The 144,179-nt window shown below is 33.1% G+C and overlaps 8 protein-coding genes across 12 annotated transcripts; 2 read left to right on the plus strand and 6 right to left on the minus strand.

Moving 5' to 3' along the window:
• Positions 1-4,273: 4,273 nt before the first annotated feature.
• LOC132735691 (uncharacterized) lies at positions 4,274-5,992 on the minus strand. Its single transcript, XM_060722672.1, has one exon. It carries the CDS (start codon positions 5,990-5,992, stop codon positions 4,274-4,276), a length of 1,719 nt encoding a protein of 572 aa, XP_060578655.1.
• Positions 5,993-11,878: 5,886 nt separating this feature from the next.
• LOC132735692 (protein wech-like) lies at positions 11,879-12,520 on the minus strand. The gene has a single exon (XM_060722673.1). It carries the CDS (start codon positions 12,518-12,520, stop codon positions 11,879-11,881), a length of 642 nt encoding a protein of 213 aa, XP_060578656.1.
• Positions 12,521-19,238: 6,718 nt separating this feature from the next.
• Positions 19,239-20,972, minus strand: LOC132735693 (E3 ubiquitin-protein ligase TRIM31-like). The gene has a single exon (XM_060722674.1). The coding sequence runs from the start codon at positions 20,970-20,972 to the stop codon at positions 19,239-19,241; it is 1,734 nt and encodes a 577-aa protein (XP_060578657.1).
• A 2,012-nt stretch (positions 20,973-22,984) lies between these two features.
• On the minus strand, positions 22,985-36,902 carry LOC132735678 (DNA-binding protein P3A2-like). Of its 3 annotated transcripts, none has more exons than XM_060722659.1 (9): positions 36,764-36,902; positions 32,258-32,427; positions 30,886-31,000; positions 30,160-30,310; positions 29,354-29,503; positions 28,942-29,100; positions 28,376-28,660; positions 27,506-27,731; positions 22,985-26,085 (listed from the first exon to the last, which is right to left on the minus strand). In XM_060722659.1, exons 2-9 carry the CDS (start codon positions 32,406-32,408, stop codon positions 25,793-25,795), a joined length of 1,530 nt encoding a protein of 509 aa, XP_060578642.1. In that variant the 5' UTR covers positions 32,409-32,427; positions 36,764-36,902; the 3' UTR covers positions 22,985-25,792. The 3 variants fall into 3 exon arrangements, with proteins under 3 accessions (XP_060578642.1, XP_060578643.1, XP_060578644.1); XM_060722660.1 differs by lacking the exon at positions 36,764-36,902 and adding an exon at positions 36,487-36,636; XM_060722661.1 differs by lacking the exon at positions 36,764-36,902 and adding an exon at positions 34,964-35,064.
• Positions 36,903-38,512: 1,610 nt separating this feature from the next.
• On the plus strand, positions 38,513-47,701 carry LOC132735679 (protein transport protein Sec61 subunit alpha). Its single transcript, XM_060722662.1, has 12 exons — positions 38,513-38,670; positions 39,300-39,367; positions 40,247-40,391; positions 40,696-40,827; positions 41,103-41,212; positions 42,594-42,747; positions 43,521-43,681; positions 43,876-44,016; positions 44,288-44,344; positions 44,831-45,022; positions 45,443-45,590; positions 46,169-47,701. The coding sequence occupies exons 1-12, from the start codon at positions 38,664-38,666 to the stop codon at positions 46,282-46,284; spliced, it is 1,431 nt and encodes a 476-aa protein (XP_060578645.1). The 5' UTR covers positions 38,513-38,663; the 3' UTR covers positions 46,285-47,701.
• A 4,041-nt stretch (positions 47,702-51,742) lies between these two features.
• Positions 51,743-72,551, minus strand: LOC132735669 (uncharacterized). Of its 3 annotated transcripts, none has more exons than XM_060722648.1 (14): positions 72,400-72,551; positions 70,130-70,206; positions 69,164-69,399; positions 68,378-68,577; positions 67,670-67,765; positions 64,490-64,567; positions 63,326-63,907; positions 60,440-62,032; positions 60,014-60,220; positions 59,182-59,540; positions 58,493-58,558; positions 57,828-58,081; positions 56,376-56,606; positions 51,743-55,732 (listed from the first exon to the last, which is right to left on the minus strand). In XM_060722648.1, exons 3-14 carry the CDS (start codon positions 69,394-69,396, stop codon positions 54,745-54,747), a joined length of 4,887 nt encoding a protein of 1,628 aa, XP_060578631.1. In that variant the 5' UTR covers positions 69,397-69,399; positions 70,130-70,206; positions 72,400-72,551; the 3' UTR covers positions 51,743-54,744. The 3 variants fall into 3 exon arrangements, with proteins under 3 accessions (XP_060578631.1, XP_060578630.1, XP_060578632.1); XM_060722647.1 differs by having other exon boundaries at positions 69,164-69,410; XM_060722649.1 differs by lacking the exons at positions 67,670-67,765; positions 68,378-68,577; positions 69,164-69,399; positions 70,130-70,206; positions 72,400-72,551 and adding an exon at positions 65,154-67,067.
• A 5,996-nt stretch (positions 72,552-78,547) lies between these two features.
• LOC132735694 (uncharacterized) lies at positions 78,548-108,563 on the minus strand. The gene is made up of 6 exons (XM_060722676.1): positions 108,384-108,563; positions 100,646-100,879; positions 87,857-87,910; positions 85,461-85,718; positions 85,090-85,131; positions 78,548-79,045 (listed from the first exon to the last, which is right to left on the minus strand). The coding sequence occupies exons 1-6, from the start codon at positions 108,561-108,563 to the stop codon at positions 78,749-78,751; spliced, it is 1,065 nt and encodes a 354-aa protein (XP_060578659.1). The 3' UTR covers positions 78,548-78,748.
• Positions 108,564-119,585: 11,022 nt separating this feature from the next.
• On the plus strand, positions 119,586-142,172 carry LOC132735668 (uncharacterized). The gene is made up of 2 exons (XM_060722646.1): positions 119,586-119,695; positions 140,782-142,172. Exons 1-2 carry the CDS (start codon positions 119,684-119,686, stop codon positions 141,166-141,168), a joined length of 399 nt encoding a protein of 132 aa, XP_060578629.1. The 5' UTR covers positions 119,586-119,683; the 3' UTR covers positions 141,169-142,172.
• The last annotated feature ends 2,007 nt before the right edge of the window (positions 142,173-144,179 follow it).

Genomic DNA, 144,179 nt, shown 5'->3' on the forward strand with positions numbered 1-144,179 from the left:
TTGTAAAGGTTGGGACCTTTTTTCTGCTGTTACAAGTTATAACGTTTAAATTGTCTGGTATTTTGTCGACCTTCAAGAACTGTCATTGTGTTGTATATTATCGTAAATCTCACTCTTTGACTAAAATCCTTTTTATATGTTAAAAACATTTGCATAAAAGAAGTATCAGCATAGCCATAATGCTCTAATTATGTAACAATTATATAGCATGTTCAACTAATCTCTTGTTTTTAATCATGTTGTCCGTTTTTTTTACTATCAAAAACATTCAACTAAATTTCATATTGGAATGTTTGAAACAAATCTACCCCTATGTACAGGTCCACCATCATCTTACAACCAGTTTCACAATAAACATTCAATTCGATAATAGTACGCTTATTTGCATTTAACGCGCATAAACATAATCACGGCCATAGTATGACCTATTAAGGGCAAGAACATATCATGTTATTTATCACATAAGGGGAGGGGCACAATCCATAGTCAGTGCATTTTAGTTAAATTATTCTCTGCAAACCTTCTCTTTTCAAAATAACTATTTCTTTTTGTTTTGAATATGATCAATAAAAAATTATATATTATTACACGCATACTTGATTATTATGTATTTATAAGATACATGTACTTTAAAAATACATGTTTTATCAAGAATTTTGCCGAAGTTAAGAGCTTATGAACAGATTAAAAAAAAATTAAAACAAGAATAAAAACCGAATTTTTTCGGAATGAAATACAACTAAAGAGCATTTAGATAGAGGATAAAATGGATATTGGATAAACTACCCGAAATTATACTGAAGAAGACTCGACTTCGTATGGCCGGGCGGTTTCAAAAGGGACAAAATAAATATTAAAATGCTCTTGAAAAATGCCTTCTTCATTCAAACAGTCTCATATTTGATTAATCGATATTTAGTTTTTATTGAATCTGCACAAATAAACGTCTAAGATAATTGAAATGTTTCAATATATAAATGGGAGGTAAGAACATTTTTTTCATGTAGAATATATTTGTTCTAGGAACAAATAAGACATCAACTGTTTCAATGAATGACTGATATATATCTTTAGTTTAGGTGTTCTCCTATAGAAATGTATATAGGGGTATTTGTAAAGGTTGGGACCTTTTTTCTGCTGTTACAAGTTATAACGTTTAAATTGTCTGGTATTTTGTCGACCTTCAAGAACTGTCATTGTGTTGTATATTATCGTAATCTCACTCTTTTGACTAAAATCCTTTTTATATGTTAAAAACATTTGCATAAAAGAAGTATCAGCATAGCCAATGCTCTAATTATGTAACAATTATATAGCATGTTCAACTAATCTCTTGTTTTTAATCATGTTGTCCGTTTTTTACTATCAAAAACATTCAACTTAAATTTCATATTGGAATGTTTGAAAACAAATCTACCCCTATGTACAGGTCCACCATCATCTTACAACCAGTTTCACAATAAACATTCAATTCGATAATAGTACGCTTATTTGCATTTAACGCGCATAAACATAATCACGGCACATAGTATGACCTATTTAAGGGCATAGAACATATCATGTTATTTATCACATAAGGGGAGGGGCACAATCCATAGTCAGTGCATTTACGTTAAATTATTCTCTGCAAACCTTCTCTTTTCAAAATAACTATTTCTTTTTTGTTTTGAATATGATCAATAAAAAATTATATATTATTACACGCATACTTGATTATTTATGTATTTATAAGATACATGTACTTTAAAAATACATGTTTTATCAGAATTTTGCCGAAGTTAAGAGCTTATGAACAGATTAAAAAAAAATTAAAACAAGAATAAAAACCGAATTTTTCGGAATGAAATACAACTAAAGAGCATTTAGATAGAGGATAAAATGGATATTGGATAAACTACCCGAAATTATACTGAAGAAGACTCGACTTCGTATGGCCGGGCGGTTTCAAAAGGGACAAAATAAATATTAAAATGCTCTTGAAAAATGCCTTCTTCATTCAAACAGTCTCATATTTGATTAATCGATATTTAGTTTTTATTGAATCTGCACAAATAAACGTCTAAGATAATTGAAATGTTTCAATATATAAATGGGAGGTAAGAACATTTTTTTCATGTAGAATATATTTGTTCTAGGAACAAATAAGACATCAACTGTTTCAATGAATGACTGATATATAACAAAATGATATATATTATGAAGTCTAGAAAATGGATAAATATCTTTATATGAATCATCCAAAGTTACGTAAGAATTAGATGTTATGTCGAACTCAGTAAGGAAGAAGGACAACAAAGGACATGGTACATGTTGAATATATTTGTTCTAGGAACAAATAAGATATCAACTATTTCAATGAATGACTGATATATAACAAAATGATATATATTAAGAAGTCCAGAAAATGGATAAATATTTTTATATGAATCATCCAAAGTTACGTAAGAATTAGATGTTATGTCGAACTCAGTAAGGAAGAAGGACAACAAAGGACATGGTACATGTATTTGAATATAAATTTGGCTATTTTAAATCATGAGATAACATCATTAATACTCATTCTACAAGGTGATAAAATAATGATGGCTAAATTTTCGTGTTTGTGTGACTTGGTTTAATTAAAAATGCACAACGTAACATTACTTTAAATAAAATTTCCCGAATGCGTCTAAACGGGAGGCGAAAACCGCGCCACCCGCATAAAATAATTGTGAAACAACATACATGTATAAATATTACAACTATGTAATCAGCCTTTGTTTAAAAAATGTAATGTCAAACAATCATGAATTATTATGGCATATAATTATCTGGATAGATATCTTTATTTGAATTAATTCAACATTAAGAGAGCACAAAAATGAAGTCATAATAATTATGAAAATGTCTTTATTTCTTACATAATTTCATGTTAAAATTCACAATACTGATATGTTTATATTTAGTAGCTTTATCTTTTGGCATACACAATGTATCATATCAAAGAATAACCATGTGATTCAATTGTCTTCTAGATAATGTTGTCAGAAACTGATAACTGATTAAACATATTTATAACTTAATTTTATTAAAGGTTGTTTTAATTAACCTATAACAACTTGATTAAAATCTTGAACAGACAAAATTTCAAATAACAAAATCTGAGCAACAATCAACAAGTAAAACATTGGTTTTCCATAAAAAAAACACGAATACACCATCGCAATTTACCCGGGTTTTGGTGCACCGCAGTGTTCGTGTGGGGAGAAGTTACGTTCTTCAACTTTTGCAAACTTTGTCTGTGCCTGACCTGAAGGGTAAATTGATTGTTATTAATTAAAATAAATCATTGTTATTCTTTCGTTCAATTGTGTTCATTGAACGCCATCTTTCCTTGATGATCTTGTGTAAAAAGGAAAATATAGCCCCCCTCTGTTGCCATGTGTCTGAAAGAGGTTCTAATATATGGCTTTAGCATGTCAGATGCCTTTTGCAAAGCATAATATCCGAAGAGATCAGATCTCACATATGTTCAGGCTTGCCGAGTTCATAACTTGTGACAAAAGTTTTTAACGTCATATTCCAGCAATAAAACGTTCAAACAGATTTGTTTTAAGAAAGAAAACAGACAAATTGTGCACTGCAAATCAAGCATGGTGTTTCGTTTTTATGTTATGCTAAATAATATACAAATTTGTCAGATACACACTGTACGGATATACAAAACACGAAGTTAAATTACAAGATATCATATGGTTATAAGTCATTACAAAACAAAATGTTCAAATACAACAAAAGCATTTTCAAAACAAAATCTAAAAAACAAAAATAATATTGATAAGTTGATTATTATACAGATGAATAAATACAATCAACAAAGTCGAATGATTATAGGTCAGAACAATAATGTTGTCACAGAACACTGTTAAATATATATATTGCATGCGTGCTAAATAAAAGTTAAATTTGTTACTTTATTGGTTTATCTACAAAATTAGGTACAGGAACCTAAACTAAAATTAAAATAAAAAAAACAATATTAGAACCACCATTGTCCACCTATATCATGTTTGCTATATTAAAACCTGATATCAAAGTAGACAATTTGTTCTCTTTTTTTCACATGTTCTACGCAAATAGTATAAATAATTATTCTGCTACGAACAACTACATTGTAACAGACATATAAATGACTAAATCAAACTTTTCAAATGTCACCGTCAACAATTAATTTCTAACTTTTTGTGTGTATATGTATGTGTTTGTATGTGCATTGTAGAAGGTTGTGTTTTTTTCACGATATTTCGAATTTCTGCATTTTCCTGCTTCCATTATCATTATTTGTAACAACAAGAAATGCTTTATCACGTGAGACACATGCTCTATATGGCGAATCCATATTTATCCTGTGAGATGACAAGATCTGTCCCGTTTGTGATACCTGTACAATGGAGTTTGTTCTATTACTACAAACCAGGATAGTATCAGAGGGACCAACTGCTGCACCACTTGGTTTCCTTATCTGCTCATCCTTCACTTTGAGTTTCTTGTTTGTTTTGATATCATATATGTAGACTGTATTTTCATCTGTAAGCACGAGTTTGTCACTGTTCTTTATGTAAGTACAAAGACTTGCGCCAACAGGATATGCCTTATTTTGAAAGTTATTAATGAAGTTTTTCTCCTCTCCTACCAATGACACCGTGCGAACTGGTCTTTGGTCTTCAATAGTCCCGACAATCAATTGCCTATCATCTTTCAAAAATATAGAATTATATTTCGTTGTTACTTTATATTTCTTGCTCGATCTTATTTCATTATATTTACTAACATGTAGAAATTCTACATAGGTGCCGTCACTTGTTATCGCTACTTTCTCTTCCGAGACAGCAACAACAGACAGTGGCTGGTAAGATAACTGATATGATCCTACTTTCTCAAGCTTCTCATTGTAAACTGAACATTTTTTGCAGTTGTCTACAGCTATCAGTCTACCATCAGGTAGAAAGTCTATCCCTGTAAAATATATCGGTTTCTTGATATCATCTCCCGCCGTCTCATTCAAAAGAATGGAATAGACTGGAGTTAATGTCACCGCCATATTGACAGAATTAATCTCCCCCTTCCGAAGCGACTTTGATATGAGTTGTCCCGGAACATGTTCAGTTATTGGTCGTGGTGGTAGTTTTAATGCTTTGTCAAAATGAAAAGAAATTGTCACCGTCTCTAAGTTTTGACATTCCTCCTTGACATGTTTGCATAGAACGTTCACTTCATTTTCAACATTTTGTTCTGCTATGAATTTCTGCGCTGAAGTTCCATTTTTGTAAACGTTATCAATAGTGTCTGAAATCCATGAAACATGAGCCAAATGTTTCTCGTTAAGTGATTGCTTTTTAGTCAGGTTAACTAATGTTTCTTTCTGGAGAGCTTCCGCACTCTTGACGACGAAAACTTCCAAATAGTCGAACATTCGCATAACTTTATCTCGCATTTCCTTAATCTTTACTGGAATTTCGTTTATGTTTTGAGCAAGTTGATCTTTTAAAGTGAGAATTTGTCTGGCAATACCCTCAGCATCTTTAAGTGCATCCTTCATTTTTTCCATTAAGGTAGAAATTTGTGACCTATTCCTGGCAATTTTCTCAACTTCCACAACGCTGTGACATTTACGATGGTTATAAAAAACACACATACTGCAGCAAAGTTTGCTTTCATCCTCACAGAAGAACTTATAATGTTCTTGATGTTGATCACATTTATCTAATCCTTTCATATCAAAAAAATATCTTGAAGTATTAGCTTCATTTGCGTTCACCAATTTATGACTTTCCGAGATGGCAAAACTGTTGTGCACATTTGAACAATCAGAACATTGGAATTCATTACAAGTTGAGCAAAAGTTTTCAGCTACATTATGCTTTTCATTCTTTAAACATGGCTGACACAAATATTCCTTAACACGACCAGGAACTTTGTCGTTCTCTTGTATTTCACTCCCTCCTTCCGACATTTTGTTTAACGGTGAAGTTGTGACTGTTTTAGAATGAACATAAACTTGAAATTCTCGAGGTTGTCATTCAGCGACACTATATATAGATTAAAACAATTCAACATTTCAATAAAAAATATCAGCTTTTAAACTGATTTAACACAATATATTGGTCATACGATTGTATACGCCCATATATTATCTGACTGTCGTATCAAACAATAAATATTCCGAATGCGGGTGTTAACTTTGTACAGGGTATATGAAGTACGCCTTCAGAAATACGTGTCCCATTAGTTTGGACAAAGGTTTGCTGATAAGGAGGAAAATATATGTTTATTTGTATTATAAAATTAATTGTGTAACAAGAGTTAAATTTAACTACAATTTTAATCTTTTAAATATACACAAATGTATATGCACACATTTTATTAAATAAATCTATATATATTAACTCTTACTTATCCTCGTTTAATAAGCAATTTCACGTTTTAACGTCACGATGCTTATAAATAATTGAGCTTACGCACAAAGAGTTAATTTTAGTTACGTGCCAAACTTTGTGGCTTTATTTTTTTCAATCAAAAGTAACAAACTAACTTTCATTCATTTCCGAAAGACCCTCGTACATGTATTTTAATTCTGCACAGTTCAATCAAGTAGATCAATTACACTGGATCATTGATGTTTAGTTATTACTCACGTTAAAAAAAATTAAAAAAAATTAAAGCTCTGTCTTTAAACACACGAATTTTTCTGAAACAATGGCCTTTTACTTGAAAATAATCTTGAATAGATATCAGAAGTTTGTGTCCACTCTAAAACAATTTTTTTAATAATGACACTCAGTGGAGACATGTGACATCAATATTGATAAGATAAATATTTCGTGCAAAAAGTTGAGTTTCTGAAAAGCGATTTTATACTTTTAAAAAGTAACACAAAGAAACAGTTCCAAAACTATGCAAATATAAAAAAAGTCACTGTGCATATCAAGTAACACAAGAATATAGAAATACGCCGGAATTGTGTAAAAGTAACGCAAAATATCTGTGCAAAAGTCATGGCGAAACGAGTAACACGGTATGTAACCGAACAAAATCTTTTATCTTGAATCAAAATAAAAGTAATAGAAAGAGCATCAAAACACGAAACTATCTGATTAGTACAAATGGGGTGTAGCCCCCGAGTATAAATCAGATTGCCGAGTGTTTTGAAGTTTTTTTCTTTTTTGAATCATAGTCGAAAATAAAAACACGTTCCCCGTTGTCACAATATGAAAGCCCAGAAAATAGTTACCAATGGACAAGTATTTAAATATATGATGTTTATGTCGCTATTCGTTTCTCTGTCGTCACAATAGGTAAAATTGAGCCAATCAATGAGCATGCTCTGAAGTGCGGGTAACTAATACATGCACTACAGTTAACGCACTGTGCATGTATTTGCATACGATTTAACTCTGACACATTTTGAACAGAAAGGTCCCCAAACTATGATATAAGAAATAAATAAACGCACACACCTGCTATAACATGGTACATTAAGCAGCGTTACATATGTCAGCATGTTGTCATTTCTTCTTATTAAGTACATTGGAATGATTATAGTCGTGAACCAAGAAGTGCTCGAATCCATTATGCCTGGATTGAGATGCTTACTCTTGGTCATCATCTCTCCCCTTAGAAACGTTACAAGTGATAGTTTTTCCGCGACGTTTCAAAATAGCGGAACATAACAGGTTAACATTACAAATTTGTTTCATACATGAGCAAACATTTTATAATATGACAAACAGAATCAAGATGGAGATCATTGTTTAGGATTTGTTATTTTACCTTTCTAAACGTTTTTACTTAAAATACAGATAAGTCATAGTTTTGATGTGTACACATTTTCTTCCTTGCATTGGTTATTGTCTGTGCCACCAGATATCATTGACTCATATATATCTTAACAATAACGTAAAGCCAGAATTTCAAGTAAAGTTACCTTTACTTAACAGTTCTAATAATTTTCTCATAAAAACACTTTTGTTTTTTAGTATTTCTATTTTTTAGCACTTCTATAAAAAAGGTTTTAAGAAATTGTTAAAATTTGATTTTGAAAATTTTCAATTTGAGTTACTGAAAATTCACTGAACTATTTTATGCGTATGCGTATTGTAGTTCTTTGGCCAAACGACGGCAAATGGAGGCCAATGTTACCCTTAAACAATAGAAAGGATATTCGGCTATATTCAGGATATTAATCACAATTAAGGACATTTACGTATCAGAATCCAGTAATTTACCATCTTAAACCCAAGCGCATTTATATATTAGACTCAAACACATTTATCTTCATTATCAATCGTAAGTACATATCAAGCGCATTCTATTATCCATATTTAATATATTTACTGTGAGTATTAAGAGTTTTTACTAACTAATGCATGGGTATTGATACAAGCTTTATTACTAATGATTATGCTTTGTACGTAAGAAAGAAAAATTTGATTCTTCACAGGTTTCACTATTTTTTTTGTTCCATATGTAAAGTATTGACCTCAAACAGATTTGCAAAATTCAGTCTCCGCATCCAATCCAAAGTCATGAACGCACTGAAATGTTGTAGGACTTAGGTGTTCGCGCTGAAAGGTATCATTATTAGCTTTGGAAACAAAAAGATGTCATAAGAGGCACGGTCAGGTGAATTAGGTGGATGGGAAAGCCAGCCATTTTTCTGCTTCAGAAAGCCTTGCACAGTAGACGCTTTGAGCGATGATGTACTGTAATGTAGGAATTTGACATTGGCCTAACCTGTTACGAGTCTTTATTTTTGAAAGTGTTTGTTTAGTTTTCGAAGAAATTATGTCTCGTAGAATTTCGCATTAGCAGATTTGCTGTTGGGAAGAGCAACCTGAATGGCGGAATCCTGCATTGTTAAGTGGCATACATTACATTCTTAATACAGATGAATTTTTTGCAATGCATGATCTTTTGCTATCAAAATTTCGTTTTAGCTCATTAAAATGAACGCATGTGGGTACATCTAAAGTCAAAATCAACCCATTTGAAATTATTAAACCAATGAATAACTGATGAAAATAACATTTCATACAGAACAAACTTCATCAAAAATGTCTAAACATCTCATGTTCAATAGACAACGATTCTTTCCATAAGACTGTATTTCATACTTTGATTTTCTGCCAATAATTTTTGTATAATACTTTACGAGTAGACAATGTATATCGATCTACAAATACTGCTAAAATTTAACAAATGGAATCAATGTAAAGCTGACATATATACGAGGGCTTTCCGGAAAGTTCGTAGACAAGGCTAAAAAATTTATAATAAGCAGTCATATTAATATGATGATTGAATATGTTGCTACAGTATTTATCTGCTACATATTTCTAAAATAAAAAAAAATAAAAAACATGAAAAAAGTTATATTCACAAAGCGCCAATCACCATGGCAACATGATCAACGAATCACGGGGCACTTTGATTTCTTTACTACAGCTTCTCGAATAATAAGTTGCTAAAAATTGTCATTTTAACGCAAACTCTCGTTTTAACCTCATAACATCAAGTGGTACTATTGCATGATATTTAGTGAACATTATGACGCCATATGTGCAAATAAACAGCTTGTTTACTACGGTTATAGGCAATGAAGGTTCGTTAACAACAGAAATCTAGTTAAATTGGCTTTTTATCAACCCTTAATCTGTCTTATATAAGCAGCAATGTTTCATTACAATATGCATCCATGACTGAAAAACTTTAAATTTTGAACTTTACGGGATTTCAATATCAAAATAGTGAAGAATGAGCTACAATAGCATAGAGTCCAGTAAAACCGCTTGTCTGGCCAGAAGCTAAAAATTAGTTTATTTTCCATTGTTAAAACAGCCAACTAAAAAAAAACAGAAAAAAATATTCACTGCAAATAAAGTCCTAGGTCATGAAAATTAATACACATAACCAATTAGGTACATACGATATGGAGAAAAAGAATATTAACTATGATAACAGATTAAATTAAAACATAGTTCAATCGTATAATACCGTATAAATCATCATAAAACAACAAATTCACAAGAATCGATAGGATTTGAAAAAGGTATATTGAAAAATTGGTTTAGAGAATACCCAAATAAACAGTCAGACTTTCACGAACGATGTTTTATTTACATTTTATCATTTACTATTCGTTCTTCTGAACTTAGTTAGTAATATTCAAATTGACTCAAACAAGTTTTAAAAAAAACAAAACATATTATATTTGTAAATACATACTGAATGATTATTATTACAATGTATATGATTTTTGGTGACTTATAGACTCATAAGGCCGGGCGCTCTTTATTTTTTGTTATTATTTTATTGTTATAGATACGAGTATGTACAAGCCACGGTAATAAAATACTCACTCACTCACTCACTCACTCACACGCTCACTCACTCAGTTTCTTACTCACTTTCTTACTTTTGATTAACGAGGTCTTATAGAACAATACTTACATGTAGCTGGTGCTAAATAAGTTTATTTTGTTACTTCAATAGTAAATATTTAATATTATGTACTTGTACCAAAATGAAAAACATATAATAATACAGTAAAATAAATTATCGCCATTAAATTATTTACTCATAGGATGTTTAGGAAGTTGATAGTGTCCATTACAACAAATATTTTGTTCAATATAATACGTATTGCGCACACTTTCTTAAAACATAGTTTTGTTTGACTATTTTTATTTTTAAAAACAACTACTTTGTGACTTTGTTAAAATTAGTATAATCCCATGATATTGTTATATCTATCCTCTATAAGATACAGAAGCTTGTTTTATTGTCATGCAAATTTGAACGTCTGCATTTTCACTTTTCCAAAAAAGGAATTTGTAATGGCAAAAATTGAGTTATCACGTGAAACACAAATTTTCGATGGGTATATCATATGTAGCTTGTATGATGATAGGATCCTGCCTGTTTGTGATATCTGTACAATGGAGTTTGTGTTACTACTACAAACGAGGATTGTATCAGAGGGACCAACTGCTACACCAAATGGTTCCTTTATTTGATCATCCTTCACCACGATTCTCGTGTTTGACTTGATATCATATATGTAGACAGCATGCTCGTATCTATCTGTACGCACCACTTTGTCGCTGTTTTTTATGTAAGTACAAGCAAAATTGGCTGTATAATATTTTTTGTTAGGGAAGTTGATACTTAAATATTTCTCCTCTCCAGTCAATGATACGATTCGAACAGGTCGTTTGTCACCAATAACCCCTACGACAAATTGCCTCTCATCCTTCAAAAATATAGAGTCATATTCGTTCTTCACTTTAAATGTTCGGTCCGCAGTTACTTCATTACATTTACTTACATTCAGAAATTCTATTTTGTGTTGTCCGCCACTTGTTATCGCTACTTTCTCCTCAGATACAGCAACAACAGATTGTGGTGTATAAGATAACTGATATGAGCCTACTTTCTCAAGCCTCTCATTGTAAACAAAGAATTTCTCGTTGTAATTATCTACAGCGACTAGTCTACCATCTGGTAAGAAATCTATCCCTGAATACAAAGGTTTCCTTGTGTCATCTTCTGTCTTCTCTAAGTCAATGGAATCAACTGGAGTTAATTTCATTATACTATTCACAGCATTATCATTTTCACATAAATTATACTTTACCGTGAGCTGTCCAGGAATATATTCATTAATGGGTTGTGGTGGCAGCTTTAATTGTTCGTCCCAATCAAACGAAATGGTCACCGCCTCTAACCCTTGATATTCTTCCTTGACATTTCTACATAGAGTATTTACTTCTAGTCCCATTTTCTGTTCTGCTATAAATTTCTCCGTTGTAGTTCCTTTTTTGTAAATGCTATGAACCGTTTATAAATACGCTGTAATATTAGCCAAATGTTTTTCGTTTTGTGACTGCTTCTTTTCAAGGTTACCCTTTGTTTCTTTCTGAAAAGATTTAGCTCTCTTAACAATTAAAACTTCCAATTCGTCAAACATTTTCATTACTTCATCTCGCATTTCTTTAATATTTGCTTGTATTTCTTGAACGTCTTGAGCAAATTGATCTATTGTAGAGATGATGTGTCTTTTGATATCTTTAGCATTTTCTTTGGCTTCCTGCAATATCTCTTCTAGGCTAGAAGCAGGTGACATCATTTTCCCGGCAATTTTCTCGACCTCAACAATGATTTTACATTCACGATGATCAACAATGGCGCAAGTACTGCAACAAAGCTTTTTCTCATCTTCACAGAAATAATCTAAAACCTTTTGATGTTGGTCACATCTGATCACATGAGCTACATTTGCGTTTAACAATTTATGACTTGTAAAGATGTCAAGCACGTTATGCACACCTGAACAATCAATACACTGGAATTCATTACACGTTGAACAAAACGTGTCAGCTACAATTTTCTTATCTTTACTTAAACACGCTTGACACAAAATTCCCACGACACGTCCAGGAACTTCATCGTCTTCTTGTGTATTACTTCCACCGTCCGCCATTTTGTTAAACAACGATTCTTTATTTTTTTATTAAATTAAATAAGTTTAAATAACCAACTGACCGATCAGCGAAACTATATCATATATCAACTTCGTTTAATAGTTTAATAGTTTATTGCAAAAAGGATAGGTTTTCAATTGATAAAAATGTTTACTAATACAAATCGTTTATGATATCTCTCCAAGTTGTTAATGCCGTATGTCTACAATATATATTTGAAACAGAGACATTAAATTTGAAGAACAACCTATGTAATATGATATGAAAATATATATTTAAATCTTTTATTTTGCTATGTTCGTTCATGCGATTGACATATATCTATCAAAGTTGTATCTGTCGTATGTTTACAATAGATATTTAAAACAAGAAGTACAACTTATGTGATATGATATTATAATATATTCAAATCTTTCATTTTGCGATGTTCGTTCATGCGATTAGCATAACTTTCGTTAAAATATGCTTTTATGTGCATGCAATTGTCTTATGATCTTTTAGATATTTTTAAAGTTTAAAATGGGATTAATATCACAATTCGAAACCCGGGTTTAAAATGAAAGTGGCAACAATAAACGCTAATGACACTTACAAGAGTTTATATACATTTTCACTTTAATGCTGATAATAAACATGAATAATTAAGAATAATTTTCAGTGCAAGGAACATTAATAATGACTTATTTAAACGTAAAAGCATGTGCTATATTATCATACTGCTTTAAAAGATTATGAAATTTGACAACTTTATTTAGTTTATGTATATAAGTGAAAAATATTTCATATTTGAAACGGTGAAAGTTACTGGTACCATTTCAAGTGATGTCCAAGTCCTTTTAATATTCGACCACTGATTGAAATATCTTGGTAAGCTAACAGATAATCACTATTATCATCGATGAAAACTTATTACGTTCTATGTCCTCACTTTTTACATTAAGGTATGACCACCCTATTGGACACTAATAAGGAAGCACTGGTAAAGTATATGCCTTGAAGGATATATGTATGCAAAATTTAAACAAAATGTACTATCACAGTTTAAATAAATAAATTCAGTAAGTTCTTATGTAAAATTAAAAGCAGAATTCTTAAAGAGGAGATAACTCTTGAATTAAAGATGCAATTTCATAAGAATTTTCAGCTCTTTTTGACTAATCACAAATATTGTTATATTTGCCATGTTTTAAGCCTATTTGTTGCCAAGGCAACTGATATTTTTTCAAAATAGGAAGAACAGATAAGACATGCATAATCTCAACACTGCTATCTACCCATATGTCAAGTTTCATAAAAATATTTCCAGTACTTTTTGAGTTATCACTGGATTCAGGTTATGTGTAAAATTTGCCATATTTTCAGTCTATGTGTTGCCATAGCAACCAGAATTTTCAACATAGGAAGAAAAGAAAAAGACGTGCATAATCTCAAGACAGCCATCTACCCATATGTCAAGTTTCATAAAAATATTTCCAGTACTTTTTGCTTTATCACTGGATCCAGTTTATGTGTAAATTTTGCCATATTTTCAGCCTATTTGTTGTCATAGCAACCAGAATTTTCAACATAGGAAGAAAAGAAAAAGACGTGCATAATTCCAAGACTGCCATCTACCCATATGTCAAGTTTCATAAAAATATTTTCAGTACTTTTTGCTTTATCACTGGATCCAGTTTTATGTGTAAAAATTTGCCATATTTTCAGCCTATTTGTTGCCATAGCAACCAGAATTTTCAACATAGGAAGAAAAGAAAAAAGCGTGCATAATTCCAAGACTGCCATCTACCCATATCATGTCAAGTTTCATAAAAATATTTCCAGTACTTTTTGAGTTATCACTGGATCCAGTTTATGTGTAAAATTTGCCATATTTTTAGCCTATTTGTTGCCATAGCAACCAGAATTTTCAACATAGGAAGAAAAGAAAAAGACGTGCATAATCTCCATACTGCCATCTATCCATATACCAAGTTTCATAAAAATATTTTCAGTACTTTTCAAGTTATCGCGGGATCCAGTTTTGTGGACGGACGGACTGACGGACAGACAGACGGACGGACAGACGGACGGACGGAGGGTAAACCTAAAGTCCCCTCCGGTAAACCGGTAGGGGACTAATAAACTGTTCACAAGAAAATGTAATAAGATCTGAATACAGTGTAACATGTGTGTTTGAGGAAGTATTATTAAACAGAACTTAAATATTTGAGCAATTTAACTAGAAAGTTAAGGAACAATCCTGTACATATCATTTTAGAACTTTACATTTTATTTCATAACAGCAAGAACTATCCCATACATGTTAGTTTAGAACCATCTTAGAATGACAAGAACTATCCTTTTAATCTTATTTTAGAATGCTCAATGAGATTCCCAGATTTCATTTTGTAATTTTAAATGACAATTGAAAAATATTCTTATATTCAATTCTTTCATGTAACTTTTACAGATAGTCAAAATAGAGATAAACAAAGAATCCCTAAAGAACGCAAAAACGACAAAAATGTAAATGTTGCAGGCTCGGTTTCATGGGCGGTAAAATGACTTTAGACTGGCCCTCGGTGGAAAAAAATAATGCGGAACATGATAAAGAATAATAGAAATACTGTTGAAGTTTATTTATTTCGGTACCGTTGTAAACATAACATGGATCAGTGCACTTCAGGAAAGGTACGTCAAGTGTGTATCGATAGTATTGTAATACTTATTTGGCATATTATTTGCAATGAGACATTGTAGTGTAGTGGTAGCTCACTGGTCTATCAACTATACTTATGCGGGTTCAAATCCTAGCAATTTCATTTTTTTAAATAATATATTTTTTCAATGCACAGATACTTTTCAAATGTGTGTCATGCATATAAATAACACGATAAACAAATCTTTATTCGACATTTTACGGAAACCACTAATTACTCTCTCGAAAAGACGAAAACAATAGTATTTTAAATGTTCAGCCAAAGATATATCATGTTCAAAACGATTCAATTGAGCTTTTGTGTTACAAGAGACATAATAGTTTACAACGAAATTTATCTATTTATTGCTAGGGTTGAGGTGTATGTTATGGCGCTGTTTGAAGGACGTCATCATTTTTTTTTTATTTCATTTCGTTAGAAATCAATACTCGCAAATAGTGTTATAAGGTGCATTGTCTATTACCACGACAATGTGTGCTGAAAGATAAGGGATTAGCTTTTGATTAATACACTTGATGAAAACCTTATCATTCATTTCTCCTTGATAATCACCTGTTGTGGTACTCTCTTGTCAACGGAGACGAACACGCCAGCGCCAGCGCGATTGAGAGTGCCGCAGAGGTTGAAGGCATTGTTTGAATTGATGAATTGAATTAATTGTAACTTATCATAAATGCTATAGCATTCTCGTGAATAAAATATGGAAATATATATATACATGTAAATAAAATTTGTAAAAAAGTAAATAATGAAATACAAAATATATTACCACCTTATGGGATTTGAACTTACGACCTTCGGCATACAGGCATCAGGCCAAATAATATTCATTCACCTGTTTTCCTTGTAATGTGTTTTCGTATATGACTTTTTCCTGCCCTATGTACTTTTAATTTTGAGAGTTCCCATTCTCATTCATATTTGAATCGACAGTACGTGTTATTCATATTTTGAGAAGGTGACATATCAAGACTTCATTAGAAAAAAAAAAACAATTTATTTCCAACATGGCATTTTATTTACAAAATATTTACATATACATGCATATATATTCAGAAAAATGAAACAACAATAAACTTACGACAAACGTGCACAATACAACAACTTTATTCAAAATAAATGTAAATCAATCATACCTTAAAACTTACTGTAATTAATATGATTCAAAATATGCTTAAATCATTCCTTTACATACATATAAAATAAGCGTAGAATAATAATAAATTAATGTACTTATACTGTAGTCTATATGATTCAAAATAAACGTAGATCAGTTATATCTTTACATGCTCAAACTGTATTCTATGTGATTCAAAATAAGCGTAGATCAGTTATATCTGAACATACTCATACTGTATTCTATGTGATTCAAAATAAGCGTAGATCAGTTATATCTTAACAAACTCATACTGTAGTCTATGTGATTCAAAATAAGCGTAGAACAGTTATATCTTAACATACTCATACTGTTGTCTATATGATTCAAAATAAGCGTAGAACAGTTATATCTTAACATTCTATGTGATTCAAAATAAGCGTATATCAGTTATATCTTAACATACCCATACTGTTTTTTATGTGATTCAAAATAAGCTTAGAACAGTTATATCTTAACATACTCATACTGTATTCTATGTGATTCAAAATAAGCTTAGAACAGTTATATCTTAAAGGGAGACACAGGCAAAATTTTCATTTCTTAGTTTTGAAATTTTCATTCATTATTCTGTAAATGTCCTCAAAATGAATACACTAAACAGTCAAAGGAACAAAACTTTTCTCCATATAAAGAATAAAATGGTGTTTTCCTAACTTGACCCGCGTGGGTCAGGTTAGAGCGCTAAAATTTCACAATAGTTGTCACTGTACTCTGGAAACGTTAAAAAACATGTCAAATCAATTACTTAGACTTGTTTCAATCATACAATATCCACAATATTTGTTATTGTAACTTCCAGGGTTTGTTCAAATCGCATGACTTGTTTTTAAACTATTCGGTGATTCTGTTCGCGTCAAAATTTCGTTCAACATATATAGATATATTTAAACTTCAAACCCAAAATATATAGAATTTATACAGAAATTCATGTTGGGACTTTAAGAAATGTCATTTTAGGGTGATTTGAGTACAGAAAATCATTTTTATATTTTTGCCATTATTTTGCCTGAGTATCCCTTTAACATACCCATACTGTATTCTATGTGATTCAAACTAAGCTTAGAACAGTTATATCTTAACATTCTATGTGATTCAAAATAAGCTTAGAACAGTTATATCTTAACATACTCATACTGTATTCTATGTGATTCAAAATAAACGTAGAACAGTTATATCTAAACATACTCATACTGTTTTCTTTGTGATTCAAAATAAACGTAGATTAGTCATATTTTAACATACTCATACTGTAGTCTGTATGATTCAAAATCAGCGTAGATTAGTCATATTTTAACATGCTCATACTGCAGTCTATATGATTGAAAATAAGCATAGATCAGTCATATTTTACATACTCATACTGTAGTCTATATGATTCAAAATAAACGTAGATTAGTCATATCATAACATTTGCCATTGTAAGATAATGATCAGTATACAGATAAACTGATTGTCACACAAATAGAAATTATCTCAATATTATCTACACGAGTTTAGTTGAAACAGAACGGGAGTTAATTTACATATCATATATACCGTTCTAACTAAAAGTTATATCTGTCAATAAAATGGGTTTTTTCTCTGCTACCCAAAATCAATTAAAGAAATAATTATTGTTCACTGATTTTAATCCTGTTTATATTTTTTGCGCAATTTCTCAGCACATTGTTTTGTTTTTGTGAACAGCCACATTGTGACATTGTGAGGAATTTCGATGTTTCCATCGAATTCCAGCGAATGATTATGTATTTTATTAATCATCATAACCATTTTTTATTTATTCATATCAGTTGATACGTGGTACAGAACAAACCATATAGTTTATCTATAATTGTACAATGTACATGATCTTAAGTACAATAATATTTACAAGAAAACAGATGATTGTTTTATTTTCATGACATTTTGAATTTCTGCATTTTTTTTTTAAATTTTCTTTACAATTATTTGCAACATCAAGACATAATTTTTCACGCAGGACATGTGCTCTATACGGATATTTTATATGATTATTAGATCTGACCTGTTTGTGAATATGTACAATAAAATTTGTTCCAAGAATAATATAACACGGACCAACTGTTTCACCAAGTGGTCTTTGTATTTGATCACATCTTTATTACGACCTACGTGTTTGTCATGATATCACAATGTTGACAGATAGTAGGATAAATGATATATCGAACAGGTACATATTATAAATCTGGAAAAGGGTGATCCCTCGGAAGAATTAATCACAACAAAATTACACGAAAATTGCATTCAGTCACATAAAAGAAATGTGGATTATGATAACTGAATTAAAATATACGTAGTTCAATAATATCATACAATTAGTTCATTAGTCCCTGCAAAATAAAATCAAAAGCATTTGAAACTAACAGAAAGAATATTGATTAATAGATTTACAAATGAGCACACAATTATATACAGTCAGCATTATACGAACAATTGTAGATAAATGAAATAACGTTGGTTAATAAACATATTTGCAGTGCTACATAAAATTCCAATGATTATGTCAGTTAATGGTTTCATTTTCAATATTAAGTAAAATGTATCTAAAATGAAATGAATAATAGAAATTATCATTACTGAAGCGTTTTCACTCATAAGATGTTCTTGATGTATATAAGACCGGTCGGTCATAACATATTTGTTCTTCATTGAACAAGTTCTCAATACATTGTTAACACATTAGTTTTGTTATGAGAGTCTCATTGTGACAAGGGAGAAACAAGAATACTTAGATCGAATAACTGCATATACAGTGCTGCCTTGGTCACCTTTGAAACTATCGACTTTTTAACATTAAAGTGTGAATCATGTATGTACTCTGTGATACAGGCGACTGCATAATTATAATGATATCTTAAACTTCTGTATCTTCATCTCACCTTCACATGAATTTGTTATCGCAAGAAATGTTTTATCACATGAGACACAGGCTCTATACGGATTATCCATATCTATCTTGTGTGATGATAAGATCTGACCTGTTTGTGATATCTGCACGATAGAGTTTGTTCTCAAACTACAAACCAGAATAGTATCATAGGGACCAACTGCTACACCACATGGTTCCTTTATCTGATAACCCTTAACTACGACTCTCGTGTTTGTCACGTTATCATATATGTAGACAGTATGGCCGTCTCTATCTGTAAGCACCACTTTATCACTGCTTCGAACATAAGTACAAGCGCTTTTGTTTAAAGGATATGTTTTTTCCGGAAAGTTAATATTGAAGACAAATATCTGTCCCGCTGTCAAAGAAACTATTTCAGCAGGTCTTTGTTCATCATAAGTCCCTACCATTAAGTGTCTATTATCTTTTAAACATACAGAAAAATATTTCGTCGATACGTTAATTTTTCCACTTAGACTTATTTCATTAGCTTTACTAACACGTAGGAATTCTATAATATATTCGCTGCCACTCGTTATCGCTACTTCGTCCTCAGATACAGCAACAACGGACATTGGCTCGTAAGATAACTGATATGATCCTACTTTCTCAAGCTTCTCATTGCAAGCTAAGAATGTTTTATTGTATTTATCCACAGCAACTAGTCTACCATCGGGTAGAAAGTCTATTCCTGTAATGAATGGTTCCTTCATGTCATCTCCTGTCTTCTTCAAATCAATGGAAAAAACTGGAGTTAATGTGATCTCCGTATTATCCGAATTTGCATCTCCCTGTCGAAGCGACTTTAATATGAGTTGGCCAGGAATATATTCAGTGATTGGTAGTGGTGGCAGTTTTAATGCATCGTCAAAATGAAAAGTAATGGTCGCCGTATCTGAGTTTTGAATCTCCTCCTGAACATGCCTGCATAGAACATTGACTTCATTTTCCATGTTTTGTTCTGCTATGAATTTCTGCGCTGAAGTTCCATTTTTGTAAACGTTATCAATGGTTTCAAAAATCGATGTTACATGAGCCAAATGCTTTTCGTTTAGTGATTGTTTCTTTGTCAGGTTAACTAATGATTCTTTCTGAAGATCTTTAGCTCTCTTGGCGACAGAAAGTTCCAAATCGTCAAACATCTGCATTACTTTATCTCGCATTTCTCTAATCTTTACTGGTATTTCGTTTACGTTTTGGGCTAGCTGATCTTTAGAATTGAGAATGTGTCTTGCAATGCCTTCAGCATCTTGAAGTGCTTTTTTCATTTTTTCCATTAAGGTAGAACTTCGTGAAGTAATGTTTCCAGCGATCTCATCAACTTCTACAACGCTGTGGCATTTACGATGCTTAGAAATAGCACAAGTGCTGCAACAAAGCTTGTTTTCATCTTCACAGAAGAATTTCAAAATTTCTTTATGTTGATCACACTGATCTAATCCCTTCATATCAAGCAAAACTCTTGATGCATTAGCTTCTTTTGCGTTCACCAATTTATGACTTTTCAAAATTGGGAGCAAGTCGTGTACACTTGAACAATCAGTACACTGGAATTCATTACAAGTTGAGCAAAACTTGTCAGCTACAGTTTGCTTATCCTTAATTAAACATGGCTGACACAAACATTCCTTTATACGTCCGGAAACTTTATCGTTCTCTCCTATTTCACCCTCACTTTCTGCCATCTTGTTTATTGATTTTCTTTTTTCTGTTTCAAATTAAATTCTCGAAATTATCATTTAGCGACACGGTCTTATAGATCCACATATTTTAACATTTCAATAACATGTATCTGGTTTTATTACTGATATTTTGACAAAATATTGGTCTTATTACTTGGTGCATATCCAAGTCGTTGCTTGAATACATATCTGGAACGCGGAAGTTAAATTTACATACTTAAGAGTTGTAATCTATATTAGGCGAATGTTATTTCGATTGCGTTCCTATAAATGATGTATATCTCAAATCCCTTCATTAATTTCAAACGGACTTTACTGATGCTGTCACTTGAAACCCGCACAAAATAGTTTAATAACAATTCAAATGAGTCTGAAATCAACTGATAATATCCCCTATCAATGGACAGCGAACGTTCTTTTTTGCGTGATATAAATTTTAAACCTACCTGCAGTATTCATTGCGTTAAAATTGTATCAGCGTATGTTATCAGTTCTGAATACCGATTTAATATTCAGAATAAAGCCTAGCTCTACCTCAGCGTCTGTCAGATTTTCTTTTTCATATGTAAAATAAAAGGTAATTAATTAACTGAAATATTGTTGTGTTGGATGTACATAGTGACAATATACATACGTATATAATTATGTACGTATCAAAACATTTGTGGAGAAAATTCCAGATGAAATTTTTACAATATAAAACAGTAATTGGAAGTTATTCAAAGTTTAAAATATAATTATGTGCCCGACTTTAATCAGAAACATAAAAATAAGAACTGGCACCATGAAAACACAGTTCTTGTTGACAATTATGAGCAAACCAATCGAATTTCAAAACCTTTGTAGGCACCTGACCAGTGCAATTATTGACTCAAAGCATAGGGCAGTAAGCTGACATAAATCAATGTTGTTCATGATCTGCTTTCAGATTAGCCCATGAATGCACTTTACGGAAATAAAACCAATAGCTGGAGCCCCAAGGGAAATAGCTCCGCCCTAATTGTCCTCCCAATAGTATTGATTTAGGCTCTGGACAACCATTTATATATTACAAAGGGCAATAACTCTCAAATTTATGCAAAAAGGTTTCAAATTGATATCGCTAATACTTTTTGGGTAATGCTCCGACAAGCCAAACATATAGCCCGGCAAGCTGTTTCATATAGAAAAAAACATATGTGAAAGCAATTCATACTTAAATGTAAATGATAAGAAAATGAATTGATGCTAACTTTAATATAAAAAAAAATATCTAAATATTCCCCTGGTTCTGCTTAAGGTCTAGTGCAGACCCAGCTGGCACATCCATGCTGACTAATCATAGTCTACACTGTTCTTATTCAGTCTGTGCATATTTGAAAATTTTCCTTATAAAAGCTGAATGGTGTAGTCCGGAGAGAAAAATGGTCAAATCCATAATATTAGGCAAAGCATGGTCTTTCAAATATAATTTGAAAGACCCTGGGCAAAGTAAGGGTTAAAAACCAAAGGTACCTATTCTTGAAAGTCTGGCAAAGCATCAACCTAAGCGTAAACCATTTCTTTATCAAGTCATTTGTTTATCAGAATTGAGCTGGATATATTACATAACGCACACTTCTATTTAAGAAATAATATATCCCAAACTGTGATTTTATTGCTCAATAACATCACTGTTTGGAGTTCGGATGCAGGGAATTATATCACGAGGGCGTAGCCCGAGTGATATAATGATGCGCATCCGATCGACAAACAGTGATGTTATCAAGCAATAAAATCACCGATTTGGATATATCATTTCGATTCTAACACGACATCAACAAATAAATGCTGCCGTACATAATAATTAGCTAAATTGCGCCTAATTTGTTTCCTTACTTATTGTCAGCGCGTCACATTTTTAGTGGTTACGTCACGTGTATAATGATTACGTCACATGTCTAAATATAGAACGTCAAACAGTGATTTTATAGCATAATAACACACACTTTCGGTTCTTCTATGTTCAATAGGGAAAAATGCGGGTCGTGTTAGAATTATATATTTACAATTTATTTCCGATGAATATTTAAACATATTCAAGAAATAATAATAATCATTTAAACAGATTATTTCTTTAAAAGAAGAAATAAAATGTCACATTTAAATCTTCATTATTTTAAAATTTAGACACATAGATGATGAAAAATCATTTACCATTGTCTTTATAAGGAAACATAAAAAAACGTAATTATGTAAGCAGAAAAATATTTTAATCACTAAATACATGGTTGTATCTTAACCTGCTGAATTTGTGTAATGGATTGGTCCTGCTTTGAAATTGGAACAGTCCATTTGAAGTTCAAGGGATTTCAATATCAAAAATACAAAAAACAAACCGAGCTACCAGTTGTTACTGAGTTGTAGAGCCTGGTCACTTGTTAGTGCAAGCAGTACTGTCTCTAAACCAGGTGGGGGCCCCACGGGAGGTTGGAGGATTGTTACTGGGCCAATAATGAGTTAAAACTATATGAACATTGAAACAGTGGAAAATATAAATCTTTCTTCTCATATATGAATAATATGCCAAATACAACATATCATTACAATCAGGTAAAACTGATAATTCATAAATTTACCAGTAATTAGACTAATTTAGCTCTGAAATTGTAAATGGACTGATACTGCATCAAAAATAGAACATATGTTTGCTTCAGAGCTACATGAAGGTAAAAATTGATCTTTCAAGTAAAGCAAGCAAATTTTTATAATTTACAAGCTATTATTATGGTTTTTGTGTATTTTTACCCACTTTTGCCACATTTCTGCCGCAATCTGTCAGGTTGCTCTCCATAATCAAGTTCAGGACATCATTTAATTTACTTTCATAATGTAAATTGTGAAAAATGTTTCTTTACATTTTTGTTACATTTTATTATTAATTGCCTTAACTGCATTCTATTTGTTATCAATGATTACATCTTTAATTACAATACATTCCACATCTGCTAAGATTTCCACTCATATATGAGTGATAGCTACGGTATCTTGAATATTGGAATATTCTTTGGCCACGATTTCACTGTCAAATTATCATAATAAAATTCATAATTACATTTCCATAATCTTCTAAAACATGAAATGAATATAAACACATAGAATCTTGTAACAACAAACATGTCTATGGAAACAATAAAAAGGTGACACATGAACATGTATATTGCAAAGTAAAACATTTTAACTCTCATGTTACTCAATATCAAATTAGTTAGTAAAAATTCAACTTATTCTGTTATCAAAATCAATATAAAAGTATATCATTGGTCCTCTGGAAAATTCAACAACAGACTAATCTATCTGTGTAATGGAACAGCCCTGCTTTGAATTTAGAGCTATTGTTGGTCTAATGAATTTACATATTAAAACACTAAACTGAATAGCCAACAGTTTAAAAGCTTGGTCAATCTGAACAAATGTACCCCAGTAAAGGCGGTAACCTGGCTGTATACAAGGGGCATTGACCTGTCCTTGACTCTGCCAGTAGTCACTTGTATACAGTATAGACAAATAGTTTTATATAGCAATTGCTTATCATTTGAAACGGCCTTCTTGACCATTTTGCTTTCTACAAACAACTTAAACATTCATGTAAATACCGTAAACTTATTTGTTAATAGTTTGTCTTGTGTGAAATTATATCTGTTTTGTATAGAAAGAAAAAAATCAAAAAAAAAATCCTGATCAAACCAAATTGCTCATTTTGAGCATACAAGTATAACATAGGGGCCCTTAATCCATAGGTGTAACTGTACTGTATTGGCTTAAGACTTTCTTTACTGGTACAAATTCTGATCTATTGTATTAAATAATAATTTACAAACAATATTTATTATTACTCATAACAAATGTTCTTCCATTACCTATATGATAATTACAGATGCATGATATTATATATAATGGCTGTTGCTTTACACTTGTCACATTTCCATTATAAAACTGTCCATTGTAATATCAAGACAAAAATTTGGTCAGCCAACAGAATACAGCCAGGTCAGACTGCACAGATGTGCAGGCTGGCCTGGCTCTATACTGGTGGCAAAGGTTTAACTCTTTCTGTTTAAGCAGGATATGGTTACACGAAGAATAGTGACCATGAGGTTTTGGATTCTGTAGTTCAAACAAAAGAGAAAGGATTTTCTTCTGAATTAGTAAGAAAGTAAACTAACAGGTGATGATTAAAAAAGGTTTTTGCAACTAAACATGGATAAAAAGAGAAGGATTTATCCTGTCACGATAGTGGTTATTGCACAAACACAACAAAACATTCTCAAATGTTTATAATACAAAAATTGCCGTTTTCAAGTATGGTGAATACAATATTTTTCATTTATTCTAAACACAAACTGTCACGGTACAACTTGGATCACTGTATTACACACCCACAATAATTTAACATGCAATGTATTACATACAATATGCAAAATGAACATGATGCTATATTTATAGTGTGTATGAAACTTAGCAACAAAGCATAACAAAAACAAGCATATGCTGCTAGAGCTGTCATGGATTAATGTACAAAAATGAAAAAAAATAATTTGAAAGAATACAACTTATGAAGGGCCTCTTTTTGAGCAGTTACACAAAAGAATTTATACAATCATCTATAAAAATTGATTATACTCCAGACTTTACACTGGTTGAAAATTTCAGTCAAATTTGTGTTATTTTGAAACTTCATACTTTATTTGATCAAAAAGGAATAACCTGGGCAAGAAATCTTGTGGTTTTTTTTAAGACTGGCACATTTATTAAATTTTAGAGAATGGCTAAAACATAAGATTGCAGAAAAAGCCTTGTTTCTCTCAAGGTAAAATTTGTAAATCTGATGGGGAATTATCATCATTGTCTTGGATATTTAACTGTCCATTCTCTTCAACAGTGCTTTCGTCTAAAGCTGTCTCCTCCTTAACTTCCATGCTAGTGTTCTCTTCTTGTAATGAATTTGAAGTGGCATCACCCCCGGCAACTGTCACCATAGGGATTTCAACAGCCTGATTCCCAGTTTGTTGCTGTAGTTGAAAACTTAGATTGGCAGGAATCTGCTGCACAGTCTGGACTGGCTGATACATAGAAACTGGTAATACTGTCATAATACCTGAAGTCATATGAGAGGTAAAACTTTGTTATATTATAATATTTAAACTGCTGATCAACATAACTATACAGTGTAGAACAGCTTACATTGTAATTTTATCCTGACAGTACCATTAACTTGTTAAAGTCACATATACATTTAAATCTATCAGTAAGACTTTACATTTATGTTATAGTCTACAAAGAAAAAATATATATAAAGGACATAAATTAGATCAAATTATTTAATTTGGTAACCAAGAAATATTAAAGCTATTCTCCCACACAAAAAAGGTCTAAAAATCATCAGCATGTTTGTTTTCAGTTATTAAATATGCATAGAAGTAAAATTTGCAGTTTCAATAACAGCGACCTAACTGTTATTATGTTTCACTTGATACAGATATAAACACCCCTTTATCACACTGGTTAACATGTAGCAAGGACAGCTTGATGCAGGTAGAACTTACTATATAAATGTCAGTTTTAAACCAGATTTTCAAAAAATGTTCTTCTTTTTTGTCTCATTTTATAGACATAATTTTCTATGCAAAATAGCATAGCAATCAACTGCAGGAAAAAAAACTAACCAAGAGCACAATTGTTCTTTTTTTTTTCAAAAACACCCAAACTACAATGTGCAGGACAGTAGCTTTATTAATATCAATAATCCAAATATCTTCAAGTCTAATCCTTCATAATGCTGAAAAATTAAGTTCAGTCCCTATTATACTAAATGTTAGTTAGACAAATGCACTTAAATAAACTGCAAGTAATCATTAATACATGTACCTCCAATTATGATAATATACAATACTATGTTGCTTTTACTTGATTTTGCAGTATTTATCACATTATTTCTAATGCGTGACTTGCACAGTAAGGACACTGTGTGACTTACACAGTAAGGACAATTTTCGCCTACTTTTTTTGCCTACTTTGACCTTTATTAGGTAAATTACAGGGATTGAAAGTGCTATTTGCATTGTGTAAACTTGTTCACTTGCCAATGTTTTATTTTCTATTACATTTTTATTTTTTTCATGAAAATAAGAATGAATCTGGAGGCATGCTGCTTTAAAAAGGGAAAAAACTCCAAAAATATAGCTATAAGAATAATGACCCTTGTCTTAAAATAGCAACTTGTCAAGATGAGCAAGCATTCCAAGTGCCATGTTGATACCTTTAACAGTGTTTGAGTAATGGGCTATTTCAAGTTTTTACATGACAACGATGACTATTTAGTGATCATAAAAGCTCTCAAACTTTTTCTTTGAAACAGACAAGCTAAAAATGACTAATCCAGAATACAATTTTACAACCTTATACCTGCAGAATTCATTTTTTCCCAAAATAACTAACACAGGAACAGGGGATTACTAAATTTAATGCAACAAGAGGGTTCTACATTGTCAGCATGGCACCAGTAAAAGTAAGCCTACCTCCAAGTTGTGAAGCATCAGCTCCTGTAAGAATGATCTGTCCAGCACTATTGATGGATGCTTGAAGAGCACTAATGGCTGCCTGCTGGGAACCTGTGACAATGCTCAGCTCCTGTGTACTAGCAGCTTGATTGCCATTTGTAGCTATTTCTGTAAACTGTGGTAAATTTTGAGAGATCTGGACTTCATGCTGGGACTGTTGTTGGTGAAGATTTGCATCTTGGATCTATGAATAATAACACGATTACAAATAAGACTTTTGATATATATATCAACAACAGGTTCTTTTTAGAAAGATTTTCACAACTTTAATATCTTTATCTAGTTCATATATTTATATTGATATTATAAATAGAAAATATTCAAGTTTTTTCAATAAATACAGGATGTATTTTTATCAAGTGGTATGAAAATAAATATTTCAGGAGTGTTGGTAGGCTCGTGTGAAATATGATAATGTTCATACCACAAGACGAAAATAAATCCTGTAATTGTAGAAAAAAACTTTAACTTTCTGTTTATTATATACATTTTTCTTTTCGATACTACAATTTGAAAGATTTCCCCTTAAATTTTGTGTATTTGCTGAATTTAGAAGAAAGTAGTTTGGCAAGACACCAGAGAAAATAACGAAAATGTTTCACTGCAGTGAAAAATAAATAATACAGTGAAAATACAGAAAATGAAAATACGCATTTTATTTCATCAATATTTGTCAATTTTCATTTATAAGTATATCATAAACATGTATCTTTTTATTTATAGTTTATATATATAGTACTTATTATTTAATCATCTAAATAAGTATCAATGAGGAGATGAAAGATGTTTATATAAAATATGGGTAAGTTTCAAGTTACAAATACATACTGCGTGTACAACTGTGGCTTGTGTACCATCAGGCAGTGTTACAACCTGATTCTGGCCAATTTCTGGTAAACTTAATACTCGGTTCGGACCTGGGTCTATCTGTATAATAGACACAGAACCATCTGGGTTATTTATAGTTTGCATCATGGTGCCGGCGAAGGGCTGCTGGGCTTGCACAGTCACGCCTGACACCGGTTCATCCTTGAACACTTGTAACAAATCTTGCCGACCGTGGTGCATGTAACAATTTTTAACAATCTGACGTAAAGCCTCTGTCCAAGGAACCTGTAGTATAAAATAATAATGATTTTTTCTTCTCATTTACATACTGTACAAAAAAAGGAAATTTTGCCCAAATGTTCTGCATTGATAAACACAGATCTATATTATTTTTCAATTACTTTTAATTCAATAATGTATAAAGAAACTTTTTACACACTTGAAACAAAAATATGCATTTGTTTGAAGATTTCCATTCCTCTATACATTTTAAAGCATTGAGGTAATTTGTGGGGAAAAAAGTACTTTATTTGATCAGTTCCAACTTTTTCATTATTTTTACATACCCTTTTCTTATCCTCTTCTGAACGTACATCACTGCGGACATTTGCCCACGGTAAATCACTTGGCCACCATACAGGATGACTCTCAGCACGCCCCCAACCTGGTTTACTTCGGCCAGTGGAATACTTTAACATTTCGGGAATGAAATTTCGTAATTGTGCCTGTAATAAAAACATTTACAATCACTCTGTTCCAACAAATAAAGGAATCCAACATAAGTTATACTGCCTACAAATTAATAATAAATAATAGTATTTTAATAATTTCAGTAAGTTAATGAATTCAAAAAATACATTCAAATACCAACATCCCAACAAATCAAGGAGGTTAAACTTATATTGTAATACAAAAGACTAAAATAACAAGTACTTTATGACAAGATAAAGTTGACGAGGGGAAATCATAATAACTTACTTGTGTCATTTTATCTACTTGTGTCGGGATTCCATCAATTACTAAGGGAGGCAACTCATGTAAACCAGAATTGTCCTGTTGGGAAGGAGGTGTGTGCTCTACCAGAGACTGTTCAAGGTCTTGTAAAATCTGCTGTTTGTTATTCCTAACCTATAAATACAAATACACAGTTCACAATATCTTCAAATGACTGTAATGACAACCTCTACCTACACATACTTTGGTCTGCCGAAACCATTTAACATTATCAACAACTTATTGTTCTGGCTGTGTTAAATCACACAAACACTGTACACTTCACAATAAGGTGCCTTTCAAGCTTTACTGGTAGAAAAGACTGTCCCTTTTTAGGCATTTTAAGCACAGAGGGACATCCATTGGTGGCTGGCTGGATAGCATCTTTGAAGGGAGTGGGATTTGAACCTATAAGCAAGTGAATTGAAGGCACAGACCTAAGTCACATAGCTAAGGTTTGGATCACCTAACTTGAAAAGACAATATTTCTAAAACTATCACTGTGGAAAACTACTAAAGAATTATTCACAATGAGTTTGTTGTTATAATATTGAAACATGTTTTTTTTTGGGGGGGGGGGGGGAATATTTCCTAAACATAATATAAATCAAAAGTACTAAAATGGTCTTATTAAAAGTCTAAACTTTATATACATATAAAAATGAAACAAGTATTATTACTCTCTATAAGTAAAAAAAGACAGCTTATCATATGGTCATACTTTCATCTATACTAGTGGGGCATGTTGATCAAAACTGCAGAAATTACCAGAATGCAGTATCATAACTTACCACATTTTCAAGAGGCTGTGAGCCAAATACTTTATACATTTGCATGGACTGGTTAACAGAGGGGGCGTGGCTTACATTTGGTGTACAACACAGGACCACTGCTTGTTGCCCAACTCTACAGGAGTACTCTTCTATAGTTAGCCGTAACTTTCTGCAATGAATAAAAATCTTTTTCATTCCTGGTGAAGTTTACATTCAATTTACACTAAGAGGATTACCATAAACATATCATATTGTGACTATCTAATTTTAAGCAGTCGGGGAAGACTATAAATCTATTTGAATGAACTTTTTAAAAACAAACTGGCATTCTAGTAGAACCACAAATCTTTCTTAGACTACTAGTTGCCTATTTTGCTTGAATTAAGGATGATAAGATTCACGCCAAAATAAAAAAACAGCAACAAAATTGAAACAAAGTCAGTTACTCAAACAACTTGTCTTTGCTGAAGTATAAATGATAGAAATTCTTTTATTGATAAAGAACACCAAAGACTAAATAATCATCACAGAATCAGCAGGCTCATGTCATAGAGTGCTATAAATTGATAACCTATTCTCCAGAGCATTTGTATAATGGCCTAGACCTATGGTGAATTGGGACTGTAGGCCTGTGATCATTGCTGATAATGTTGCAAGACTACATTGGAATTTTAAAGCAAAGTAAAATTTCATTTAACTCTTTTCAGTTCTTAACATTTATTACATACATATATTAAACTTTACCTCAATAATCTTGTTTGCTGCCTTTTTCTGCGGGCAGGGTTGGTCTCAAAATGATGGGGATGTTTTCTTTTTTTAGTTGATAATACTGCAGCGGCTGCGGCAACACCTACTGGCCCTGGATTTAAACAATTGTGGGTTACTATTAGATAATGTTCTTAAAATGAAAAGCATAAAAAACATAAAAACAAATTATGGTTTTCCAAACACATGTCTATATAAACTATTGAAAGTGTAGTTCTGATTTTTATCTATATCTTTATTTTTGTTTGGTAACCTTCATGTCTATTTCTGAAGTATCAGAGATTCTTTATCAACTGAAATTGACTATGATTAGTCAAGTATTTTCTTGTCATTTTTGGTACACCACTTTACTCATAGTGACAGTATTACTCAATAATATGCATTGTAAATTGTCTTAATTTGGATAATCTAAATTATGAAAACTACAAATTCTGCATAATATGTAAATATAATACTTTCCATGTTATTTTTGAGAAAAAAGGCATTAAAATTTCTGTTTGTGTAATACAGTTTAATGTAGTATCAAACAACTATTTGAGAATATTTACTTAAAAATAAGAGGACACAAACTGACAATATATAGAAATATTAGAACTTGGTACACCATACAGGATCACTCTCAGTACATGGATGAAAGGCCCGTTTGATACTAACATTCCTAATGGAGACAGTCCGTAAGAAAAAACATGCTTATTTGCTTATTATTTTTCAGCACTCTTAAGTCATGAATGATGAACGAATACAAAAAATGCAATAACTTGCTTTTTATTCTATGATGAGCTTATATACCAAAATGCAATTGCAGTACTTCATGTACTTGCTTTTTATTCTAAGCTGAGCAAATATCAAACTGCAATTGCAATACTTGCTTTGAATTATTTGATGAGCCAATACCAAACTGCAATTGCAATACTAACTTTGAATTCTATGATGACCGAATACCAAATGCAATTATTCTAAGATGACTATAAATACTAAACTGCAATTGCAATGCTTGCTTTATGTATTCTATGATGGGTGAATACCAAATGAAAATGTAATTGCAATACTTGCCTTGTACAATGAGCCAATACCAAAATGTAATTGCAATTCGTGTTTTATATTCTATGATGAGCGAATACCAAAATGTAATTGCAATTTGTGTTTTATATTCTATGATGGGCGAATACCAAAATGTAATTGCAATTCGTGCTTTTTATTCTACGATGAGCGAATACCAAAATGTAATTGCAATACTTGCCTTGTATAATGAGCCATTACCGAAATGCAATTACAATGCTTGCTATGTATTATATGATGGGCAATACTTGCTTTGTATTCTTTGTTTAAAAAAAACAAACATGTTAAATACCTGAAGCAGCCAGTTGATTGGTTACATCATCACTGACATTGCCGAGGAGCTCTGATGTATCATACATCACACTTTCTGGAGAACTAGGCTCACTCAGGTCACTCATCATCTCATGAGCAGAATTCACAGTTACAGGTACGGTAGTATCCATCTTCTATCCCTCATATAATCTGTGAATATATTGAGGGAAAAATCAGATATTTTAATCGAGACATTAATCTATAGTGTATACTGATGATATTCAGATATATGACATAATGTCTTTGTTCTCATCTTAAAAAATTATTATATCACAAATGATTATAGCATATAGTAATATAAATCAATGTAATTCATCAACAATCAAAGGATTTCTACAGAAAAGAAAAATAGTTATGTTATTCTATAAAGATGATATAATTCACAAAGAAAAGCTTGAGGTGACACACTACAATTATACTGATTGTAAAATGTTTAACATGCATATTGGTATACCACACACTTGACATCCAAACATAAAGTTTTACTTTATGATAATCATTAGTGCATCCAAAATCTGATCTAATATACAGAGGCTAAGCTGGTAAATGCCATGGTTTCTTTAATTCCCCTTATGAAATAAACAAGAAATAAGCTTTTTGTAATACCATAAGATATAATGCATGAAACATTAGACAGCAAGTCTGGCAAAACTTTATGACAAACTATACGGCAAAAGTTATGATAATTCTTGTTTTTTTCCGATTATTTCTATACATTGACAATGATTTTAAATGAAATTTGCTAGAGAGGGTGCAAAACTCACAGAAATAACATTAGAAATTGAACCTTGAAATGAAAATAAATGTTAAAATCTCTCAAATATTCAAACTTTCTCTGTACAAAAAACTTTCATTTTATATGTCTTTTAGTATACTAGGCAGTACCAAGTCTACCCACCCATTTCAAAAGTACTCATTGGCCACCTAAATTTAAATGTGCAAAAAAATTGACGTAAAAAATGACCAACTTTCTCTATCAGGACTGCATTTCAGGCTGCATTTATTTTAATTTCGATTGTGTTGGAAGCTATAAGCTTATTGAAACACTCTCGAATCCGCTCCTGGAACCAACCAGTACTAAGCAATGAATGTACAAGTTTCTTGCTCAAGGAAACAACGGCTTGCCCCTGACAGGGTTTGAACCCATGCGGACAGGAATCCTTAAGATTACTAGTCAAACGCGTTATAAACCTCTCAGCCATGCTGCCATCATTTCTTTTCACCTCCCTATTGGGCAATACAATTGGAATACAAATTGCTTTACAGGAGACTGGGGCAATGGTTTTTAGGTAGGGGAATTTGCATTGTTTTGAAGCAAAAGAGAAATTTTGTGAATGTCAGGCAACAAAAATACTACTTACATATTTTATTTTGCAAAATGTAAAATGGTGGTATTAATCATCTTCTGCTTTAGTCAGATATTATCTTGAAAAACGATTGGGGAATGGGGAAATATGGGAAACAAATAATTCATTGGGAGGGGAATTGGGTCAAATTTTGGCTTCAAAAGTTGTCAGATCAAGGCCCTGGTGGGTTGTTGTTCAGATTCAGCACCTGGTTTAATTATCTTCTTTCAGTTTTACAATATCACAAAAAATATGCAAAATGCGAAAAATAGTTGATAGTATGATTATAGCTTGAATCTTTATATAAATTGCTTATATTTGCAGAAAAATAATTTATTTATACTGCTATGCATATTTGATGTTATTATAAAAAAGCTGGGGGAAATGTCTAGGAGTTTTTGAGTATGATCAGGAACCCAAAAGTATTTCTAGGTGCCATAAAGTAGTTCTCTAGAGTGTCAGGATATATAAAGTACAACAAGGTAAATGGGTGGGGGTGGGGCAACAAGGTAAATGGGTGGGGGTGGGGCTACAAGTAGTACCCAGGATGACAATTACACAACAGCTCTATAGTCTATTCTATGAATAGCAGAAAACCCCTAACAACATCTTATTGAAATTTGCTTAAATATTTACTTATTAAAACTCGAGTATTGTCACTACTTCAAAAATTGCCTGAAATGCCCCTTAAAAGGGAAAAGTATTAGGGCTGTCATTGATTATCGTGATATTGATATATCATTGATATTCATCATCTGATACAATATTGATACACACTTTCACATATAGATACAAGCTAATAATTTTTTTATTTCTGTTAGATAATATACCTCTCTATTTTGGCTTATAAGAGAAGTCACTTTTTTCTAGTTTAATATGTTAACTTGAACTTTAAACTTCGTTTTTAAATGTCAGTGACAAGAATAACAGGGAAAAAAAACTTTCTGTTAGTTTGTAGTATTTGTAATGTGTAATAGAAGCATGCATAACACCATGATCACATATATACATGTTTTTTATTGTATCTGACTGTCAAAGTCAATATATCGATGTATCGTCGATATTTGTCTCTTGGTATATCAATACAAAATTTTCCATCAATGACAGCCCTAAAAAGTATATGCAAAAATTCCCCCTCATGCACATGCAGGTACTTTTCTTCCAAAATAGGAAGAGAGACTTGATAACATATGCTGTGATATGGTATGCGTGCTTCCAATCTGCTATCAGAACATACATGTGTGGATCCAGAGGAAAGGGGATTTAGGGAGTTATTACACTCAGTGATTTGGCTAATATATATGTGGAAAACCCTCTGTCATTTGCATATTTGAACTTACCATTATTTAGCACAAGAGCAATCAGTGATCACATGTGTCGTCTCATGATAGCCAATTGCGTTATGCAGCTACTGTGTGGCAGGAGACACAAAAATTATTAACACGGCAGAACATGTTTCATATTCAAGGGCCATAACTCAGCTAAAATCATTCAACTGGAAAACCCATGTAATATGCGCAAGTACTTGAGCTACCGATCAATCCTGTAAAGTTTCATTCAAGTTGCATACCAGTAAGTGGTATATGAGGAGTAGTCCAGACAAACTTTATTAATACCTTATGTTGAAGGCCCATAACTCTGCAAAAAAATCATTCAACCAGAAGACCTGTGTAATATACCCAAGTACTTGAGCTACACCTCAATCATGTAAAGTCTCAATGAAATTGTATTAATAGTACAAGGGCCATCAGTGATGACATGTGTCGCCTCATGATAGCCAATGTTGCAGTTAGTCTGCTACTGTATAGCTGGAGACCCAAAAATCATAAACAGGGCAAAACACATTTTTTATTCAAAGCCCATACCTCAGCTGAAAATCCTTCAACTGGAAAACCCGTGTAATATGTGCAAGTACTTTAGCTACTGATCAATCCTGTTAAGTTTCATTTAAATTGCAGTGGTGGTATAAGAGGAGTAGTCCGGACAAACTTTATTAACACCTTTTTATTCTAGGGCCATAAATCTGCCAAAAATCTTTCAAGCAGAAAACCCATGATATATATGCGCAATCAATCCTGTAAAGTTACAATGAAATGGCTTCGTAGTATAAGAGGAGAAGTCCAGACAAATTTTGAAAATAAAAATCATTAAAGGGCCATAACTCTGACAAAAATCATTGAACCAGTAAATGCTAACAATTTGCACACAACTTAAATACAGTTTAGAAGAAATTGCACCAGTAGTTTCTAAGGAGTAGTCAAGTTTTGTGATGGACGGACAGACAGTCGACTGTCAACAGAGAAAGTGATCTCTATATGTCGCCACTGCTCTGTGTAGGCAACACAAAAAAATTCTAAAAAGCTTTTTTTAACCTACTCGGGGGAAAAAAGAGTAAAAGGAATGCATTGCCCCTAGTCAAAATTTTGTTACCCTCTACCAGTATGGTAAAAATTCCTGGGCCCACATCTGAAATCTTTCAATGTCTATTGCTATTGGAGTAGTTAAATCAGGTCAACACATTAAAACACTCTATGGACTATAATATGATTGCTTAATCAATGAAGTCTCAGTGGGCAAGAAATCACAGGAGCTTGAAATTCTATCAATAATCGCTCTAAGGTCATTGTAAGGTCCGATTTAGAAAAAAATATACCTTAAACATATATATATATTATTTTATATAGGCTATGTATGTTTTTTGTTTTTTTTTTTAAATCGGACTTAAGAGCGATTATTGATAGAATTAATTAAGCTCCTGTGCAAGAAATTGAATGCCATCTACATTATTACTACAAAACCCAACAACCAAGGGACGTAACTCAATTTATGGTAAACGCCATTTTGAATAAATTGAAAAAATTACATTTGGTAAACAATTTAATGCTTTTCATTTCTTCTCTAATTATTATTAATATTTTCTACAAAATTTGACATTTGCGCGCGTAATTAACAGTCGCTGCTACCATCGCATACATGCGCAACAAACATCCCAGGTTTTGCGACTGCGCTTGGACCTGCGCGCGTCCCACCTGCCGAAGACTTGCGCAGTGAAGTCCCATAATTGTAAACGAAAGTAGGAATTGCTGTTAACTCGTTCATAACCAATTGATAGATGATAGTTATCAAAAACCTTTACATACCACTTCTCGAATGATTCTGTATGCTATACAATCGAACTGATAACACAGTGTTGACAAAATGCAGCCATATTTGTCGTGTACCTTCTTTGTACTGATTGCGCATGCGCATATAGTTCTCTTCTTGACCTGAAAAAAGCGCGCGTAATTTGATTTTGATATGGCACATATTCAATTACAAAATAGCAAAGCGGTCTATGCAGGGGCGTGCCTGGGCACATTTTTAAGGATCAAACGCGTTATCTAATAGGAGTCCCTTACCGACTGGGGAATTAAAATGCGCTTGGAATGTCGTAGACGCATTTTGCAGACCTGTATCCAGGACCCAAAGTCAGTTCATTTGTTTTAAATTTAAAATCAGAGACTTATAATACAGAATTAATATAGTAGCTCTACTTTTCTCTTTCTTAAAAATACTTTTTCTTTTCGAACTCACCCTGGTCATTTTTCCAACGTTGAGAATTAAGCCTACAAACACATACTTGGCAATATCGAAGTTTCGATAAATTTCGATAAAAAAAAAATATATTCCTGGGCATACGCTATGTGTAAAGCTAAACATATGTTACCACGTTTGGTGATAAAACCTTGGGTTGTTCTGCTACAGTATAATAATGAAAATGCTAAAAAAAACTCACAAATAGATATATATAGAGAGAGATCTATACATCCATTTTGTTAACAAATAAAGAGACCAAATATGAAATATTGCTGCTAGTTTCTAAAAGCAAGAAAGGCTTAGCTAAAATCGAGTCTGCAACATTTAAAATTTTGCCGTCTTGGATTTTCTTTACGGATTCTAATTATTTCGCCTAGCCCTTCCATCAGAGCGCAGAATCATCCTACAGGAAAAAGATCGTCGAGACTTGATCAGTTAGCGGTTAGCCTAAATTGTAATTTGACTTTATAATGTTGACCATATCGTCTGTCAAGTCTTTTAATTTGTGATAGAGAAGAAAATCACAAATTCTCAAAGGCCCGGCGTCCAAAAATGATTTTCCGATGCCGATCCCGAGCCTTATGTACATCACATGTAGATCAGTGCTGAAAATGAGCGGTGACACGGATTTATATTGTATGTATATGTAATATAAATCCGTGGCGGCGAGTTGCATTATAGCATATCAAATATAAAAGTTTTTTTCTTTTTTCTTCTTTTTTTATTGAACATTTTTTTTTTTTACAATCATGATAGCTCTATTTAGTAATTCCTTAAAATATATTTTTTGTCTGAAGATGATCTTTTACTTTCCTTGTTCGTATGCGTTTTTGATAACTTAGAAGAATGAAAGTTATTTTACAATTCAAAGTAGATCTGGGACATACGATAACATACGATAACGTATGTCCCAGATCTCGAGTAGATGTAGATCTATATACATTCTTTAATAGCGGAAGACAATAGTCTAAGCGTAACCCTGATATGATAATATTTAATTGAATGCCTTCCATTGTACAATGTGTGAAACATCAAACTGGTCTAGAAATAATATATCAGCTATTTCATCTTTTTACGACTGTTCCTGCATGTCATCGTATATAGCCCCAGGTTGTAAAGGGGGACAAATCATACAATATAAAATTTCGTTAATATTAGATTGTGCATTTTGTAAAAACCTCTCTGCCACGACGGTTATTTATTTTTTTGTAAAAAATATAGATTTTTAAATTTTTGGCATCGCATGCGACACCTTTTTATGGAATGATCCTTTGAATAAGTTTTGTACAAAAAAGTAAATATCTTGAAAAATATTTTAGAATTTGGCATACACGTATTTGGTCACGTGATCTTTCCTTCAAAAGACACTTCCGTCTGTACAGCCGGCGTGAATATCACGGCAAGAGTTTGGCTGAATTGTGATTTTAAATTAGACTGAATAAGGGGTAAACCCCTTTGGATAAGATGGGAAGTAAGTATTTTATCATATTCTGCAATTATTTGTTTCTCAGATTTTTCCAATGTAATATTTCACTGATAGTTTCAGATGCAGTGGCTGCCACGTCGGCTCATTTACTTTGTTAAACAAATGGGTGGGGTGTAGTTAGTATATTATACTTTACATTAGATCTAAGTAAGTAAGATGTTTAATGTTAACAATTTGATTTGCGAATGTTGTATTAATTGCTTGGTAGACATTCGCAACTTTTTTTGAAACACCAACCTTAATTTGACATAAAATGTCTGGTCAAGGAAAATGTCTGACAAGTCAAGTTACATATAAAACACTCTGTAAAGTATACAGTAGCAAAAAATTACTTTTATTATTGTGTAATACTGATTTGAAAACATATTGTAAGAGAAATTTGGATTTATTCTAGAATCATTCGTATGAGGAAGTAGTGTTGTAATTTAAAATCTGTTAAAACAGGTCATTTTTTTTAAATTCATTGACAGCTTTTGTTTATTTGTATGTTCCTCTTTACTGCGAAATACTGTTCAAAAATATATTCACCAGAGATTGCATGCATCATTTTTCTGTGACAGGTTTGACATTATTTTAAATTCAAATTGTAAAGTTTTATTCCTTTTATATTTCAGTCAAATTTTTAGAGTTTATCAAGCCATTCTGTGCAGTTCTGCCAGAAATCGCTAAACCAGATAGAAAGGTATACCATACTATCATGAAGTTATTTATCAATTCTTGCATGATACTCCCAACTTTTATCATATTTCTCTCTCAAATTCTACATTAATGATGAAATACATTTTTTTCATTTAACATTTAATATAAATTGAACGATATGGAAATGTTAATGGACTTATTATTTCCTTGGTATTTAGAATGAATTTGTATTATCATTAATTATTATGCCTAAACAGGGAACTTTCTCTGCTGTATGAGCAATGACATTAATTTATTAAAGTAGAAAGTTTATCTGGATTAAAATATGCTCACATGGAAGATTTGGTAATAATGCTATTTTGTTATATTTATGTTATAATTAAAAAATTATGAAGCCTGCCATAAGTAATTTACTAATTAGTAAATTACAATTAAACTGTTACAATGTTATATCTATTTACTGTAGAAAGTGAAGAGCACCTGTAATGTGATGCATGTTTAATTATTGACAACTATGTGTAAACTGTGTTTTGCTGCTGTCTACTTATAAAAATAATGTTACAACATATTTGATAGCAGGCTACCCTGTCAAATCAAGCAGTCTTTAACTTCTTCAAGTATTTAGTAAAATCTCTGGGGCTTCTTTTGTTGAGAAAGCAACTAAAACAATGTTTATTAACATTGTAAATGATAAAACTGCAGATGACAAAACTTTCACAGTATGTTATTGACATGACAATCCATGATATTTCCAGGTTTTGCAAAGAAGTTATCGAAGGTGCAAGCTGAAATTCAGTTTAAACTGTCAGTTCAATTTTTGCAAGTTAATTTCTCATTTTACTGGTCCTTGAAAAAGTTTTTGGAGTAAAAAGTTATGCAAAATGAATATTCCAAGCAATGTAATACATGGTTTTTATTTCAGATCCAATTCAGAGAGAAAGTATTATGGACAGCAATAACGTTATTTATTTTCCTAGTGTGTTGTCAGATACCATTATTTGGTATTATGTCCTCGGATTCAGCAGATCCCTTCTACTGGCAGAGAGTTATCCTTGCATCAAGTAGAGGTAAAATATGCTTCAATTCATTTTTTATGAATTTTAAGTTGCATAATGACTTACAAAGTGAGACAATTTCAAAAGGTGTTTTGTTTAAAAAAAATTTATATCCGGATTGTTTCTTAAATAATTTTCACAAGTTCAGCATAACTTAAATTTTATTGTTCAATGAAACTAAATGATCGTCAAATAAAGTTAGATAATAGATAAGTACAGAAAATAATGGCTTGTTTATTATGATAAATAATTTTTTTATTTACTTTGTCAATGAATTGCTACAGCATTTTGAAACCATTATTCTTTCTGTTTCTAGGAACTTTAATGGAGCTTGGCATCTCACCCATTGTTACATCAGGGCTTATAATGCAGTTACTTGCTGGTGCTAAAATTATTGAAGTTGGTGATACCCCAAAAGACAGAGCTTTGTTCAATGGAGCTCAGAAATGTAAGTTTATATGTTGAAAAACTATTTCTTGTACAAAATTTATAGCATTGAGATAAAGGGATAGCGCTGTTTCACTGATTGCAAGTGGCCTGGTGAAAGTTCTAAGCATTCATTACAAGCTTTTATAATAAGGTATGGTTGCAGTCTCTCGTCTTTCTTCTTTCTTTTTCAATGTAAATTATGAATGCTAGTTTAAACTATGAAATGCTTAAAAAAAAAGGAATTAATGTAATTTGTAAAATAAATTAATCGGGCACCTGTTATATTGTTTCCAGTGTTTGGTATGGTGATCACTGTTGGTCAAGCTATTGTGTATGTGATGACTGGCATGTACGGAGATCCAGCTGAGGTTGGAGCAGGTGTCTGTCTTCTCATCATCATTCAGGTAGATTTTTGCTACATTCTTACTTGTGGCTACAGCTTTAAAATTAAGATTATAACATCCATTAACTTCTATGGTTTTGATTTTAGTAAACGGTAGAACTGAAAATTTAATGATAAAAAAATTATGAAATGTATTATGCTTATAGAATGCTTCGAAGGTATTTAGGCATCTGCTACCTTTGAATAATTTTATCAACATTCCAAAATTTCTAAGTTGTATGAGTGTCATCAGTATCCCCTGCTTTATATTGTATTTATATACTAATATATCACTTATTTAGCGGGACAAGATTAAATTGATAACAGTGTCTTCCAAACTCAAGAAAAAAAATACTATAGATAAAACTCTGTCTGACAAAGTTATTGTTTTCACTCTATTGTAAAAATTTAAGTAACGCTCCTGTTAATTAAAGTCATCTGTTTTCAGTCACTAAATCACATCAACTTTGTTGAAGTTTCTGGTTTTTCATACTTTAATTAATTTCTGGTTTTTCATACTTTAATTAAATTTTTATGCCCCCACAATGTGGGAGCATATAGCGTTGCACTTGTCCGTCCGTCCGTCCGTCAGTCTGTCCGTCCGTCAGTCCGTCCGTCCGTACGTCCCGAAATCTTGTGAACGCAACTCCTCTTAAACCGGATGTCAGATTTTGCTTAAACTTACAGGGATAAACAACCTTAATGTGTAGATGGTAGTAAAGGAAGGAATTTTTGCTGCGACCACATTTAAGAGAATTATGGCCCTTTGTTGATTTTTTCACTAGCTACTATGTAGAAATTTTGTGAACGCAACTCCTCTTAAACCGGATGGCAGATTTTGCTTAAACTTACAGGGATGAACAACCTTAATGTGTAGATGGTAGTAAAGGAAGGAATTTTTGCTGCAACCAAATTTAAAAGAATTATGGCCCTTTGTTGATTTTTTCACTATATACTATGTAGAAATTTTGTGAATGCAACTCCTCTTAAATCGGATGGCAGATTTTGCTTAAACTTCCAGGGATGAACAACCTTAATGTGTTGATGGCAGTAAAGGAAGGAATTTTTGCTGCAACCAAATTTAACAGAATTATGGCCCTTTGTTGATTTTTTCATTAATTACTATGTAGAAATTTTGTGAACGCAACTCCTCTTAAACCGGATGGCAGATTTTGCTTAAACTTCCAGGGATTAACAACCTTAATGTGTAGATGGTAGTAAAGGAAGGAATTTTTGCTGCGAACAAATTTAACAGAATTATGGCTCTTTGTTGATTTTTAGTTTCAACTTGTGGCACATGTAGTCCAAAAAATATTTGACCTAGAGTCATAAGATTGACAGAACAGTGGCGTGTGGGGGCATCAGTGTCCTATGGACACATTTCTAGTATTTTCCTGTTTCAGTTGTTTGTGGCAGGGTTGATAGTGTTGTTGCTAGATGAGTTGTTACAGAAGGGCTATGGTCTAGGATCTGGTATCTCACTGTTCATAGCTACTAATATCTGTGAGACAATTGTATGGAAGGCTTTCAGTCCTGCAACAGTTAATACAGGAAGAGGTTTGTTTTACACTTTGTTTGTTTGTTTGAAATATCTCATTTCTAGCCCGACTAATCGAAGAATAGGCAGAGCTTTTGTATTCATTTAAGTGTTGGCATTGGCTTGGTATTTTGATTAAGTTTTCCGTGCAAGTTGGTATCTCCAGAATTACTGAAGGCAATGGGTTGAAACTTCACATACTTGTTTGAGAGCATAATAGGTCATTGTCCAGTGTAAGAAATTCAGATTTGAAACCACTAGTCTAGTCGGACTACCAGATTGTAATATTCACTAGCCCAAAAGACATTTCACTAGCACAATTCATTTGTTCAAAACAAATATTTATATTGTCTCTGAAATTACAGTAGCCTGGCCGGGCTTGTTACTTTGAAAAGTTGGTAGCCCGAGGAGAAATTTAGTAGTCAGGGGCTATAGGACTACTGCTAATTTCGAACACTGATTGTCCAAGGCCCATAACTCTTTACATGGATTTTGACAGAATTATGACCCTGTTTGAACTTGGAAAAATCTGCAGTATCAATGCTCTTGTTTTACTATCAAGCACTGAGAATTGTTGAGCATGCTGTTCTTCCGACAACATATGTTATCACATGAATCAAATGTAGCAATTCAGCAAAAAGTTGTTGTAATTTGGGAAAAGATAAGTTGTTAAATGATGCATATTGTACTAAGTATTTCTTGTCAAATGTTTTTCCGGAAAATAATAGCTATATTTGTTCTCTAAGTCCTATGATAATAAATGAGATAAATTGTGATAATGCTCCATTTTCAGGAACGGAGTTTGAAGGAGCAATTATAGCACTGTTCCACCTATTGGCTACCAAACAAGACAAGGTACGAGGTTTAAGAGAGGCCTTCTACAGACAGAACCTTCCAAACTTGATGAACCTTTTGGCAACAGTGTTCGTGTTTGGTGTGGTCATATACTTCCAGGTAATGTCTTAAATTCAGTCGCAAATTTTGATGTAGTCTTGTAAAGTTGATTTTGTTATAGAAAAGTGGGCATTCATATCTGAAATATAATGCTTTATTAAAGGTTGTTAAATTTGTCTGGGGGACAAGGCCTTAATCACACTTAACTAGAAAAAATCTCATCATAAATAACCATTATATTTTTCTCTCTACAGGGATTCCGTGTGGATCTGCCAATCAAGTCAGCCCGTTATCGTGGACAGTACAGCTCTTACCCAATCAAATTGTTCTATACATCAAACATACCAATTATTCTACAGAGTGCACTTGTCTCAAACTTATACGTAATTTCACAGGTATGTAAAAGGTCAAATTCTACTTAAATCCTGTATGAATTTCTGAAGGACACTTAATAGTAAAGCTATATTTTAGACTAGTCTTTTAGAATTAAGCAAGTAAACTTTTCCCTTTTAAGTAGTACTTAACTTCCTGTAATACTTTAAGCGGTATTTGACTTCCTTCTTAGTTAAGTTTTATAATTTAGTTGGTAAATAAAAAAAAAAGAAAAGAAAAAAATTCTTTTGATATCCTTGTGTTGAGTAATAAAGATGTCTTTTCTCATTTCAGATGTTAGCAACAAAATTCCATGGAAATTTCTTTATAAACTTGTTAGGAGTTTGGGCTGTAAGTATTCAAAAGTTTTAATACCAATATTGTAAATTTGATCCTTACAACGTTATACAAAGTATTTTTTCAGCCATTTTGAATGATCAGAATTTTCATTGGTTCATTAGCAACTATTTCTTTGTGGTTAAACATTTTTTTTGGATGAAATTCGCCAGTGCTTTGGTTATTTTCTATATTGACCGCCTCTGTGGTTGAGGGGTTAGAGTCGATGACTTCTTATCCAGTTACCTCTCTGGGGTGGGTTTGATCCCCTGGAGAATCTTCGGTAGTTTAGCACGGAGGAAGGTAGTCTAGTACTGGTGCAACTCTCCAGGATCGATAGTTAGGAAACTACCCGCCTATATGACTGAAATATTGTTGGGAAAAGGTGTAAAATGAAACAAACAAAAAAACAAAAACCATTTGGAGCTGATAAAAAAATTTAAATGCGCAAAATTAATATTTTATTGATCGTTTAACATAGTATTGTTTGTTTTCACTTAGGATGTAAACAGCGGCGGACCTGCTAGATCTTACCCAGTTGGTGGTCTTTGTTACTATTTGTCACCTCCAGAAACATTAGGTCATGTAGCCGAAGATCCTATACATGCTGCTCTTTATATTATATTTATGTTGGGATCATGTGCATTCTTCTCAAAGACCTGGATTGAAGTGTCAGGATCTAGTGCTAAAGATGTAAGTCTATTTAATTTGTTCATCAAATATCTTTAAAAAAATTTTTTCAAGAATTCAGTCACTAATTTCTTTTTAAATTGTGGTAAAGAATATTTTGTATGATTGGTGATTGAAGTGTATTTATTTAATGTATGCTATATTGTGTAGATATAAATTCTTCGGGTTCATACACTGTTATGTTTAAAGCCATCTAGTTCAGTAAGTTTAAAGTGCTGTATGGTACTTATATAAGCATCATTTTAGTCTTTGTATTATTTTAAAAACAAATGGAAGTCATCCTGTATATTGTAACTAAAGCATAGTCTATTGAGATTACCTGTTTAAGGGCTCGCGGTACATTCATAACATTAGAAATAGGGAAGGAAAATTTTATGGTAATGAACTTCTGGAATAATTCATGGTATGTGCGGTGTTTTACAGGTAGCTAAGCAGCTCAAAGATCAGCAGATGGTAATGAGAGGTCACAGGGAAACATCTATGATTAAGGAGTTGAATCGTTACATCCCTACTGCTGCAGCTTTCGGTGGTCTTTGTATAGGAGCTCTTTCTGTCATGGCAGACTTTATGGGTATGTACATTTCACTCAATACTTATCTGATCTGGGTATAAATTTGAAGTTCTTATGATAAAAGTTAAGAGATATCTTTATTTCTGTGTGGAAATGTAAGAGAACTGGAAAATATGTGACCATCTAGGGAATGTTCTTCCAAGATTTTCTTCTCATGATGATGTCTTAGTTTTGATTTCTTTTTCATTAGTGGCTTTTGAAGCTATAGCGGGCATTATTTATGATTATTGAATTATTCTGAAAAAGAAACAAAATATATTTAAAAGAATTGTTGTTAACAATGTTGAAACCTGTAACATTGTCAAATAAGCGTTAACTGAGACAAAAATGTGGTATTGAAAATTTGCTTGGTTAGTGGAAGAAAATGTTTACCCTTGTAACAATGATAGATTGATTCACTGCTCTAAGCCACCATTATAGACCCTGGCTGGCTTGCAAGAGCCTCTTTCGGCTGCCTATTGTATGTGTAATGAAACTGACATACCATGAAATTCTATTGAAACCTGGGAATGTTCATTTCAGTTACTGAGTTTTCGGGAGTAAATGATTAATAGCCCATGTTTTTCTTTACTTTACAGGTGCTATTGGCAGTGGAACAGGTATTTTATTGGCCGTTACAATTATCTATCAGTACTTTGAAATCTTTGTGAAAGAACAGAGTGAAATGGGTGGAATGAGTACACTTCTCTTTTAAACATGACATTTGTATGAAATGTGTGCAGTATAGATGTGGTAATAGTGCAGCAAATGTTGACGTTTGTGTATTAATAGAGTATGTTTCTACCTTGAAAATGCTTGACTATTTGCTGAGAAAAATTTATCAGCAAGGAAAATGCATGATATCTGTTGATGTTATTAAATCAACACCAGTATTTTCATTACATGTTTACTTGTGTATTTTCTAATGAATTTTAAAATTCTGTTATTATTTTCATTGATAATCTCAGTCATACTAATAAAAGGCATTATAAAAAACAATGGAAAAATAACATATATATAAAGATTATATCATGACATTTCCGCTCCATATATTTTCATAAATTAGAAGAAATTAAAATAGAATAGGTTTTACATTTTCTAACTGAAATTTGCATCAACTTTTAAGCATATCATGGTGTGATGAAATTGCTGGTGTTTGATTGAGAAGATGAAAGGTCGGTTATTGTCACCATTTCTCAGTCATGTGCACATATTTGTTTATACATTTGAGAATTAGAAGTTATTTTGTATATATAAGTATATAAATTTATCATGGAAGACAGCTCTTTGCCAAATATGTTGAATAAAATTGACACGGTCAGCAATTGTGTTGTAAAATGTATTTGTATGTTAAAAACTGAAATTGGACTTCTTTCGACATGATTTCCATTTCAAAGCAGATCTTCATAAAATTTAAAATGTTTAAATTTTAAATTATTTTTCATTCCGTTATTTGTGCTATTTATATTTTTAAAATAATTGTGACAGGTGTGCACATTAATAAAATCAAAAGTGTGAGGAAAATATTTTTTAGAGGGAAAGATTAACCTAGTGTTCCACTATCACAACACAAAACCTAGTCACCTAAATTGATGCATGATCAAGATTTTTATCTTTTGAGCTGTATCATTATGAGTGACATATGTTACACAATCTAGCATTGTTCACTGCATCAGTTTACCCCAAAGTTCAAAGTTTAGAGGAAAAGGATCTATGTAGAATTAGCCTTCAGCAATCAAGGAAGTAGAATGTTGTATTCAAAATCTCAATTTTTGACAACCCTGTTTTATAACCATTGTTTTTCCTGTCATTAAATGTATTTTAATGCCTGAAGGAATTTGCCAATTTGACAGATTAAAAATGATGAATGGTCATTAATAGTTTAGACAGACAAGATTGTTATCTCAAACTTGATGTAACAGATATATTTATATATGTATTTATTAGCAAGAGTTATTATCTGTCCAAAATAAGTGTTTTCAAATATTGAACTAATGAAATTATTCAGTTCAATGTCTTTCTTTTCTGTAGGTGAATGTATTTTATTGTGAAATAAAGTCCTGCAAAAAATGGTATTGGTTTTATACAATATTAGAGAAAAAAATGAAAATAAATTGTTAAAATACAAAAAAGGCTTTAGTTCATTATTTTCTCCAGGTTTATAAATGAGAATGCAATTATGCAAAAAGGATAATAAATTCTGGGAGCCAAAAACCTTTATATTTGGAAATATCTTTTAGCCATGTTATGTGAAACAAACCTGATCTAAATTAGTGGGTTTCTTAATGAATAGAATGGTTGTAAATGCAGGAGATTAGAAGAGAAGCGATACGTGCCAAAAGAAAGTTATAAAAATTATGTGAGCTAAGAACATCTTAAGAAGGTAATAGATACGGGGCTAAAGTCGTGTGATGGGCTCAAAGTAGACGGCGACCATAGTCCTGAGCTAAAGAAGCTTGTAATTTAGTTAAAAGTATATAAAATACGTGCTCTAAGACGGGTTTATTATTTAAAATTATTAAATGAATAACAAAATCAAAGCACAGAACTGTAGTAAATTGGCTGTAAGACTTATTGCAACACTGCTATTCAATTCAATGTTGTTTTTTTTACTTAAACAATTTAAAAAAACAATTGAGTTGCCTTAACTGGAATTTGAACTCCAGACCTCTATTCCTAAGCGAACATGCAAGCCCCTCGGCCACGGTGAAGTTATATGTTAACGCCCTGAAGAAAACCATATCATCTGAATTAGGATTTGTTACACATATTATTTCGACGCTAAACATGTTGTTTAACACAGAAGAATAAATATATAAAGAATAAAACAATATTAGAAATCCTCGACCATTCGGGAACTATTTTGCTGGAAAATTAATGCGCCTGTCATTTGACAATCTACGCAGTGAATCTGAATTTTTCGGCGTTAGTTTACATATAAAGGGAAGTAACCGCTTCAAAAAAGCGGACTTCTTTCGGCATTTGCAATTAACAGCATCAGGGTCTGAAATTTCGCTACCATTATTTGTTTGGTCTGACGACCCAAACAAATAAAAACAATCTGTGCTCGCTTCTACTGTGGCACTTGGTTGCATGAACTGAAGTGTATGTAAACGACAATAACGTTTTTCTTACGGTCCTTTCAAGGTTCGTTTCCCCGTTTAAGTTGCCATATGCAAATTTATGTGTTCAAGAAAAAATAATCAACGATTTTACAATGTACATGTACAAAACTAATTTATTATCACTGCCTTGTTTAATTTATAAAAAAAAATAATGAGGTATATCTAATCCGGAATGGAAAAGAAACCATTTAAAGACAGATCACTCAAAGAGAAATTGTAATTAAAAGCCGATTAAGCCTTTCAAAAGATATTTTCATTTCGTACTGTCGTCTTTAACTCAATTTACTAAGTGAGTTAGTATTTTGGTATGGAAGTCGAAAGAACATTTTGTTACATTTATGAAAAAATATTTCACATTCAGCGCTACTAAATCCTAATGATAATTAAGCTTCTATTGTGACGCATGTTTTCTCCTATCTGAAAAGAAACATTACTCATTTCTGTGGTACTATGTGCGCTTTTAAACACGGTTGTACTACACTATTATAAAAGTTTAATATCATATAATAGTTATCCTGAAATGCTATACATGTATTTTAAACAGGTTTTCTATCATCAAGATATTAATGTAGCATTTATTTAAATCATTATTTCTTCAAATTTTCAAGCGATGAAAGTTTTAGTCTACATGTATGTCCTGGAATAATTGTTTGATAATTATTCCGTTTTAATATGAATTTAAAAAAGGACTTAGCAGAGCGATATACCAAAGGTGTTCAACGGGATTTAGATAAGGGCTTTGGCAGGTCAGTCATTAATAAATGCAATGAAGAAATTCACAGTTGAAAAAGTGTAATATTGACATTATTTTGAAAGAGTGGGATAATATGGCTCGCAAAAATTACATCTCGGCAGCGTTGGACATTCAAAGTCCCTTCGGTAACGACGAGATTAGTGCGAAAGCCATGTACAATGCCTGCCGAGACCAAGCCAGAACCCCTACTGCTAAAACGATCTCGTAAAGAACGCAGCAGTCGGCAAAACGTTTATTCTTCCTGCAGTATACTCGAACATTGCCATCAGCTCGATGAATGGAAATCCTGTACTTGTCTGACAGAACGCTGTTCCATTGTTGTTCAAGCCAGTGTTGGTGTGTACGTGCCCAAGTATCACGATGTACTCGGCGACGTCGCCTCAACACATAACCTATGTAAAGTCGACGATATATGAGCCGCGCGTCACGACAAAACCAACGTAGTGGGTTTGCGACCAGCATGGATCCAGACCAGCCTGCGCATCCGAGCAGTCTGATCAGGATTCATGCTGTTCGCTATCAGTTTCTCTACTTGTTATAGGGTCTGTAAGCGAACAGCATGGATCCTGATCAGACTGCGCGGATGCGCAGGCTGGTCTGGACCCATGCTGGTCGCAAACGCACTATGTTAGTTTTGTCATGACGCGGCTCATATGTTTCTCACCCTCGCGCAAGCGATTGCGCACATTTTGGTCAAATATACGGTTATGTGTGCAGCAGTAGCTGTGGCAGTTTGGAAGCGATTGCGCATGTGGGTGTTCCGAATATAGCGACCTTGGGCACGCTTCTGTACGTCCTGTTGCTTGAAAACGATACCTAAGGTGTCGAATAGCACGAGTAGAACATCCAATAATAAAAGCGACGGCATTCATCGTCTCAGCAGCATTAAGCATGCCAATAGCTAGCACGTTCGCGTAAATTTTGCGGAATTCTAGGCATACTAGCTGTACATGTATCAAAAAATACAGAAAACTGAAAAAAAAATCTTTTTCTTATTGACATGAAAGTCTTCAAAATTATCCTGAAAGGTTTCATAAAATATGCATGAATCATGCACGTGATTATCTCTTGCAAAACGAGTTAATATCGAATTAAAAATCGTTCCCCCGAATAAATATGTAGCTCATTTGACATTTTGACTTTTTAAAATAACACTATATGTCTCCGCTTAAACACAGGGGATCGATTAAGTTTCTTTTTTGTTCATGAGTGAAATATTTTGGAAAAAGAGGATACACATTTACTCATGCATCTTATCAAAGCATGACGATAAGTAGAAAGGTATCAGAAATAAAAACAAAAAAAAAAGAAGGAAAAAATTAGTGGAAACTGTTTGAGATTGCATGTAATCAATGAAAATGATTTCATTATTATATGACAATGTTTCAGTAATTTTGATAATAATAAAGTTTTATCTTTTATTTTGTTATACATATTTCATTCAATTTCAAAATAATACAAGGGTTTCATTATTTTACAATAATATGAATTTCTTTAATAAATAATAATGATACCATATTTTATGTGTTCCATTCTTACAGTATTGTAAATATTAGCCATATATTTTATATAACGAATTAAAAAAGTCATAGCAGAGCGAGGTTTCGATCCTCGGACCTCTGGGTTATGGGCCCAGCACGCTTCCACTGCGCCAAAAATTCGGCCTGTGAGCCCAGGTTGCGCTACCACAAATAAAAAAAATAAATTTGACTGCGAAAACTGCTTAAAATCAATTTTTTACATAGAAAAACTGTTTAAGTGACAATTTTCTGAAAATTTGAAGGCATTTATTCTATGTTTATTATATAATTCATTCTTATTTGCAATTATTTTGTTGAATTTGGGCAAAAATATGTTGTTTTTGATGGGAAAAGGCCTTTTATTGCTAATCACACCAATATTGCCAGTAGAACATTTTGATGAAGGTAGAACTTACTATATAAATGTTAGTATTAAACTGATAACCAATATATGTTCTCCTTTTTTGATGTTTCTTTAATAGTCATAACTTTCTATGATATATTGTGCGATAAAAAATTACCAAGCGCACAACTGTTCTACCTGCAACAAACTGTTCTACTTGCAACCGGTTAACGGATGTGTGTATAATTTATGTCAATATTTACAAAATAAAATGTTCCAACAGTTTTAACTATTAAACATAATAAATATAGCAAAAACTTTAGCAAAAATGATAGTACTACAGTCCTTTCCAACTTATGACTTCCACCAGGATTTGAACCTGGATCCTTCACTTTGAAAAGTGAAGATGTTTGCAAGTTACACCATAGAAGTTGTGGGTTGGTTGGCATGGAACTGTAGACTATAGATTTTGTGTCAATACAGCAAGAGAATAATTTGTAACATAAACTTTGTCAGATAAAAAGGCAGCACCCACTATGTTCCTGAATGTTAATAGCCTGTCTTATACCTTTGTCTACTGACACTGTCCTAGCCAACACTTTCAGTCATTTCTGAACATTATCAAATAACTAGAAATCACTACATATCATTGTACGTTGTCATTAATCCTGATAAATTCATACTGCCATCAATAAATCCACTTACGAAACTGTCACTTTCAGTGTGGATTAATATTCTACTATCACTGTTAATACATTCATCAATAAATCCACTAAAAGAACTGTCACTTTCAGTGTGGATTAATATTCTACTAGCACTGTTAATACGTTCATCAATAAATCCACTTAAATATCTGTCATTTTCAGTGTGGATTAATATTCTACTAGCACTGTTAATACATTCATCAATAAATCCACTAAAAGAACTGTCATTTTCAGTGTGGATTAATATTCTACTAGCACTGTTAATACGTTCATCAATAAATCCACTTACGAAACTGTCACTTTCAGTGTGGATTAATATTCTACTATCACTGTTAATACATTCATCAATAAATCCACTAAAAGAACTGTCACTTTCAGTGTGGATTAATATTCTACTAGGACTGTTAATACGTTCATCAATAAATCCACTTAAATATCTGTCTCTTTCAGTGTGGATTTATATTCTACTAGCACTGTTAATACATTCATCAATAAATCCACTAAAAGAACTGTCATTTTCAGTGTGGATTAATATTCTACTAGCACTGTTAATACGTTCATCAATAAATCCAGTTACGAAACTGTCACTTTCAGTGTGGATTAATATTCTACTATCACTGTTAATACATTCATCAATAAATCCACTAAAAGAACTGTCATTTTCAGTGTGGATTAATATTCTACTAGGACTGTTAATACGTTCATCAATAAATCCACTTAAATATCTGTCATTTTCAGTGTGGATTAATATTCTACTAGCACTGTTAATACATTCATCAATAAATCCACTAAAAGAACTGTCATTTTCAGTGTGGATTAATATTCTACTAGCACTGTTAATACGTTCATCAATAAATCCACTTAAATATCTGTCACTTTCAGTGTGGATTAATATTCTACTAGCACTGTTAATATGTTCATCAATAAATCCACTTAAATATCTGTCACTGTCAGTGTGGATTAATATTCTACTAAGCACTGTTAATACGTTCATCAATAAATCCACTTAAATATCTGTCACTTTCAGTGTGGATCAATATTCTACTAAGCACTGTTAATACGTTCATCAATAAATCCACTTAAATATCTGTCACCTTCAGTGTGGATCAATATTCTACTAAGCACTGTTAATACGTTCATCAATAAATCCACTTAAATATCTGTCACTTTCAGTGTGGATCAATATTCTACTAGCACTGTTAATACGTTCATCAATAAATCCACTTAAATATCTGTCACTTTCAGTGTGGATCAATATTCTACTAGCACTGTTAATACGTTCATCAATAAATCCACTTAAATATCTGTCACTTTCAGTGTGGATTAATATTCTACTAGCACTGTTAATATGTTCATCAATAAATCCACTTAAATATCTGTCACTTTCAGTGTGGATCAATATTCTACTAAGCACTGTTAATACATTCATCAATAAATCCACTTAAATATCTGTCACTGTCAGTGTGGATTAATATTCTACAAGCACGTTTAATACAACCGTCAATAAATCCACTTACAGAACTGTCACTTTCAGTGTCGATTAATATTCTACTAAGCACTGTTAATACTGCCGTCATTATATCCACTTAAATATGTGTCACTTTCGGTGTTGATAAATATTCTACAAGCATGTTTAATACAACTGTCAATAAATCCACTTAAATATCTGCCACTTTCAGTGTTAATATTCTACTTGCACTGTTCATACCACTGTCAATAAATCCACTTACAGAACTGTCACTTTCAGTGTGGATTAATATTCTACTAAGCACTGTTAATACTGCCGTCAATATATCCACTTAAATATCTGTCACTTTCAGTGTGGATCAATATTCTACTAAGCACTGTTAATATGTTCATCAATAAATCCACTTAAATATCTGTCACTTTCAGTGTGGATCAATATTCTACTAAGCACTGTTAATACATTCATCAATAAATCCACTTAAATATCTGTCAGTGTGGATTAAAATTCTACAAGCACGTTTAATACAACCGTCAATAAATCCACTTACAGAACTGTCACTTTCAGTGTGGATTAATATTCTACTAAGCACTGTTAATACTGCCGTCATTATATCCACTTAAATATGTGTCACTTTCGGTGTTGATCAATATGCTACAAGCACGTTTAATACAACTGTCAATAAATCCACTTACAGAACTGTCACTTTCAGTGTCGATTAATATTCTACTAAGCACTGTTAATACTGCCGTCATTATATCCACTTAAATATGTGTCACTTTCGGTGTTGATAAATATTCTACATCATGTTTAATACAACTGTCAATAAATCCACTTAAATATCTGCCACTTTCAGTGTTAATATTCTACTTGCACTGTTCATACCACTGTCAATAAATCCACTTAAAGAACTGTCACTTTCAGTGGGGATTAATATTCTACTAAGCACTGTTAATACTGCCGTCAATATATCCACTTAAATATCTGTCACTTTCGGTGTTGGTATATATTCTACTAAGCATGTTTATTACGTTTGTCAATAAATCCACTTAAATATCTGTCACTTTAGTGCTGATTTATACCATATTGTAACACAGGTTTGATAAATTCACTTTTAAACACTTTAAAACAGTGTTGATAAATTCACTTTTAAACACTGTAAAACAGTGTTGATAAATTCACTTTTAAACACTGTAAAACAGTGTTGATAAATTCACTACTAAACACTTTTAAACAGTGTTGATGAATAAATTGAAGCACAATCTTACTCCTTTTTGTCTTTCTTTCCATATCCTTTTTGTTTGAAGGATTCTTTCCAATTCTCGAAAGACATTGTGGCAGTGGCCCGACAAAACCAGTTCATGAAGTACTGAACATGGTTTGGGGCTGTACGTTCCTGGCCACAATGTCTACATGTTGGCACTTTCTTCCTATCATATTTCCTTTTAAATATTCCAGCTTTTTCCTTTTCAAGCCTTCTCTTCCTGTACCTCTGAGTAGTGTATGGTACTTCAGATGTGCTGGGCATCGATGTTACACTAGCTTGACTGGGCTGTGTCCACTGACATGATTGTCCATCAGTGCTAAGTGTCAGCATATTCAGAGGTCCAATAGGGGTGGCTCTCAAAGTTTCAGCGTACTGTTGAGCAGGCTCAGCAGGAGTGGACTGCTGAGCAGGAAGAATGCAGGTACTTTGAGTAGTGGTCACAAGAGCACTGGGCCCGGGGTTAAAAACTGAGCAGGGCTGGGTGGCAGACAGGGAATGAGTCAACTTGGGTGCAATAAGGGAGTAGGTCAACCGAGGGGTAGTGTGGGGTGAAGTCCACTGGGGGACAGTATGGTGAGGATTTGACTGTACAACAGCATCAGACTCGGACAAACTAGGGACAGTGACTGAAATAGTCAACTGAGATGCATTACGGGTGGTAGCAGGTGGAGAAGTTGACTCGGATGTGTAAAGGGGAGATGCAGACGATGGGGAAAAACTAGGAACTGTGGGTAGTATTGGAGTGCTCTCTGTAGTGACCACTAGCTGAAGACCAGACGACTTCCGTTTCTGCCCTTTCATTCGCGCTAAACCAGCTGTGTTGGTTGGACATGTGAACTTGTGTGACTCCACTTTTCCTGTTGTAAGTTTTGCTGGTTTATCTAGAGCAGTTGGAATGCCACAAGATGTTGTTTGTGACGGCTGCTCAAACCGCACACCCTGGGTCACCACAAGCTTATCCAGCATTTTCCCACGCTTTGTATACCTAAAGAAACAAGAAAAAGGTGTAAATTACACTGGCTATATCATAGAATACTCACTCCTCAACACACGAAACCAATTATTTTGTTTAAGTATTTGTGTAATCTGTAATAATTAATTTAGCCAAGCCACGTGATAAATAGAGGATATTGAATGAGTGTAGGTTTAATACTGAATTTATTGAATGAGCTGAAAAAATCATTTTATGCTAGCATCTGGCTAGTATGATATTGTTTTAATCAGAGTTCAATAAATGTAGTCTTGAATCTACACGAATATAATGTTCTGTAAATCACATATATAAAATATGAACAATAAACTGTAAAAAATAAGATTATTTTTTCATTGACACGCCTATAGTGTAATGCTAACTTTAGCGGGCTTTAACACTATGTTTATAAATAAAACAAATGATGTCATATCAAAGTGTTATTACACTAGTGTAATATCGTTTTTATTAAATGGCTTTATTACACTCCTGCACCTTCGTTACTGTGATAAGGATACATATTTTATTTGTGAACAGATAATGAACATTTGCGAAATCTCTCAATTCAGCCTTTATTGTTTGCCCACATGTAGTATTAAAATAGATGAAATTTTAGATCAAGAATACAGCATCTGTCCACAATGTTACAATTACTTACCATTGTATTAAGGTGCCTCTACTTATTTCTGGTAATTGTATACTGGTCTCTGCAACAATCTTTCCGTTTTGTAAAACCAGCTGTCTGATGTTATAGTAGGCCTTTGCCACATCATCAAAACGGGATCTGTTTCTGGGTAATACATATAAGAGGCGGATGAAAATAGCCTCTGTGTATCTGTTTGCGCTTGGCCAGCTCGCAGGAACAGCACCAGGTCCACCGCGCATAACCCTGGAAAACATTATGAGTTCGGTCATGAACAAGCATATGCACACTGATCTACACCTTTGAAATTTACAAAATAAATTTGCAGTTTTTGTTTTTTTTTTAAATCAGGCTTGCATGTTTTCATTTAATATTATACATATTCAATGAATCACTAGTCAATAACTGCTTTATTATATAATCAGCCTTACATTCAAAAAACACCTGCAAAAGTAAAGCCTAATATTAACCCTTTTGCTGCCAGAGGGTTATTGTTTTATTGATCACCTATTTGCCAGAGGGTTTTCTGAGTAATTACTATATTATTAATTAATATAATTATCATTATTATTATTTGTTATTAGTATTATAATAATTATATATGCTTCCAAATATGCTAGTATAATAATAATTATTGTTGATGGTATAATTTTCTTTATATTTATTATTATTTTTATTATTAATTTATTATCATTATTATGATTATTATAGAAACGGCAAAAGCCATCCATATGGCAAATATGGCGAAAATAACAGGGACGGGCGGCATAAGCCGTCCCTATGGCAGTGAAATGGTTAAAAAAAAACTTCTTATTGTACTTATCATTGCGGTATAACTTTTTTGAATTGAGAAATATGCCATTAAGAACAAAATGCAACTATTTCAAATAGCTATATTGTACAGTCATTCAATAATATGTCTGATTCTATTAAAAACAGGGAAAATTCTGTCATTGAATATGATACTACAACTACTCATAACTGCGCAACCCTAAATCATTTTCATCCAGTGAATATGATTTAAGTAGGCCCAGTTGTCCTTGACGTATGGTTATTGAATACGAGTCTGATTCTATTTTTAGATTGGGAATATCCATTTCAGCCAGTGAATATGTTACTACACCAGTGAATATGATTTGTTTGTTTAAGTAATGTTTGGACCGAAGAGATTTTGGCTATTTTTAGATCATGTAATCCAATTATTAATTTAAAAATACCTAACGAAGCTTAGTTTTTTATGTGTGTATGTACACCAATCCATTATTCTGAGGCCATCTCTAATGAATGTGCTTAATAAATTTCCCAAGTTGTTGGGGTTTTATTTGCTGTAATAGCTTTATGTTTTAAGCACTGTATGTGCTGGGTTAAGATGGTGAAAAATTGACTTTTGAAAGTGCATGTACTTAATTAAAAGTAAAACAAAATCAATTACCACCAGAACCAATTTACAAAGAAGCATATTATTACCTTTCGGTACTTTCAACTCCTGGAACAACATTACGGAGAGATTTTTTGGCCTTGTAGCGCCCTCTGGCTTCGGTTGAAAACCTCTCTTCAAAGACAGTAGGTCCCTTGTCATAATCCGAAAGATTATTCCAGAGCTTGATAAGGCACGTCACTTGAGAATTGGTCAGATATATAGCTTGGCGGAGATCAACAAGATATGCTGCCAGCTCTTGGACCCTACCATACCCTGGTATGCTGTCTGGTCCAACAGATTCCTGAAAGAAGAAGATGAAACACATGCTTAATATGGATGAGCCTTTTTGTGAGCTGTTTTTGAAAATTCAAGTCTTAAAAGTGGTGCAGTGAGGTTGCCAATTCACTGCCCTGCTTTAAACACAGAGATATGAACTTGTGTATGACGCAGGGCTAATAATTGCTCTATTCAATCAGCCATCTTCTCAGATCAGCATGTCTGTGCAAACAATCAGGAACAAGATCACATCCTCCAAGTACAGTCTAATAGAATCTTAAGTATGCCATTCAATCTACACAAATACAGTTTTGCTTATGGCAATATTACATTGTTCAACTTTTAGGATGCCTACAACAGTCCTTTCTTGCGTCCAATTAGTTTTGTTTTAAGGTTTGTAATTAAGTTATCTAGTTATTAATAAGCAATATCTTACTTCACTTTCCGTTTCAGGATTAGGTTCCTCATCTTCACTGATAAGAGTTGAAACTGAGTCACTGGGCTGTAAAACAATAAATATATTTCTGCTTTATTGTATGGAAAACAAAAAATGATTGTGTATGATGAAAACGAAAGTAGCAGGAAGTGAAGTGTAATGTCTATAAAAGGGAAGTTACTACTGTATATGAAATAAATAATATTTAAAATTAATGTGGCAGGCAATTGTCATAGGTGTCAATGTTAAATGATATTAAATTTGTTTTGAAATACATTGTCAAGTTTTTGATGCAAAATAAATAAAAATATTTTGATATCTGCCACTTTTGTTGCTGGAGTAAAGTATTTTTCCCTTGTAGTTTTGTACTCAATACATTCGTACCAAGTAAAACAGGCAGTAGGAAATAGTTAAAGAATAAAAAAAAAGTATTTTGTCATAAATTGGAAATACAGTCAGCTTGATTTATTCTTTAAAAAGGCAACGCTATTGATCATAAAACATGCTATTCATAAATTTTGCCCCTTATACTTTTCAGAATTTGCATTTTATCCATCACTCTAGATTTTTAGGGATAAATACCCTATAGCCGAAAAACATATTTTTTGGGCCCCGCATTTAGACTGTTGCTGAAACATAAATTCATTATTATGTTTAAATGTACACAAGGAAATGCATTTTAAACCTACCATCATAGTTTGTAAGTTGACAGTGTCCGTAGTCATTGAATCAGACAACTGGGGCATAGGGCTCTCAATTGTAGACCTCCTATCCCTCGTTTCAGGTGACAATGGATGAGGTGGTTCAACCATTTGTTGTATTGGCTGTACCACTGGTGCTTCCATAACAAAATCAGAAGACTCCTTCAAACCAATAGTAGAAATGGTGAGGTCATCTATGTGATCTGTTTCTTGTACCACCTCTTCATCATCCCCAGTGTCAACATTGTCGTCTTCAGGAATTGTCTCGAGGGTCTCGATAGCCTTCATATAATCCTCAAGCACCTTCCCTGTCTGGCTATACAGATACTCTATGCCAATTAGTTCACCTGGAAAAAAAAATACTGCTTGAGAATATGTTACAGTAATTTTAGACTTGTTTGTGAAATAAGCCTGCCAATGAGTATATCATATTATATTATGTGAACATAAAAAAAGCTGACCAGCCTGAACATCAATTCTCATTTGACAGAGTAGATCCCAAAGCTCATCCCAAGCTTTATATTTTTGTATTTATGAAATAACCTTTTTAAGATTACATCCTGTATCAGTATATCTTAATTTAATTTTGTTTGTTTCATTGGGTTTTATATTATTATAACCAACACAGTATTGGTCACTCAAGTAGAACCACTGACATTTCATGAGGTAGCATCCTCACATGAAAGAAAGAATCCAGTCTGTGGCAGGATTTGAACCCACAACAGTGGTAGGCAGGAGGTTTGAAGTAAACAACATTAACCACTTAGCCACTGAAACCACCTAAATTTCATGCTGTTTGTATTTGTATCAAACAATATACCTGTATACTTTCTTGGCTCATTGTAAGTAGGGTCAATCTTCTTATTGAGCACCTTCAGACCCAATTCATTGGCAGTATGCCGTAAGAGGCCACTGTATGACTGATGGTCAGTCTGTGTTGTTATTGCTGCCCGTTGTCTGTCTTCATTCCACCTGTGGAGACCATCTACCATATATGCCTGGAACAGGACATCACTAGCCAAGGTACCTGTCAAATATATATATAATGGATCAGATAATGTGTCAAGAAAAAGAAGCGTTATTGTGCAAACCATACAGAAATTATTTACCATACAAATATTAATTGAGAACATGGCAAATGAGAGTTGTCAACAAACACAGAATAGCCTAGACATAAATCTGTAAGGTGATCAGATCTGAGCTTAATATTTGTACAAACTACTGTGCTAAGGTTTGTATTTATTACCTGGGATAAACCTGTTCAGATGTAGGTGAAAGCTCTCCAGTGAAGTGGATCCCCGAGCACATCGGAAGTTGGGCAGCTCAATCCCTCCTTTCTTGGTGGAGCCAGTCCTGGTGTACAGGGAAATGTCTGGAGGATCCTGTATACAGGCTATATGCTTCTTTTGGGCATCCCATATGCTCTTCATCCTTGAGCTGTTGATAAGTGGAACCCCAAGAGTATCCCTCCCCTTTTCACCACTGAATGTTTTGATGAGTTCACTAATCAGCCGAGTAGTTTCAGCTTCACCTCTGGTCTTTCTGCGGCAGTGCAAGGCTAGCTCGTACCTACTGATATGTTTCATGAGGTCAGCATCAGACTTGATGAAGAGGTGTTGGGCTGTCAGCTCATTACGTTTTGACTTGACGAGACAGCTGAGATCTTCCTCATCCCAATGAAAAATACAGTTGCTTAGCAACCCCATGAAGGAGGAATACAACTGATGAGAGTCAGTTGTACAACCAGTTGCAATCCTCCTCATGAAGTGCCAAATGTCTAACCGTATCACTGTATTCCATGATGATGCGGTCAACACAGTCTGTAATGGCGAAGATCCACAGCAGTCTCGATCAACATAGATGATCTCTGGGGAGGTTACCTCAGCCTTCGAGTAACGGTTGATAACACCAACCAACATAGGGGTAAGACCATGTCCTTCTCCTGAGGTCATGACAGACATAAGGACCTGTCCATACTCGTTTCCAATGTTTGTGCACCATAGTGCAGTCTTTGCAGGACGTCCAGCCAACTTTTTCACCACTTTCTTCGTTGAATCAATTTTGATGATTCTTCCAAACACCGAGGTTATGCCTGCCTTCATTTCATCCAAACGATGTAGAACATCCTGGATATAGATCTGCATAAGCCATCGATGCCTGGGTAAAGATGCTCTCTGTGGCGGTTCAGCGAAGGTTGGATGTATCACCAAGCTTGACTCGGCTGCACTAGAAAACCAGCTGCAGTCTGTCATATAGTGTATAACATTCTGCAGCCACTTTTCTCCATGCTCCTCATCAAGCTTCTTCCGCACCTGACTGCAACTATTCCCAAGACCTCTGTTCCGCAGCAGACGCACCACTTTATAGTCACACGCCAGTTTGGCTGTAAGAATGCATGGGAACTGAACCCGATGCCCTATGTCAAGTTGTGACAAAATGGCATGGCTCCAGCTGAGAACCCTGCGCCGACACTTCATACATTCCAGGTTGTCACAGGCCATATTGTAAAAACCATCAATGTCGGTGACTTGTCGAACCTTTTGATTGATCCCAGCTGAAGCCAACTCTTTATTCTCACATCCAGGGTGGGGGCAACATAATCGGACCTTCCACTGTTTCCGTGGCATCCACAAGAACAAGGGCCGAGCAAAATACCTGTCCACTCCAGGTATGCTGTTTACTGCTACAGCCGGTTGTGGCGGATACCACCATAACTTGGACAGGTGTTCTGGTACCAGTTCCACTCCCCCTGATTTATTCCAGCGGAACAAGGCCTTCGAGATCCATTGCTGATCTACTTTGGGTAGTGTTTTCTTCCATCTAGCAGGGAGACAAAGATCTGAAGAAAAAAAGAATAAATGAGATAATAAATGAGATAATTACCCACTCTCTGTCCCCCACCCCCACATTATTCCCCTATCAAAAAATGAGCAAATGCACTTATAGAGACCTTTATGTGTGAAAGTGCTTCAATGGTAAAAGACAGCTTTTGAATAACCAAACTGAAAGTTTGGTCCTGATTTTTTATTTGTTCAGGTATAAACCAAATACATAATAATAAAAGAAAGTTGTTGACAATTTTATAAAGAAAAAGATGCCTTAAAGATCATAAATGTTATATTAACAGTTATAGCTATTTGGTCCAAGTATTAATCATTCTTTTGTATAAATTACAAAGTTTATACAGACATTAAATTAAAGAAATAGAGGATATTTGTTTCTTTTGCATGTAATATTGAAATATATTTCACTTATTGTACACCAGATGCAATATTTCCACGTGTGGCGTAGCCACGATTGAAAATAGTATATCTGTTGTTCACGAATGAAATATATGTAACACAAATAAATATTTTCTTTCATGCTTTAAAGTAATTTTAAGTATTTTTTACTGATTTTGTTCTGTTAAATGTTTCTAATTTTGTTACATTTTTAACATAATGTATGATGATATCGACTTTCTTTATCTAAATAAGCATAAATTACGTATGACAACATAATTTTTTGCCTGTTATTTTATGTAGTTATGATATTCTTTTCATCCGCATTCAGATATAGTCGGGCTAAAGTGAAAATTATATTTGTGGTTTATCAGAATATAATCTTCTGATATATTACAGTAAAGCACTGAAAAGCATGAAATAAATTTGTATAATTGTCCTTAAGGATCTAGGAAAACTAATGGTCAAGGTAACATTTTACTTTTGCCACATGAAAGTTTTGTCACAAGTGTTGTTATGTCCAAATATAAATAAATGTACTCAACAAAAACAACATTTAAGCAACATAGTGTCCCTCCTCATACTTTTCGTTATTTAAAATAGGGAGAGAGAAAAAAAATGTCGCCAAAATCAAACTACAAATGACCCTTGCTATGACAAAAACTAAAAATTACATGTGCACCAAAAAATAAGTGCATTTTGTGCATTTTTATCAGTACTTCTAATGTTTATTGCTTGAATAGAATAATAAATCTGAAAATTATATATGTCAGGAAAGGGTACATCTGGTTGTCTGGTTGAAAACTCCAAAGACAGGTTTTCTCACAAAACATGGACAAAAGTCTCCAAGGAAACCAATCATATTTGTACTTGTTAGACTTTCATTTTTATTTGAAACTACATTAACATACCTTCATCTGCTGTTTCACTGGGAGTATCTGGAAGTGATTGACTAACTGCAGACTGTTGTGTAACTGTAGATTGTTGTGTAACTGCAGACTGTTGTGTAACTGCAGACTGTTGTGTAACTGTAGACTGTTGTGTAGACTGTTGTGTAACGACAGACTGTTGTGTAGACTGTTGACTAACTGCAGACTGTTGTGTAGACTGTTGTGTAGACTGTTGACTAACTGCAGACTGTTGTGTAGACTGTTGTGTAGACTGTTGACTAACTGCAGACTGTTGTGTAACTGCAGACTGTTGTGTAGACTGTTGTGTAACGACAGACTGTTGTGTAGACTGTTGACTAACTACAGACTGTTGTGTCACTGTAGACTGTTGTGTAACTGTAGACTGTTGTGTAACTGTAGACTTCTGTGTAACTACAGACTGTTGCGTAACTGTAGACTGTTGTGTAACTGGTAACGGTTTTGGGGAAGCAGAAGCCGCGGACAGTGTTGTCTGGTTGACTGAAGTAGCTGACCTTGGTTTCTGAATTTTCACTCGGGCCGGCGATGGTTTCTGGACTGGCAAACAAGCACCCGATAACAAAGCTGAAAATATTAATAAAAATTTAAAACCATAGTTATTGCAAACTTTGGTAACACCATGCAACTTTAAACATTGTATGTACAAAAACAGTTCACAGTTAAGACACACTTAAAGAACACTGCTTCAGTGTATATTATATTATATTTTCATTATCAATATTGCTATAAGAGAGTTTCACTTAAGCAGGTACAAGGCAGCATGAAAATGCTTGCACATTTCATTACCACTCATGGATAGAACCAGTAAAACCAGGTCTCCTATTGTATTTCCTTGGTTTACATTCTGTAATTTGGATTACTTCCAAAATGTTTCCCTTAATATTTTATTGAAAGTGTGTTTAATTCTATATGTAATCTGTTTTTCATGAATAGACAAATACTAACAAGTTTCCTATTCAAAACAGTGGATGCTGTATTAAAAACAAGTATCACTGCTTAATGTATGTGATTCACATTTTTAACAAACAAAAAAACTTCAGCTATTGTTCTTGTCAATTTTATGGAAACAGTACATTGATTTTTGCATCTGAAATTATTACACCTGATTACAAATGTTTCTTAGAATTTACTTAAACAGTTTTATACCTTTCCGCTGTGCTGAGACAGTTGGCACAAACAATTCTCGAGACGAGAGCACTGGTACACTTTGAGAGGTCTGGTGATCTGTGTGTAAATGAAACAATCAAAATATCAAATACAGCATAGCACATACACAAAATATCAAATATAGCATAGCACATACACAAATTGTATCAGAATGGTGCTGAAAAGAAAAGGTTCTGTCTGTAGAAAGATGGTTCTTGAATAACAAAGCAGAGTCTGATCATTTAGTAACAGTGTGATCATTCTGAAAAGAAAAAACTATGCTTATCAATAGAAATATAACTTAAAGAAATCAAATACTAGTGACATACATGTGAACTTTTTTTAATGATCAAGTGGGAGGTTTTTCTTCAAAAAGCGGGAGATTTTAGAATTTACAATGAACAAAGAAGGAAGATCTGATATCAGAAATAGGGAGATTTCTTTACTTTATGAAAAATACCCCTTATTTTAAGAAAATTCTTGGCAGAAAGTGGGAGTCTCCTGCTTGGGAGAGTTCACATGTATATAGCAAGAGTCACTTGTACCAACCTTTGCATTTTTTCATCCTGCAGCAATGACTAACTTAGGGTGTGGCATAATTATGCCAAACCTCAAATGAGTCTTTGCTGCAAGCTTGCCCATTACACATACAAATTTTGCTGACCTGTAGTAACTCTGTCTCCAATGGTTGAACCAAAGTGCTTCTGCAGTTTAGAAGCTGTCATTGATGTCATGTACTCCCATTTCTTGGCGGGTATATCTAATATTAATACCTATTTCTCAACATAATATCAACTGTGCTCTTAAAACATTTGTATATCGATGGTATGAAAACCAAGTAAAACAAAACTTGTTCCAGTCAAGCCAAGAATTGAATTTCAAAATTTAATGCTACTTAAGTCAGAAATTGCAACGAGTTCAATAAATTTAGTATTGAATCTACAGGAATATAATATTCTATTTATCACATGTATAAACTAAGAACAGTCAACTGTTAAAATGAGTAATTTTTCAATGACGCGCCTATGGTGTAATGCAAACATTGATAAGCTTTAAAGCTATGTTTCTATATAGCGCAAATGACGTTACGTCAAAGTGTTATAACACTAGTGTAATATTATTTTTATTAAATGGCTTTATTACAGTCCTGCGCTGCGGATTATGTGATAAATCCTTATATATTACTCTAAAACCAAAAAACATATAATATACATATGCGGTGAGTTTTATTATGATGAACTAAATTATTGTTTCTTCTATTTTCTTTAAAATTTCTTTGTAAATTCATTTCCATTTATAGGATAGATTTTATATCTTTTATAATGAGGTTTCGGAAAAGTTTTATATAAATTTAAAAAACATTATTAAAGATGCAATAAGAGGATTAGTATTACAATGTATTTACAAAAGCAGTGTACTCTGAGAATTAACGACAGACAACGTAGTTAGATATATGTAATGATTAACGACAGACTACCATGTAGCTAGATATATGTAATGGATAATATATATATGTGAACCACATCATGAGAAAATGGATTTCTTTTCTGGTCAGATGAGACAAATCCAGACTTTTCCGTCTCAAACACCCCTCCGGGAAATGACATTTTATATTTAGCTTGAGAAAGCATACTGTATTATTATCAGACATAATTTGATCTGCTTTTTTGTTGATTAGTTTTCTCATGATGAGGGTCATTAAGAAGACAACATGAAAGTATTAAAATTTAAAACAGAAGACACAAAGAAAAGTGAAGCATTATATACATGTACACCAGTCACAAAATAATGAAAGCACTTAAGTACCCAGTTACAACATATAAAATATAAGCTGTGCAGCTGATACAGGTTACAAAATTTTGTAGCAATGGACTAACTTTCGGTTCAGTATTGCACTTTGTTTTTTATTTTATTTTGTTTGTAAAAAATATTCTTCCGGTCGGTCAAACAGAAAAATTTTGTTATTTAGAAGAACTTAATAGTCCATGTTCAGACAATAATCCTGCAAGTATTCTTTTGCACAGCTTGTATAAGAAAAAAGGATTTACAATCTTTGGAAAAGAAGAACGGTAACTACTCATAATTTGTGACTGCCAAATAAAGTCATTCATGCAACCCATCAGGCCAAATGCTTAAGACTGAAGAGAATTATGGGTATCCCTGGGTTAACTTAAAAGAAAGCATTAGTCGTTAAATTCACCAAAAATTACTGTTTCAGGATTTACTTTTAAAAAATAAACCCTGATATTAAGTAGCACTAGTGTTTGCTGTATTGCTACAATACTTATGTAGAATATATCACCAGTAGTCCTTTTCCAGAAATTGCTATCAGATATAGTATATAGGTTAGATGACTGCACCACACCAAATGACTAGTAAAAGAAGTCTACAGAGCAAGTAAAATGATAATGAAAGTGGATGTCACAAAGCCGTGCATTGTGAAATGATTCTGATCAACCAGATAAACTGATGATTACTAAAGCGGTAAAATGGTAGAGTTATATATGTGTAAGCCACTGTCCAAAACCTTCCCAGTTATACTTACCTACCCATCATACTTACCAACTCCTCACCTCAGATAGCTTATAAAAAAGACTATGATTATTCAATCAGGTATACTAAGTTGTTTACTATGCTGTACTGAATCTTATAAAAATTGACCTTAGTATTTGCAGATATGGGTCTGGATAAAAATTACACGCAATAAATACTGTATGATACAGATATATTAAAATATTTTAACTTCTTTGCAAACAAAACAAAACGCTACAATTACAGTCATTAAAGCCCTCATATATATAAATATATATGCAATATTCTGAGACTTTAACAAGCCCGTGCTAGGGACGGTAATTTGCACTTTCCAGTACAGTCCATGAACAGACTCAATCAATTTCCCAGCCTGCACATTTTCCATTTTGTTGTTTTGTGCATTCTTTACAAATTCTGTATTCCTCATTGTTTTGTAACAGACACGTTATTACAACAGTTTTAAGTCTCTCTATATGGGGTTCATTTTCTGATTGCGTAAGTACCGCAGAGGCCAGAGATCTTATTTTCAACTTATAAGAAAATTGCAACCTTTTTATGGCCAATTGACTGCAGAAATTTTTTATTTATTCTGCTTTAATTGTTCATTTCTAAATGGATTTATTGAAGTCTACAATGCTACAAGTTTACCTGCGGTGGTAGTAATTTGTTCAATTTCTTGAGTAGCTAGTAGAAGCTCCACATCAGACATGTCTCCTTTTGCTGCCTGCGATGTTTGAGACACACCTACAAAGACAAAACCACATATAAATAAATAAATAAAGAAAACATTTGTAACAGTTACTATCTTTTGCACCTTAACGATTTTTTTACATAAAGAACACAATTGTACTAGTTCTGAAATAGTATGTATGGATCTCGACTTATAGTTAAAAAATAATAAAAGCTAAGTCTGTTCATTCAACTCATAGATATCTTTTTATGTTTTAAACTACATATAAATCCCTTTTTAATCTTATGACAGCTGAAAATAAATACATTAAGGGAGATAAAATGAAAATTATTTAAAATGAGTATTGGTTCTCTTGCAGGGCTGGAATTTCTCTAGTTCTTTTTAGTTGAGTTAGTCTATGGGCAAGGAAAATACAGACTTTACTAAGTTTTGGCCAATAAGTGTGACCTTAACCTTGAAAAGGAGTCCAATTACATATATACACCTATACGATCTTTACCTATAACAATAATAAAGTCTATGCAAAATTTTTACATCATGAGCTGGTCTTAATGTTAAGACATATTTTACCTGTTGGAAATATCACCTTATCCAAACTTACAGACAGAAACAAAAGAAAAATAGTATGCCTCATAAAAGAAAAAAAAACAACAATAATAACATACCTTGTGTCTTCACTGCAAAACTTTTTCTCTTTCTCTCCACTATCTCTCTTCCTTCCGGCCAGAGTTCAACGTATTTTTTCAGCGCCATTTTATGAATCCACCGGAAATCTGTGGGGGCTGTCTCATCCTTATCCATGCCTGCCACTATATATCCAGCATAGCCAGGTGAATTTTCAAGCATCCATTTGAATGTCTGCCCTCTATTAGAAAATAACAACAATGATTCAGGTTGAATAAATATAATAAAACAGCTATGCTCATTAGCAAAATGTTGTCAGATTTTTTTTAAATGAAAGCAATTTTTATTTCAATTATTGCAAACCTTTATCATGGGTCATGTAATAGAATATTCTAAAAGGAAACGCATTTTTCCCTATTGAACATAGGACAGAAAGTGTATGTTATTATGCAATAAAATCACTGTTGACATTCTATATTTAGACATGTGACACAACAATAGAACATGTGATGTTGCCATAAAAAATGTGACTCGCTGGAAATAAGTACAGAAATAAATCAGGAGCTATTAAGCTTGCTATCAGGTACAGCAGACAGACCAACAATTTTTTTTTGATGTTATGTTATAATCGAAATAATATATCCAAATGAAATTAGAACTTCATTCATAATAGCGAATTTATGTCATCCTGAACATGCCATTGTATAGCATGAAAAATTTCCATCATCATGGGTAAAATTAGTGGATAGACCAGTATGATATGCAAGAAAAGAGTATGAAACACAAAACTATCTAATTTGTACAAAGGGGGTCTGTTTAAAACACACCTGAATTGGCCAAACTGAATTTCAAAGCAGCCGAGAAGATGTTTTGAATTATTGATGTCTCCCCCTGCATTCCTCACAATCTGCATTGCCTTCTCCCGCACTACAGATGGTGGCTTGGTCTTAACAAAGTCCTGCTTCCTATGTTGATCCTTAATGACCTTGACCTCTACAGTGTCTGTAAGCAGAAGACTGCCATCTGCTCCTCTACGAAATATTGGCTCCAAAGATGCCATGATCTACAAAAAACCTTTAAAATAAAAGTAATCTAATCAGTGTATTGTTTGCAAAGGTGTATACATGTAAATATATATTTTGGACATATGTAACAGACTAGAAATATTTCAGCACTGAATAAGATTTTAACACAATACCTCGCATTTAAGGTAGACACTTTACCTAAAAAAGATAGCTCCATAGCAGGGCAGTACAAAAGCACAGTGAGTCTAATACTCTATCCTACTTTTTATCATGTATTTTGTACATAGACATATGAACACATGTATGAAAACATCTGCAGATGTCTCTAAATTCAAAATTTCATCATAATCATGATTAAATGATGAAGTCTGCTTAAGCCGGTGCTAGGGGGCGTGGATGGTAGTTTGCACTTTACACTACCATCTATGAACAGGCTCAATCAAACTGAGTCTGACACATTTTCAATTTTGCCGTTTTGGACTTTCTTTAGGTATTCTTATTTTCTCTATTTTACCATACTGTTGAAATTTTGGAACAATTACAGAAATTTTTGATAACAAATTCCTTAGGTCTCACCCTATCAAAAATAATCCTTCAAGCTGCTGCATGCCGGATTTTATCCATCAAAATGGCTTCAGAGTTTGCACAAAAAAAGACAATGTATGTCTTAAACAGCTTAGGATGTATCATTTTGTATGCCATATAATTTTGAAGATATGAATAGAAAAGTTTTCTAGCATTAAGGCTATAATTTGGTATAATACTTACAATGAATAGCACCAATAGTCAGGGTTTCACACTCCTTCTTGCTGTACACTGGCCTGCACAAGGTAATCAAGCCCGTGCTGAAAGAAATTTAGTACATTAAGGGCCTGTATATTTACTATCATGGATCAAATATGGCAAATAAACATTTCTTGCATATCAGACAGGATTATCTACCGTTTACACCGTTGCTAGAAAAATAATATCTGTCATATGTTGTGGTTCATACCAAGGCTTGCAGAGTTACCACCCATGGGTGGGGTCCCTAGGGACAGATATTCTGATCCGAACTGCAAACATATGTCAGATATCTTTTCTTGCATATTCTGCCATACTATTTCATATTTAAAATGGTTTACCTTAATATGATATATGGTCATAGAAATTAAAAGTAATTTGATCCATTTATTACAATTATTTTATTACAATAGCGTATGAACATACAACTTAAATAACAACGGCGAAATGACGTCATCCTAAGCATATCTTTGCCTTCTAAAACAAAGTTATTGTAACACGGTTCATTCATAAAGTGCGCGTAAATGAGGTTGTTGTTTTGCAGGCCACTCATCTGGCACCCCCTATGCCAGATGAAATTTCCGGCATGGGTAACCGTAAAACTCATGGAAATGCCAGTGCTATGCAAGAAAATCCTGTCTTTCAAACCCCCATATAAGGCAAGTCGCATGCTTTAAATGATGCCAATGCTGCGTGCCTTTTTCGAATGAAGTGACTCACTGTATTATAAAATCGATACCGCTTATGCTAAAACAATACAAAATAAGCCATTTTTAAACCGCTGGTTTGTTGTGATTAAATGTCCGATTTTAAAATATATTACACTAGGGATTAAACGATGACCGAGTATAATCGAAAATTGATCGTTTAAAGGACTGATCGGCGATGATCGATAACAAGGTTTAATAATCGATCATCGGTAATTTATTTTTTTGCTGTTACTGAAGTGACTCACTGTATTATAACATCACTCTAAATTAAAGCCAACTTTGGTTGAGACAATAACTTGCATTCAATTGAATATGAAAGCATACTGGTGACCATGGTGTAAATAGTTGACAGTGAGGGATATACTATGCTCAAATCTGACATTAGAAAATATTTAGAATTGCTACACAGTCTATTTGTAAATATAAAATAAACATGTTTTGAATTCACACAAAGAAGATATGTTATGTATAAAATTATTTTACACACTAAATGTAGGTACAATATCAATATATAGTGTCATTAAAAAAAACCTGACAGTTTTGAAAGAACCAACTTAACTTGTTCCCATGCATAGTTTATTCATTCCTTTACTGAAATTGACACAGCATAATTTTATAGATTTAAATGAATTTATTGGATTAAAATATTTTACTCAAGGATGAGCATAGTATATCTGTAAACTAGTTTATTTCAGTTGACAAAGTTGTAGTTACACAAAATATAGAATATTAATGGAATTCTAATAAATAGTAAAGCATGATATGTACATTGTACATATTAATTTTGTTATTGTAAATATTTCGATTATATAATCGATGATTGATCGAAAAGGGTTGTTTGATTATTTTCGATGATCGATTATGATTTTTGTCTGATTAAGAAACCCTATATTACACCAATAGAAAGCTTCGGATCTTAGCTTCATCACAGTATAAACTTCAACAAATCTTTTGACTCCAAAGTATTTAAATTAACTGTTAAACCTATCATATGTCAGACCATTTTACATACGATTTATACAGTGAAATACGCAACCCGTTATCTTTACTCGAAATACCACTGATAAGAATAGCCTGTCGTCTGCTAGTTCTGAAAGTGTTTATCGGTGTATTGATATTTAATATAGATGCAAGAAATAGAATCAAACACCGGCCGTGTTTTTTTCCTGTAATACATTTACCTATCAAGTGATTTAAATCGGTTCTCCTGTTTATTTTGCAATATAAAGTACATTTTTCAAAGAATATTTTAAAGTTTCCATATTAATTACTTAAACTAAGTTAAAGGGAATTCCATGAGTCATTATTTCAATGATAATCTACATGCACATTACCAAAGCAGACACAATACACAATATAAGTATAGTAAGTTTCAATGAGTAACTAATGCAGTATGGAGTAAAGGGGTTAAGGATGTGTAGTGGTTTTTTTCCAATCATTTTATTTACAAAATTTTCTGCTGTCTGCAGAAAGTAGGTCAACACATTAATATCCATCCTTTAAACCAAATAAGCAATATAAAACATTCTGCTGCGCATGACTCACCTATATTTACCAATAGTAGTTTAACAACACACAAAATTTACATAATAAACATCCACGAAAAAGATAAATTGCAATTTAAAAGTAAATTGTTGCACACAACACATTGATGTCCGCCATCTTGGAAGAGTCTGACACTGCAGCCTCTTTCTGAATTATGGTAGCATTTGTGGTAGAATTATGGTAGGTGATCTGGCCAGGGATTGGTCAATACAACCACAATTACTACCACAATTGATATGAACTAATCGGTAATGGGGAGCGCGCCACTCTGCTGTTATAATCCCCTATTTGAAACCACATGGCACATATATTCAATAGTTAAACTAGATTATTATATTATTTCATTATATTTTTCTGATGCAATCCCTCATTCATAAAAGGTACGCAACTCCGCTTATCATATGTATCTACTGCAAGAGTTATCTTATATCTTATATCTAAGAAACGAACAAACGAGAATGTCATAAATCACTTATGATTTTTAAAAGTGTACATCTGGGTTACTAACACGCTTATCAGTTGCCCATTTTATAATAAATTTCAAATGAATAAAAATAATTTAATTGTAATTTTACAAAATCATTGTATTGAATTAATTTATTTATGTATTCTTTACCTGTACATGTATAAACAAAGGTACTTTTTTATCCCCTTTTAAAATATCTTCAATGTATGTTAACTTGATAGATTCTATATAAAATGTCAGTAATTTTAAGTCTCTGGATAATTGTAGCCATAATCTTATCCAACGCTGTCACACATATCCGGCTAAGAAAGTCGATTTATTCATCGTCAGTTCACATCAGCATTAAGCATGCCAATGGCAGTTCGCGTAAATTGTGCGGAAATCGATGCATATCAAAAAATAAAAAAAAAACTGAACGTCTATTTTCTTATTGACATGAAAGTCAATAAAATTATCCTGAAAGGTTTCATAAAATATTCACGAATCTACTGGTCCGTGCATGCACGTGAAAATCGCGTTCAGCGGGTTTCTCCTGCAAAAGGAGTTCAAATCGAGTAAACATTTGTTTTATCGGTCAAATAATCGTTTGCCCGAATATATATGTACCTCATTTGACATTTTGACTTTCCTTAGTTAACACTCAGAATTTTCTGTTTTGTTCAGTATATTTATATGAGTGAAATAATTTGGAAAAAGAGGATACAAATTTACTGATGATCAGACATAAAAAAAAAAAACAAACACCTCTAGGTTTTTGGCCCAGCACGCTTCCACTGCGCCACTCTGCTGTTATAATTTACATTTAAACTGCCCTTTTTAATGACTATTCAACTTTCATTCTATTTTTTCTGATGCAATCCTTCATTTTCATAAATGGTATGCAACTCTATATACCGTAAAGAATTTCAAAATACAGAGTTATCTTATTTTTAAATCATTTTGTTAAAAAAAACTTCTTTACCTAGGTTAGGTTTAAAGAATAAGTGTAACAAAAATGCTTTAAACCACTGTCTTGCTTAATTTTGAAATAGATAGTATCATATCAATATTTATATGACTGAAATATTTTGGAGGGAAAAATCAGCACACAAATATGCAAAGTGCATTCTTATTAAAGCAAGACGGTAAATAGAATTCATTATTGAAATTATAATCGGACAATAAACAAGGGGGTTAATCCATGCGCGCGCATCCTTAAAGTTCTGATACCGCGAACACTTCATCGGCCGGTATTTCGAAGAAAAACGAGTGGTGTGAAGAAATCAGAAAAGGTATGAATTTAATTTGTTTTGCAAAGAAGATGTCCTAACTTCTAGTTTTTATATACAAAATGTCTTGAAGTAACTCTTTCCTGTTTTGTCAGTATTTCGCGTTGAATGCGATTTTGATTACACCCGGCTTTGAAATGTTACAGAAAATGAGCAAATATCGATTAAACTGGCCGTTTTAAACGGCTGGAAGTTATTCTGTTGTAGAATTCTTTTCAAAAATATATTTTCAACCTTCGTTCCAATTCATTTATTGTTTCAGTGTTCTATAGATTACGGATAATGGACCTCAACTTTCGTTTGTTTCCTTATTGACATTTTAACGCATTTATCTGTTGATTTTTTTTTTGTGGAGGGGACATGTCCTTGTTACGTGGATTTTTTTCTGATAGAATGTCAGACGTTATACACAATATGATATACATGTTTTTTCAGCATGTTCCAACGAAAAACTGTTTGTGTCGTCGAAAAAAACATTCAATGCTGAAATCAACAGTTACTTTGTTCCAGGATATGACCAACCAATTTATTTTATTCTTCTTCTAAATTTACTCCCGAGTTGCAATATCAAGTTCGCTATAACTTTCCGTCTGTTTCTATGATGTCCTGTTTATGGCAGTTAAAATATCACTTGTTAATATTTTAGATTGACTAAATCTCTTGCTTTAGCTGTTTATTTGAAAAAATAGTGTCACTCAGGTGGCGCTCTTGACGTTTTATTTTAGTTACGTATTTGTGTGTAAGTTGGTATCTCCAAAACTACTGATGGGAATGGGTTGAAACTTGAGAGCATAATAGGAGGTCACTTTCCAATGTTCATTATTCATATAAAGATTTTGACATAACTATTGCCCTTTTTGAACTTAATTTTTTTACATTATCCAGGCACTTATTTTACTATCAAGTACTACAATAGTCGAGCACACTGCTCTTGTTAATTGTCGCGAGATATCGCGAAGAACTTTTACATAAGTCACTTGTACCGTTTTATTCTCTTAAGATACATGCGAAAGTTAAGCATATGTTAGTGTTCATTCGTATTTAGAAACTTCGACGGGAGTGATAGCGACAGGAGAATATTTCTAAATTCTGTAGAACAGCCACGGATGAATACTAACATACTGAGTGTCAATCTTTATTTGGCCTCATTATTATTCACTTTATTACGTCATTATGCGGTTCTATGAATTACTATGAAAAATAGAAGTCGACTTGCTATGAACGGAATTCGATTTAGTGCTCGCCAATTTTTTTAAGCCAATCGCCGACGAGGATTTTTCAAATTTTCAAGTTACAAATCTTAATAGAACAGATTCTATATAAACTGGACGTTTTATATTATAAAACGCAAGTGGGCGGAGCACTAAGCCGGTTAGAGTGCATATTGGATGTTCTTCGTAAATAAGAAAGCTACAGTCGCTTCGCAAGCTCCGCTCCTTTTTAGCTTTCTTATTTACGAAGAACACCCTATATGCACTCTAACCTATACATAGTATAGACTTTTGTTCTTCTATGAAAATTAACGTGCAGAATTTTTAAGAAACACAGCGCTTTCAATGGATGACAAATAAATTAAGACACTAAGGTTAATTAGTGTCCAGCTTTATTTGTCATCCAATGAAAACGCTATATTTCTTAAAAATTATGTGTGTTAATTTTCATAGAAGAAAAAAAGTCGATACTATATTGAAATCCGTTCATAGTCGCCTTCTATTTTTCATAGTGCTTCATAGTACCGCGTAGTGACGTAATCAAGGGCCAAATAAAGCTTGACACTAAATATGTTAGTGTTCATCCTTAGCTGTTCTACAGAAAGTAGAACCATTCTCCTGTCGCTATCGCTCCCGTCGAAGTTTCTTATTTCTGTAGAACAGCACGGATGAACACTAACATATACTTATTGCGAAGTCTTTAACATTTTAAGTGTTAATGTTAGTTTTTATCCGTGCGTTCTTCAGGAATTAGAAAACTTTCGACGGTAGGCGATAGCGACCGGAGATGTTTCTAATTCATTAGAACAGGCTTGGATTGGATACCCAAAACAGATTTTAGTTTTCAAACTTTTTTGGCCTCATTAATTTCATTTATTACCGCCTACCAGTCCGCTTTATAAAACAATTACCTGAATGGTGGGTTTAAATTTGACCTTATAAATATGCATGATTTACATCACTTTGCGCTCGAAAACGCATACTGTACCCTTGTTTATGTTTCAGTTGGGAAATATGGAGGACGGCATATGGCTGATGCGACTTTTCATTTGCTCGATTTTTTAACATTTATTTTCGACAAAATTTTTTGATGAGTTGGACAATTGAAACTCAGTAGCTAATAACTGATATGATTTATACATGTATACACTGAATGTCATGTGTTAACACGAGGTCACGTAATGTATTTTCCAAAAACACAATGCTGTCTACCGAAAAAAAAGAAAGCAAATAGACACACGTGACTTTACTCTTAGTTACAAATTAATTAAGACCTTTTTCAACATTCGTAATAAACATAAAATTAATTGACATTCTGTATTGATTTTTAATTTTACACGTGCAGTATCTTTATCGCCAAGACATGGACTTAAATCTGAACTACATCCTGTATCAATTAAGCAAAATTATTGTAGATTCTTTCGACGTCATTTTTACTTAATTAATATTCAAAAGCGGCCCCATGAAAGCGCATGTGCAGATTTATGCAAATGACTTTTTTTACAAACGCGTTTCTATGAAGACTTGAAAAATGGACGAAATTTGATATAGTATCGACTTTTGTTCTTCCACATATTTTTTAAGAAATACAGCGTTTCCATTGGATGACAAATAAAGTTGGACACTAATTCTCAAAAGGATTAAATTAAGCATTCGACAAAATCAACTTTGAAGAGCCGCCAAAAGTTTCAATCTCTCTACTTTATCTATAACTGACCCAGACAGGACACCGTTATTTTCAGCTGCACTAAATCCACATGGAAGGTAACAGTCAAGCGTTTTCTTACGTTAGATTACACTTCTTAGATAGTTCTGTTGTGGGTACAGTCGTATAATTATACTTATTGTAAAAAAAAATATGATACGTCTTTACACAATATATTCTTACACAGTATTAAATAAAGTCAACAAAGTCCATAATTGTTTTATTGTTCCAAGGGATTTTGAAATTACTTTGCATTGAATGTTCACAAAATTGGGACAATGTGACATGCGCAACACCTATACCCTACCTTCAAGAGCAAGGTCACTATTGGGTGTCAAAGCCTAACATGGTTTGTTTTAGGATATATTTTGTGTCAAGTATATAACCTTTTCATCAATCAAGGGATTTTGAAATAACTTGGCACCAATGTTAACATTAATAAGACGACATGTCATGCTCAACAGCCAGATACCTCAAAGGTCAAGTCACACTTGAAGATCAAAGCCTAAAATGTCTGTTACATGGCATGATGCCAAGTCAAGTCTATGCAAATAAAATGTCATTTGTGAATTGCCCACATGCCTTAATTTATGACTGGACACGAAATATACCCTGTAACAAATCATATCCTGTACTCATTTTGTATTTGTTACATACTGTGGCTTTGAAATAGTGACAACAGCTGTAAAAATGTATTTCTCTTGACACACGTTATTTCATTATAATGTAAATATTATTTCTTACATATACAAATATAGCTTTGATTAAAATTGTACACTGAAATTTCAATTTCTTACCTCAGACATTTTAAAAAGCTACCTTTTGGGATTCATTTAAAACTTCCCTTAGGCGGAGGGACGTTGGTAACTCTGTCAGTTTATTCATGTTTTGTCTCACAGAAAATTGTTGAAAATAAAGTAACAGGAATAATGGCCCAGGTAAAAGAAATGTCATGTCAAGAATACAAAAATATTGCATTTTTCATGACCCTAACAAATTCGGCGCAGTCTGTGTATTTTTAAAGTTTAACCGACATTTATGTTCGCCACATCTCACTTTGTGCATTTGCAATCAATCACGTTTTTATTAAAACTCAAAATCTTATTTAGTATTATGGTTATGTTATGGGAAAGAAATATATATTATTTTAGATAATGAGTTAAAAGTGACGTATGCTTCTTTTAGAAGTAGTCATAGTCTATCGTTTATAGTCATAACTAAGTTTTAAAACTTTTTTTTCGCATGTTATCATGGTATATTATTGTTACAACCTTACAGATTTAGAGTGGTTGAAAATGAAATGAAATTCTTCCTTTTAATAATGCAAACATAACCTTTTTAATAAATAAATACTATTTGTTTAACAATTAATGTTAACTTAGCTTTTCTTGCTACTTTATTTTGATGTTTTTTGTTACCCAAGCAAACAAATATTAAATTAGACAGTATGAAATCAACAAACATAAGGTAATTAAGGAAGCAATTTGCAAACAAAATGAAAATAAAACTACATTTTATTTTTTTATGTTACACAAATAGTGACTCAGAGGGTGCCAAAATACATTTTCAAAATATTTAGAGTTACATGGTATTGTTATATATACCAACTCAAATGTAATATATACATTATCTTTAAAGTTCAAAGTTAATTTCATTGTCCCTTTTGACAGTCTGTTGTAAATACTCACATTGTTTTAATTTACTCTTTTGCTATGAAAAATTCGCCTTTACCATCTACATTTAGAACAAACTTATTATGTCCTTTTCCGGATCTCATCTTCCACGCATCGTAGTTTTTGTCATAAGTTGTTATTTCAGCATTTTTCCAGTCGATTTTTTCTTCTTTTTCTAGATAGGTGATAAAGCCTTGAAATAATTTCCTTGCTTTTGCCGTATTGTCGTCATTTGTCATGGCTTCATTTCCACAAACTTTGACAATCATATGTCCGACTGATACTTTATTGATTCTGTCGCACTGGTAAATGAAATCGTTACACTATAAGAAAAAAGAAAATAAATAGAGGAAAGTAAAGAGCCACCATCGAGCGGTGGAGCGCTTGACTTTTTAAACAGTTAAAACAAATATTTAAAAAGAAAATTAAAGAAAAAGTCTGAATCATTTCCATAAATACATAGCAATATAAGGAAAATTCAATTGTCTGACCATTACAGGCCATTAAAACCACAATTCAATTATCTAACCTTGACGATCAAGGTCATTTAAAACTCAAGATCTTAGTCAGTTCAGCCTTTCAGAAAGGCTTGTCCAAAAGGTTGTTTTTATCGAAGTATGAAGATAATCCATTGTTTAATTATTCAGCAGGCTTGGGGTAATGATACTGGTAATGGTAATGCAGTAGGAATGATGATATAAATACACAAATATAAACGCAAAATAGTCTGAATGACATTGTAAGTACATGTGTGTGAAATGATGCTCAAATTCTAAGAAAAAAGAAAGCCAAATAGCGAAAATGAAAGCAAATGAAGATCAAAGTGATATTACCCCACCCATTAGAAAACAGAAATCAAAGGTCCAGCATAGAAGTAGTGATCATTTTGAATGTCAAAACAACGCAAATAAAGACACAGATATAAACAATGATAATTATTCGCATACATGTTGTCAATTATCAGCGGAACATCATCTCAGCCAAGCGCGGCAATTACTTTACTCACCGCCACCCTCACCCACCCACAATATTGAACATATAAACTATCAAATGAATGATATATATGGGGCAAGTAATACAAACGTGTCACAGGGTAATTTATCACAATTACACCCCTACCATTTGTTCACCGAGATCCAAATGAAATACTGCCATGGATTCATATTCTGCATGGATTAGAATCAAGATTAGATGCAAGATTAAATGGAATAGAATCTCAACTGCAAAATTAAGGTAGTAACTGGCAAAACCTAGAAAAAATTCAACAGACGCAAAATGACAAAATAAAGAAACTAGAAGATAAAATTGAAGCAATTATCCCCATTCCACAAACAGTTTAAAGAATTGACTCCCATGTTATAATGCTCAATGAACGTTTACATACACAGGGAAAACAAATCACTGAATTCAAGAGACAGTGTTGAGGTCATTAATGATTTATATGAAGGCATAAGACACGAAAAAACAGATGTAGAATTTAATATGGAATCACTACAAAAGCATTTTTAAATAACATGCAAAGTGAAATAAAAGACATGTCAAGTAAACATGAACAGCAACAAAAATCCATCTTAGATTTACAATGTCGCAGCATGCAACATAATCTTATTTTCCATAGCATACCGGAAGATGAGATAAATCCTGGTGAATCAGAAAATACTGAACAAAAATTAAAGTTTTTTATCAAAAATACATTGGAAATTAAAAAAGACAGATAGCTAGCAAAGGTACATAGACTAGGTAGAAGGAAAATAGATCAGTTAAAACCTAGACCAACATAAACAAAATTTAAAGATTTGAAAGACAGAGACAATATTAGATTCACTGCCCCCGTTAAGCTAAAAAATACAAATTTTAGGATCAGAGAACAATTCCCACATGAAATAGAAAACAGAAGGAAACAATTATACCCAAAGCTGAAAGAAGCTTAAAAGAACGGCAAAAGCGCAAAATTAATCAGAGACAAGCTTTACACTGAAAATGAAAGAATATGTCGTGAAAATAATGAATCAGAAACACAAAGATGTCATGAACCTAGACAACATGAGCATAAAACATATACATCAAAACATGAAAATTATGCACAGAAAACAACCTGCACCAATACCAAATATAAATCGAATCCGAATCGGTCAAATGAGCAAAATTATAGAGTGCAGGCAACAAACATTCAAACACCAAATAGGTTCCAAGTACCATCACATATAGATGATGAGGACAGGCAATGAACATACACTGGAAAAAGACCAGCAAGATCACCAATTGAAATGAGCATGGGTACAAAGAAACATAGATAACATTCGCCTGGCATTAACTCATATGAAACATCCAACAATGAAGATATACAATACCACTGACTGTTTTTGAAAGTTCTTATGAAAATGGTGATTTCTAGCAAGACGAAGAGGACAACAAAAACATAAAGCAGAATATTAAAATATGTTCTATGAATAAATCTCGTTTAAAATGTCCTGAATTTTTAGAATTTATAAATTACTATGATATCATAGGTGTTCAGGAAAGCAAGCTAGACGATTTTGATACTATTGTTGTTGAAGGTTTTGAAATTTTTATGCATAATAGAAAATAATATTCCAAACACAGATCAGGGGGAATATGTGTTTTATTAAAAAAAGAAATTGTTAATTATCTTAAAATTCTTAAAAGTGGAAGCAAACTTGTACTCGAGTTTAAACTTGATCTCAAAGATGTACAAAGTGAAAAAAATGTATGTGGTATTGTATATATACCCCCAATAAGAACAAAATATGACAACCCAGACCCCTATTTAGAACTGCAACTTGAAATAAACAAATTTGACAAAGAACAAATACTGCTTTTTGGAGACTTCAATTCTCGAACAGGGTCCAAATCTGATATTGTTGAATGTGATGTATTTATTTTTAACTTACTTGGTAATGATGAATGTATAAGCGAAAGTAGAGACATAGTAAATAAATTAAAAAATAATGAAAATCCTCTCCAAAGAAAAACATTAGATAAAACTGTAAAACTTTCTTGAGAGTAATGCAATGTAATGATACTGCATGCCAATTTGCATTACTTGTAATGGTACTGGAATGCAAAATTCAGGTAATGAAGGTGCATTACTGTGCATTACTTTGCATTACTTCACCAAACTTACTACGTCACATAAGGTATAGATGATCAAAAGAACACAAGATAAAATTGTGGTGGCCTTAATCAGTCAAATAAAAAATAAAAACATGAAAATTCGATACCATTTCCATATATGTCTGCACTGATTTATAACATCTAGTATGAATTGAAGTATTTGTTGTATTTGCAGGCTTGTACATTTTTCAGTGTAGAATTGGGATAAAATGATGAGTTTAAATTCACCAATTTTACAGTTAATATCAAATATTATAGACCTGAATAATTAAGTGAACACTAACCCAAGACAGTTACAATCTCATTATAATAGATGATATAGCACAAGGTCAATATCAAGATATATTCAGCGTCAGTTTTGAGATGGTTGTCATTGCTTAAAATACATTATATAAAATGGGTTGGGAGGACAATTTTATACACCTTCATGAAAAGCCCTGCTGACAACCATAACCCTTAATGCAAGATTAAAATTACTGTTTGACACTTGCCTTTGTTTGACCATTTGGCACTTCAGCACCTTTTGTCAAGCTGCCATGTGCCAGACTAATTATCACGAAATGCATAGTCACTCTCACTGACTTAAATAGAGAATAATAAGAATCCCTAAAGAAAGCCCAACACGGCACAATTGAAAATGTTGCAGGCTCAGTTTGATTAAGCCTGTTCATGGACGGTACTGTCAAGTGCAAACTACCGTCCACGCCCCAATTGCACCGGCTTTAGCAGAATTCAACATTTAACATGAACTGATAAAATTTAGAATTTTGAAACATCCGCATATGTGTACTATTTCACGTTTAAATGTTGAATTCTGCTTAAGCCGGTGCTAGGGGCGTGGACGGTAACTTGCACTTTCCAGTACCGTCCATGAACAGGCTCAATCAAACCGAGCCTGCAACATTTTCAATTTTGCCGTGTTGGGCTTTCTTTAGGGATTCTGTATTTATCTATTTCATATGGCGGTTATCATGGGACCTTCAATGTGACAAGTGAGTGCCATTCCATGATGACCCCTAAGTTAAAAAATGTGTGTGCCCTAAACGAGAAAACAATGGGCGGAACTAAATAAACTGGAATTTTGAAAGGGGATCAGAGGTTATGAAGCCTGCGTATCACAGATACGACGTCAAAAGGACAAATTTAAAAAGCAGGCCAATTATCCTAAGGTTGATTCATTAAGTATTCAAGTAAGAAATACTGGAACCACCAACAAGAAAGATGTCAAATAGAAAGAACGAAAAAACCACAAGCACAACAATAATGTCGTGCTGAACGATCTTTAAGGATCGGAAATATAACATCCCTGATTGAATGTACGGGGCGACTTTTTACAGCCTCCACACAATTTTAAGTAAAAACTTAAAATACAATTTTTTGTAAATTCAGTTTGGTTGTATTGTTATTTAAAGGTAAAACACAGATATGAATATCTTGAGTCATCTATAAAGGAAGAAGATAATCAAGCAAAATGTTTATATGCCTATATTACAACTGAAAACTCTTTGAAAGTGTCTCATAGATTCAGAAATTTAATAATAATATATGTATACAAATATACATGTATTGATTAGTTTGCTTTTTTTGTAATTATAAGCTACAAAACATTTTATCTTGACAAAAAGAAATCGTCTTATGCTCAAAAGTAATGGTAGTGATACTGCATTACTTGGTCCATGTAATGGAAATGTACTACATTACTTGCCCAAAATCAAGTCTTGGTACTGGTACTGATACTGCACCAAACCAAAAAGTAATGGTAATGGAATGCATTCCTTTTGCAAAGTCATGGCCCAAAGCCTGTTATTCATTTACAGTTAATTATAGCAAAATCAGTGAAAATTCAATAATTTAACATTCAAGGCCAAGGTCATAATAAGCTAGGTTCAATTTGAGTTTAACATACAAGATGTTCCTATTCTTAAGAATGTTATGTCTTTATATGAAGTCAATCCATTCTAATTAACAAAGTTATAGCCAGTTACAGAAAAAAAAGGAAGAAATAAATGGAAATTTTCAATTATTTGACCTTCAAGGTCAAGGTCATTTATGAGTGAAGGTTAACCCATTACTTCATGAGCATTTTGTGAAAAATGGCTGTTTTCATTGAAAAGTCTCCTGTTACAAGTTCAATTTGCTATAAAACTATAAAAACTGCTTCAATACTAATCAAATTTGGCACAAATGTTGCCTGGACCATTGCCTTTGTAACAACATGCTCAGGCTTACATCTCAAAATTTCCAAAAATCACTATTTTGCGTTGACTTTTTCCATCAAAATTATTTTCAAAGTGCTGCAACTTCTCAATGGATTGAGATAGAGTCAAATGCTTTTCAGCGTTGGTTACACGTAACCTTATGATCGATCTGGGGTCCTTTTTAGCCTCTCACAAGTCCAAAATTTTCTTGGCGATGAGGGCGACTGGTAAAATAAGTTGAATAATGAGACGAATAAAAATGCAAACATGAAAATATTAGTGTAGTCTGTATCATCAACACTTTTGCAAACGTCTGGATAATACAGACGGGTGACCTTTTAATCGATCTACTCCGGTCTTCGACAGTCACCGGTCTCCAAAGACTTTCTCCTATTGATCGAAAATTGTAAACTTTATTCTCGATACAAACGTTATTTTCAAACAATTTTGAAAACAGTTAAATAAAATATCTTTAAATTATTAAAACTTTCCACCGCAGGAAACCTTTTTAACTTGTTTGAGGACTGTTATTGCTTCGACACATTAATGGCAGTTATTGCTCGTAGGATATCAAAAGCACTTTTGCGGGTAGGAGGGATTGTAATTATCAAACTGTTCTGTATAAAATTAAAAATTAGATACGATATTTGGTGATCGGTAAATTGAATGAATTGGAGTATTTCTATCTTTTAAGGTACGTTTGTAATTTAAGTTATTTATAATTTCAGCTTTGCTGAGATCAGGTTTGATTATGTGAAAACAAAAGTGGGTCTGGGAAATCTTTTCAAAAGTAGTCTCTTTGTTAAAAATGTGAAATAATATTTTCCCTGTGAATTAATCAAATATAATTTTCACGGATAAACCAGTAATCCGAATACCAAAGAAAAAAGGAATTGAAAAATATTTTATTCCACGACGGTTTTAACAGAAATATGTGATTTTTGTGTCCTTTTTTTAATAATCGAACCTTATGCTAGTGCTTACGAACTTTGAAGTACAAGTACTTTCCAGTGGTGACAAAATGTTACACTTACCGATGGTGCAAATGAATATTCTTCGCCTTTAAACTGAACAATCTGAAAAGTAAATAAAAAGCACCTGTAAATTCATGCAGGACACAAAGTAAACATTTCGAAGAAATAGTTAAAATTTTAAAAATACAGATAAATAAATATAAAGTTAAAATAAATAATAATAATTAAGAAAATAAGGATATTTTTTTATGAAAAGGAAAGAAAAATAAATAATAATATGAAATTGAAATCATTTTTTTTATCTTCTAAATATGTATTGATCAACAGTTTAGACGACGGATGTTAATACAACTGATTGTGTTACATCAGTTCTTTACAGGCAAATGCTAAAACGAAATAAGCTGTCGCCGTATTGAGATATTCATTCTTACGATAGGATTTCCCTTGCTGTCAAATGTAGCTAGAATATTGTTCTCTATCTTTCCTGCAGATATTGTGTATAACTTGCCAGCATCGTCATAAAAAGCGATTTCTGTGTTGCATGTTATATCCTTCTTTTCACTCCTTTCTAGAAATTTTGCGATACGCATACACAACAATCCGATGGCAGCCTGTTTTTCTTCGTTTTTCAGTATCTCTGTCATAATTTTTAATGGTGTCACTGTGTGTTTCTCTTGAAAAGGCCATGTCTGAATATCGATACGACAATGTTTTAAAGTTTCATTCATTCAAATAATTTAGTACAATGTATATGCCTTAGCCGCTTTTGCGACTTCTTAAAAACTGTAAGTAAATGAGGGTCATTCTTTATAAAATGCAACTCATATTATAATTTCCGAAATAAACAAACGACCACTTTCAAAATTGCCGGACATATAAATCCCTGTGACTTTGACCTTTTCCCGAAACTAAACGAGGTCATAAGGGGTATTCGTTTTATTGATTTAGAGGAACTTGAATTTGTGGTGGTTGCGAGGGTGAGATTGCTTGAGAATTTTTGCCTAGCAACGGGCATAAGTATATGGAAGTATGTCAATGATCGCAAGGGATATTACTTTGAAGGAATGTAGAGAGGAAGCGACCTAAGAATATTTACTTCTGAAATTATTGCATTATATAATGAATGACCCTCATAAAGACATATTGAATTATAAGCGCGTCAATGAAAAAATGATTCTTGGTTACCGTTATCCCTTATATGCCCAGGCACTTCGGAGTCAAATACTTAATTGAGACTTGATGGTAAATCATCTTTTCATATATTATTTTGTAAAAATTGTTTGAAAACCAGTTTTATCGTTGAAACAAATGTCCCACTCTTGTTTAAATATTAAAGTATTTTTATAGTTTCTACAAAGGCGTATCACGTGGGGGGGGGCAGGATTTGACCCCAAGCGTCCCTTAAGAAATTTATTGATCTCGTTAAATGAAATGATATTTTGCTCCCCAGAGGCTCGCATAGTATGATTTCATTCAACTTACGAGTGCAAGAAATTCAGTATTGAACCTACAATCATTCAATATGTGTACGTAACTGCCGCGCTTTTTTAGTCGTACGAGACTTTTCATAGTGATTTATCATTGCAAAGTTATAAAACTAATCGCTAATAGTTCCAAGTAGCACAGATAAAATAATAGTCCTCGACCCCCACCACCCCACCCACCCCCCCCCCCCCCAAAAAAAAACAAAAAACAAACAAACAAAAAACTCCTTTTGATTAAGAATATGAACTTAACCCTTGATATTAAGTAAATTCAAATTTTTAATTTTACAAAGTTTAACTTTGTGTATTTGTTCATTGCTATTTACTTATATGATAATCAAAGCTCTGATAGTACTGTTAGAAGTGTGAAAAATAACTTAAAAGTTATTCTGTAATTATCTTTTGTTTATCTTTTATCTATTTGTTTTGTATTATAATCATTTTTTTTTTTTTTTGAGTGGCTTGATTATTTGTACTTGTATATCTCAGAATTTATTAAAAAAGAAACGTGATGTGGCCATATCATATAAAAAGATGCTTTTATTAAACCTAATCAATATTTGATAAATATTATTTTCTATATATACACCGGTATATAGGTTCTTGTCGGTTCCTTTCAGGTCTTGTCAGTAAATAGGAAGAGATGTGTTTGGAAGTGCGAATGTTTAATACGTTGTAAAAATTGGAAAAGGGAGAAAAATTACAAGAAAAATACAGACTAGATTTGACTGAGTCGGCGCATACGGGATGATAAAAGTGCAACATTTCTAACGCCAAACCGGTATTCAATATTCGACAGTCAAAGGTGCTGGAATCAATGATCCCGATGAACCAGATGAACCAGAAAAATATAACAGCACTGAAGTGAAGTATGGATCAGTTTTTTAGAGCCGCTACACGGCATTTGACAAGAATATAAATCTGGACAAAGGGTGATCTCCCAGAAACATTTAAAACATAAAATTTGATGTGTAGGGAGCCGGCACAGTGTTTGGATAGCGTATAATTTGCTTATTTGAACATTTGAACAGACTAGAAAAAATATGGCCATCATATTAGTTTTTGAACACTACTTATGAATGGTAAAGTTCTTAAATACGTGGTAATATATATAGATTGACCAAAGTATAAATGTCTCTGTAATAAATTATTGATATGCTTATGTGTGAGTAAGCGCGAGAGTGTTTGTGTTGTCTGTGTAAAAAATATCAATGTTTTACATTTTTTAAAGGCGTGGGTGCACGTGAGCGTATCGTTATTCATTTATTTCATATTAGATAACATACTTAAATTTATAAACAACAAATTGCAATACTTTAGACACAAAAATGAGAATTACGTACTTTAAAAGGTTTTCTGTCTGGCTTTAATTCTGCTGCACCAACAAAACGTCTTATCTGCAACAAAGAATCATACATATTGTTCAATGATACCACGTAAATTTTATCTAACAAGAAAAGTGTACATAGAACAAAGGACAAGTAGGGAAATTTCAGCTTCGTGAATTCATCAAATTCGTTAGTTACTCTCGATCGGAAAATCTTGAAAGTCCAAGGCCTGGGTTATCTAGACCCTTAACCTTAAAACCCAAAGTATCATTATCTGGTCCTGGGCGATGGTGTTCCTATCAAAGTTATGGTTATTAAATACACTTTAAGTGATTAACATAAGAAACACTACTAAGCTATAGTTCAAGACAGACATGTAATTGTTGTTTAAACTGTTTTCGTCCTTGCAATAAATTTTACTATAGTCACGTTACCTTTCTGTATTGAGCTCAAACCATGACATGAAGAAAGGTAACATGATCATCGTAAAGTTAGCACAAGCAAGAAAATCGTCAAAGACAGCGAAGGTATATATATAACATATGAGGGATGATCACAATGTCAACGCTATAGCGGCGTTGCCCGTGGATTTTGTTACAATTTCCGTCACCCATTGACAAATTTCCTTTTTTTGTAGTTATTTTGCATTACTTTTAAAAGGACTCCAATTAGGTTGTTATCACCCGGGAAAAAATCGGCATATATTGTAATGCACATGGTCACCCGTCCGTCCGTCCGTTCGTCTAATAGCAGGTTTCGTGTCCGGTAGGTATCTTTTGAACCGATTGCAGGAAATTGAAACTACTTAGCAGAAATGTTAACCATAATGAGTCGATGTGCAGAGCGCAGATTTGACAATTTTTCAGGTCAAGTTCACACTAAGTCACTTTGTGTTAATTTCAAAGTTTCGTGTCCGCTCTGTGTCTTTGAGAAAGAAATAAAAACTTTTTGTAAACATATTACTTATAATGAGATGGTATGCAGAACTGACGTTCGGGCTTCCTGAGATCCTGGGGATTAGTTGATCTATATGGACTTAGATAGGAGTTTTCGTGTCCGGTTTGTATCTTATAAACCAGTGGAAGGAAAGTAAAACTACTTACCAGAAATGTTAACAATAACAAGACAATGTGCAAAAGGCAGGTTTAAACTTCTTTAGGCCAAGGTCTAGGTCACACGTTTAGTCATAATGTCAAAATTTTGTGACCGCTTTCTATCTTTTGAACCGATCGTAGGAAATTAAATATATATTTGGCTGAAATATAAATATTACTGAGATGATGCGTAGAGCGCAGGTTATGGCATCCTCAGTTAAGGTCACACTGACTCTTTCAAAATCCTTATATAAGTGTATATATATTACAAAGAGATAAGTGTATATATTACAAAGAGAGATTTCAATGTATGAATTGATTGACATGTTTCCTCACAATACATATGTATGCTACCTCCCTTAATCTCCCAAAACCTATCATTTTATAATGTTCTTCATCAAACTTTTTGTTTTTATATTTTATTTTTCTATTAAGATCATAAGTATTGAGGAACCAATAACTTGTGTGTACATTTTCAGATAATTCCCATACTTCGTTTTCCAGAATAATTATTAATATCCTGTTGATAAAGTTTTTGCAACATATAGCGTTCCTGTTTCGTGTCTTGGAGTGGGTGTGGGAGAGAGGAGCTACAAAACGAAACTTTCACAAATGTGTGACATATTCGTTAACAATACACATCCTGCGTATGTGTCAACATAGATACATTTGAAAAGTTGCTATCACTATTAAAACATAAAATGTGACAAAAACAAATTAATTCTAAAATACCATGTAACAGACCATGTAAGTTATGTCCTTGACCTTTGAGGTATGAGTGCTGCGAATGACAGGTCGTCTTATTATTGTGAACATTTGTGCCGAGTAATTTTAAAATCTCTTTATTGATAAAAACAGTTGTGGACCAGACACATAATACACACTGTAAAAGATCATGTTTAGCTTTGATCCCAAAGCGTGACCTTGACCATAAAGGTAAGAGTACGGGTGTTGCGCATGGCACGGCGTCCATTTATTGTGAACATTTGTGCCAAGTAATTCAAAATCCCTTGAACAAAGAAATAATTATGGACCGGACACAAAATACACCGTACAACAGGTCATGCTTAGTTTTCACCGCCAAGTGTGACCTTGATCTTTCAGGAAGTGGTCTGGGTATTGCGCACGACACGTCGTCCAATAATTGTGAACATTTGTACAAAGTAATTTCTAAATCCCTTGATCTATAAAAAAAATATGGACCGTACACAAAATATAGCCTATAACAAACCATATTAAGTTTTGACTTCCAAGTATGACCTGGACATTGAAGGTAGGATCCGCGTGTTGCACATGACGCATCGTCCTATTAATGTGAGCAATTGTGCCAAGTAATTTCAAATCTCTTGAACGAGGAAATTATTATTGACTGGACACAAATATCTTACAACAGACCATGTTAAGCTTTGACCACCAAGTGTAAATTTGACCTTAATGGAGGTAGTCATGGTGTTGCGCATGACACGTCGTCCAATTTTTGTGAACATTTGTGCCAAGTAATGTCAAAATCCCTTGATCTATGAAAACGTTATTGACCGGACAAAATTATACACTTATAATAGACATGGTGAAGTTTTCACCTCCTAGTGTTATCTTGACCTTGGAGGTAGGCGTATTTGTGGTGCGCATGACACGCCGACTCATTTTTATGAACATGTTAAACAAATTTTATTCAAAATCCTTTTGATGGATAAGCTATGAACTGGACAAGACAAATATCCTTAAATTGACAGGGCTGACATTTAATCAACAATTATGACCTTGACCTTGGTGTTAGGTTTGTAGATTTCGCGCATGGGACATGATTATATAAAAATGAACATTTGTGCAAAGCTATTTTACATTCATTTGATGAATGGCTTTGTTATGGACGGGACATTCTCTTCAGACCTTCAACAGGGGTTATTCCTTTCAAATTCGTTATATCTATTTAACCCATAATGACATTTTTAATCCCAGAGAACAATTTCTAACCCTTGAAATACAATTTGTACGGAATGTACCTGATAATGTCAAGTTGTACACAAACCATATGTCATTAACGTCAACTGGGCATGTGCGTACTGACGGATGGAGCCCATTTCTTTAGCCCCCTTTTTTCTTCGAAAAGGCGAGGGACAATTATCCTTTTAATGCTAAATAACCCACAGAGTAGGAACACGTTTTTATCCTAGGTGCATGATTCATACAACTTCTGTTCTGAACATAAGGCATCAAACATCGAGTCTAGACGAGAGCCAATTTTGACTCTAGGGTCATTGTTAATATAACTTTTGTAGAAGACTACAAATTGATGCTACGTTCCAATATTTAAGGTCAGGGCTTTTAATCTCACCTTAAGGTGAGCTTTTAGGATTGTTGAATGTCTGACGTCTGACGTCTGTCGTCCGTCCACATTTAGTTCGTTAGCACTCGAGTGATCACATTTTTGCCTTAATCATCATCAAAGTTGGTCAGGTAGTTGCTCGGATTAGTTTGTGCATGTGTCATCTCGGATCAAGAACTGGGTCACAGGAGCTTAAAATAGAAAAGTCTTGTACTGTTTTAGTCCAAATACTCTGAAAATTGGTCAGAAATGTTGGTTTGACCATATCTAAGTCAAATTTGAATATGGGTCACCCGAGATCAAAAGCTAAGTCACACAACCCAAATATAGAAAAACATCCTTAACATTCTATAGACAACTATTTTGGTTCGAAAATCCTATAAATCGGTCAAAAGGATTGTTTTTATGATTTCTGGGTCGAGGTCGAATATAGGTCGCCTGAGGAAAAAAAGTAGGTCACACAGCCAAAATATATATATAAACCTTGTTAACACTTTTGCTCGCCCATATGGTCTCTTTCCGGTGGCGAGGGTAAACAAACGCAAACACACACACACTCTAGAGACTACTGTTTTGATCCAAATTTGTCAAAAAGGTTGTTGTTTTGGTGATTGTAGATCAAATTTGAATATGGGTCACGTAGGGTCAAAATTAGGTCGCAAAGCCCATATTTTGAAAAGCCTTTAAACACTCTAGAGGCTATTATTTTGATCCAAATATCCAAGAAATTGTTCAGAAAAGTTATTTTGATGATTTCTATGTCAAATTCGAATATGCGTTTCCTGGGGTAAAAAACTTAGTCAAAGAACCCAAATATATAACACTCCAGATGCTACTGTCAAAAAATATTTCTTCCGACTTCCTTTCGCGGCGTGCATGTCGCTCGGAAGGCATAGGTCCACCAGATGGGTGACCTAGTTAGGTGACTTAGCTGGTGTGACCTAACCAACGGCGAATGGTGTGGCCCTTCAAAGACGTTTTGCTCACGGAAGATGTGCCTTTCCTCTATATTGTCTACTGCGTTCAATATCGAAGAATTGGGTCCTAGAGAAGATCTACGATGAAAGACAGCATGAAAAGACCTCCGTTGCGGCTCTACGATCAGTGACGTTGAAGGCGAACTAAGTCTTCCGTTCCAGGCTCTACGACCACCGACGTAACAGAGGCCTATAGTCTGGGATAAATGGCAAAGCCGGCACCCAATATAAACAAAACTAAACACAAACAAATGTCAAAATATCCTGGAAATCGGTCGGGAAGGTTGTTTTGATGTTTTCTTCGTCAAATTTGAATATGGGTCGCTTAGGGTAAAACAAAATGTCACACAGCCCATATATTATAAAATGTTGTTTACACTAGAGGTTGCTGTTTTCCTCCAAATATCCTGGAAATTGGCAAGAAAGGTTGTTTTGCTGATTTCTAGGTCAAGTTTGAATATGGGTTGCCTGAGGGCAAAATCTAGGATACACAGCCCATATATTGAAAGACATCGTTAATAAACTTGATGCTTATGTTTAGGTCAAAACATTGTCGGAAAGGGTGTGTTGCTGTTTACTAGATCAAATTCAAATATGGGTTGCCTGAAGTCAAAACTTATGCACACAGCTAAAACATTGATAACACTCTAGAGGCTACTCTTTGTTAATCCTTATGTACTGAAAATTGGTGAGAACGCTTTTTGTGGATTATTAGATCGAGCATGAATATGGGTCATCTGGGGTCAAAAACTAGGTCATACAGCCCGTAATATTGAAAAAAACTTGTTAACACTCTTGAGGCTACAGTTTTGGTCCAAATATCCTGGAAATTAATAAGGAAGGTTGTTTTGGCGATTTCTAAGACAATATCGAATATAGGTCATCTGTGGTCAAAAACTAGGTCACACAGTCCAAATATATAAAAACCTTCATAACACTTTAAAGGCTACAGCTTTGATCCAAATATCCTGGAAATTGATCAGAAAGGTTGCTTTGACGCGTTCTGTGTCAAGTATGGATATGGGTTGTTTGTCAAAAACTCGGCCACACAGCCAAAATATGGTAACCATTGTTTACACTCTAGAGGCTACTGTTATGATCCAAATATCCTTGAAATTAGATGTAGTTTTAATGACTTCTACGTAAAATTTGAATATAGGTCGCCTGAGGTCAAAAACTAGGTGACACAGCTCAAATATATAAAAACCTTGAGAACACTTTAGAGGCTTCTGTTCTGGTTTAAATATCCTAGAAATTGGTCACAAAGGTTGTTTGTTGATTTCTAGGTAAATTCGAATATGGGTCATCTGTGGTAAAAAGCTAGGTCACACAGCCTAAATAAAATTGGATTGAGCCTTTCACGGTCAGATGAGTGATACAAGGGTTATCATGACCCTCTGGTATAGTTCAGGAGTAAATAATTGCTTCTGTTTTCAGTTTGACTTCCTGTATATTTTACAGGGGAAAATTGAATATAAGAAGAGTTTTCATTGCTTATTTTATAATTACAAAATGAAATCTGGCAATCTCATTGGTCATAATGTAAAGTATGTAAAATCCAGTTGTTTGCATGTGTGTTCGACCCGTTTGATCTCATTGTTGATGTATTTCAAGCGTAAATACCAGGTTACAATGTACATGTCATGACGGTCTCATCTTTCGGACCTGGGTGATTTCTTACTTTCGGGCTTTAAAACATTAACTAGTGGTTAATTGGGGATCTGTAAATAGTAAATTGTAATAGAAAAATATATTGTGCATTGATTCCATGCAAAAATCCGACGATATTACCGCCCGGTGAAAAATTTTAACACAGATAACCGGCGTACCCATAATTTTCGTACCTGAATGTTGCATACCTTGTCTATAATAATATAACAGTGAAAAAAAATTTTTTTTTAATTTTTTTTTTGTTTAATATATTGATATTTTATTGTATAAATAACAAGGTCAAACACATTTTAGGTCAAATCAATGCCACTAGCACCTGTGGTCAATGCCAACAGAACTATTAGTCCATTTTTTGATAAATGCAGTAAAAGAGAAGTGGTGGTAAGAACTGTTAACACCCCAGTTACACAGAGCCATCGGTGATTGATCGGTAGTTTTTTTAGCCAACTTATGGAGTGAACCGATGACAACGTATTTATCACCGATATCACCTATTGGTCACCTGTTTTCCGCCTATCAACTGCTATTGGGGAAAGATAAGTTTCATCGGTGAAAAATTACCGATTGGGATTTTTAAACACGTCTAAAATTCTCGATCGGTGAAAATATTTTAAAAATTACCGACGGCAACCTATATCACGAGATGTGCAAGCTATTAATCACCGATATCGCCGATCGGACAAAGATAACCAAATATGAATCACCGGCCATATCTGACGGAAAGTGTTTAACCACTGATGACTAGCTATCAAACACCGATTCATCAGCGTTACGCCCGATTTAGCTCCGATTTACAAACCATAAAAACCAAAAGTATTTCAGCATTTAATCATCGACCAATTCCCGTTTGAGTTTGCTGTCTGTCACCGATGGCCGTTTACACAGAAAACCAGAAATAAAATCACGCATGACAACCGATCATAACAGCGACTAAATCTAAAATTAAATGACCGATTGGGGACCGACCGTCTGTGTAACTGGGCCCTAAGCAAATACCAGTCTACCGATAATTCTTCTACAGCTTTGCCAATCGATTATGTGTCTAAGGATATTACGGAACTTAGATACGACTTGTATAGGTAGCTCTTAAATTGTATCATGTTGAATTTGGAGCTGAGAGTCTTAGGGGATTTAAGTTCTGCATCTAACAGGCTAGTGATTGTAGTGTAGGAAGGTCTATGTCCCAGTACGGAATGGTGACGGAAAAGAAGTTTAAGGCTGACCATTTAGTAATGTTGGGAGTAAAGATATGTTCAAAAAAGGCATTACTTGAATTGTATTAATGTACCTGGTGGTTTAGTAGATCATTACCTGTAAAAACTCAAATTTAACACGGCTTATGGGTTTTAGTAGCAATAATCAGAATTAGTAGCAATAATCAGAATAAGGGTAAACTTCTTTAGTCTTTTACAAAAAGTTATTGATGAAATTACAATAACTTCTTAATTTATATTGCAATTACATTGATTATTCAACTTTCCAGCAGTGATTGAAGGAATTTCATTATTTTACATAATTATATAATCATGATTACTTCTGATTACTTTCTATTGTATCGTTTTGAAATTGCTAGTGCCTAGCTATTTTGTGTAACAAAAAGAATTTGAAAATATTTGGAGAACAAAACTTATACAAATATTAAATTGCGCGGCTGGGGGTTTCCTGTGACGGAACATAAACAAGAATTTAATAGCAAAATTTGTAGTCATGACAGTATGCATCACATTTGATGACAAAGTGACAGGAAGATAAATGTTGCCAACGAAAATTTTGTCTTTTTTCATAATCTGGGCTTATGCTTGGGGAATTATGGTTCAAAATGAGTTTTATAATTAATTAATCAAGTATAAGTAAACTATGCAATATCACAGGCATTCAGCACATTTGCTTTGCCAATAATGATCAAATTATCATAAAATAATCTCCCATTAATCATCAAGAACAAAATCACTATCCAGCACACTTTTACTATATAAAATATTTTATATATTTATCCTTGGTGATAAAAGGGTGATTATTTTATGATACGTCACGTTTCAGCGTTTTTTATTATTCAATAAGGTTGTAATTTCTATGAAATATAATACACTATCCTTTGTACAAAAATGTGGATAAAACGTTGGTCTTGAGTGTCTGCAAAGGATAAACAGGTGATAGGCTATCATCTACAGTAAAGATTGAATCAGCGGCAGTATCATGGCCTAAACCACAAAACATAAAATGTCTCAAAACTTACACGTTGTCCTCAACCATCTTTCTTAATCAGATAATATATAGTTGTGCATCGGTTATCTAGAGGCTAAGTAATTTGTATCATTTTATACGATAATAAACAAGTACATGTATAAAGCAAGGATAATTTCTTCAAACCGTGTTTCCGAAAGTACGACAATATGATAACAACTCAACGGTTGCCTCTATAACTACCGATCTTTCGAACAAATGTGCAAGTCCCTCCGGGTTGAGCGAAATATGTTTGACTAATATATATTTTTTCCTATCAATGACAGCAAAATTAACAGAGTTTCCTCCACTAAGATCACATAGGGGAATCAAAGCACAGAAGGCGCTTAAATTGTTTGGGTCTCAGAATGTCAGAAAGGTGAAGGTTGTGAGATTATAAACCAATTTGTTTTTATATAGTGCCACCAATGCTTTCCAGTGTTTTAACTGTAGTGAATATGGCTATAAGAATAACTGCAACACTGATAGTCATTCAATATGTTTATTTGACTTAAACAATTAAAAAAATGAGCTGCCTCAACTGGGATTTGAACTCCAGACCTCTCGATTGCAAACCCCTCGGCCACGGTGAAGTTATATGTTTACGGCCTGAAGAAAACCATATTATTGTAAATTAGGGTTTGTAACTCTTATAATTTCGACGCTAAACCTGTTGTTTAACACAGATGTAAATAATCATGGAGCTTACTGTAAGCAGGTATATCTATAAAGAATGAAACAATATTAGAAATCTTCGACCATTCGGGAACTACTTTGCTTGAAAATTAATGCGCCTGTCATTTGACAATCTTTACGCATTGATCTCCCCTGAATTTTTCGGCGTTAGTGTACATATAAAGGGAAGTAACCGCTTCAAAAAAGTGGACTACTTTAGGCATTTGCAATTAACAGCATTAGGCTCTGAAATTTCGCTACCATTATTTGTTTGGTCTGACGACCCAAACAAATAAAAACCATCAAACATTGGCAGAAAAATATACATGAAAACACCATGCTTGAGCGCATTTTATCATGAAAATCAATGCTCTACAACAATCATTTTTCCAGTCTACGAAATCTGCGTCAGCAAAATTACCATAAAAAAAACGGGAATAAGATATCTCAGTAATATCTCTTTAACTAAAATACACTCAAAACCAACATTATATATCCTCATGATTGAGCAAAAAATGAGCGTTCTACATTTCATAATGATTTACAACCGTATTGAATAATAAAAAATGCTTAAACGTGCCGTGATTTAGCACAAGAAACACATTGGCAGTAACAAAAGTTATCTTAAGAACTCCGGGACATTTGAAAAATCGGGTATAAATTTGTTAGGCGGAGCTTTATGTTTGTAATTTCGCATTATGATTAGGTAATTATGTATGGCAAGGATGATAAAAACTACCAGATTTTAAGCAAGAGGCGGTGAAAAATGGAAATGAATTAGTTCTTGACACATAATACAACATGTTAGTCAAGCTTAATTATCAAAGATAAATTTAGCACCTAAAATTCACATTTTAAAGATGAAAATTACCATCTTTGACGAGTGTTTTTTTAGTATTTACAAAAGTTTTCCGACGATCTCCGTCACAATTATCACAAGAACTTCTTGACAAGTTATCATAAGAACTCCATCCCTCGTGTAACACTTCCTCCCTCGTTCAAAATGCCTCTAGCATCATGAAGAGGGCCAAATTCTCAAAATCAGTCCTGTCTAATTCAGATCTCATTACATTAGTGAACAGTTTATTTTACGTAAGAACTGAGTTTATTTTGCACAAGATCTGAGTTTTAAATTTTTGTCCATAATAACAAATATAACATCAGAATTTATCAGGTACCCATAGTTTATGATGTTCTATAATGTCTAAAATATTTTATGTTTATTGACGTGTTCAATTAATAAAATGTTTATAAATCTGAGTATTTATGAAAATTAATTTACCAAATTTTACTAAATGCGCAGATGTTGGTGTTAAAAATCGAAATAACCCACCCAAACACGACAGGTTTGTTTAGAAACACATACATTTTAAAGTGCTCCATTTAAAGTAACCCTACAAGAAATTATTATGTCATTGTTATGGAAGCTACGCTAATATTTCTATATGACTTTGCATGAAAAAATAAGAACTAATATATGCAAGTTAACCAGTTTTACTTCGGCCGAATATCTTTTTGTGTCGCCTACATATAGGGATCACTTCTCAGTCGTCTGTCTCTCTGCCCATCTGTCCGTCCGTCACAAATCATATCCGGACTTCTCATTATAAAATACTGGTGCAATTTCATCCAAACTTTACAAGAATTATGAGTACCAAGTCTTGTTGTGCATATCGTCAGCATTTTACGGTTATGGCCCTTTAATAATTTTTATTTTTAAAGTTTGTTCTGACTACTTCTCTTATACCACATATGTAATATCAATGAAACTTTACAGGATTGATCTGTAGCTCATGTCCATGCAAATATTGCACGGTTTTTCCGCTTGAATGATTTCTAGCAGAGTTATGATAAAAAAAGGTGTTTTTGTGTGTTGCCAGATAAACAAAAGCTTGTCCGGACTACTTTTCAAAAACTACTTGTGCATTTTCATCAAAACTTTCAGAAGTGATTAGTATCAAATTTAGTTGTGCATATCGTCAGCATTTTTCAATTCAATGATTTTTGTTTGAGTTATGGCCCTTTTATTATTTTTATTTTTAAAGTTTATACGGACTACTTCTCTTATACCACTAATGCAATTTCAATGAAACTTTACAGGATTGATTGGTAACTCAAGAACTTGCTTATATAAACGGATTTTTCGCTTGATTTTTTGGCCCAGTTATGGCCCTAAAATGAAAAAGGTGTTAATAAAGTTTGTCTGGACAACCTCAAATACCATTAATTCAATTTCAATGAAACTTTACAGGATTGATTGGTAGGCCAAGTACCTGTGCATAATTACCACGTTTTTAGCTTGAATGATTTTGGTTGAGTTATTGCCCTTGAATAAAAATGTTCTCTTTTGTGTTGCCAGCTACACAGAAGTTTATCTGGACTACTCCTCAGAAACTACTGTTGGAATTTCATCAAGCCTTTAGGGGAATGATCAGTATCATGTCAAGTTGTGCATCTCATAAAAAAATTTCGGTTCATTGATTTTTGTCAGAGGTTTTACTCTTTCATGATTTTAATTTTTATATTTGTACAGACTACTGCTAAACCACTAATGCAATTTCAATAAAACTTTACAGGATTGATCGATAGCTCAAATCCTTGTGCATATTACACAGGTTTTTAGGTTAAATGATATTTTGCCGAGTAATGACTATCATAAGGCGACACATATCATCATTGGTGGCCTCTTTTTAAAGATACTTTTGTTTTTAAGATTTGTTCATAAGTCTACATAAGCTACGTATGTGAACTTCATGAGGAGTAAACTTTACCCAAGGGTCATGTTCTATGTAAGTTTTGCAGAGGTCAAATAAGCAATACTACATGCCAAATATTATGTGCATTTTAGTTACACACAATAAATAAAACTTAAAAGTGTTTTCCTATATGTCTTTATTAACTAAATGACCCCTTGGGTGAGACAAATATTGAGGAATTATATCATCAGTTTTGTGGAGATCAACAGGCCAATGCCGCATGCCAAATATCTAAGCTCTGTGTATTGAAGTATTACATAATAAGACTTAATGTCTTTTTCCTGTACGAGTCTAAATAAATCAGGAAAAGGGCAAAGCAAAGCAAATATTATTCCAAGAAGCATGATTAATATCAGTATTGTAGACATTTCTACGTGCAAAATATCTAAGCTCTCGGCAAAGTAGTAACACAGGATGAATTTAAAATGTATTTCTTATACAAGTCTATTTAAATCAAGTGACCACGTGCCAAAACAAAAATTGACCTAAGGGAAAAGATATGTAACAGTTTTGTGGAGGTCTACAAGGCAATGCTTCTTTCAGAAACAGTTTTCTCACTAGTGGAATTTGAGATGAAATAAAATTACACATTACGCAAAAATCAATGCTATACTTAATACATGAATTTATTGCTCGTAGGATACTTAAGGTGATTCCGCTTTGTCAGCCATGTTTGTTTTCACAAAGTCTGTCCAAAGTGAAAGTAGGCCAAAATACATATAACAACAAAGCTCACAAGTGACTGTTATGTTATCACAAGGGGAAACATTTAAAAAGTAGTCTCTTCTGGACTTATAAAATATATTTGTATGGATAAATCAGTAATACACTCAACAACATAAAATTAACTACGTTAACGAAAATGCAAAGATTCAAAAACGATGATGCGAAATACCATAACGAAAATATACAACTCGCAGTTTCGTTATCGTACTGTCGTTTTATCAATATCTCCAGTTGCGATTGTATTTTCTTTCTTTATCTTAGTCAAATTTAGGCGATGGTCTTAAAGGTTACCCGTAAATTATATATGTAATAAAATATAAAAAGAAACTTTAAAAACTTTTTAAAAGAAATTGTACCTGTGGTTCTCCGTTGCTGTTATATGTTGCGAGAAATTTATGTTGTTTTCCTCCTGATATTAAGCGAATTTCTTCACCACTATCTTCTAATATTATTAGTTCAAAACTTCCTTTGATGTTTGCTTTTGACTTTTTTTCAATGAAGGCAACTGCATAATCTAGTAGCTTGTGTTGTATTTTCTCTCCATGATTTCTTTTTATTGATTCTTTGTCGACTTTGTCGAATTCGTATATCTGATTTGAAAAAGAAACAAGTTAGATTTATAAAAGGTTTACCAGTAGTTCCTAGAGTGATGAAAGTTTCCTGATTATTGCAATATGTAATAGTTCAACAGATAATATAAACCTCAATTTAAACATGTATGATATGGTGACTTTTTTATTTTTATTTCCCCGGGCATATATTAATTGAACCATCCGTCCGTCTGTCCGTACATAGTTAACATAGAACGGCAAGTTAGAGTTTTCTTAAGTTCTACCTTTACCAATGATTAACAAGTAAAATGGTTTCCTGCGGGGAACATTTTTAATGATATAAAGATATTTAATTTAACTATTTTCAACATTGTTTGATAAATAATCGTTTGTATCAGGAATATAGATGACAATAATCGATCAATATAGAAGAAGGTCTTTGGAAACTGGTGACCATTAAAGACCTGAGACCGGAGAAGGTCGAACATAAACAATTATTTCTTTTAAAGAAAATGATAAAATATCATTTTCTGAATAATTCCAAGCAAAAAAAGTAAAGTAAACACACAAGTTTACGCAGAAAATATCTCTATTTAGTATGGCAGATGCCACTACGAATATTTTTATTTTGTAGATTTTCAGTATAAACAATTTATTGTTTGTAAAATTTGAGATATATATTAAAGAAACATTGATAATTTTCAAACACATCATTCAAGTTTTTCCACCTTAAACGGTAAAATAATTATAGAAAATTAGAAATATCATGTAATTGTTTTTTGTTGTTAATTAGGTGTAATTCGGACTAATTCCCTAGAGGTAAATCCGTAACGTACCGGCAAACGGTATTTAGCTAGGTTTTCGAAAAGGTCAATTAACCAATCATGTACGATTTACAGATCACATGCTCCTCCATATACCGATAACAGGTCACGTGCTCCTCCATGCCTCAAAAGTTAAACGCGTACCAATACCCTGCGGACTTCAGACCGCAGGGAATAATTTACACACTTACTAATCAATACAAAGTACATTATCTGGGTAAGTAACATTACTATGGCTTTCATTTTTACCAGGTTATTAACCTTTACAGCACTTTGAAAATGAACAATTGGTTATATCTTAAGTTCTATCTATACTCATGGCTTCATTATTTCCAAACTTACTTTTCCAATACAAAGTACATGATATTGCAAAGTCATATAACTGTGCCGTCCATTTTTTCCAGTTATTTCCCTTTTTATCACTTTAGACGGGCCTTATATGGTTAACCTATTCTGACAAGTTGGATTCAATTTAAATTTCCGCAAATAACATCATTTATTTAATGATATCTTTCATATTTAGTAGGTAAATACCTTTAATTTTTGTGGAGTTAGGGGTCTCTAGGGTCAAGAACAATGTCACTGGTGTAAAAAAACAAATTTAAACATTTTGCTTATACAGCCTTATTTTTGAGTTGATTTCTTTCATGTTAAAAACAAACTACAAAGAGAGGTGCTCTTCCTTTGTGTTTAGTAAGGGGTCATATGGGTCAAATTCAAGGTCACCAACGTCAAAAATATAGTCAAAAACAGGTTTTTACTCAGTTACAGGTGTATTAATTTTATGTTATTGTCAGGGGTCTTCCATATTTTGTAGAAACATAAAATTGGATCTTCTATTTTCGATTGAGTTAGGGTCAGTAAGGTCAATGTCACCTTTGCTTAACAAGAGCCGGTTGAACCGGGTGATGCTTCCCGAATAGGTTTTGGACACAGGAAGGTATACCTCTTGTTGTGTCAGAGTTATGTCACAGACAAAGTTCAAAGTGTAAAAACAACCCAAATATTGTGCACGACACATTGTCTAAATATGGTGATCATTTTTGTGAAATAGTTGTAAAATCCGATTTCAAATAACAAAGTTATGCGCCTGACATTATTTTGCTGCAAGGTCATGCTGTGACCTTGACCTTCAACGTAGTGACCTAAATGTTGCATGCGACACGTCGATTCAATATGGTGATCATCTCTGTGAAATAGTTGTTAAATCTGACTTCCAGTAACAAAGTTATGGGCCGGACACGATTTTGCTGCAAGGTCATACCGTGACCTTGACCTTCAAGGTAGCGACCCTAATGTTGCGCGCGACACAATGTCTCATTGTGGTGATCATTTCTGTGAAATAGTTGTAAAATCCGACTTCAAGTAATGAAGTTATGTGCCGGACACAATTTTGCTTCAAGGTCATGCTGTGACCTTGACCTTCAAGGTAGCGAGCCAAATGTTGCGCATGACACGCCATTTTAATATGGTCATCATTTCTGTGAAATAGTTTAAAAATCTGACTTCAAATAAGGAAGTTATGGGCCGGACACGATTTTGCTGCAAGGTCATGCTGTGACCTTGACCTTCAAGGTAGCGACTTAAATGTTGTGCATGACACGTCATCTTAATATGATGATCATTTCTGTGAAATACTTTTTAAATCTAACTTCAAATAGGGAAGTTATGGGCTGGACACGATTTTGCTGCAAGGTCATGCTGTGACCTTGACCTTCAAGGAAGCGACCCACATGTTGCACGCGACACATCGTCTCAATATGGTGATCATTTCTGTGGAATATTTTTTAAATCCGACTTCAAATAACAAAGTTATGGACCGGACACGATTTTGCTGCAAGGTCATGCTGTGACCTTGACCTTCAAGGTAGCGACCCAAATGTTGCGCGCAACATGTCGTCTCAATATGGTGATCATTTCTGTGAAATATTTTTAAAATCAAACTTCAAATAACAAAGTTATAGACCGGACACGATTTTGCTGCAAGGTCATGCTGTGACCTTGACCTTCAAGGTAGCGACCCAAATGTTGCGCGCGACACGTCGTCTCAATATGGTGATCATTTCTGTGAAATATTTTTAAAATCCGACTTCAAATAATGAAGTTATGGACCGGACACGATTTTGCTGCAAGGTCATGTTGTGACCTTGACCTTCAAGGTAGCGACCCAAATGTTGCGCGCGACACGTCGTCTCAATATGGTGATCATTTCTGTGAAATATTTTTAAAATCCAACTTCAAATAATGAAGTTATGGACCGGACACGATTTTGCTGCAAGGTCATGCTGTGACCTTGACCTTCAAGGTAGCGACCCAAATGTTGCGCGCGACACGTCGTCTCAATATGGTGATCATTTCTGTGAAATAATTTTAAAATCCGACTTCAAATAACAAAGTTATGGGCCGGACACGAATTCGGGACGTACGTACGGACTGACGGACTGACGGACGGACGGACGGACGGACGGACGGACGGACGGACAACCCGACGACTATATGCTCCCCCGAAATTTTTCGGGGAGCATAAAAATAGATTTTAACACTTTTGCTCATACAGCCTTTATTTAGTGAGAGATGCTTTTCATATTTGGGAGGAAGATGGTAGTCTTCCTTCTCATTGAGGTAAGGGTCAGTGGGTCATGGTGACCAGTTTTAAAATACATTTTTACTCTGTTGCCAATATAGCGTTTATTTATTGATAAATGTATTTCATATTTGGTAGGCAGATAACATGTTATTCTTGCTTTTGGATAAGATAAGGTCAGTGGGTCAAGGTCAAGGGTGCCAATAATCCCACTTATGCTTATCAGCCTGTTTTGACTGATATTTTTCATATTTGAAAGGATAGTAACTTGTATCAGTTGGATTGAGTTAGGGGTCAGTTGGATCATGGTCACCAGTGCTAAAAATTTATTTTCACACTTTTACCCATTTGACAGACATTTTTCATAGATATGTTGCTTTTTTCCCCTCTGGATACAGTTAGAGATAAGTGGGTTAAGGTCAAGGGTTCCAAAAAAAAAAGAGATTTTTTACACATTGGCTTATGTATAGAGTCTTAATTTAAAGACTTATGTTTATCATTTTTGGAAGGAACATATATTGGATGGTCCCGTGCTGGGAGTCACAAGGTCAATGTCACTTGTGATGACGATATATTTTTTTCCAGTTTTTAATACATTGTTTGTATTTTTAACCAATGTCTCATATTTACAAGGAACATACCATAAGGGGCCCTTTAAGTTTGTTGGAGTTTGGGGTCTCTGGGTTCAAGGTCTGTTTGGTGCCTTCTGGGTGCCCTACTTGAGTGAGTCGGGGGCCGCGTCCTGTGAACGTTGCCTTTGCCTTGTTGATCTTTATTCTTGTTTTTTTTTTTTTTGCCTTTATATATTTTTGATAAAGTTGAATATTTTACAACTTCATCACAAGTCATTGCAATGACTTGCCAACTTATATTTTTATATTTTTTCACAACAACAAAATGTCAATTGGCATTTGTCTTGTCCATAACTTAGTGAATAGGTAGACCAATTTTGAAATATTAGTACTGATATTTGTGTTTAACAAACACGTTCTTAATATATATTTATGTATAGTTATGAAATGAAATCCAACTCAACACTACCATCCGAAGTAGGTAATATGTTCCACGGAGTGGGTAGTTTGAAATTCTATACGGAGTAGAATTGCAGTTGTTCAGTATTCAATGGCATATGACACAACTATCAGGTCAAATCAAATCAATTGTTGGTTAAACATTGAAAAACTAAGTAGCTCAACCTGGCGGGACGCAGAGGCAAAACATAGATTCATCAAACATATGGAAGTGTTTTAAGAAATTCACATGTAAAGGTGTATTTAGATAATAAAAAATGTCAAGTCAGTTTTGTTAAATGGTAGTCATAACGCTTATATGCAAAATATTGCATTAGATTAAAAAAATGTCCCGAAAGTGAAAGGAAACAATCGCTTTGCTTAGTAGACTTTTAGATTCAGACGATTGGAAAATTAAAGTACCATTACTGTAAAAACATAGACAGAGGTTTGGGTTAGCATTCGATAAAAAAAATTGTCCCGTATTTATTAAACAATATTATAGAATATTTAAACCTTTTACACATTAAACAGGAAGTTTAGGAAAAATGTGCGTAACTATCGGTTTGTTATGGTTAAGGTTATCTATTGTACTTACACGAATTATACAATTGTATTCATTTTTGAGAGAATTGTTAAATAGGAAACAAACGGGGTAGAAATACACACAAGTCATAATATCATGAAGGCATCGCAAATATTTGATTTAATTAAGGGCAGATAACACCGTCAAGAAATATCGTTCTTTTACCCTCTATTTCGAAAAATATTGTGTTTCGTACGATGTGATTGCTGTAAAAATATCTGTCACTACGTACATAACATATCTTATCAATCAAGGAATGTCAGATAATATAATTTCATCAGTATTTTAAGTCTTAAATGGGTTTTAACCATTCTGATCTGACAGAAAATAATATTAAAGCGTATATGTTCCAAACCACTTCATAAAAAAGACACTCTTATTCTCTTTGAGACTAAAAGTATTGTTTCTTTTCTTTGGACCTAATATGTGCCTCACTATTACTTGGTCTCAAATCAAATGAAAACTATTCGCCGCTTCAAATTCGTCTTCAAATAGTCAAACAAGCAAAGATCTAAAATGATGTAAGTGAGATGTAAGGCTTATAGGTCAATAAAATTTTGGTTCATTTCTATATTTAGCATTTTTATAAATAGGAACGATAGTGGCCTCCTACCATACACTAGGGTAAATTCCATCAGACCAACCTCTATTATACAGCCTTAACCATATTTCAAGCACACTGTCTGGCAGGTGCTTGAACATCACATCTTTGCCCGTAGCAGAATCTCGCCTCGCATTTAAATAAGATTTTAATTCTGAAAGGGTAAATGGTAGATTAAACGGCGAGTTATCTTCTCCTGGCTCATAGACCGATTCCTTGTGTTGAGACATTAAAATAATAAAGTCACAGCAATAACACGTATAATATCATTTTTTATTTTTTTTTTTTTTTTTTTTTTTTTTTTTTTTTTGTGTTGAGACACAAATTCTGCCTGATATTGGAGAGTTTCTGGTAACATGTTTGTGTCACTGGATACTGCAGTGCTTACCTAACAAGGAATTGAGCCTTTTCAAGGGGTTTGCTATGCGATTATTTTATTTCATCAGTGATACAGGATTGGACGATATACCTTTTATTATTTTAATTTTTTGTCAAAATATTTTTGCACTACATTTTGTGACTGATTTCACAAAATTCTGTCCAGTGTTGTTTTTTGAGCTTCCAGTATTGTATTTTTATATCTTAATTATAATTGCCTGAGATTATTGAGATTATCAGGACTAGGATTTTTTAAAAATTATTTAGAGCTGATTTTCTATCCTGCACCACTTTTTACACTCATTATTCCACCATGGTACACGTTTGCGTCTTCTTGGCCTGGAGGATGACACCTCAGCCATGTCTAGAATTTCCTTATTGAGTTAATTTTATAACGTACCAGTATCACCACTGAAGACATCCTCAAACTTAATTTGTCTATTTAAACTTTGAAAGGCAGAAAAGTTTGCCTTTTTCATATTTGTATTTAGTGTGATTATTTATATTTTGTTATTCTCAAGGTTATAAATTGTAGGAAGTGATCAGAGCCATTAATTTTTGTCTTCTAGAATACCCCGTGCCAAAGATTCCGAAAGTTGGGGAGTGACCAATGTGAGGTCTATACAACTATAAATCCCTCTTCATTTTTCTAACCTGGTTGTGGTGCCATCATTCATTAGTGCCAGTCGATTATGTTTTACCCCCTGCCAAATTTCTCCCCCCTCTCTTACTAGTATATGTATCGGATGACCCCTAGTTCTGGTGATGTGCATTAAAAACACGCATTCCTGCAGAATGTTATCTATAGTGGTGCTATAATTTTACTCAGTGCTAACAAGTTAACTCCCCTAGAGCATAAGTTAACCAAATACAAAGGGGAACCATTTGTATATATCTTTTTAGGTTGTAAATCAAAGATTACTTCCTCTTGACCATTTGATTATCTCTTCAGTGGATATTATTTGTAACATAGAAAGCTAATGCCCGTGCTATATTATTTCTGGTGTTTCAGGACCTGAATAAAATTAAAATTCTGACATTTATCCGGAGGGCATCCTCAACTGACTCTAAGGGGATGTGACTTCAATTTCAGATAAATCCGTAAGAGTAAGGTTGTTATAGCCCAACTGAGTGATTTCTCCCAATGAGCTATTCATGCATGATGTATGTCTGAGACTTAGACAGAGTTCTCTTTAGTGACATTGAACAATTTATTATCACTCATGGTTGGATCCTCATATCCACCCATGAGAGATAAAGTGCTTTCTGTCCCAGCGGAGGGCCCCGTAGTCTCCCTTGCCATTGTGGGTAAATTTACTACTTTCTGTGGGATTTTTAATATCTTTTGATTCGAATTCCAACTTAGGGTTTTTTTGGATTTTCGTATTTACAGTAGTTGAAGGGGATTCCCCAGCCCCCAACTTGGGGAACTTTGGGCGAAGACTCTTGGAAAGTCTTGTTTTTCTTTTTTCCCCATATGAGGTACTTGGGAGCCATTTCCCCAAATAGGTAAAATGGGGGAGTGTGCACAGAGGGGGAATTACACCCCTCTGCACTTACTCCAAAGGCTTCTAATTTAAAGTCCTCATATTCCCCCTGGGGAGAACGTGGGGAGTTTGATACTCGAAAGGGGGCTTGGGCAAAGGCCTCTGTCTTCTTTGTCTTGAGTTTCTCTAATTCTTTATGGAATAGAGCAGAGGCCCTCCTCCAGCTCATTCTCCTGGTTCTAACTAGGGTCATTATGGCAGTAGCCTTCACATATTCGTTACAGCCTTTGTTGGCTGCAACATGTTTTACCCCACAGTTTGTACATTTTATTAAATTGGAGGAGCATTCTTTTGTGTTGTGACCTCCAGTGCACCGACCACCCGTGACTTTATTTTTTTACATGTTTTAGATATGTGCCCGTATCCCTAGCAGAAAATACAACGTCTTAGAGGGTACATATGTCTCGGTCTTGTACATTAATTTAGAGCCTTCGTCCACGATACTAACATCCAGGGGGCACCCCTCTGAAAAGGTCAGCCTTATGGTCCCAGACTGTTGCCTAAACTTGTTCTCGAGCCGGTCGATCCTCACAAGTGAGATCATATTCCAGCTTTTGCTGGAATATTAACAGATCTTCCTCCAGCGGAATGCCGTGATTAAGGTAGGCTTTTTATAATGCACACCCACACAAGCTTAAACTTTGACAGTTGGAAGGCTATGTTGAGGGACTCCGTCCAGAAGTATATTAGCCAAAACGAGGGGTGTTGCTCTGAGTACACTCTTATTTTTTTATATTGATGTCATTTGATAGTGTTCTAATTTTGACGTTTGTAATTCTACCGTTAAGTCATTTTAGACCCCAAGGCTCCTAGTCACTGTCTTATGTACATTATGGTCCTCTTGCTTGCCCAAGGAATAGCCAAGAACCCCCAAGAGGTCCCTATGATGACGGGATGGACCATGTATGGCCACCCTGTACTATATACTTGATATAGGTATTTTACTGCGGACCAGCCGCCTATTCATAAATAAAAAGTAAAATACTAGTGTGCTAAGGAGTAAATAATTCTCGTTAAAAATTACCGTTAGAGATACCAGCTATTCTATTAAAATAATGGCAATATACAGTATTAATGGGTGATGCACATAACAGGTAAACAAACCAAACACAGACTTTATTGGTCAAATAGGACCGAATGCTTTATAATAAATTAATAAATAATAACATAATCAAGTCGAAATAGATACAAAAAAAAATAAAAAGTATTCAATAAATTTAGAGAATTTGGAATAGAAGAAAAGGATGAAATCTCCGATGTAATGTTTCTGTAAAGTTGAAGTAGGTGGGTGGGGTATGGACCGTCGTTGTTGGTAGGTCTCTAGGAGTGTAGTTGTGCATAGGGATGTGTTTCGCTGTGGTGCCTTGCTGTCAGTTTAATGTCTATATGATATCTAAAGTGCTTGTTAGGTGCCTGTTCACTTTGAATTTGGCTATATTTATATTCTCGACTTTTGTTTAACTTTAGAAGAAACGGCGCTACCGAATGTCCTTATTTCATATATCGTTTTAATAGCATAATATAGTTTTAATATTTGTACAGATATTTTACATTGGATTGTAACGAGCACCATGTTCGCATGACAAACTTGTCTATATAGGTCAATCCAAAAAATATAAAAAGTTGCAAAAATCTACAAAATCGGGTTGACCTCCTTTTTTGAAAACAATGAAATTTCGGCCAATCACAACAAAGGACGCAATCAAATTTGAACCAATGAAAGCTAAGGTAACTAAAAGGTGTTCGGCTAAAATATGAAATTTCCTAACAATTTACAGCTAAACAAACTTGTTTTACGAATGTGTCACTTCAATGTATGTATCACTTATATAATAAGCCCCTCCATACTAAATAAATAAGGTGGAACTCCAATTAAATTTATTAAAATGGTCCGATTTCGAGTTATTCTTTTGGATCAAAAATCAACTTTCGGGCCGCATATCAAGGATTTGGTCCAGTATTCCAACCCTCTCTATTTAGGCGAAAATCAAAGATTCTCAAGTATTATATCCGGGTTCGAGCCTCAAATGCAAACAACCCAGTGCGTGAATTGTTGGGGGATTGTTATTACTCTTTATCCAGGTTTAAGACCACGGTCATTCCCTTTGGTGCTGCTACGTAGGACCTGGCTTTTAAGATATAGACATTGTTGAGAGGCGGTCCTGATGGAGGTCCCGCATTGGATGTTTAATTTTTTCTTTAAATGTAAAGTGAATAAATCTAATTTACCGCATCTCGCAAACTCAGAAACAATAATTCTCATTAATAAATATACAGGTCAAACCCATACATATACAATGGATCTAAGGACCCGGACTCTGGCAGGGTAGCGGCGGCGGTTGTTATACCTTCCCTACAATTTGAAAAGAATTATAGGTTAACCAACAATACATCCATCTATACTGCCGAGCTCCTTGCAATTAAAAACGCAATGTGCAGGATTAATGACAACAATGTTAATAAGGCTGTCATTTTCTCTGATTCACCTTCTACACTGATCTCACTGAAATCCGACAATGGTCAGTTTAGACCAAAATTACAAAATGAAATAATAGTTTTATACAATAAAACCATAAACCTTAGGAAAACAAGTCACCATTGTTTAGTGCCCAGCACTTATAGGGATTTCGGGTAATGTACAAGCAGATTAAGCGGCAAAAATGGACTTAAACCTCAACAGTACACAGAATCAATCTCACTGTAATTTATTCAGTTATTAAAAAACATATTATTAATTTATGGCAGGCTGATTTAAATTATTGTCAAGGTCATATGAAACATTTTAACAATATAGATGGGTTCAGTCGACCAACACAATATTAAAATAAATCTTCAATTGATAAGGCCATCACAAGACTGAAATTGGACAGCACCTTGTTACCTGGAAATATGGGGCAATATATGAAAGAACATTATCCCAATTGTGCCCAAAACGGAGTGAGATATGATATATATCACCTACTGCATGAGTGCGCCTCGTTCACAGAATATAAAAATGAACTGCGTTCTTCACTTAATGAAGTAGGTCTTGGATATTGTACAGAAATATTCTCAGCCCACCTAGGATCTACTCAAAACACATTTATAATGCACTAGAACTATTCCTTTTAAATTGTTGCTTTACTGAAAAAATTTAAAATTCAAAAATAATGTAAATCCGTTGTATGGAAATATATTGGATACTATCTCCCATATAACATTATTTTACTTTCTGTGACTTTTTTATTTGGAATTGTGGTTCCATGTATTTTCTAGTTCTTAATATATTTATTAAATCATAAATTATGTAGAGTTTCTAGTATTACTAATGTTATTAAGAAGTCATGATTTGTCTTCAATGTATACATTTGACATTAAATTGAAAACAAATTCTAAACTACTTATATCAATTTATCAACCACATATTTCCATTAATTTCTACAAAAAAAAAACAGGTGTTAATAGGGACTCAGTTTGTATTCTTTAGTCCCTTGACACCTGATTATTTATTTACACATAATTTGTAGATTCTCTCCAATAAATTTTCTACCAGAGTATTTTTTGTATAAAATATCACCAAATAACTTAACATTTAAATGAGATAGTTTAACCTTCAGACATTCCCCATAAATTAAGCTAGAAAGTAAGGTGTTTCAATTAAAACTAATATAACTATAAAGGTTATCCTGTAGATAGACAATATTTAGTAAAATAATTTCAATTTATCAATTTTAGGCTTAACAAAATTTAATATAAAAAATAGCTGAAATATAGAATAGTAACTTCCATAATTATACAATAATAATAAACAGACATCAGCCTTAATTAAAAAATTACCATCAAATTCTATAAAGTGATATAAAAGTTAAAGTGGTTTTCCTATTTAGCTTATCCATAATAGGAAAAGAAGTCAACTCAACAACAAATGAGGTAATTTAACCAAAATTTTACATCTCAACAAAGTAAATGTGTATAGAATATTAGCTTGAAAGTACTTTATAAATTAACAACAACATTTGTATAGTATATTGGCTTGAAATTACTATATAAATTAACAACAATATTCAATTGATTTAGGGAAGAAAAGCCCATCAAATTCGATTGAAATTAATTAATTTAACTGAATAACTAGTTCCATATACATAAAGTGTATCAAATACAAATATTTAAAAGATTCAAATGGTTAATCCAACCAACACCAACAAATATTCATTAACATATTCCGGGACACTTTTCATTTGGAGGTTGGGGTGGGGGTACCATTGATAAGCAACCATATTGTTTCTAAAATTTACATAGTGACATTGATATTGTATGGTAAAACAAAACTTAAACTGCCAGAAATAGAAAATATCACCGTCAAATGATTGGATTTTTTTATTATTTTTCATAGCATTGTCATTTATTTATTGAAAGGATTCATTCTTCGACAAAACTAGTGTTACAAGACAGACTTCATAAATTTATAAAAAGGAAAACATAACTTTTTTCCTTAAGATTTGTTCTTATTTTTATGTACAATATATTGCATTATATATATGCTATCATTTAGCCCCTGTCTAACATAAACGGAGCAAATTTATGCTATCTGGGGCTCAATCAAGTATGAACTCCTCTTATACCGGTAATACTATAATCAATTTTAATAACCTGAAATACAATGATCAAACTATATTTACAGAAATAACACAAGTAAACACGTAGATACAAATATCATATTCTTGTTTTGCTTCGGTACAATAATGGAAACCATTTAATATTAAAAAATATTGTAACGAAGCAATACAGAAATATGATATTTGTACCGACGTGTTTACTTGTGTTTATTATGTAAATAAAGTTTAAACAATTAAATTAGTTGTCAGCAGATCGACTACTAGAACTGTGAAATGATACACATGTAAAAATCTTTGATTTATTACAAGCAGTAAAAATGATGAAGCAAATAGATTGAACTAAATGATAAAATAAATCAATTTTGAATTGATCAATGTTGTAATGTCTTATTAATTCACATTGAATAACAAACTCTAAAATCATTATATTTATAAAGTACTACTTGTAGTTAAGCAAAAACTGAAATATGATATTTTAATCGATTGACGGTGTTTGATCTATAAATACATGTTTGAATTTCATTAGTGTATATTTAAACAATCAATTTGATATTAAAAACCAAATATTAAACAGAAGAAGCAATAGGATTTATCCTAAAGTGCAGGGTGCGTAGCCGGGTCTATAACAAGTACCTCCTACCCAAAGTCCCCTCTACAACCAAAGAAAATTTCAAATAAGCAAATATGATATGATGGCGAAATGATTAATAGTGTGATAATATTGCGGGTCGGTCTTTGTTCTCACAGTTATGCTAATTTAATTGAGTGAATATTGATGCATTGTCTAAGAAAGCAAAGTTCAAGCTTCCATACCCCAAAACAATAAACGTTGTAAGCATATACTCGTCATGTTCATATTTCATGAAGCTCATATTTGATTTAAAGGTACGTTATGTCTAAGAAACGAATCAATGTTTATTTCTTAAGAACGTGCAACCATAAGTATTATAACGTTTGGATTATTGCTTTTGGGCATGTCACTTGCTTGTTACCTGAAAAAAGGTTCGATTGTTTTGAAATCATTTATCATAGAAGAAGCAAAATGTAAACAGTTGCAAAATACGTGCAGTTTTTTTACTTCCATACAAAATACTAAATCACTAACTGTACTAATTGCCACAAAGCAGCAGGAAATAAATTGTTAAGATTAATCCAAAAATAAGAAAGTGTTCGAAAACTATAGTAGTAGATCATATATGAAAGTTGGTGGTTTTTTTTTTTTTTTTTTTTCAGAAATATAAATAAATCATTTCTATGGCATAATGGGCCTTTAAGCGACAGGAATATAACATGAAATATCACGTTTTCTCAAGGAACCTAGTATTACTAATTAGGATCGCTTACCCTTTTCAATGTTAAAATCGAACTATTACATGGGCTGATTGATTAGTTGTGTGCCATGCTTAAACGACGCTAAGAAATTATAATTTTTTGTCAGTAATTGAAAATTTCGCATTTGTGAAGTAAGACTGTTTCAAGATTTCAAAGACCTATTATTCTATGATATGACAAGAAATTCGAGTGTCTGCCCCAGTGTACAGTTCAGAGGTTGCTTGTTAATTACAACAAACTGAATTACGCTTCGATTTTTTTCTTGTTTTCTATTTAATTATATTTTCTATCGGGTTTCAACCAAGTTGGGGTTCTGTTTGATTATGTATTAGCTTAAAATGTTCGGGCTTGTCGCTTACAGCACTTGTATTTGTTTGAATATCTTAATGAATATGCTTTCATTTTATAACCTCTAGTTACACTGACTGTATTGAGACGAACATTTATTTTCTGATTTATATAAACCTTCTTTGTATATCGCAATATAAGCTATAAACTACAGTTTTCGTGCATTTAAAAAATATCAATTCATTGCACAATAATTATGTGGAGCACATTGTTAAGTAATAGAAAGGGCACCGAAACACGAGGCTATCTGATTTGTACGAGGGGGCGTAGCCCTCGAGTATAAATCAGATTGCCGAGTGTTTTGGTGTTCTTTCTCTTTTGTATCACAGTCAAACATAAAACACGTTCCCTGCTGTCACAATATAAAACCCCGGGAAAAAGTAACCAATAAACGAGCATCTGAATATGATATTTCTGTCGCTTTTCCCTTTCCCTTTGCACTCCAGTTAACGCACTGTACATGTATATGTGTACGATTTAACTCTGACACATTTTCAACAGATAAGTCCCCAAACTATGATACAAATTATATTACTGTTGCAGTTTCTTTTCTCAATGCCAACTGATAACGGATAATGTTCGCACTTTAATTAATATAACAATATAGAATGATAGCCAATGCAAGATATGATCCCGCTAGTTTTTTGGGGCGCAAGCCCCCGGTGTAATTACGATAAATTCAGCTTACTATGGTTTGAACGCATTTAGGCTATCTGCGCGGAGCAAAAATAGTTCCAATATTTTTTTAACAGTGTTATTATTTATAGCTTTAGATAAATTTGAATTTTCTAAAACCGTATTTTTGACTAGATTTTTCGAATGAAAATTTGTAAAATAATTAATGGATAAAGGTTCTGACACATTATCGTTATAAGCAATATTGTTGGTCCTTAATTTCTTTTTGATTTTTTTTCTATTAATCATTGACACGTCCTTTACAAAACAAAAGGGCCAAGGTGGCCCTAGACCGGTCACCTGACCCATCCTTAAATTGTTGGTCAGGCGATATAAAAAATATCAGAAGTAGGTCAGCTGACATCAAAATTAGAGCCCTGGTTCAAATGTCAAAAAAAAAAAAAAAAAAAAAACAAGAAAGAAGGTCAAATGATACCAAAAATATCAAAAGGAGGTCAGATATTAAAAAAAAATCAACTCGCCATCACATAATGCACTCTTGGTCCAAATTCAATGCCTGTAAACCAAGAAAGTAGGTCAAATGATATCAATACCATCAAAGGTCAACTGATATCAAAATTCTATTTGACATCAGAAATTACATCCATGGTCCAAATTTCAAGCCTGTACATCAAAAAAGTAGGTCAAGTAATATCAAAAATAACAAATTAAAAATAGGCCAGCCAATATCAAAATTCGATTCTGCATAAGAAATTGCAACCCTGTGTAAACAAGGTTTTCCATATTTGGGCGGTATAACCTAGTTTTTGACCCAAGGTGACCCTATATTCAAACTTTACATAGAAATCATCAAAACAAACTTTCATACCAATTTTCAGGATATTTGGATCAAATAGTAGCCACTAGAGTGTAAACAAGATTTTCTTTAGCTCATGTGACCTAGTTTTTCATTCGAGATGACCAATGTTTGAACTAATCCGAGCAATTGCCTAGACAAGCATCCTAACCAAGATTGTTGACAATGAGTAAAACATGTGACCACTAAATTTTAACAAGATATTTCCATACTAGGGCGGTGTGACCTAGCTTTTGACACCAGGTGACCCATATTCGAACTTGATCTTGAAATCATCAAAACAAACTTTCAGGATATTTTCATCGAAACAGTATCCACTAGAGTGTGAACAAGATTGTTTTTTAAGCTCCTGCGACCTAGTCTTTCATACGAGATAATGCATGTTCAAACACATCGGAGCAAATACCTAGACCAGCATCCTGACCAAGTTTGAGGACAATTGAGTGTTTAAATGTTACAACTATAGTGTTAATAAGTTTTTTGGGCGGTGTCAAAATATAATTTCAGACTTATTTTGAGGACATTTGGATCAAAACAATAGGAACTAGAGTGTTAACAAAAATTTTCTATTTTTAGTTCCTTAGACCTAGTTTATCATCCAAGGTGACCTATGTTCGAACTCATTTGAGCGATAAACTAGATTAGCATCCTGATGTGACCATTAGCATGTTATTAAATGTTTTTCTATATTTGAGCGGTGTGGCCTAGTTTTTGGCCCCAGGTTAAACATATTCAAACTTGATTTAGAAATCATGGTAACAAACCAATTTCTAGGATATTTGGATCAAAACAGTAGCCACTAGAGTAATAATAAGATATTTTTTAGCTCCTGTGACCTAGCTTTCATCCGAGATGACCAATATTCAAACTCACACAGGCAATATCCTAGACAAGCATTTTGGTTCAGATTGATGACAAATGAGTAAAAATGTGACCAGCAGAGTATTAACAAGGTTTTTTATATTTTTAGCTCCTGTGACCTAGTTTTTCAACCGAGATGACCAATGTTCGAACACATCCAAGCAATTACCTAGACAAGCATCCTGACCAAGTTTGATGCCAATTAGTAAAATATGTGGCCACTAGATGTTAATAAGATATTTCCATACTAGGGCGGATGAGTTTGAACATGGATTATCTCGTATGAAAAACTAAGTCAAAGGAGCTAAAATAGAAAAAATACTGTTAACACTCTAGTGGCTAGTGTTTTGATCCATATATCCTAGAAATAGGCCTGAATGTTTGTTTTGATGATTTCTAAGTCAACTTTGAAGATGAGTCATCTAGGCTCAAAAATAAGGTCAGAACACCCAAATAGGGTGAAACCTTGTCAAAATTCTAGTGGTATTATTTTTGACTTAATTGCCATCAAACTTGGTCAGGATGCTTGTCGGACGGGTCATCTCGGATAAAAAAAGGAAGTCACAGGAGCTACAAATAAAATAATCTTGTTAACACTCTAGTGGCTACTGTTTTGATCAAAATATCCTATAAATTTGTGTGAAAGGTTGTTTTGATGATTTCTATATAAAGTTCGAATATGGGTCATCTAGAGTCAAAACCTAGGTCACAACACCCAAATAGGGGTAAAACCTTGTTAACACTCTAGTAGTCACATTTCTGACTTAATTGTCATCAAACTTAGCCAGGATTGGACGACAAACGACGGACATTCAACGATCCTAAAAGCTTTCCTTGAACTAGCTCAGTCAAATCGTGTGAGAAGTTGACCTGTTAAATAGTCATCCAATCAGTTCTTTCAGTACTTTGATTAAACAAGCAAAACACAAAAAAACATAACCGGGAGTCGAAAACTAGGTCCCACCACCAAAATATTGAAAAACTTTGTTAACACTCTTGTGATCACATTTGTTACTCAATTGTCATCAAGCTTGGTCAGGATGCTTATTTAGGTTATTACTCTAATGAGTTCGAACATGGGTTATCTCGGATGAAAAACGAAGTCACAGGAGCTAAAATTTGAAAAATCTTGTTAACACTCTAGTGGTTGATGCTTGATCCATATATCCTAGAAATTGGTCTTAAAGTTTATTTACATGAATTCTTAGTCAAGTTTGAATATGGGTCACCTGGGATCAAAAACTAGGTCACATCGCCCAAATAGGGTAATACCTTGTTAAACACTCTAGTGGTCACATTTTTTACTTAATTGTCATCAAACTTAGTCAGAATGCTTGTCTAAGTAATTGCTCGGACGAGTTCGAACATGGGTCATCTCGGATGAAAAACTAGGTTACAGGAGCTTAAGATTGAAAATTATTGTTAACACTCTAGTGGCTACTGTTTTGATCCATATATCCTAGAAATTGGGCTGCAAGTTTGTTTTAATGATTTTTAAGTCAAGTTTGAATATGGGTCATCTGGGGTCAAAACCTAGGTCACAATACCCAAAATAGGGCAAAACGTTGTTAACACTCTAGTAGTCACATTTCTGACTTGTCGTCAAACTTGGCCAGGATTGGACGACAAACGACAGACATTCAACGATCCTAAAAGCTCACCTTGAGCTAGCTCTAGTGAGCTAAAATATAATTAGCAGTGCCTATATTTAAATTGCTGTATTGTTTGACTACTAAGAAGAATGCTATAGTTTACAGTAATTTCAGTTTTGCTTTGTTTTAATGATTTGTCTTTTTAATTTCGATGACGGATAATTAGGTTTGTTAAGTTCTTTTGAACTCTATTTTTGCTATTCAAAACCCAATTCAATAGTCAGTCCCAATGGGCAGTCAAATCGTGTGAGAAGTTGACCTGTTAAATAGTCATCCTATCAGTTCTTTCAGTACTTTGATTAAACAAGCAAAACACAAAAAAAACATAACCGGGAGTCGGAAAATATAAAATAAAAAGACATCAAAAGAAAAACACACTCTAATCCAGGTTCCTATGGATTTGATATTAAATGCATTCTTAAAACAGAAATAATGTCTCTACAGAGTTTGTAATGCAGAAACGGTATAAAGTCATGAAGTCATGAAGCGTTATAAATAAGGACAATTTGACTTCAGTGAGACGTTTTAACATAAATTCAAAACTCTTTATGTAAAATGTAGCTTTTGTAATATCAAAACATTTGTCTGTGTAATTATAAAATATGACCATAACTTATTGTCTAGAAGTAAAACAACAATTCTGATTAATGCGAGTTCCAACTAATGTATTTCTTGGCATTTCATGTTTAAATGTGAAACCAAAGCAAAACTAACCTATTTACATGCTTTTACAAAATGTTTGTTAAATTAATTTTAGAAATCGTACAATTCAAACAATTCAAATTATTCAAAAATGATAAAACTCACCGTGCTGATTTCCTCCGCCATTTTGAATGTCGTTGTAATTCAGCCAGAGGAAAAATTGAAAAGCGTCAAAGGATATCGCGTGATGGGCGTTTACCTACTTTTGATTGGAAGGAATACTTGTATAATAATGCACTTCGAATTCTAAAAGCTATACTAACCGTCTTAAATATTCCTGTAAGGTGTTACATAACATAAGAAAATAGTAACAATCAAGAAAATCAAAGAAATGGGAGGTAAGGTAAGTACAATTTTAGTTATGGTTACTGAAGTTTTGAGCATTGTTTCATTTTTTACCGATTTTTGTTATCATATGTATGTATATTTATAGTTTTTTTTCCAATTCAGAAGTTTTGTCAAAACAGATATAAACTTGTTTACACTTTTTTTAAACGTTTATCATCAACCTTATACATGTAATTACACACTTTTGAAAATATGTGCTACATAAGAGTTCAAACAAATAAAGTGGCAAAACAAAATTTAAGGTATAGATGATTCTAAAATATAAAATCTGAACTTTTAAAATCAAAGTACTTCAAAAATAGAGTAAAAATATTTTATTGTAGAATGTTGAATATTACTAGAGTTTGTTAAATATTTTAAACTTTATTGTATTTTGAAGTTAAGTTATGGAACTTCATAAGAAAATCTGACATTTAAGTATTGTAAATTATGTCTTAAAATTACAAATATAATTAATAGATTCGACCGGGAAAAAAATCATAAACGAAGGACGTCCTGGTAATTCTGTGCCTGTATTTCTATACTTATTATACCTTATGTGTATTTTTGTCAGAGACTGTCTACAACTTTGCTACTTATGTACTACTTTTTGACCAAGTATGGGAAACGCATGAATTCTGCTCATTGTTGAAAATAGTTCTTTAGCTCGGAAGTATCGGTCGATTAAGTAAATAGCTTTTTTCGTCCTACTCTTTTTTTGGCTTTACTTAATATTAGCAATATACAATATCACTACGATGCTTAAACGTAAATATGAACTTCAATCATGTTTTTAATCATTCACACAACTTGTATTTATTAAACTGATACACGAACTCAGTCTCTTACAATATATCCCGACATAAAATGCATGTATGTGATAAAAAGATTTAATGCATGCATTTTTTGTTATTTGAACACGGACCATATAGACTATAATCTCATCTCAAATTCCATTTGTATAGATCCTTTCATTTTAGCAATAAACGTCGAATTACGTAAATGGGGGATTATTCTATACTACCGCTTCGAATGTAAGATAATTTAAGCGTAGAGAAAAATCAAGCAATTATGAATATAATTTGAAAAAAATACTTATGCATACATGACTTCCATTTATTTCATGTTTTCCAGTGTTTTATTGTAATATATCAGATGATTAAATTCTGATAAACCACTAGTGAAATTTATAAAATATAATGTTCACTGTAGCCGAACTATATCTGAATGCGGATGAAAAGAAAATCATAACTAAGTGGAATAACGGGCAGAATTAAATGCCGTCATGCGTAAATTTTGCTTCTTTAGGAAAAGAAAGTCGATGTCGCCATACATCATGTTAAAAACGTAACAAAGTTAGAGGAATTTAACAGAACTATATTTCAAAATTGATGATGTGACGTCATGATGTGATGACGTCAAAAAGGAGAACGCGCGACGTTACGCGGCAAAATCAGTAAAAATTACTTAAATTCACTAAAAAAAAGCATGAAATAAAAAGAAAATTTATTTGTTTTACATATAAGATTGAAATATATTTCATTCGTGAACACCAGCTATTATATTTTCACTCGTGGCTACGCCACTCGTGAAAATATTGCATCTGGTGTTCACTCAGTGAAATTATATTTCAATCTTACATGCAAAACAAACAAATATCCTCTATATAATGACAATAAAAAAAAATACTTTACATTGATTTTCGTTATGGGGGACATTACTCGAAATATTATATGAAAATCAGCGAAATTTCAAAAATGAATATTTTACGATTTTTCTTGAAACTTTTACAACTTTAAATTCGCAACGTTAGTTAGATAATTAATTTTAATGTTACAAATCTATTTTTATGATTATAAAAGTAAGTGGTTAATCTGTATGTCGTAATACATTGCTTAACAAGTTTTCTTCATGAAAAAAAAACATGCGAGGGGTATTTTTGCAGCTGTTGATTCAAATGACTTGAAAGTGACAACTTCTGATGGGTCGAATTGCATTTGCAAACAATAGCAACATATCGGCTATTTCCGTCAGTCAAGTTAGGAATAATAGGCGATTAGTTCCGAAGTTAAAGAAGCAGCACAATTCGGTACACGGTTCACTCGGTCATATAATAATGCCTATACTGATATTGTTACGAAATTACTCTTTTGTTGATTTCATATAACAGAAATCTGTATAAACACGATTTCACTGAAAAAGTATATGCTTTAGAACTCTAAATGTGTATAAAAGATAAGAAGTCCAAGTGAAAGCATGATAATAAGGTCAATTAAACTAATATAATGCATCTTTATCATATTATAACAACAGTGTAGTAAAAGCAAGTTACACTTAAACTACATCAGCTCATCAACTCAACAACAATCTCTTCAACTCCAATAAACTAAAAACAAGAGGGCCATGATGGCCCTGAGGTTGCTCACCTGTATATAGGCCCCCGGAGCCGGGTCAGTTTAAACCCCAGGGATTTTATTTGAACAAACTTGGAAGACACCCATTAGAAGATGTTTCATGATGTTAAGTTTTTACTACACACATAAAATGAAAAACAATGACCCCCCCCCCCCCCGCAAGGCCAATTTTAACCCAAGGGCTTTTATTTGAACAACTTGGTAGACACCCATAAGAAGATGTTTCATGCTAAACATCTACGCTCTAGCTCATTGGGTTTTTTAAAAAAGATTTTTTAAGTTTTTACTATACACATATAGTTAAAAACAATGACACCCATAGGGCGGGCCAGTTTTGACCCCAGGGCTTTTATTTGAACAAACTTTGTAGACACTTACAAGAAGATGTTTCATGCTTAATATCTAAACTCTAGCTATTTGGGTTTTTTCAAAGAAGATTTTTAAGTTTTTACTATACACATATAAGGAAATTCAATGACCCCCGGGGCGGGGCCAATTTTGACCCCAGGGCTTTTATTTGAACAACTTTGTAGACACTCACTAGAAGATGTTTCATGCTTAATATCTAAACTCTAGCTATTTGGGTTTTTTCAAAGAAGATTTTTAAGTTTTTACTATACACATATAAGGAAATTCAATGACCCCCGGGGCGGGGCCAATTTTGACCCCAGGGCTTTTATTTGAACAACTTTGTAGACACTCACTAGAAGATGTTTCATGCTAAATATCTTAGCTCTAGCTCTTTGAGTTCTTTAAAAGAAGATTTTTTAAGTTTTTACTATATGCATATAGGGAAAATCAATGATCCCCTGGGGCGGGGTCAATTTTGACCCCAGGGCTTTTATTTGAACAAACTTGGTAGACACTCACTAGAAGATGTTTCATGCCAAATATCTATGCTCTAGCTATTAGGGTTTTTTACAAGAAGATATTTAAAGTTTTTCTTTCGGTTGCCATGGCAACCAGAGTTCTGCATGGAATGGAATTCTTTGAACAACTTTGTTAAGGCTTCACACAAGGAACATCCCTGTGAAGTTTCATTATGATCTGCCTTATGGTTTCAGAGGAGATGTCGTTTCAAAAGTGTGAACGGACAACGGACGACGTACGACGGACGACGGACGACAGACGACGGACGAAGAGTGATCCTAATAGCTCACCCTGAGCATATGCTCAGGTGAGCTAAAAACCAATAAATTGAAAATTCCAAGCTAATATGCCCTTTGTTACCCACTTGCGGAAGCAACTCTGCTGAACTCCTTGCGCGACCTTAATGTTAGGGCTAAAATGCCTTAACAATGTTCAAAATGGCGTACAAGTGGTTCAGGTGAACAGACTGCTGTGAAATGCAAACATAATTTCAAAATATTTGCTCAATAGCGTAACTGTTTGTTCAACAATGCAACTTGGTGCAATATATATCATAAAGCAAATAGATTAATACTATTAATTAAAAGGATTGATATACTTTCATTCGATTGACAATTATTTAAACTAATTTACAGGAAAAGTTAACTGAGAAAATATCTTTTCCACCTTCACAAGATATAGCTGCTGAAGGGCTAAAAATATTACTTAAGTTTGCATGACCTCTTATTGCGTGATTTTTCCAAAAGTAGAACAAACATGGTTCGGAAAGCTGATCGTATGCGCGCGACATTTAGCTGCATGATCTTACCTTATGATCATACCTAAAAATAACTGGTCTGTACTGTTGTATTGTGCTACAAAATGAGAATTAAAAAATGTTGGCCAGATATACCATCCTAAAAAAATACTCCCGGTAGAGGACTTTTTTCAAGTTTCACAATATCGTTGCTATGATTTATGTTTACTGTTACTATTTTTCACAAAACAATAATCATTTCATATAGTTTAAAGAGTTATAAACAGAATGAACCACTGTCCGTTATGGCATAATTGCACAATTTAATTATTTATATTGTATAACTCTAATTTTATATTCTATACCATACTATTTATTCAATCCTACTGAATATTTGTTCACCATAAAAATATTTGTGTGCAATAATTTTCTATATATATGTTCTATATTTGAAAATATATATTGCATAATTAAAACTATTTATTGTAGTAATACTGAAAAATATTTATTCGATAATTTGAATCATGGAATAGAACACTTAGCATATTAAGCCCCGCCTATAAATTAAGCACGAATTTCTGATAAACCTAGACTATAGTGTAGTGGAAATGATCAGTGTCCCTGTGAATGTTACTTGTAAATAGTGCATACATGTATGCTAAAATCCTCCTTATAAATATACATGTATATGTATGTCTAAAAATGGAAATAGATTTTAAAGTCTTTAGGACATACGAGGGATAATCAAAAATATACCGGACTGGGGCTGTCAATTGAAGAATTTTCAAACTAAAACTTATTGTTAACTTATATATCACAATAAAAAGTCCTGAACACTATACCTATACAGTAAACTGATGCTATATCTAATTTGAAAGTACGTAATAGCGAATTTAAAAACCATGGCAACGCACACCCGGCGCAGTGCATAAATTTGCGCTGACAATAGGCACTTTATGAAGCGTATAATTTACAATATGGCACATTTGGATTTCAAAATAAGCCGAAACGTCATGAGCCTTATATTTGACGTTGTCAGGAAAAATGACTTCATTTAAACCACATTTTCCGTTGCAATCACAATTCTAATTAAGAAATAATATATCCCAAACTGTGATTTTATTTCTCAATAACATCACTGTTTGGAGTTTGGATGCGGGGACTTATATCACGAGGGCGTTGCCCAAGTGATATAATGATGCGCATCCGAACGACAAACAGTGATGTTATCAAACCATAAAATCACCGATTATTTCAATTCTAACACGCCATCAACAAATAAATGCCGTACATTATGCCGGCTCGCCACGGCGAGCCGGTATTACGGTAGGATTTTACTGAGAAACAACCTAAAACTCCGAAGCTATCCAAATATTTAATCGAAGCTTGGCTTCCAGCTTTCTACAAAATTTATCTATCAGGGCTAGGATCCAAAATTATTTAGCCAATCAAATTAAATCTTACATAGCGTCAAAAAACCTTCAATTTTCACGCCATTTTTAAAAATCAGCAAGTATTGTTTTGAGCGCAAAGATATAATGTGGATTAAAATGTGTGTCTTTATGAATTCTTTTCAATAAATCATATTTACACTGACTTCTGATTTAGCGATTTCACCCGTTTTCTCTGTAGTAAGTTTTCGTTTGGTTAATTAACATAAGTGTACATCTAATTAACATAAGTGTACATCTGGTTCTGTGCATTTTTTATTTTTCCTTTTTTCCGGTCATTTTATCCTTTCCGGTATTTAGTGTATGTATTTACTGGCCGGGATCCGGGACGCCCGGGATCCGGGATCGTATAAGATATGGAGGAAAAACCTTTTGAACTATATTTGTGTTGATTGTTGTCGAAATGAAAGGCCATTAAACGTTAATTTTTTTATTGTATATAATGAACGTTAAATTAATTTAACTTAGAATATGGATATATTTAGAGCTATTTATTAACAAACTTAAAATGCGGAAATCACAATACTTATAATTATATGCCTAATTAATTGGAAAAATCAAAGACTATTTTCTTGAATTGGTCAAATCCCGGGATCCCTATATGTTTTAAAACGATCCCAGCTTTTATGAAAACTATATACTTGAACTGGCCAATCCGTGAGATCTATTTACATTTTAATACGATCCGGCTTTTCTGAAAACTATATTCTTGAACTGGTCAATTCCCGGGATCCCTATATGTTTTAATAGGATCTCGGCTTATCTGAAAAACATCTTCTTAGACTGGTCAATTTCCGGGATCCCTATATTTTTTAATAGGATCCCGGCTTTTCTGGCTGAATTGATTGACGACTTGTGTTTACTTTAGGACTTGTGCCTCTCATTCCAATACTAAATAACATACATGTATTACAACTTAATTTTGTATAAAGAGACATCTTTATGAAATCTACATATCTAACATTTGGTGGTCAAGGTCAACAGGCCATATAGAAAATGTGCATAGACATAGGTTCTTCATTCTATCTGTTTACATGCACCTTTATGGAACGCCTGGACTGTCTTATGTGTAGAATGACTGATATACATGGTTAAATGTCATTCTGTTGAGTCCGAGATACAATATGCTTGGTCAAAATCCCAATATACTGGGTGGAAATCCAAATGCGCTCAGTTATTGAAGTGTAATGTTGTGTGGTGATTACATTTTATTCAGTCAAGTCAATGTATTGCCGGGTGCATTAGTCGTTCTGTTCAGTTCTTAAAACAAACAGGCATGTGGTAACACAATTATGTTGAGTTAAAAAGATATGTTGTAGGGTGTGACAGTTGTTATGTTCGGTTAAAATAGCTCTTCTTGTCATGTTCAACCATGAAAATAAACGTTGAGTGGAACTATCATTTCGTTTGGCTGAGGCAGTGTATTATTGGGTGATACTTTTATTATTTTCAGTTGCAATGACATGCTGTTGGGTGCTTTATTTAGACTGTTTAGTCGTGAAATAGAACTGTTGAATAGTACTATCATTATGTTCAGTTCAGATGATATACTGTTCGGTGCAGAGGCCATTATGTTAAGGTGTGAACACAAACTGTTGTGTGATACCGTTATTATGTTCAGTTCAGATGATGTACTGTTCGGTGCAGAGGTCATTATGTTCAGTAGTGAACACAAACTGTTGTGTGATACCGTTATTATGTTCAGTTCAGATGATATACTGTTCGGTGCAGAGGTCATTATGTTCAGTAGTGAACACAAACTGTTGTGTGATACCGTTATTATGTTCAGTTCAGATGATATACTGTTCGGTGCAGAGGTCATTATGTTCAGTTCAGATGATGTACTGTTCGGTGCAGAGGTCATTATGTTCAGTAGTGAACACAAACTGTTGTGTGATACCGTTATTATGTTCAGTTCAGATGATATACTGTTCGGTGCAGAGGTTATTATGTTCAGTAGTGAACACAAACTGTTGTGTGATACCGTCATTATGTTCAGTTCAGATGATATACTGTTCGGTGCAGAAGTCATTATGTTCAGTTCAGATGATATACTGTTCGGTGCAGAGGTCATTATGTTCAGTAGTGAACACAAACTGTTGTGTGATACCGTTATTATGTTCAGTTCAGATGATATACTGTTCGGTGCAGAAGTCATTATGTTCAGTAGTGAACACAAACTGTTGTGTGATACCGTCATTATGTTCAGTTCAGATGATATACTGTTCGGTGCAGAGGTCATTATGTTCAGTAGTGAACACAAACTGTTGTGTGATACCGTTATTATGTTCAGTTCAGATGATGTACTGTTCGGTGCAGAGGTCATTATGTTCAGTAGTGAACACAAACTGTTGTGTGATACCGTCATTATGTTCAGTTCAGATGATATACTGTTCGGTGCAGAGGTCATTATGTTCAGTAGTGAACACAAACTGTTGTGTGATACCGTTATTATGTTCAGTTCAGATGATGTACTGTTCGGTGCAGAAGTCATTATGTTCAGTTCAGATGATATACTGTTCGGTGCAGAGGTCATTATCTTCAGTAGTGAACACAAACTGTTGTGTGATACCGTCATTATGTTCAGTTCAGATGATGTACTGTTCGGTGCAGAAGTCATTATTTTTAGTTCAGATGATATACTGTTCGGTGCACAAGTCATTTGACAATGCGCTGAGTGGTCATACAATTATGTTGGGTTCATTCGGATATCTTCGCGTCAAACAAGATGGCGGGCGGGAGCAACTAATTTCCATAGGTCACGTCGAGGCTAATGACCACTAAATTGCCAAAACAATTTTCTTCCCCGTAAATACCATCGGGAGGTTAAAAACGTTATTTCCATAAATTGGACAGATCGTATGGAATATTTAATACCAAATGGGTATTTTATCAAGTTAATTTATGACTATACTATACTGTTACAGTCATAATGGGCACAGTATATAAAGCTTAAAATATGGGTAAGGGTAGTCTGTTCAAGTCACATACATGTATGACCGCCGTAAATAAAACTTGAAATATATGTGTTGGTAACTTTTTAGACTTACAAGTGGACACATCAAACGAAATTTAAAATATGAAACATAATATACAAGTAAGGCAAACCTATTTGAGTCACACATGGCCACAGTATATGGAACGTTAAATGTAAGTATGGAAACCCCATTTGAGACACACATGACCACAGTAAATGGAACATTATATATAAGTAAGGGTAGCCTAGTAAAGTCAAACATGGCCAAATATAAAGAAAATTCTATATAAGTAAGTGAAACCTAATTGAGTCACACATGGCCACAATATATTAGTAGACATAATGTTTAAAATAGAGAAAAACAGAATCCCTAAAGAAAGCACAACACTGCAAAATTGAAAATGTTGCAGACTCGGTTTGATTGAGCCTGTTCATGGACGGTACTGGAAAGTGCAAGTTACCGTCCACGCCCCCTAGCACCGGCTTAAGCAGAATTCAACATTTAACACGAAAATGGTGAAATTTTGAATTTAGAAACATCCGAAGATGATGTGTTCATACGGCGGTTATCATGGAACCTTCAATGTGACACAGTAGTGCAATTCCATGAAAAGCGGCGTAAGGTCCCCAAGTAAAAGAATGTTTTTGCCCTAAATGAGAAAACAATGGGCGGAACAAAATAAAATGGAATTTTGAAAGGGGATCTGAGGTTATGAAGTCAGGGAAATGTATTTGAGTCTAATTTTATTAGGCTACCCTTACTTATATATAATGTTGCATATACTTTAATCATGTGTGACTCAAATAGATTTCCCTTACTTAAACACAATGTTCCATATATTTTGGCCTAGTGTGACTCAATTAGGTTACCGTTACTTATATAGAATGTTCTTCATAATGTGGGTATGTGTGACTTTATTGCGCTACCCTTACTTAATATATTTAATGTTCCATATACTGTGGCCATGTGTGACTCAAATAGGTTTCCCTTACTTAAATATTATGTTCCATTTATTGTGGTTATGTGTGACTCAAATGGGTTACCAACACATATATTTTAAGTTGCATATGCTGTGGCCATATGTGATTTTAATAGGCTACATTTACTTATATGCTCCATATACTGTGGCCATGTGTGACTCAAATAGGGTTCCCTTACTTGTATATGATGTTTTATATTTTAAATTTCGTTTGCTGTGTCCATTTGTGACTCTTATAGGTTACCAAACAGATAAATTTTAAGTTATATTTACGGTGGTCATGTGTTACTTTAACAGGCTACCCTTACCCATATTTTAAGTTTTATATACTGTACCCATTAGGACTGTAACAATATAGTATAGTCATGAATTAACTAAATAAAATACCCATTGGGTATTTAAAAGTCCAATTTATGAAAAAAACGATCTTAAGCCCCCGATAATATTTACAGGGAAGAAAATTGTTTTGGCAATTTAGTGGTCATTAGCCTCGACATGACCTATGGAAATTAGTCGCTCCCATCTTGTTGCCCGAAAATATCCAAATGAACCCAACATAATTGTGGCATCACACAACAGTTTGTGTTCACTATTGAACATAATGACCTCTGCACCGAACAGTTTATCATCTGAACTGAACATAATGATAGTACCAAAAACCACTGAACATAACGACATTTGCACCGAACAACACATTGACTTGAACTGAAGAAGATATAATCAGCACACAAGATAATGATAGTACCATTTTAGATAATGATTGTACCATTTAACAGTTCTATTTCACGACTGAACAGAGAAATAAAGCACCCAACAGCATGTCATTGCAACTGAAAATAATAAAAGTATCACCCAATAATACACTGCCTCAGCCAAAACAAAATGATAGTACCACTCAACTGTTTATTTTCATGGTTGAACATAATGAGAAGAGCACCAATTGGCATATTATTATAACCGAACATAATAACTGTAACACCCTACAACATATCTTTTTAACTCAACATAATTGTGTTACCACATGCCTGTTGGTTTTAAGAACTGAACATAACGACTTATGCACCCGACAATACATTGACTTGACTGAATAAAATACAGTCAGCACACAACATAGCACTTCAATAACTGAGCACATTAGGATTTCCACCCAGCATTTTGTATCTCGGACACAACAGAAAGACATTTAACCAGGTATATCATTCATTCTTAACATAAGACAGTCCAGGCGTTCCATACACCTTCATATATACTCATACTCATCTTGGTTAAACTGAGAGAACTTTATATGTCACTTTCAGTCAATGAGTTTAAGATTTTGAATTTACTGGCCCGAATTCCAGTTTTGAATTTATTCTACTAAATAATTAACAAAATTTTCTTAAATTTACACTGGCCTGAACTTATATACACTAGCCATCGGGCACCGGGCCAGTGTTGACTTCACTTTTATTTTGATGTTCGCTGAAGTCTCTTCAGCTTACAGAACTGTCATTTTTACATTTAAACACACCCCTTGAAAAAAATTACGAAGCGAGTCGCTACTAGCTTTTTAAAAAGCTAACCTTGTAATTAGCTAAATTGCGTCTGATTTGTTTCCGTACTTATTGTTAGCGCGTCACATATTTAGTGGTTACGTCACGTGTATAATGATTACGTCACATGTCTAAATATAGAACGTCAAACAGTGATTACACACACTTTCGGTTCTTATATGTTCAATAGGGAAAAATGCGGGTCGTGTTAGAAGGCTGTGACTAAAAAAAGGATTGGAGCACCACACTAAATACCGTATTCCGGTATATACCGGACAAGGCGCTTGAATGATAAAATGCTAAAATCTTGTCTTTTTACCCAACGGAATGAACTTTAACAGGTCTAATTCATCTTTTCACACCGAATCAAGTACGATAATCAAGGAAAAATGTAAAATTCGGCGAAAAAAACGATATTTGTCTATTTTGTGATCATGATTTCTGCAAGCGTCTAGAGGTACTGCTCCAATCCTGTATTGAGCTAAATCCGTGTTTAGAATGTCAATTATAAAAGAAAAACTTGCGTTAAAAGTATGTCGTCGGTACGTCACGAAATTCGATCAATAGTTATATAGAGTCAAAGTACATATAATCGTTCTATTAATTCTACAAGCAAACTACTTTAGATTATTCTAGTTTGATGTATGTCTAGCTGTTTTGAATCGAGACCCCAGCCTAAAAATCAAAATGGCGGCCAAAATTCAAAATGGCCGCCAAGATGGCCGCCAAAATCCAGTAATTTGAGATACCCTTCCAACAATTTACAATATTTGCAAAATAATGCAATATCTAGCATTATAATGTTATTATTTTGTGTTTTAAACAAACAAAAAAATCTTAGAAGAGTTGCACATAATATTTAGCATAATATATTGAGGTAAATATGGCCGCCAGTATAGGATTTTTATGGTTTTGCATTTAATGACTCATACTTGACGCTTTTTTAGACATTTCGGACTTCACCTTATAACTCTAAATAAAATCAAGTTTAAAAGTTCAATTTTAATAACTTATTATCAATATAAGAACATTACTTTATACAGTGACCACTGAAAACTTCTTAAAAATGTGATAATTTAATGTCATATTTATACTTTAAACGCCAATTTAATGACTCATTTCTACTCTTTATGCCAGGTTCTCAGTTTAAAACGTAAATTCAATAGAATACAATGTAACATTTAATGGTCACTGAATAATATTTAACACAATGTTTGAAATTTTGTAGCTTGTAAAAGTAGCTTGGAAGATCAGCTTTAGCACATTTACTGCCTACGGTAGTCATTTTCCTAATAACAGCTACATTTTAACTGTCACATACATGATTTTTCTATTGGAAACAAATTTGTCCAGAAGCTGTGATCAGATCTTTTGTCTTACCAGTTTATGTATTGGCTTAAATCAAAATCAAAGGGTTCTGTTGTGCCAAATTCAACAACTGGTCAACTTCACAGGGTTTTAAAAATTAAAAGATATTAAAGTTGATCGCCTCCAGATGAGCTTAAATATTTTTCAAGAAATCAACTTCAAAAACATATTTTAAAGGCTTTAGTAAGGTTAAACTATTCACAATTCCAGAAATAAATTAAATGTAATATGCAATTAATACATGATTTTACAGTATTTTTCACTGTATTTGTAAATGCTATAAATCATATTGAGACCAACTTAATAAATTTTAAGTATTGTTTGAAAGTATAATTTTCTTTCTTTGTTCACTTGACAATATTTTACTTTTTAATACATGTTTAACATTTTCCTGAAAATCAGCATGAATTTGAAGGCATGCAGCTCCTAAGCTTACTTAAGTTAAGCTTGGCAATGAGACTTTATTAATTTATGATAGTGTGTTTGGGTTAAATGGCACATTGACACACAACTGGCCATACCGTGCCGAACACTACATAAATAGTAATTTATTTGTTTATATAAGGTTATTAAACATAAAAAGGGTTAAAAAGGGAGTTAATTACTTTTATAATACAGGTTTATATCCCTTTAGTAGTCGATCAATGTTAAGGAAAGGTTGTGAAAGTGAATTCACTCGGTAATATCTATGATGAACCTGTGCAAGATCATAGCATTTAGGATAATGGCCTGTTATAACATGAAAATGTGTAACTCTATTGTGTTATGTTTAACATCTCAGAAGACCAACCTGATCATGATGGTTTATATGAGATAGAGATGGGACCATTTAGTCAGGGTTTTTAAACCCTTGTTTCCCAAATTTTTTTTCCCTCCAATGAAAAAGTTTTCTTTTAAGGGTTTAAAAAAAACCAATTTTGGAACAGTAAAGGTTAGTTTTTTAAAAGGTTTTTTTGACCAAAAAATTCATTTCCCTTTTAACCCCTTTTGGGCCGGGATTCAAAAATAAATTTTTTTGCCCTTTTTTAAAAATAATGAAAACCCCAAACAAGACCTTTTAAAAAATTTAAACAAAATTTTTTTTTGGGGGTTGAAAATAGCAGAAAAGTGGAACGAAAAAGTACAAAAATTTTGCTGAAAAGTTTGACAAGGTAAATTTCACAGAAAAATAATTTTAAAGGGTAATCAAAATTTTTTTCAGCGTAAATATAGAAACATTTTCAATCTATTTCCCCCTTTTAAAAGAACTTAAAAGAAACTGTAATTTTTTTCCAAACTTTGAATCGGCTGTTAAAAGAAAAAATCTGGTTTTTGAAGTTTTTAAAAAATTTTTTTTCCTTTTATTTTTTCCTTTGGTTTAAAATTTAAAGTTAAACCGAACTTAAAAAAACCTTTTAGTTTTAAATTTTAAAAAACCCCCCATATAAAAAAAATTTCCCCTAAAATTAAAAAACTCTTTTTTAATAGAAAAAAAATTCCCGTTTGAATAAAACTGTGTTAATTACCCTACGGGAAACCCTTTATAATTTACATAGTTTGGGACCCCTTTTTGGAAAATAGGCGCCAAAAGTCCCTTTTTTATCTTATCCCGTGAATTTTTTTTGGATTTTAAAAAGGTCGTTTCTTAGATGTGATTTTGATAGGGTGGAGTTTTTTCATATATGTATTTACGTTCAGATAATGTGAAGTAATTTTGATTATGGGCAGTCAGTTAAAAAAAGTGGTTGATTGATAAATGGGTTAAACCCCGTTTAAGATGTTTGTGGTTTTTTTAAAAAAGGGGGCTATTTGGAAAAAAGGGTTTTTCTTTGTTTGATGTGCCTGTCGATTTTAAAAAATGGTTTTTTGGGTTTTTTTAGTTAGCAGGGTTTTTATAAATTTCGTAATTTTATAAATGGTTTTGTCTTTTGTTTTAAAGGGGCTGGGGGGGTTTTAGATTGCCGTAAATTTTTATAAAAAGGGTTTTTCGATTGTTAAAGGTGCCCGTCGATTTTAAAAAAATGGTTTGGGGTTTTTTTTTGGCATTTTATTTGATGGGGCGTTTTTGAATTTAAAAAGTTTTGTTTTTTAGATGGGTGGGTTTTCAAAAGTTAGGTGGGTTTTTTAGGGGATGCCCAAGGGGGATAGATGGTGCGTAATTTTGGGTTAAAAGGTTTTGTTTTTGTAAAAGGGCCGTGTTTTATAAATGGTACGTTTTTTGATAAATGGATTTCGTTTTTGGGTGGGTGAATTTTTTAAAAAAGATTTTGTCGATTTTTAAATGGTGCTGTAATTTTTATAAAAGGTTAGTCGTTTCAATAGACCCTCTATGGTTTTTAAAATTTAGTGGTTTAATTCCCCAAAAGTTCGGTTTTTTATAAAAGGTAAATTCGTTGAAATTTGTTAAAACCGGTTTTGGAAGGTTATAACTTTTTTTGGGATACGGTTTATTTTTAAAAAAGGGCTGTATTTTTTACATTTGGGGATTCTTGAACTGTGGAAAAGGATTTACTTATTTTTGGGGAAAAAAATTGGGGAAAACCCCCTTTAAACCCTTTTCCCCAAATAAGGGTTTTTTCGGTTTTGACCCCCCCCCTTTTTGAGCTTAAAAAATGAAAAAAAACCTATTTAGGCCCCCCAAAAGGGGGGGTTTTGTTTGAGAAATTTTTTAAAAAAATAAATTTTTTGGGGGCCCCACCCAAAAAAGGGGTTTTCCCAAGGGGTGCCCCCCTTTTTGTTTTGGGAATTTTTTTTTGGGGGGTGGTTTGGGGGGGGGGTGGGGTGAAAAGGCTAAAATAGTTTACATGAAGGGAAAGTTAACCCAAAGGTAAAAATTTTTCTCCATCTCAATCCATAGAAATGCCCCGACTTTTAAATCAGTTTTTTTTTGATGGAAAAAAAAAAAACAATGCCAAAATGGATTTTTGGGAATTTGGGACTCCCCTTTTTTCCAATTTTCAAAATTTAAAACCAGGCTAGCCGTCAAAACCCTTTTGCCCGTTTTTATTTAGTATAAAACTTTTTATATTTTCCCAAACAGTAACTTTAACAGGGAGCCTTTTTAAAGAAAAAGGCCAATTTTCCAAATCCATGAAGAAAAAATAAATTTTTCTTGAGTAAAATTAAAATTAAAAATTTAAAAGGTTTTCTGAGAAAAAAAATGGGAAAAATTTTGAAAAAAATTAAAAATTTTGGGCATTTTTTAAAAAGAAAAGATATCCCTTATTTTTCTGCAATATTTATCAGAAAGAAAAACTTTAAAAAAAACAGTTTGATAAAATCAATTAGAGTTTTAAAATTGGGGAAAAAAACCCCCCTCCATTATTTAAAAAAAACCATAAAATTTTAGAAAAAACCCGGTCCATAAAAAGCACTACGTAAAAAAAAATAAAAACCAAACAAAAAAGTTTTCCATTCAAAAAAAACCCCCCAATAGAAAAAAGCATAACCCCTTTTTTAAAAAAAACATCATTCCAATCAGAAAGTAAACCCTTTAAAAAATAAAATCAACCCCTAATTTTTAAAAAAGTTCCCTCATTTTTAAATAAACATCACCAAAAAATCAAAAAATATACCATTATAAAACAAAATCCCCTAATCAAAAAATTTTAAATTTATAAACATACATCACCAATAATAGCAAAAAATTACAGCACATTTATAAAAATAACAGCACCATATATAAAATGACACTACCACGCGTACCAAAGTGACACCACCATATTCAAAACGAACATCAGCATTTATCATTACCACACACTATTATCAAAACAAGAAAGCACCAATTCGTATGAAAATTACAGCACCATTTATCCAAAAGCAACAACACCGTATATAAATTGACCACACCAGATACCAAAGTACTCTACCATAATAAAAACGACAATCACCCATTTATTCATTACTGCGAGCACCAAGTATTCAAACCACAGCCCAAACATAATTACATCACCATTTTCAAACCACAGCACCATTACTCTAAACTACAAGCACCATCTGTCAAAACACATCACCATTTATCAAAACACAGCACTCACTTATTAAAATCCACAACAACCATTTATTCAATCTACATCACCCTTGTAAAAACGACACACCTTTTTCAAAACCCCAGCACCAATTATTAAAACCCCCAACACCCTTTTTCAAAAAACAAATCTGTCAAAAAACATAAAACCCTTTATCAAAAAAACAGCACCATTAAATTTAAAACCCCAAAAATTATTCAAACCCCCCCGCAACCCTCTCAAAACGACATCCCTTTTTTAAAAACCCCGCACCACTTATTAAACCACCGCAATTTTTTTTACAGCAACTTTTAAAAGACAAAATTTATCAAAAAACCCCAAAACCATTTATTTAAAACCAAGCACCCTTTTTTTTTAAATACAGCCCCAATTTAAAACGCTAACCTTTATCAAAAAGCACAAAATTTTTTTTAAACCACAACCACCATTTCAAAAAGAAAATAACCCTTTTTCAAAACCAAAGAAATTTTTTAAATCCACATACCCTTTAAATTAAAAACAGCACCTTTTTTCAAAAAGACAAAAATTTTAAAAAAACCCCAGGAATTTAATTTAAAACCCACAGGAACCCCCATAAACGACATAATTTTTTAAAACCCCCCATAACCCTTTTTTAGAACCCCAGCCCACTGTCAAAGGACATGACCAATTTTGAAGTGTTTTTAAAAAAGGGAACTATGGGTTCCCTATGGGAAAAATTTGGTTTAATACTTTTAACATTCGGGTTTAAGGGGAGTTAAGTTTCCCGCACTTAGACATTTCCATTATTGGGGATTTTCTGGGTTTTTCACTTAAACAAAGACGGGGGAAATAGAAATGTCATATTTTTAGCCCTTCTCAGCCCCCATGAAAACACCCCCGTACTCAAAAAGAAAAATGACGATTTTAAACCCTTTGACCCAAGCGCAGGGGGGGAATTTTAGATACTCGTTTAATGGTTTCTAGGGCTCCCTTTGGGCCAGTTTTTAAATCGTTTACTTAAAAACCTGACCCCCAAGCTTGGGGTTGAAAACCGACAGGGAAAATTTTTATTCTTTTATTGAGGAAACCACTTTTTTACGGGAAAGGGCCCCTGGTTCTAAACCCGTCCCCTTCGTCCCAAAATAATCACGGAGAAAACAATGAGTCCTTTCCCCCACCAAAAAACTGGAAGTCGCTTTTTGACTAATGGGTCGATTTAAAGTAAAACCCCAAAACAAAAAAAACAAAAAAAAAGTTTCTTTTTTTTGGTTTCAATTGCAAAAGGGAAAATGCTTTTATTTTTCAATATTAAAAAAAGTTTTTTTTGCGACAAATGGGAAGGTTTTTTATTAAAGCTTGCAAATATACAAGTTATTTGTGCATTTCTGCGGCCCCATAGGGGAAAAAACCTTTTCTGAAAAATACCCTTCCGGGTAAAAAACCCAAAAAAAAATAGTTCCCTTTTTTTGTTGAATTACAAAAAATAAAATTAAAAAGGTTTTTAGTGAAATTTAAAATTTTGGAAAAAAAAGTACCTTTTAACCCCATGTTTAAATTTTAAAAAAAGGGATAAAAATTTAGGAAAAAACGCATAATCAGTATTCTTATAAAATTTTAAATTAAAAAAAATTTATTAAAATTACTATTCAAGTTTTGGATTATAAAATTAAATATTTATATAAAAAATAAAAAAAACATATAATAAAATTTTTGAAATTTATTATGTAATAAAACTATAACAAAAAAAATAATTCGTGAATTAAAAAGGGAAGGGAAAAATTAAAAACTTTTTTACAAGGGTAAGCATTTTTATAAATTTAAAAAAATTAAAAACTTTCCCGGGGTACGTAAATGGCCAAATAAAAAAAGAACGCTTTTTTTGCAAAATTTCTAAAAAAAATATTGAGAGTTTGTAAAAAATTCAAGTATTTTATACTTGGGAAAAAAGATTTTTATAAATTTTACGTCATTTTCCCCCATGTGTCAACTGAGAAAAATTTTTAAAAAAGTGAAAAAGTTTTATTAAAATTTTTGGTTTAATCAAACCCAATTTTTCTATTTAAAATAAAAACTTTTTGAAAAAAAGGGCCCAAAGTTAAATAGATCTTTTTATATAATTATCAAATAAGCCCCTATCAAAAGTTTCAAATGTGCCCCCATGAAAATTGGGACCAGGGGGGGTTTTATTTGGTTTTTCCTTTTAAATTTTCGCGTGATAAAAAAAAACTTTAAAAAAAACTCCCCCTCTGAATTGACCCAAAAGGGTGAAATTAAATATTTGGCATTAAACCCTTCCCCTTTTTGAAACCCCTACCCCAATCATTCCAAAAAAAAACTGGGGGAAAAAATTTGGTTTTTACCGGGGGTTTTTCAAAGGTTTTTTCCCTTTTATTGATAAATAAAAATTTAAAAATATTTTGTATAAAGGTTTAAGGCCCCCCCCCGAATTCCTAAACCCTTCCCCCGTGCCCTTTTAAATAAATGGCCTTTTTATTTAAAAATTTTTTGTATTTTATTTCTTGAAATTTTCCCGTTTAGTTTCTATATTCTTTTTAAAGTTTTCATTTTTAAATAAACCCTTCCCCTGAAATTTCATTTCACCCTGTCCCGTTTTTTTTGGGGGCCTTTTGGTCCTTACTGGTTTTTTTTTGGGTCGTAGGGGGGGTCCGGGTTCATTAAACCGTTCTTGTTACATATTTTTGAGCATATTTTAGAAATATTTGGAATTAACATAAAAAAATTTAACCCGGGATCCTTGAAAAAAGCAAATAAATTTTTTGATATCCAAAGAAAAAACGACTTTTCAATTGGGGGAAGTATTAAAAGTTATTTTTTGCATATAGACGGATTTTTTAAAATCAACAGGGTTTCCCCTTTCCCCCGTGCTAGAAAAACCCCCTTTTATCCCAAATAAGCAAGTCCCCGTGCTTTAAAAAACCCTCTTGGGGGCGACATTTTTTTGAATGAATTCTTCTTACCCCAAAGTAAATTAAACCCTTTAATTTAAGTTTTTAAGTTTTTAAACCCACATAAGAAAAAAAAAGTGTTTTAAAGAGAAAGTCATTTTTCCCCGTTTCTGTTTGAAAATTTAAATTTTTTTTTAAAAGCAAGAAAAAAAATCAAACCCGCATTGGGGCGAGGAGAGGGGTCGGTTTCCCCCTTAAAAAGTTTAAAACCCCAAACAGATTTTTCCCTTTACCGGGAGCCATAAAATTTGTATTTAAAATTTCCATTCAGAAACCCCTGCTAGAAAAATCGGGGTTTTAAAAACCGTTTAAACAGTGGGGCGCTTTTAAATTTACGTCATTTCCGCGCCATTTGTTAAATGAAATTTTGTACTCAGAAAAACTCATTTTTTCCCTAATGGAAAGAAAATTTTAATTCAACGCTTTTATAAAAAAAAACATAATGAAAAAAAAAGTTTTATAAAGTAAAATTTTCAAGAAAAAGTAAAAAAGGCTGTCGTAAAAGCCGGGGTTTAATTTTTCAGCGGGAAAATCGGGGAGAGCCTCGTTACGGGAATAAATAGTTAAAATTCGAGCTAGACATTCCCAAAATTGGGACCGGGAGCCAAATGTAAGATTCTTAAAATATAATCATATTTTTTAAAAAATAAAAGAAACGTTAAAAAGGGTTGGGTTTTAAAAATTTAAAAAGTTATGTCAAATTTTTAAAACCCCAACAATAGACCCTTAAAAGGACCGGGACCCCCCGTATGTCGATTCTTTATAAAAGGGAAAAAAATTTTTCAAAAATTCCCAAAATTTTGGTTGTTTTGTTTCAAATTTAAAACATTTAAATTTAAAGCGGTGCCCTTAAAGGGGGGTTTTGCACAAATTTTAACGTGTTTTAAAATTTAATTTAAAAATTGCATCCCCAGCAAACCGTAAACAGTTTTAGCACAAATGGAATGGAACCCCTGTGGTGTAAAGTTGAAAAAAAACATTTGGGTTCTTGTCTTTACAAAAGGGGTTTCCGAATACATTAAAACATAAAATAAAATTTAGCATTTAAAATTCCGACAAACAAACGGGATTTTTATCCCCCGCTTCTGCGACGAAATTTCCATCGCCACTGCGATGAACTCACCGCTTCTGCGAAAGCTATGGCCAGTGTGATAATAATTGCATTTATATTTACCATTTTGATTTGATTGCGAGGCAACAAAGCGAAAATACGACAGAAGGACGGCGAAAATACGACACATAAAATATGTCATATATACGCATTCCATCTGTCGTATTTTCGCTTTTTCGCATTGTTACATTTTTCATCAGCCAATGAAAATACTCGCAACATAAACGCACCAGCATAATGGGCGACAATTTGACAATGTTAATCTTGAAATGTTATTTTAGCAATGTGACATGTTTTAAAGAATGGTTTGTTGTAGAACTTGGTTAATGACCAGTTCATTTAATCCTTTGTACAACAACTTTGATGGAAACGAGGATATTTTATGTAGTTTACATGTATGAATGCATTTTACGAACCTGTGCTGATAATGCGAGGCCACGACTTGTATCCCTTGTTTATATTATATTTATAGATTTAATCAAATAAGGACAGATTTCCCTATGGGTGGATGTTGCCAAACATATGTCATCTTTTACAATCAGGGTCATTAATTATTTTTACAGTTATATGTAGATCAATTTGCAATATTTATTGCGCTGCACAAATTCAGTCGCAACGCGTAACCAACGGGAACGTGTATTATTTTTTATATATGATTTGAAAGTGATAGTAACAAACGCTGTTTGCAACATTGAGGAAAATCATTTTGTTTAACGTTTGTTTTTCAAGGTGACAAAAATATTTACACATGAACAAATGATCGAAGAAATGAGACCAAAGTTAGATTCCCTGACAGAAAAAGACAGACGTCTATTTGACCATGCAGTATGCGAAGTGAGCAGAGAGTCAGGCAAGTTGAGACTTCAAAGTTTTCGAATTTCAATCAACTTTCATGACACTGATCCCGTCAGTTTCGAATCTGAGGAAGATCCAAAAAGCAGGCTTGTAGTTTCTTATGATGGATATGGCAACCCTCAATCTATTTGGGAAAGGGAAAGCAAAACACGAATTGTTTATCGGCTTATGGACTCTATGGCTGAGGATTTTTTAAACTGGTTCAGAGAATTTACACTTCGGTTGGCTGGTAGTTCAAACAGAATGATTACAGGTTTTTAGATTTATATCGAAATGTGTTACAAGTTTAGTGATAGTGTCAGTTTATATATTTAATAAACATTTATCTCTTTTTATTACTCGGTGTATTGCTCATATCTTATACCATATACTGATTAGCAAGGTTTCTTAATTTTAACATATGTGTTCTATATCTTCTCTTAACGGATAAACAAATGACACCAGTGTACAAGAATAATCATTAAAGAAGTATTTGACATATCACAATGTCTAATCAAAGCGCCGAGAGCACTGCTGGAGCGCAATTAGTAGCAAACAAAATTTGTAGATCTGTCCATTTCGATCTGATGCCATTACTACTTTCAAGGCAGACTAAGTCCTATTTTTGTAGACATTATCCAATGCATTGAAACTCTTGTCAAACTTTGAAATCTTGACTGATAACATCCTAACAAACACAGTCAAAATTTATGGTCGAGACAAAATGTGCCATAAAATAAACATTTCAAAATTTGACATTGGAATAATTGAGAAACGATATGTAGTCATGTTAGGTTGAAAGGTTTCATTTAACCAATGTACATACAAGGGACTTCCATATGCGAGTAGAGGTATAAAAAATATTAGACAGTGTACTTGAGGATTACAAACCCAAATGGAAATTCTATATTTAGAATGGTTTGCTGCTGACTTTTTTCTTATAATATATTTGAAGCCCATGGTCCAGGGGTAACACGCTCGTATAAAATGAAAACAAAGACATAGATAATTTCTACAAAAATACATGTTTCATATGAAAAATACTTCCTCTAAATATGCCATGGTTATTGAAATTTGAGCAAAAATACAAAGATTGGTGTGGCACTAAAACTATATCAATAAAATATTCGGATGATGAAATTTTCTTATATTTGAAATTAAAGTTTGAAGTAACTATAACTATTCTTGGCAAACTTATTTATCCCTTTTTGCAATCATTTGTAAATTGTTTCTGATTTTTTTACAGTTACGTAATTATTCTGTTTAAAAAAAACCTCATAAATCAAATTTTATCCCCATCATAGTTTTGTTTTTTATAACGTCCTTCTGTTGAAAATAATTGGTCAAAGATAGACAAGTTACCACAAACAGTAATTATGATTAAGACAATTGCCGATAACTCGAAAAACTCATCAATTTAGAAGGAAACCACTCAGTATTTTTACGCTCCCTTCGCAGCTCGGTCATATTCACATGACACAGTATCATGATGTGTTTTACATTAATTTAAAAGTGATTTAAAAATAGATTGCTTTAAGCGGAAGCGAAAGTTAAGACGTCATTGCACCTATGTACATGTATTATAAATGATGAAATTCTAAACATACAAAACATTTTTTTTTGTTATTGTCAATTATCACGGGGGTCCATAAAAGTATAGTTAAAGAATCTAAGCAAAGTTATTTCTTTTTTATCCGTGGGTCTTTCAAATTGTACTCTATATTCAAGCATCTTGTTACCCTTGTGTTATTTTTAACCGTCTTATAGCTAGCTATATAATGTTCATGTTCATATACAATGTAGATCTATCTACCTACAAAGTTTCCTAAATTTAACCAAGGGCTTTCAAGAAGTTCTTCGGACAAAACGAACGGACAGACGGACAAGACGGCAACGATAAGCATTTCCTTCGTGGAGCATAAAATCACAACAAGAGGGTTATAATGGCCCTTAATCGCTCACCTGAGTTAGAATACTTCTTTATTTGGGTCTTTCAAAAGAAGATTTTATTTTTACTATATGCATATATCGGCCCCTGCCCCCGTGTTCACAAATATTTAATGATCAAGATCAGGATCAAATTTAAAAACTCTAATATTCATCATTGGCAATTCTCAGATTAAATGTCTAATATTAATTTAATAAAACTACACTTGCAATAGCAAGTTTATGAATTTATAAAATAAATTTATTGTTATTTTTGCAAGAAATGAGCATTTTACAGTTAATCCAAATATTGATCCTGATCCTTAAATTGATCCTTATTTTGATCCGAATATTTTTGAATTAGTTTTGTTATTTTATCACAAAACAGTTTCTTTGCAAATCAGCATTTTTTTACATTTTGAATATTTAACATTTAATTCTAGCAAAACATGAGTAATTTTAGTAACATCAAACAATCACAATAAAATCAGGATCACTTGATCCTGATCTATTCTTATTTGAACAAAACTTGGTAGACACTAATAAGAAGATGTTTCATGCCAAACATCTAAGCTCTATCTCTTTGGCTTTTCAAAAGAAACCTTTTTTTGTCTTACTATATAAATATAAGGAAAATCAATGAGCCCCCGGGACGGGGCAAATTTTGACCACAGGGTTTTAATTTGGACAACCTTGGTAGACACTCACTAAAAGATATTTTCATGCGAAATATCTAAGCTCTATCTAAGCACCGAAATGTGCTTGAACAAGATATTTTTGTGCATTGAACGTTATCTTCGGACTTGCAAACTAAACCATTTGTACAGCATTGACAGAAACATATTTTGTTATTGTTAAATGCAGTTCAAAACTTACAAATTCGAATTAATTAGGAGAAAAACCGACCAGAACAGTCACATGTCAAATTTCAAAATATCTACATGATCAGTTAAAATCTTCAATAAGTTCGTCAAAACAGAATCTAGGACGCTGAAACCTTTAACCGAGTGTGACATATATATTGTGTCGTATGGTCCTTTTTCAAATGTAGGAATGGTCTGTTTATGCCTGTAAGGACATAAACATACGCCTTGATAAATAAATAAATAAGATAACAATTTCTGGCGCAAACCAAGGAAATATTTATATCAAAGTGCATAAATACAGATCCGAAATACATAAACGATCAATGGAAATATGCATGATAATGAAACATAATGAATAACAACAATTACCTGTAAGGACATAAACATACGCCTTGATAAATAAATAAATAAATAAGATAACAATTTCTGGCGCAAACCAAGGAAATATTTATATCAAAGTGCGCATGCGTGAGATGGATTTTCCGGGAAGTTTGTAAAAAC

This window comes from Ruditapes philippinarum, unplaced genomic scaffold (assembly GCF_026571515.1).
Source record: "Ruditapes philippinarum isolate M1 unplaced genomic scaffold, ASM2657151v2 ctg741_1_1_1_1, whole genome shotgun sequence".
Lineage (NCBI taxonomy): Eukaryota > Metazoa > Mollusca > Bivalvia > Venerida > Veneridae > Ruditapes > Ruditapes philippinarum.

Bases quoted from the DNA above. Each gene is read 5' to 3' on its own strand.
- LOC132735691 (XM_060722672.1), bottom strand. From the start codon at position 5,992: ATGTCGGAAGGAGGGAGTGAAATACAAGAGAACGACAAAGTTCCTGGT.
- LOC132735692 (XM_060722673.1), bottom strand. From the start codon at position 12,520: ATGGCGGACGGTGGAAGTAATACACAAGAAGACGATGAAGTTCCTGGA.
- LOC132735693 (XM_060722674.1), bottom strand. From the start codon at position 20,972: ATGGCAGAAAGTGAGGGTGAAATAGGAGAGAACGATAAAGTTTCCGGA.
- LOC132735678 (XM_060722659.1), bottom strand. From the start codon at position 32,408: ATGGATACTACCGTACCTGTAACTGTGAATTCTGCTCATGAGATGATG. The intron at 30,311-30,885 runs GTAAAGTTTAAT...TATTCATTGCAG, and splicing joins CAGCAAACAAGATTATTGAG to AAAGTTACGGCTAACTATAG. The intron at 26,086-27,505 runs GTAGGCTTACTT...ATATGACTTCAG, and splicing joins TGATGCTTCACAACTTGGAG to GTATTATGACAGTATTACCA.
- LOC132735679 (XM_060722662.1), top strand. The intron at 40,828-41,102 runs GTAAGTTTATAT...TATTGTTTCCAG, and splicing joins GTTCAATGGAGCTCAGAAAT to TGTTTGGTATGGTGATCACT. The intron at 44,017-44,287 runs GTATGTAAAAGG...TTCTCATTTCAG, and splicing joins ACTTATACGTAATTTCACAG to ATGTTAGCAACAAAATTCCA.
- LOC132735669 (XM_060722648.1), bottom strand. From the start codon at position 69,396: ATGGCATCTTTGGAGCCAATATTTCGTAGAGGAGCAGATGGCAGTCTT. The intron at 58,559-59,181 runs GTAGGTTTAAAA...ATTGTTTTACAG, and splicing joins TCAACTTACAAACTATGATG to CCCAGTGACTCAGTTTCAAC. The intron at 58,082-58,492 runs GTAAGATATTGC...TTCTTCTTTCAG, and splicing joins ATCCTGAAACGGAAAGTGAA to GAATCTGTTGGACCAGACAG.
- LOC132735694 (XM_060722676.1), bottom strand. From the start codon at position 108,563: ATGACCCTAGTTAGAACCAGGAGAATGAGCTGGAGGAGGGCCTCTGCT. The intron at 100,880-108,383 runs GTAAGTGCAGAG...TTTTCAAATCAG, and splicing joins TTAAATTAGAAGCCTTTGGA to ATATACGAATTCGACAAAGT. The intron at 85,719-87,856 runs GTACGTAATTCT...ATCGATATTCAG, and splicing joins CAGACAGAAAACCTTTTAAA to ACATGGCCTTTTCAAGAGAA.